The sequence below is a fragment of the Eulemur rufifrons genome, chromosome 17 (genome assembly GCF_041146395.1).
Source record: "Eulemur rufifrons isolate Redbay chromosome 17, OSU_ERuf_1, whole genome shotgun sequence".
In the NCBI taxonomy this organism is placed as follows: domain Eukaryota; kingdom Metazoa; phylum Chordata; class Mammalia; order Primates; family Lemuridae; genus Eulemur; species Eulemur rufifrons.
This window is the reverse complement of record NC_090999.1, coordinates 17,964,728-18,108,906: the sequence shown is the minus strand read 5'-3', so window position 1 is coordinate 18,108,906 and position 144,179 is coordinate 17,964,728. Positions and strand designations below refer to the sequence as shown.

Genomic DNA, 144,179 nt, shown 5'->3' with positions numbered 1-144,179 from the left:
TTCTGGAATATATGCTAAATTCAAGTAGCAGGGCCTGGGATTTTCCTTTTTACCAGGGAATACTAGATATTCTTGGTCACAAAGCATCTGAGGGCCACTGCCTTAAAATGTCCAAAGTATAGGTTTTAAATGGTCAAAACTATTCTGAATTCTTTGCAAAAATATTGTATTTATGATTTAATGTGAGTTTCCTGAAAGAAAACCCATAGCTTTAGCATTATTCATGGAGAGTTTCCATATTCCCCCAAAAAAGTATGGACTGTTTAACAGTCCATAAATTAAAATATTTATGCTCAACAACATGGCTTTATCAGAATAAGTACAAAAGTGGACTAGGTTGATGATGTCAGTAGACTCACAGTCTCTTCCCAGCTCCCACATTTACTTGTTCTGTTTTGTGGGAAGGCTATTTTTAATTCTGGGTGTAGATTGTTTCATATATAACATGCAATAAACAAAAAGTTTAGATAGGCAATATTTACATTTAGATGGGTGGTAAGGGTAAGTGCAGGCAGGGTACTGGAGTCAAACATCTATCTGTAAAAACTAGTTTTAGTATATACCTCATGTGTGAGTTTGAGTAAGTCGTAATGCCTTGGGGCTCCAGGAACTTCCTGTGTAAAAGTAAAATATTAGCAGTAAGTACATTATAGGGTATTCTGGAGAGACACAATTGATGACTTTTTTAAACTATTGTTATTATTAAGAATGTTATTGTTCAGGTTCATTATATCTGGGTAAAGGGTATTGGGTCTTTTTAATTTATAAAAGTAGGAGAGTGACCTAGATTAATTTAATGAATAATTTCATTGTTTTGAAATTAGATACGGTAAGTCTGGAAGTAGCTTTCAACATTATCAATGTAAATATTCATATATCATATGGTTCCTTAAGTTGGCATAACATATAGTGGAAATACTTTATATTTTGAATAATTTTGTGTTGTAAGTTTATATCATCTTGAAATTAATATAGAGTATTTAATATCATAGATAGAACACTATGAAGTTTATTTCTTGAAGTTTAAATGAGTATATTACTCATGAATCTTGGAGATGTGAATGAGTTATGAAAGTCTTTTAAATCAATGATAATAAAATTTCACAGTATCTCATATCATCACGTATTTTAATGCCAGGTATTTAACTTTCCTTATTTTTATCATTTTTATGATTTTACCCTTTTATTCTTTGAATTATATTAAAAACTATAAAGTAAATGACATTCTTTACCTTAAAATGAATCAAGCTTATAAAAGATGGTTTATCTGTATAAGGATTTACTGTTATTCGAAAAATATAGCTCATACAAAAATGGTAATAATGATTACAAACTTATGAGTAACATTCACTAGAATTAACCTGAATATTATATTTGTGGTGAATGTTAATAATTTGATAGTTTATCCCTAAGCTTTAATATTTATAAAACATATAAAATATTTTAATTTATATTACTAAATTTGTTCCATAATCAGGTATTAGCACCAAATATTTATTCAACCTTTATTATGTATCAAGAATTTTTCTGGGTGTTGCAAATGCAATACAAAGTTTTTAACCACAAGAAGACATTTTCTGTAGGAGTGGAACAAATAATAAGTAAGATAATTACAGGTATTGATGAATGCTGTGCAGACAGGTGTTGTGATGGAGAATGACTAAAGGGGTAGGTGGAACTTCAATGAAGGTAGCGAGGGAAGTTTCTTCAAGAAGATGACATTTGAATTCTGAAAGAGGAGAGTGAAATATTATGAAACACACCATCTTAGGTAGAAGAAGCAGCAAATACAAAGGCTCTGATATGTTAAAAAAAATTGCTCATTTTATAATATAATCCTAATTATAATTAATTTAATGTATATATCCAACATTGTTAAATTATGTCTATTGCGATATTTATAAACATATAATGAGAATGTAAACTGGACATTTCCCATTTTCCATAGCAGTATTTTACCAACAAAAACCTATAGTTTTGTATTTCTTCTTGCTTCATTAAATAAGATGTCCCAATATAATATGATCCTCATATTTGTATGTATACAAAGTTAGATTTTTATTCAATATTACTATTTATCCAGTGGCAGAAATTTTAAATGGCTACTATAGAATATTAAAATATTAACTATGAATGTCTAAAAATTTAGTTCTCTAGTTCCTCCTGGTTATAAGTAAAAGAGTCACTCAAGCTAAGGCAGGAAGTGGGATCCTATATTGTAAGGACATCTATATCTGTATAGATCTCTCTCTATTTCTATATCTTTATATATAATGATAAGAGAAAGTTAATCTTGCAACTCTCAAAAAAAAAAAAAAAAAAAAAAAGAATTCCACAAGAGGACTGAGTCTCCTTTAGCCTGAATGTTGAGAGAGGTCCTATGCTTCTTGGAGGCACCAGAGACCACAAATCTTTTGTTCTAGGATTCTCTCAAATGTCACCAAAGGTTGTTGACTCTTTCCTATCTGTGTGACTTTTATCCTGAACAAAGTTTTCATACTTCTAGTATAGTTTCTGAAAGAAGGAACCTAATTTTGATGGCAATTACTCTCTACTTCCAAGGATCTTCTGTCTTGCCGTTTCCACGCTCATCATTTTGTCTATTATGTCATGACTGTTTTTAATTTTTTGGCACTTCTGTGACTTCTCTTTCTTTTTTATTGACTTATTCTTTGATGATCTACAAATTTCTGAGATAATCATATTCCTATAACTCATGTTTCTTTGCATCAAGACTTGAGGCAGTCCTTTGGTTGGTATCCAATTATTTTCCTAACCACATCTGAATTAGGTGATGACCTCAGCCATCTTTTCTCGAATCCCCTGATATACAATGTATTTTCTAAAAACTGACCTTTCAGCTCTTGACAGAGAATGGTTGGACACCCTTCTCTAAAAATACCTGTCAGCATGGTACTCCTTGTGTATCAGTAGGTTTACACCACTTGTGCAAAATAAACAGTTATAATAACAATATTATTCTCCAAAATAACATGTAGATAATATGCCTCTCATCTCATGCAATGAAGTATACAGTTTAGCTAAAATGTCATACAATAAAAATAAAAATAGGCCGGGATTGATGACTCATGCCTGTGATCTTAGCACTTTGGGAGGCCGAGGCGGAAGGATTGCTTGAGCCCAGGAATTAGAGGTTGCAGTGAGCTGTGATGACCCCACTGTACTCTAGTTCAGGTGACCAGAGCAAGACCTGGTCTCAAAAAAAAAAGAAAAAGAAAAAAGAAAAGTACTCAATTTGAATTTTTAAGATTGTATTATAAACAACTTAACATACATTTTCAACAAGGAAACACAACACTGTTAGTGTTTTGCATGAATCATGTTTTGCTAAATTATTCTTCAGGTAGGTTCTGCTTTGCTTGATCATCAAGCTGATTGATACGTCACATTTCAAATGGTATGATGTTTATCAATTTGATCTGAAGCTAACTCTAGCCCTTCTTTTGAGCTAAAGAGTACGAAAAAACTCAGGCTTACTTAAAAATGAACTGTGATGATTAAGTGCTCCAGTTCTGAGTCAGAAACATCAGCTCCATCTCTTGCCTCCAAAGTGATCTCAATTAATTTATTTCACCTTCCCAAATCTCAGTTTTCTCATGTAAAAATGCAGATAATTATAAATCTTAGGATTATTGTCAATGATTATGGTAGTACATGAATCAAAATATTTATCATGGTAGGCACTAAATAAATGTTAATCTTGCTTAGGCTTATTATATTCACAAGGTATTCAAACTGTCAATTTCTAATACCTTTTTAGAGAATTTTGCTACTGTGTTTGAGAAAAGTAGTAACAATTTTCTGTGTATCTTTCAGGAGATTTTCTTGCTTAGGCTTTTAAAAGAAAATAGAAGAAGAAAAATAATTATGTCTCTAAATAATTGATGGAAAGATGCTTTGGGCCGATGCTAGGATTTTACGATTAGGTAGTATATTTTCTCAAAAGAAATAAAAAACAGGTTTTAAAAATATCATATGGTCAATCATGAATGCAATGTGGGAGGAACAATGAAAACATATTGAAAAAATTGGATAAATATTAAAAATTATGTAAGCAATCACTTTCAAAAGGCACAAAACACAAAAACCTCTCCCAATTATCAGTGTATAAAATATATATTTGAAAATGTATGAAAATATGGTTCTTGAAAAATATTTGTCCAATTTTAATCACTAATAAAATGGGATAAGTTATAATGGTTTCTAATGATATCACGTGCTATTTTTAAATGAAAAGCTAATCCTATAAAAGGCAATTTTTCTGTTGAGTGAAAGATTTTTAAATTAAGAAAACAATAATTCAATATAGTCAGGGATTATTACAGCAAGAAGGAACCTAACTGACCTTTCATTTAATTGACTGATTTTACAGGTAAAGATACCAAATCCTGAGATGCTTAAAGTGATTCTAGAGTAGAAAAACCAAGAGTATAATCCAGTTCTTCTCTAGTAGATTATGTAATTAAGAATGGCTTATCTGGGGAATGGACATGCTTGAAGTTCTGACTGGGGGCGATGAAGGTGGGGGGAGGGGATGGGTGTATACCTACATGATGAGTGCAATGTGCACTGTCTAGGAAATGGACACGCTTGAAGCTCAGACTCGGGGTGGGGGATGGGGGGACATGGGCAATATATATAACCTGAACTTTTGTACCCCCATAATAAGCTGAAATAAAATATATATATATATATATATATATATAAGAATGGCTTATCAATGAAAATCTTTATATTTTTACAAAATCCTTTTGGATTCATAACCCTTTACATGTAAAATATGTCATTATATTAAGATGAGTAAAAAAAGGTAAAAAAATGACTGCCATTTAATTCAACACTGCAGTGGGCCTGGCTCTCTCCAAAACCTTACTGAAATAAGAATAGGATGCATCACCTGAACCTCCCATGTAGAGAAGAAAGAATCGATTTATGCCACGGTTTTGTGCTATCTCCAAGAACTAACGTGGGGTTAACTAATTGTTTCCTAAACTGTACATGGTGGATTTATAGTCCACCATAGTATAGCTAAGAGAGCAATGGATGACGGTAAAAAGATTAGAAAGAGGAGGCTTCTATTCATTTACCACTCTGGGACTTAATTTCTTTATTTTAAAAATGGTGGAGCAAGGCTAGAAGACATGAAAGGGCTCTTTCAGTTTGAAAGTCATTTGAATGTTTGCTTGAAAATAGTCATATTAAATTTTCAACCATTTTTCTAACAAACACTCATCTTATAGGAAAAATAATAGAACAGTAAAAATAAGTGAAATACTTGGAAGTGTCCAAAAGCCTGCCTATCATGCTCAAACACCTGACACCCTTGAAGACCATTTCTGAGATGTGGATTCTTTTGTGTTGGTGACCAGACTAGTACCACATCTACTGTGTCTGCTCCATTGATCTCCATATGGCCTAAATTTCCCCACACTAATATGAGAATTTCTGTGTATAAAAAGAATGTGAGTTGGAATTTCATTATTGTCACACACACATATTCAGAAATTTATGCATTTACCCTGTTTGACAGTACCACTCTGCTTCAAGTATCTTGTCAGCACATTCACATCTATCATAAGCTGATAACAAATTCAAATATCAACCACCTAAAAGAAAAATAAGTACAGTTATCTATTTTAATTTATTTTTATGGTACAGCTAATTCAATTAGTGTAATCAACTCATTTAATTGAAATCATTATGTATGTTTCTGCAGCTATAAAATTGTGCTATTTTTACACTATTTGCATAGACAAATTATGTTTATATAATATCAATGAATCGCATGATATAGAGAAATTTGTTAATAAGACTTATCAATCCTTTGGAAAAATGATAATATTATATATGTTAGTTTGACAATTTTAAGGATAAATATTGGATTAATTTAAAGAATAAATTTATTAGAATAATAATAAATAATATTATTCTAATAAATAATTCTAATGTCAAATGAATTCCTTACAAAAATCCTGAAATTGTAAAATACTAGACTTTTTAAAAAATAATAGAGGATCAGCCATTTCTTGGAGAGATTATATGTTGGTATCTCTTCATAACTCTATCCTTTGTTATTATTTCATTGGTTTATGTCTGTAAAAGAAAAAAAAAAGACATTCTATAATAAATACATCTACACTCAAATGTTTATAGCAGCACAATTCACAATTGCAAAGATGTGGAAACAGCCCAAGTGCCCATCAATACATGAGTCGATTAATAAAATGTGGTATATGTATACCATGGAATACTACTCAACTAAACAAAAACAGCCGTGATCTAGCACCTCTTATATTATCCTGGATAGAGATTGAGCCCATCCTTCAAAGTGAGGTATCACAAGAAAGTAAAAACAAACACCACATACTCGCCGTCAAATTGGTACCAACTGACCAACACCAAGGTGTTCACATGGTAGTAATACTCACTGGGTGCCAGTTAGATGGGGCGGTGGGAGGAGTAAACCCACAACTAATGGAAGTGGAATGCACTGTATGGGGGAGGGACACGCTTGTAACCCTGGCTTGGGCGGGGCAAATGCATTACATGTAACCAAAATATTTGTACCCCCATAATATCCTGAATTAAAAACAAACAAACAAAAAAAAACCTCTCTTAGGCACTTCAGATACTAGAGCCATCAATTAAAACTAAAAGAAATTACTATTCTTAACCATGTTTTATCTATAATGTTATGGGAGTAAGAAGAAAAGCATGAGTGTATAAGATAAGCTCCTCCATGTCACAAAAGACTGTCTGTTTCAATGTAATATCTTGAGGAAACATTTAATAATAGCAGTATCTGATAGTCAATTAAACATTTTGTTTTCACAATCTGTTTACATGAAAATTAATTATTTATAGGTAAATTATCTCCTCTCCTTGTGATTTCCTTCTGAAGTTAAAGATTTTTTTCTGATGTTCAGAAGAAGGAAATTAATCTATTCACTAATTAAATCAATCTCATTGTAAAATACCGTTTTGCAGTACAGTATTACAGATTCTGTTTTTCTTTGGCAATGAACCTTTATTTATAATGGTAACTTGCCTGAGTCTGTGGGAACCTGAGTAGCAGCTATGTTGGATAAACCACATATATTAATAATTACCATAAAGGTTCTCTTTGCCAAAGATATTGCTGAAGTTATATAAAATCCTATATATTCTTGGTCTGTGTTTTATGTATGCCTCATATTCTATGCTACTTTTAAGGGTTTTCATGTACATGAAAACAATCTTAATATATATATCCTATTTATATAAGTATAGAGAAAAAAATCACTCAATCCAAGTTACCTGAGTCTTATGTGATTCCTCCCATCCGTTATACAACTCAACAGAAAGAAATTTTAGTTGATTTTCCTTCCAACTTTTCTAATTCATTTTCATAATTTTCTGATGGTAAAAAAAAATAATTCTCTTTTGGAAAAATATACAATTTTAAAACCATAAGTGAAGTACTGTCCATAAATATGTCAACATTAATAAGTCAACATCAAACCCAGTTAAAGGTACATCCAAACACAGAGTGCAATTTATATGTGAAACTGCTCCAAAACTTCACATTCATAAAACCAAGCCACTTAGCACAATACTTTAGCTCCCTCTTTTGGATGTCCCAGATTACAATAAGAAAATAGGAGAAGCTGCCCTTATATGCCTTCATTCCTACTGGTATGTTATAATATTTGAGTCCATGTTTGTTTCATTATTAAATTTTGTAAAAAATAATCATTTTAATCAGTTTTCAAGTGAAAATAAACCAAATCTACATCTGGAAATAGTTTTACTAATTGAATGCTCAGACATTGAACACGTAATTTTAAAGGTAAGGATGCATTTTGATACAAGTGTTTTAATACATATTATTCAAAATGAATTAATAGATACTCAATTGTATGAGAATCTTTAAATACTATTTCTCCAAATAAAATTTTTGAGCTCAATTATCCCATAAATTATGTACTAGTTATCCTTAAAATATTTAATAACCAAAAAAGACTTTTAAAAGTATTGAACACGAGATATTATATATTTGGTGAATTCTTATTTTAAATGTTCTTAACTATTTTCCTCAGTTATTTCAGTAGTGACATAGAAAATAATAGATCAGGATGTATAAAAAAAGAAATTTGTGAAATTGTCTTGGAGTTATATATGTATCTTATATATTGAAATATTTATATATAGATTCTATTATACATAAAATAAACATTGAAAACCTATATAACAAAAACTTAAACATATATAAAGTATATCTTATCCTAGAATAGTATCACAAAATAATTTAATACTAACACTAAAATCATCCAAGCTCCTACAAAGCATATTGTCATATTTGGTTATAAGTTTTTATGTTTTTTGAAGTAATTAACTGTAGCATTAAAATGTTTAGTATTTAACAGCAGTAAATATCATTTAGGTAAATAAATTGTAGTTGATGAGATTGTTGCTTTCCAGAAATAAAGAGAAGTTGAGCTATTTTTAAAGTATCTGAAAGTATAAATGAAGAGATATTTTTATTTACTTTTTTGGAATTCAAATTTATTTGCTTAATGTTTATTTTGGAAATAAACAACAATTTTACATAATTTTTAATTAAATATTGTCATCACATCATGTACAATATATCTACATCGTTTAAAAGGCTCCCAAAGAACAGAAAGAGCTTTCCGTGAAGACAAATTGAACCTACTAACAGCAGAATGTTAAAAACAAATGGTATTCACGTTGTTAATAACATAATATTTTGTCAGTAAAAGTAATCCCTTTGAACAAATTTTCCAAAAACCCCTTGGGAGCATTTCTGCAGTTGGGGATGGCTGATTTAAATAATTAAAGGAAAATACAAGGGTATTTGTGGTGTTAGGAAAATAAAGGACAACACCAGAAATAAGAATGAGTCTCTCAATCACCTCAATTCTCTCTCTGTCTCTCTCTCTCTCTCTCTCTCTCTCACACACACACACACACACACACACACGCACACAAACATGAACACAAGCACCTTAATGAGAAAAGAGGATGCGTGTTAGGAACTATGGGATCTGAGATTGGAAATGCTGCATGAGATTAGATAACGGAACTCTGATAAAGGGACGGAGGGATTTGGACTTGATTTGGGTGGTAATCCCAGAGCCTAATTTAAGCAATACAGATCCAAGGTTACAAGCACATGCTCTAGAAAGAGATTATCTGCTTTAATATTGCAATCCAGTCTTGTCATAGAGGAGTAACTTGATCTTTCTGAGACTCAATTTCTTCCTTTACATAAAGGACCCGTAATAGTTTTCTGTGTATGTTCATTTGTAAGCCTCAAAGAAATGTACCAGAAAGGTATGTCTCTCTTACAGTAAAGGCAATACAAGAAAGACAGTATTTTTTGAGAAATACTTTGACATATGTGTGACAGGAATTGATGAAAAACCAGAGTGAGGAAGAATAGAAAGAAAATATGAATAGTTTTGAGTGAGAAGTTTCTCCAGTTATTTAACTTGTTGCTATTGGAGAAGAGGAGACAAAGCAAGAATTAAAAAATGACAGAAGTTGATAACACTCTGTATTCCAGAAATCCAAGTGATATGAATATAACACTTTAGAAAACTATCAGGATGTAATATTAATTGAATAAAAATATCCCTTTCTTTTCTGTGGATCAACAAACTATGTGTCCTTCGAAACTTTCTGTTTCTTTAATATTCTCTCCATCTCAACAAAATTTCATAAATAAAAATGATATGTCCCTTGTTTTTGACTCTTAAAAGCATGCTCAACAGTTAGTTGAAGATAGAATTTTATTTCATGGATAATTCCCACATTGGTTTTAAATTACTTCTAGATTTAGAACTACTACTTTAAGAGAAAATTGTGTGGCCAAACATGCTAAACTCCCTCCAAAAATGAATAGAACCAAATTCTCAGACTCCAAAGTGCAACATTTGGAAAACTCAAAGTTCACAAATACCTAAACTTTAAATATAGATTCTTAGGAGATGTATAATATGCATTTTAAATATATTGGCAAAATGGTTTCCCTTTCCAAATTGATGACACACTCTAATAATTACAACAATTAAACTTTTTGTATATAAATCCTATAATTGTTTGTGTTCACACTGTGGCATTTTGTGATGAGTAATGTATTTTTTCATCAAACAACAATCACCTTTCTGCCTCTATCCAACCAAGGACAGCTGACAATTTTATTATTGTGTGGTAGAAATGGCTTTTGAATGTGTGTGTCCAAAACCTATACTTGACATTACATCAATTTTCTGGAAAATCTAAGATAAAGTTTATTAGTAGTAGGTACTCACATGCTGGCACTACTTGTTAAAGATTTATTGAGATATTGCAGTATTAATCTCTGAGGATAGTTATAATTAAGGAGAAAACAAGCTGTTCAGACTTTGTGATTTTTCATACTGAAGTATGTAGAATTGCTGAAGAAAAGATGATATCACTGTAAAAATTATATAAGATGTCAGTACACTTTGAATTTGTCTTTGCTTATGCAGTCCCTATTTCTGTTTACCTACATCCGTTCTGAAGATGACTGCTGATGTCTCATTAGATTAGGATGACAAAATCATCAACTAAAATGATTTTGCACTAAGTTGTTATCAGGAGATAATGGCATAGTGACTGTTCTGAGTAGCACTGTTGACATAGTTGACCCTTATATGCTTAATAAGCAGAAATCTATTAGAAAAGACAGCTGGGAAAAGTAGTGACTTTCATTTGCAAAGCTTTTGTGTCAAGTGTTTGGCAGAGGACACGATTGTAATACTATGCAATAGAAACATGCATTAAATAATTCTGGGAATCACTACTAATGTTCAAGAAACCAGAGCATATATTTTAGAGTTTATATTTAGTAATAGGCAGCTTCCTAAGAGGCAAACATTTGAAGATGCTTTTTTTGGCTTTGATAAATATATTTCATTTTAAAATTTCATATTTCTAATGCTTAATGATGTTTAAGCAGCAAACAAATGTTGCTTTGGTAACTACATAGGGAAAAAATGAAAAAGTAAACTGCTCTTACTAAGTGGTAGAGTTAAATGAGTTTCCTACAGGGAAGTACCCATGGCAAGAGATATAACAAATTTCAATGGAGCCTGTTGTTTTTTTTTTTTTTCCGCAATAAGGCATTTCCAAAAATGAATAAGGCCTATTTTAGGAAATTAGCACTGATGCATTTTTCCTTTTCAGATTTCCTCTTCTAACTACAGCAAAAGATGTTCTAACAAAGATCAATAGTGAGAGCATGATTATTTAAAGGAAAAATAATATCCTCCCTTTAGAATTCAGTGGGAGAAATGGTGCAGTCCTCTATTAATCTCTTTGGTTATTCAGTAATTCTAATTAAAATTTAAGCATTTTTAACTTTACAGTGCTTTAGAAATGGAATCCAATTAGAGGTAATATGTGTAAAGTGAAAGATAACATGTTCAAATTGTGAAATTTCATTACAGTTATGTGTTCCATTGCATCCCAGTCTTAAAAAGCACAACTGAACACCTTGAGTAACTTTAACTCTCGGTCCATTATTCCTCATACAAAACCAGATCATAATTCTACTTTAACCTTTAGGGATGTGATAGGGATAATTGATTTTTATTGTAATAAACTTTTATAATTTATTAAAAACCCTTAAGGGAATTGACAGGTTGAGAGTGGCAAATAAGGATAAAAATAAAACAGTGAAACAAGAGAAATTCTTTGGATGAACCAATGATAATCACAGTCTACGAACTGGGAGTACAATTAGTTCAAACTTCTGCATGATTTATTTCTTAAAATTGTTCCTTATAAATCTATATCTATATTTTACACCTATTTTTGTGTATGTCTATATCTGGGGGAGGTGTGTGTATATATATATATATATATATGGTGTATATATTTGGTATATATATATATATATATATGGCCCCTAATAAATCATATGAGTGCTAATCTTACTACACTATCTTAGGTTTTTAACAGATTCCTTGATTTGTTCAGTAAAAATTGTCTATCATTGATAAGTTTTAGAAAGAAAATCACCTGTGATAACCACCTTATTAATTCTCTAAACTCATACTACTTTATTTGGATTATAACATAGTGCTTACACTATGGATAGTAGAGACAGTCTCCCTGAGTATGAATCTCAACTACCACTGAAAAAGTCCCACACCCAAAATATCATCAGGAGCACAGCTGTAGTCAAACAAAATAAGGTGCATTGTCTTCCTGCAGCAACAAGACGTACTGTCCATCATCGGAAGATTGGAGATCTTTGGTCAGAGGAGATTAGGATAGGTTTATTAGAGAGTTTGGAAATATGTTGTGGGCATTTGAGGAGTGCTTAGAAAAATCAGTACTTGATTTGGTACTATCAGAAAATAGGACTAATTCTGTAGACAGATGTTAATTTCTATTTAGAAAGTTAGAAAAACAAATTTGAAGTTGTCATTGGTAAAGAAGCAATAACCAGGACAGGAAGATATTTAATCATTTTTGAGGTGCCAGTGCCCTGGCTTTTATCTTGTGCAATCACAGCTGTTGGATGAACTCAGCCAATAATATTATTCCGTTAAATTGTTTGTATTCAGCAGGAGAAACAGAGCCTTGGTCTTAGTTGCCAGACTAGTACCAGATAGTTCTCAAAGCTGATTTTTGTTTTCTCCTTCATCATCTAATAGATGTATTGTCTCAGGAAAGATATTTAATTGTTGTGAACTTTCATTTACTGTGTGTATATAAAATAAGAATAAAGTCCACCTTTATTGAGTGGACTTTGAGGCTGTTATATAATTAAAATATGTGTCAGTAGTAAAGGACTATAGTTGCAGTAGTAATACACAGCCTTGAAGTCTCAGTGGGCTTAAAACAAACAAAAAGTGTCTTTTTCCCTTAAACTATACCTTTACCACAGGTCTGCTAGGAGGGATATAGGGGTGATTCCCTGTTGTCTTGATTTTGGAATCTAGGCTGGAAAGTCTTGCTACTTGGCATGGCACAGTAACAAGATCATGGAGCAGTTCATAAACCTTCTTCCCCAAAATAACGTATCATATCCTCTCAAAATTCAGTGGTCAAATAGCCACATAAAACCTGAAGATGCTAGTGAAGCTCAATCCTATGTGCTGGAAAGAGGGAAACACAGGGTCATTTGTGAATAAAGCAAGTTAAAAGATAAGCTTAGGCACTAAAGAGTTTATTTGAGCAGATAGTGATTTGTGGATCAGGCAGCACCAAACCTCATGCAGTTGGGTACTACCGAGGGGGTATGAGGGGAAAAGGTATTGGTGGAGATCAGACAAAGAAAATATGTGATTGGCTAAAGGGGAACAGTAGACTTACAGTTCATAAGTAAAGGTTAGTTGGCAGTTTCTTACTGTTTAAGCTTAAATTTCATTTTCCTATGATATGACCATTTACATTAAGTTAGATTTTGATTTGCTCAAGGAGGGACCCAGGGTGCTGGAGCTGCCTCAACCTAATGGCCTCCAAATTAATTTTTTAGCAAACAAATGACTACCACAGACTGTGAGGCACTTAAGACAATGTCTGGGTCATGCTTAATAAATGCTAATTATAACAGTAATAAATGACCACTATCATCTTCTTTTTTCTTTTGCTTTCCCACATATTTTAATAATAATGGTTCACACATCATATAGGAGTTTGTTCATTTTCAGATGAACTTTCCGGATGAAATAAATGCTGGATTTTTAATATCTATGCTGGCCATCAAGCTATTAAGGACATATTCCTTGTCACTGTACTGTGTTCTAATAGGTGATTGGCAAAGGGAAACATGCTAATGTATTCTTACACTAAACTATTTTCAAAGTTTAGTAAGAATATTTTTAAAATTTTGAAACTTAGGGATAGTTTATTGGTTGTTTCTTGTTTGATTTTTTTTTTTTTTGATCTGTTTAGATTTTATTTGGCTGGTACAATTAAATAATCTGTACATCCATTATGAAGTTGCCAAATGGTACACTAGACACATGTTTTGCTGGAGGCTAATTGAAAATATTACCATGGTGATTGGTATAGTAATATTTAAGTTGGTATTAGTGACAAGAAATCTTTGTTATTGATCTGATACAATTCTTTTGACAGCACAGCTCAAGAACATACATGGAATTTTGCAAGTGTTTTCATACATATAGCCTGAGTAAAAGAAATATTTGTATATATTTGTTTTAAACATAATTATAGTTTATTTAGATAAAATCCTAATGAAATTATTCATGATCCACATCTGAAGATTTAGCCAAATATGAAGTGCAAATGTTTTTAAAATGTAATAACACAAATAACAAAAATATTTACAAAGCATTCACATTGTATTAGTAGTTATTATAAGTAATCAAAAGATGATTTAAAGTATACTGGAGGATATGCATAGGTTATATGCAAATACTACACCATTATATACAAAGACTTGAACATCTGCAAATTTGAGTATCCAAGTGTGTATTGGAACTCATTCCTTGTGGATACCAAGGGATGTCGGTGTATATTTTAGAAAAATCCCTATTCTGTTTCTGAATCACAGTGTGGAAAAGAGAACCATAAGTAATTTAATTGAGCACTTTTCTAAACCTTTTAAGAAAATTAGCAGCAATGTTATGTTTTATTATTATGACTAATTCAATTTTATAAATTAGGGAAAAAGTAAGAAACTGAGGCAAAGAAAAAGATTAGTTTATTGTTAAAAGTTATACAACTAGTGAGTATCACAGCTTTTTGGATCATTTCCAAGTATTTCCAAATAGATCTTAAAAACTATTTGCATTCACTCTCGATCTTTAATATTATGGACTCAATGCTGCTGAAGCATAGAAGAGAAATCTCTGACCTGTACCTGGCAAAGTCAAGGAGATATTATAAATGGATAATAAATACTATAAATACTAACATTTAATTAACATTGTTATGTTTTCTAGGGCTGCCATAACTAAGTATGACAAACTGGGTAGCTTAAAATAATGTGTTCTCTCACACTTTTAGAGTCTTAAATCTGAAATCCAGGTGTTGGGAAGGCCACACTCCCTCCAAAGATTGTAATGAAGCATTTTCTGTTTCTTCAGGCCTCTGGTAGTTTGGCTTGTGGCACAATCTCTGCTTCCTTCTTCGCGTGGTCACCTTCTCTGTGTGTCTGTTTCTGTGTCTCCTCTCCTCTTCTTTAAAGGACACCAGTAAAATACGTGATTAGGGCTCACCCTGATTCAGGAAGACCTCATATTAACTTGATCGTATCTTCAAAGACCCTATTTCCAAATAAAGTCATATTCACAGGTGCTAAGGTTTGGAACTTAAAAAGTATTTTTTATCTTTTGGAAGGGGAATGCAACTCAACCTATAACAAGCATTTTTATATTCTAATGAAGCAATCTTCACAAATGTTGACCAAGTATTTCTGACTTTTTCTCACCTACATATGTCCTAAGACTTTATTTTCCTTTTCCCCAAACTCTGAATTCAGACATAACCATGGGATTCTCTTGGTCCTTTGAAATGTGAGTGTGAGTGAGTGTGTTTCTTCTCTGTGTGAGGCTTATGGGCTGTGGGGTTCTCACGTGCCCTCTCTTTTCTCACTAATCATGGGAGTAGGGTGGTGGAACTTTCCTCACCTTGGATTCTTGATGATAAAATTTATCACAGGCTCCCAGGAAAGCCACAGTGATCATATAGCTAGCCTAAGCAAGAATAAATGTTTGCTTTTAAAGCCACTGTGATTTTGAGAATTGTCTGTTCCCACAGCATAACTCAGCCCATTGCAACTGGTATATAAATATCTACGTGAAATGATATGCTATCTTAAAAGAAATAAAAAAAAAAGAAAGAAAAAGAAAACTTAGAGCATTGGTTTAAGGACTGGCCATCCAGTAGTGAAAAAAGCCTTATGAGAGTCTCAAAGACAGAGATCCATCTCATGCAAGGCTGTAACATTTGGTAAAGCTGTCACTTCTGATAACTTGGAAGGCAGATCCTGCACTCAATGAACTGGTAGCCCTAAGGGAAAACGTGGTAAAATAGAATATTACTAGGATGTGTTTGTTACTATGACTGTATTTTCAATGTACTGTATTTTCAAGAAGGGATAAATTCAGAGAGCCTTTTGCCAGATTGCTGGCAAGAATGCAAGGGAATGGAGATGGGACATGTATGAAGGACTGTGAAAGAGGCCACTTTTCTGACACTCCTTGATAAAAGATAGAAATAAGAATATACTTTGTTGTGTCACTGGCTAATTTAACTTAGCATAGGGACAAATATAGTGTTATTCCACTTACGTGATATCTAAAGCAGCTGAAATCATAAAAGCAGAATGGTGGTTGTCTTTGACTGAGAGGAGGGGAAATGAGTATAAATGTTTAGCGAGTATAAAGTTTCAGTTATGTAAGATGTAAAAGTCCTGGAGATCTGCTGTACAACATTTTACTTATAGTTAACAATAATATATGGTACACTCAACAAAAATTTGTTAAGAGGATAGATCTAATGTGTCTTCTTTTAGCAAAATTTTAGAAAAGAATACTTTAGTGTGAAAATGGGTGATTGTAGTCTTATAGTAATACTAAATTAAGGGAATGGCAGTGACCCTATTTTTAAACTTCTGAATGATTACATACATAAGATTAAGGACCCCATTAAGGGTTCAATTCCCAGTAAATCCTTTTAATTGGACAAAATGCCTCATGTTAAAGCTGTGCCTCACCCAATAATGCTCAGTAAGCCCAAGGAACTCAGAATTTAAGTAGTCACAGCAAGACTTAAGTAAGAAAACAAACAAATGCAGAATATATAAGAAGCATGTTCAAAAAAATACTGTCTCTGTGGCATGTCTCTTGACACATGAAACTGACTGGAGTCAAATAGATATGGATGGCATTTGAGAGCACTGTCCTGCCAGAGAAACCATCAGGCCAGACAGAAAAGTCTAGATGAAGTGATTCTGGAGTCATCAGCTTGCATAGTTGGTAATCTGGCTGAGAAATCTCCAAAGTCTCAAGGAGTGTACCATCCACTGCCTTCTTTAGTGGTGGCCAATGAGGTTAATGAAAAGGAAAGAATTCCAGAAGGTGAAGGCCCGCATTGAACAGTAGATAGGAAAGCCTCTCTTAGGAAGCAGGAGAACCTGCAACAGGATTTCAGATTTCCATTGGCAACCACGTGTCTCCCTTTTTTTTCCTTTTAGAAGAAAGGCATCTATTGTGCTTATACTTCCCTTGTGTCACCACTGTTTATTGAATGTGGGGTGAGCACATAGGATACCTTTTAATTCATAGCTCTCTTGGTCATGAGAAGCTTCCTCTAGACCTGATGTAGATACTGCTACTTATCTCCCCTCCTCACCCTCTGACTCCCTCCACACAAACACATATTGGCTCAATGTACAAACTATCAAACCCCTCAACCTAAATTGATGACAAGCCTGGGTGTTAATTGTGAGTTGCTTTTATTGAGTATTTTTCTCCAAGAGGAAGAATCATGCCATGATAAGTTGCCATGATCATCATGTTATTTATCAAATGTTTCAAATGGTACAAAAGCAATATATGTAACCAAAACATTTATGCCCCTGTAATATTCTGAAATAATTAAAAAAGAAAAGAAAAGAAAGCTCAGTGGAATTCATGTGTGTCAATTCTCGGTGGAGGTGCTGCAAGATTGAATGCCAGTTGCAAAGTTATCCTTTTCCTGCCTTGGCAAAGGCAGAACAAATGATTGCTTGAAATGGTATTACAAACAATGAGCTATAAAAGTCTGGGTCTTCAAGTTTGTGGATGGCTTGGTAAATGAGATCTGCCGGGAGCACCACAGTGTCTGCTATGTAATCATATTAATGCTTACTCTAAACTGTGAATGTGCTTACGTCTTTAAAATGGCAAATGTAATAGTTTACAATGACCCTTTCAAATCTCATTTAGAGTTTCCTAGGTAAATGCACATTGTTTTATTGCCCCTTAACAGAATATAATTATATCATGACCTAATCAATAGTTTCAGTTTTAAAAAAAGAAACAGGACACTTATATATTATGGATCTATTATATTTCAGATTCTTTCCGTATACATGGTCTTATTTGGTCATTTTTTCTCCCTATAATGTAAGTTTATGATTCCCATGCTAGATATAATGAAAATAAAATCTAGTTAATAAATCCATGTAAACTCATTAAGAGAGTGACAAACTCAGAATATTAATCCATATTTCCTCACTCCAGGTTTACTGTTCATTACATTCTTCTGTTCTGCATCTATATCTATGTAAAATTACATAATTTTCAAAATATAAGTTTCCTTTTCAGCTGAAAGTTGTTCTAAGAATTCTTAGCATGGGATCCATAAATTTAAACTGAAAACTATTACTTCAATATTTGCCCTAATCACTAATTGAAATTTATTATACACCTCAATTATGATTATGGATATCAATCCACAGCAGTATAAGTAGCTGTGACTTTATCATCAGTTGAAAATAAATATCATAGTAAATACCTTATATTTTTATTACTTCTTTGAAATTTTGGCAGCGATCAGATCTGCTGCTGTATCTTGTTATTTATCACATTAATTAAGAAGCACATATATTATTTTACCACAACCTTTTAAAATATTTTCATAGCTATATTTTAATGCAATCAGTTTCTTATGTAATATATAAAATAAGTATATATTATATATTTTAATTTGTGCTTTACAATATCATTCTGTCACCAGACTGACAAAAAGTTCCACGAAAACAAAAGTTGAAATTTTTCTTTACAATTCATCATAGCCTCTTGAATACTATATTGTTTATCTGTACCTCTACCGTGGAAATTATTATAAATGCTTACATATGTTTTATAATTTGCCATTTCATAACTATTTAATTTCTCTTTCTCCCTACAATATTGCCACACACACCCCACCCGCCCACCTGCCCAATCCCATTCTCCCCTCTCTACCCACAGACAAGCTGGCCAAAATTTGGTCCAAAATATTACTTTCTCTAGCTAACTCAAGAAAGAAGCTTTATAAAATCTAATACAGTTTTAAATACAGACATTTTTTTTTAACACTATGTGTATTTTCTTAAGTGTAAAGTATGTAGTGTAGGCTGGCTTCTGTGAGGCACTTGTTAACTTGCCTCTGACAAACTCAGATTTTCATTTCTGATATTGGAAACTGACATAAAACCACAGGCTGAAAATTCATTTCTAGATTTCTCCACTCGTTAAAAGTTTGGTATATGAACTGAAGTTTTTCTTTCATTTTTCTCAGCAGATTCAATATTATCGAATCAATGACTTCGAATGGCAGTATTCTATTCAGGGATGTGTCAAAACTCTCCTTATGTATGTAGACTATGTTCCTAGAATGTAAACTCCTCAGTTTTTCACCTATAAAAATGCCAAGAAAATCAGTAGGTACTTCATATATATTTGGTGAAAGAAACACTCCATAGATTTGTTTGATTACTTCATGATATGATGCTCTATTCCAGGGAAGTGGCATGATGTATTTAGCCTTCCCCTACTCTGAGACATTGAGTTCCTTTCCAACTTTTCCCCAATGTGTCTGTCAGGGTGCTTTCATAAAACAGCTGACATACTCAAATGCAAACAATTGGGAAGGATTTAATAGAGGATGTGGGCAGGGTTGAGGTAACTAACTAGGGTGGTACCATGGCAGGAATTTACAACAGCATGAGCTCATTACCCATCCTGGGTCTGAAAGAACACAGGACGGGAACAGATACTACTCCAGAAACAGCCTCCTATCATTTTAGCAGAGTACCATGTGAAAGGAGCTGTATGGCTCATTGTAGAAAAAAGTAGCCAACTCTTAGGGGTGCTGCATGAGGGAAAAATAGACTTCCCTTCCTCCTAACCTGGATCTCCTGTCTGCATGTCACACTGGCTAAACCCAACCCAGGACTAGTGAGTGAGTGCAGGGATTTAGTTCTTTCTGGAGGTTCATCTCCAGCAGCACTGAGCAAAATGAAGAAGACCTGAGAATGGATCTGAATGAGTAAATGAAATTTCTAGTATATCTAATAAATAACAGTTTGATAAACATCTTTCTATCCCAACCTCTTTTTCAAATGACTAATTTCTTAAGAATCTTTCTAGAATTTGAGTTATAGTCAAATACTACAATTTTAAGTATTTAACTCTGACCATTAATAATACTCAAAGAATTGTTTTAGTTTCTCTCTTTATACCAAGAGCTATGCCCATCCTATTACCCCCTTAATAGCATGAAATGTTGTCTTTGTTTTTCCTTGTTTTTTTCAACATTTTAGTGGAAATATTTGTCAAATACCAAATTTTGTGATATCAAAACTTTAATTTTAAAATGTATATTTTCTTGCCTTCCAATAAAATTAAAATTGTATTATTTTTTATTTAATGCATAATTTCAATCACTCCCACATCTTTAATAACTGTGGAATATGGTACTGAATTTCAATATTGTAAGTCTAGTCCTGACAACTCCTGTAAATTCTAGACTCAATTATCCAAATTCCCATTTGTTTGATTTTCTTCACTTGGATATTAAAAGAATATTTCAGTGATTATATCCACTTGGCTGTTAAATAGGGCATATTGATCTTAACATGTTCAAAATTAAAACTTTGACTTTCTCCTCCCACACACAATCTGAACTCCTCCTGTGTCTCTTATTAGTAAATGACAGCTCTAATATGCTGTTCCAGCCAAAGCCTTGGATTCATTCCTAGCTCCTCCACTGCTATTAATTTAAATCTCAACGACCTTTCTTTTTCTTTTTTTAACCAGGATATTTCAATTGCCTTCCCATTATTTTCTCTGCCTTCTTACATATCTTATAAAGTCTATTTTTCATGTAGCAGCCAGAGTTACTCATTTAACATTTAAGTTATGTCATGATCCTCCTCTGCCACAAATCCTTATGTGATTTAGATATCATGAAGGTTAAAATAATTTATGGCTCCCAAGAGTCAGAAAGCCTACTGCGTCCTTGATTTCATGGTCTACAAATCTTCCCTTGTTCGTTCAGCTGTAGGTACACAGTTGTCCTTTCTGTTCTTGAAGGCTTCTTCCCTAAACAACCTTTCTTCCCCAGCATTTTGCTGGTCCCTTTCTCTGGAATGCTGTTCCCATTGAAATCTTCATGGCTCACTCGCTATCTCCCTTCACCTTTGTGTTCAAATGTCAACATAACAGAGAGACCCTCTTTGAACACAAAATCAAAAATAACAGTACCTTCCTGCACACATAATTTATCCTGCCTCCATGCAACTTGCTTTATTTTTCTTAAATAGACTTAATTTTTAAGAACAATTTTAGATTCATAAAAAACTGAGATCATAGTACATAATACTCCAACACACTCTTCAAATAGTTTTGCTTATTATCAACATCTTATATTAGTATAGTACATTTTTACAATTAATGAGTCAATATTGATATATTTTATTAACTAAACTCCATAGTTTATTCAGATATATTTAATATATTTTTATTTTCCAGGATTTCATCAGTGACACCACATTTCATTTATTAGTCATGTCTTCTTAGGATTCATTTCACAAGGACATTTTCTGACTTTTCTTGTTTTCAATGACCCCTTGACAGTTTTAAGAAGCATTGACTATATATTTTGTAGGATGTCCCTATACTGGAAATTTGTTTGTTGTCTTTCTCTGATTAGACTAGAACTATGGAAGGAAGACCACAGAAATAAAGCACCATTTTCAATATTTCATAATGATGGAACTTATTACACTTGTTTTCATATTTTGATATTAGCCTTGATTGCCCGGCTGAACTAGTGTTTGTTAGTTTTCTCCAACGGAAAGTTACTTGTTTCTCCCAATTTCCACACTATCATTTTTGAAAGGAAGTTACTATGTACATCCACACTTAGGAAAGAGGAATTTATGCTCTTCTTCTTTTAGGGTAGAGTACCTATATAAATTATTTGGAATTCATTTTTAAGAAAGACTTTTCTCCCTCAATTATCTATTGATTCAATCATTTCTGTATCAATGTGAACTTAAAGATACAGGTTGATCATGTTTGAAGCTCTGACTCAGGGGGGTGGGGGAGGCAAGGGCAATATACGTAACCTAAACTTTTGTACCCCCACAATATGCTGAAATAATAATACAATAAATAAATAAATAAATAAATAAAAAGATACAGGTTGAGTATCCAAAATTTGAAAATTTGAAATCTAAAATGTTCTAAAATATTTTGATTGCTGACATAATGCATAAAGGAAATGTTCATTGGAGTATTTTGGATTTGGGATTTTCAGATGTGAGATGCTCATCTGCTAAGTACAATGCAAACATTCCCAAATCTGAACAATCCAAAATCTGAAACACTTTTGGTCCCAAGCATTTTGGATGAGGGATACCCAACCTGTATTTATTTTACTCACTGAGTTATAATACAATGCTTCCTTATTCATTCTGTTGCCCAATTTATTCCAGCATTGGCCATTGGGAGTTCTTTCGTCTTGTGTCCCTTTAACATACCCTCATCAATGTAGTGGCTTTGTTTTGTTGAGAGAGAGAGTGTTTTTAAGCACTACTATCATTTCTGTCACTACAAAATATTCCAGCCTCATCTTATATATTTCCTTCTCTAACTTTAGAATCAGCCATTTCTCCAAAGATTGTGATTCTTTTTATTAAAAAATCGTATTAGAAACCAAGATCTGAGTTATAAATGAGTTCATTGGTGGTGGCATTGCTTCCAGGTCATCTCAACTGACAGAGTAAAGAATATACGTGTGTATACTAACTTGTGTATGTACACATATTTATAAATATTTCAAAATGTAGCTCCCTTTATCTATATTATTAAAGTACATGAGTTTGCACTGATGTCTCCAACTCTTACTTATAACCACATGTACCATGCTAACCTCTTTCTCTTGCTTATCTGTAAATTCTCACAAAATGAGTAAGAATCTTGACTCCCAACATTAACCATAAATTTACTTAATTTTTAAATTCCAGTATACAAATATAGCGGCATTAGAATTGTCAACCCACACCCTTGTGATAAACAATTTTATTAACTAGAGTACAATGTACATGTGCACATTTTTCCATTTCTATTTTAAAACTCCACTCATTTCCAAAGTGACGTAGGTCATCACCTTTCCCTTCCACCCACTTCATTGAGGTTGTTTCATTCATTTGAAATACAATTAGATTCACTCATCACAGCCTTCATTCTTTGCTGAAGACATCCTTCCAGCCTCCACTTCCTAAATGATTTTTTCTTTTAATTTGCATACATTAAGTTTCGCTCTCTGTAAACCTTTATGTAAAGTGTTATGGGTTTTGATAGTGCATAACGTCATGGACCCACATTACAATATTATACAGAATAGTTTCACTACCCAACACATTTCCTGTGCTTCACTTATTCATCCTTCCTGTCCTCTTCTCAAATCATCGACCCTCACTGGTCTTTCACTGTCTCCATAGTTCTGCCTATTTCCAAATGTCCTGTAATTTAAATCATTCAGTGTGTAGCCTTTTCTCTCACTTAGCATGTTACATTTAATTTTTCTCATATATTTTTGCAAGTTGGTAGCTCATTCTTTTATTACTGAATAATGTTCAATTATATGGATATATCACAATTTGTCTGTCTATTCACCTATTAAATAGCATCTTGTATTTTCCCCATTTTTTAAGACTATGAATAAAGGTTCAATAAATATTAATGTGCAGGTTTTTGTGTGGATATTATATTTCAAATGATTGTGCATATATTTAGGGGTGTGATTCTCATGTTTAGCCTTATAATAAAACTTCCAAGTAGTTTTCCAAAGGGGCTGTAACATTTTGAATTCTAATCAGTAATGAAAGAGAGTTACTGTCGTTCCAAATCCATGCCAGCATTTGAAATTCTCAATTTTTGATCTTAGCCATTCTGAGTGCTATGTCATAGCATCTTGTTTTAATTGAAATTTACTAATTGCGAATGATTTTGAGCATTTTTGTAAACTTATTTGTTATATGTATATCTTCTTTAGTTAGGTGTTTTTCAGACCTTTTGTTGATGTTTAATTCTGGGGTTTTCTTTGTTTTCTTATTAATGAGATTTAAATAGTCTCTGTATATTTTAGATAATAATCCTTTATCAGATATGCTTTACAAATGTTTTCTTCCAGTGTTTGCTTTGCCATTCCATTTTCTTAATAGTTTTTCACAGGGCAGAAGTTTTAATTTTAATAAAGACCATCTTTTTTTATGAATTATATGTTTGGTCTTGTATCTAAAACTCATAGCCAAACCCAAAGTCACCAAGATAGTCTAGTGTATTTTCTTCAAGAAATTTTGTCATTTTTCATTTTACATTTACACCTAGGGTCCATTTTGAGTTAACTCATCTGAAAAGTATAAAGGCTGTTAGGTATATATATATACACACACACACTTGTATATATCATACAAAGTCATCAATCATTGTTTATTTTCTTAATCTAACTCCACTATATTTATATACAATAGTTATTTTTCTTGGATTCTGCAATGGATTGTTTTTATATCTATTCTATCATTTCATATATTCTCTATGTATCATTATATTAAATAATATATAATTTATTATTGATATTTTGATAGCCTCTGGCAAAATCTCATTCAAGATCTTTGCTGATACTAGTTTATACTGCCAATTTTTAAGGGAAGACCTAAGGCTAAATTTTTAAAGTTGAAAGTTTGGTGGTGATAGCTGTTAAGTATTGCTTACATGAAGATAGAGACTCATATTTCTGCCATCTAATTCTGTTTTGCTTAAACTAATTTTATATCATTTATTTGAATATAGATTCTCAAATTACATTATGACAGTGTTTGGGTACAGAGTTGTGACTAAAATAAATCAGTAAATAGTTTTTGAAACCTTAAATAAATATATGTTAAATAAATATAATAAACTAATGAGGAATGTAAATATATATGTACCCATGTATGTTATATAATAAATTTAACAATTATCAATTACACATGAAAAATAGATTTAAGCATGTATTTTTAAAAACTTTCATGATTTTATAAGATCTATCATTTGGTGGCACTCATAGGGTTAGAATGTGTTCTTCGTATATTTATTAACCTAATCAAGTTGTCAAAATTGTCTTTCTCACTGATATATGAAGCAAAGATCTTTCCTTGTTGGAACGATCAAGGAATAAAGGAATCAAGGAATCAAACGACATATTTATGACTTTGTCCAAAACTACAAAATTACTGGGTGATGGGAAACGGTTTGCTTTGTTCACCTCCAAGCCTCAGAAATACCAGTTGGAAAGATTTTAAATTATATGACCATATCTCACAGTTTTGCTTTGTTTGTTTTGTATTTTGAAGATCAAGAGGATATTGTATGTGTAAATTTGTTGTTGATTAAAAATAGTATAATGAGGCCTGATGCTTTGGCTCACATCTGCAATCCTAGCACTCTGGGAGGCCAAGGAGGGAGATTGCTTCAGTCCAAGAATTGAGACCAGCCTGAGCAAGAGCAAGACACTATCTCTACAAAATAGAAAAAAAAAAAAAAAAAAAAATTAGCCCAGCATGGTGTAGTCCCAGCTACTCCAGAGGCTAAGGCAGGAGAATCACTTGAGCCCAGGAGTTTGAGGTTGCAGTGAGCTGTGATGATGCCACTACTGCACTCTAGAACAGGGACAAACTCTGTGTCAAAAAAAAAAAAAAAGGGATAATGATAAGATAATAAAGTTAATCACATACATTTGTGATATGTACATTTCATCTGAGAAACTTTGCTGGAAAAACAATATTAGAGTTATTAAAATTCCTTATCTGAGTTAAAATTTCTGTAAGTGTATATGTACAAAAATAGAGAAAAGAAACAACATAATTTGCATGTGTATTTATATGCTGAACATTCTACTTAGTTATAGTAATGCACGCTTTTTCTTGATTCATAAATAGCCAACAGACATTTTTCTTAAATGCAATTGAAATGTAATTAAGGAAACAGGAGAATAATAGCAAAATAATTTTCAGTTTCTAAAGTTAACAAGATTCAAGTGAATTCCCTGATTACAAAATCAAAGTTAAACTAAATTTAAAATATTGTACTTTCTAATGCATCTGATGGTATTTATTTAGCAACAAAAAATGTGATTAAAATGCAGAGCATTTAAGGCTGATAAAAATAATTAAGCATAGAAATTTAGTAATTAGCTTTTTGCTATTGAATAAATGATATGAGGAATTTTAATAAATCTCATGGGATAAAACGTGGCAAACTTTAAAATCAAGTGCAACAGAAAACCTTTTAAAATGTATATTTATGTCTAAAAGCAGAGGAATATACAGGTGTTAAATTAGCCATGGGAGTTGCACTAATGTTCTCTAAATGTGAAAAATACACATACAGGAAAATAAAGATATTTCATCAAAGGGCTATAAATTTCAAAAAGATATTCCATAATTTACACCAAACATGTGAAGATCATACATAATCTTATGCAAAATTTTATGACTGTTAGTTATATCACTGCAGATTATTTTTTTTCGATTTGTTAGGGGGAGGAAAGAAACTAAATTCTTTCAAAAGGTGTATTCTCTACCAGATTAACTCCTTCCATCTACTGTATTTTATCAATGTAAAATAGCAGTTGTCCTTGAGATTCTCTGGCTGTTCGTTTTCCACTGCACCACCACTGATCTACCACTTATGGGGCATGTTCTGGGCCAATGGCCACTAGATGCTACTTTTCCATTATACATTTTATAAGCACCATTTGATGTAGATTTTTGGTATGTTTTTCAGAGTTTTGCATTGGTTGTGGTTACATTAACCAATTATCCCATAGGTTACAGGAGTATGAATAGCCACATAAATGATCTTACATTGATAAGACTTTGAATTTCTGTCATTCTGCCGTGTGTGTATTTGTGTGTATTTGTAACCATATATGTAACCATATATGTAAGAGTGGTTTTTTCATAATGGGTATAGGGATTAGGAAACATAGATATGCTGGACAGAACCCATAGTTCTGAACCATAGCAAGCATCTATAGCATTACCTGCAAATCACCATTCTCTTTTTGGCTGTGTTGGACCCATATCTCTATGGCTATGGTGGCAGTGACCATGGTTGATGATCATGATAATAACACTAACATGTTGAGTTGTGTGCTAGCACTATGCTAATTGCTGTACGTGTATTATCTTATATAAAAATATTATTCAAGGCTATGGGTCTGAAACCTGGTTCTAACAATTATTACCTGTATGAACTTTGTCAAGTGGCTTAAATTCTTCATGCCTCAGTTTTCTCATAGATGTATGCTGTTTTAAAGATAAAATAAGTCATTGCAATATACATGATTATTACTTTTTATTGATAAAAGCTCAAAACAAAGTTAAGAATACTAATTTTTGAGTCAGTTACTAAATAATTTCCTTTTATAGTTGCACTAATTGAGACCAAGTGTTATGGGTAAATATCTAAAAGTCTCACAGATAGTAAGGGATAAAGCCAAGCCCGAGCCTTATATTTGACTTTTATGCCTTGCTAGTTCCTTTACGGAATCCATAGATATTTGATCCAGCATTGGGTATCTGGCCTAAGCCATGTAAATCAAAGTCCATTCCAGGATTTTTAAAACTTAAGTTAGAAAAGACTATAACAACTGATTTCTGGAATTGAAGATGTTAAGTTTGAAATCAGCAGCTATTATCAACCACATATTTTATCAGGTTGAGGAAGCTTAGACCTAGAGAAAAAAACAATGAGAAAGAGAAAAAGGGAATATAAAAATGGGAATATGGTACTAAAGTTCCTAAATCCAGTTTTCATGATTAGGAAATGCTCTGCTGCATCTTTGTTCATTTCATTTTTTCCTTTCCACACTTAATTTGATTTTACAATATGACGACTATTTTTGCCTACACCAGTTTGTGACTGATTTCTTTTGCTTACTAGATCATCACCATCATCATCTCACATCTTTGAAATTAAATATCACACAAATTAAAACTAATTTGATAACAAAACTAATTTTGAAATACCAAATGAACTATGATTTTAAATCAGGAAGAATCAACTTCTGCCAACATGGAGACATTCTTTCAAAATTTTAGATAATATTATCCCACAGATAAAATGCTATACCTAATTTTACAGTATCAATTTTGTGTGCTTTTTTTCATATTATTTTAGGAAATGAATTTGTTATTTTTCTTTTTAATTATCTGGTAAAATGTTTCCATTTAGAAGATGTACTCCTCAGTCTTAAACAAATTTGAGTGGCCTATGCAATTAGTTGCTGGAAAAAAATGATTATCAATTGTAAAGGATCAACATGGTGTTAAATATTACAAGACACAATCCTAAATATATTTGGTACCATTTAATTGTCCTTGAGGCAACAATTAAACCTATTACAAAAGAAGAAAGAGGAGGAGGAGGAGTACAAGGAGGAGGAAGAAGCGGCAGAGAAGAAACATCTTGTAAAAAATAGTAGATTATAGAAAGAAAACAGTGATTTTTAAAACATATAATTTCAAATATGTATGTATACATTAATAGATATTTTACTTTTATTAGTCCTAAGGACTTTCAAATATTCAATGTGATAATTGGTGTACTTTAGAGACTATTTTTTCAAATTATCTTGTTCCCTAAATTACAAATATTTTCACATTTATCTGACCCTAATATAGTTATCTTAGAATTAGCTGCTAAATTGTTGTTTAGTTTACCTGAGTTATGTATCTATTCCTAGTTATCTATGTGATATATAAATTCTGTATAATTCACATATATAAACATATTATATAGTATATTATTTATAAAATTGAAATAATATATGAAATATATTTTTAGTTTACAGGTTATGGGAAAGTGAAACATAATTTAATAAAGCCATTTTTCTCCCCCTACTATTCAGGAGAAACAGACAATACATTGAATCTGACATCCTGCTGAAGCCACAGATAATGAGGACTTACCATTACCTACCATTGTTCATCTGGACCTATATGTTCCATACAGTTGACAGCCTCCCATTACAGGAAAAAGCTAACAGTAATTTACCAAGCAAAAAGATAGTGGGTCTGACAAAAGATGATGGTAAAATTCTACGTCGCACCAAACGTGGCTGGATGTGGAATCAGTTCTTCTTGTTGGAAGAGTACACAGGTACAGACACACAATATGTAGGCAAGGTAAGAATTTTTATATGAGAAATCTAAAAGATGAAAGTAATAGCTATTTATTTTTTACAATATTTTTCCACATCACTAATGATTATTAAGAAATATTTGGCTGATTAAGATGTTTAGAAGGCATGATATTGCAATTTCTTTCAATGAGGTAGGGTGAGGAATGCGATGTATTCAGGTGCTAAATATAAATAAATATTCATAACAAGCATCACAACAAGACAAGTTTATATGTGGACTTGATTCACCATTAATCAGCTACATGTGTTTTAATTGAATGTGTATGTATCTAGAAAATATTTTCCTTGAAATTTAATTGAAAGTCACGGGTAAATAACTTAGTACGTTATATGAGGCAAAACAAAATGCAATTATAACATGCCCAAAATTACTAAAATATATTGGTATCTATTGAATAGTTCATCATATTTAAGAATAGCATACTCTGCATAAGAAATAAATAAAATACTTCTAGATGGTTCTATTTCTTAATATCAGCCAAGTTGAACTACTTCTTGCCTGAAATCCAGAGTAAAGGGTTCATAGCAGGAGGAAGAAAAGAAAAAAGAAAGATGTCCCTACCTTTAGGAAGATACAATTCTATGTCAGTAGCAGCAGCAACGATAGTTGCTCATTAGTAATCAGGAGCAAATGATTACAGAAAATGTGTAACTCTCTTCAATTTTGAGTAAATGACTTCATTGCTTCTCCCCTTTTTTCCAGGGTCTAGAGACTTGCTTCTCTTTCTTTAGTTCATTACTTCTCTCCTCCTTTCTTTACTAACATGATCTTTTCAACGTCCATAATTTTCTGTTTTCCTATCATTCTCTTACCAATCTCATTCATGCTATTCTATACTCAGGACAATACATTTATTCACTGTAATTGTACCCAATTTATCCAATGTTGAGGCAATTCCAAATTCTGAGAATAAAACAAAAAACAATTTTAAGTACTAACATTGTCCACAGGTGACATATTAATTTTTCTTAATTCTTGGCACATGAATACTTCAGGTGACTGTAATTGTCTGAGTATTGCTTGACACCCTAGCAACACTAGGCAAACAAATTATTATAGAATAGGCCAAAAATTGAAACACATAAAACTACCTGATATCACAGAAGTTTTGCCTTTAACTTTACAGCAGAAACACATTCATTCTGTGAAACTGCCAAAATCTTGATCTAACTCTTCATTCTGTGTGCGGGCCAATCAAATGCAGCCTCCTTTATCAGAAGCTTATTATTTCCTCTTCTTTTGAAATCTCACTCTTTTGGGTCCCGAGGCCATGCTCATTTTGTCCCATCCAGTTCCTTTGCTGATTCTTTTTTTTCCCGTTATTTCTTCTCAGGTTAGTCATATGGCATCCTCCAGCATCCCTCATTTAACATCACTTTTCATGCTATAGTTAATAACTAACATCTTGAAATTCAAGTTCAGCTAGCAAATGTTTATGTCTAAGGACGTGAAATTGCCTTATGATTCTGCTGCTAAGGCAGCGTGGAAAGGACACATTGAGGTCACAGGGCCTTACAGAAATGATTTTATCCTGGAAGATTCATAGATACAGAAGAATAGCCACAGATAGAAAGAGACACTCAAAATCTTAAGGCAGTTAGGGTTCTACAACAAGCATTTATTGTTATCTGAAAACAAAAATGCTTTTTTCTAAAAGTTGAATGAATATACATTGATTAATTTCTAAATTGATCATCATTCCTGCACTGACACTTAAAAACATACATTATACTTTAAATCATTTTACATAATCTTGCTTTTTTAATTAATTCAGTAATCTGTCATAAATAATTACTAAACTTATGTGCATAGTTTTACTTAACTACTTTTCATAAAATATTTTTCATTAGTATTAGAAAAAGGATCTTCTTGTTTTATCCATTGACAAGTTAAGGTGTTCAATTTTGTTGTGCCTATTTATTCTTGGCAATGAGATCATGAACAAAAAATGGAAAACTCAGTATAATAATCAGATTTTTTGGTGGATGAGTATAATCAAATCCAAAATATCTGTTAAATATTTTTATGTTTTCCATGGAAAATAATATGTACATAAAAGGGAAATTTCAAAAAAATTAAATACATGAACTACTTTTTGGAAAAAAAGTTTTCTCTGTTTTGTTATAGTGCTTTACTTAAGATATGCCATTACCACATATCTAGTTCATTATAAAAAGCAGGCTTTTAACCACTTCTTAGCATTTATTAAGTTATTAAGGGCCTTCCCTATATACTGTCTCCTAACCTGCTTTCCTGGCTTTTGACCTTGTTATTCATTTGCATATATAGAGGCTAGCCACAGCATTATCCCTGATTGGTCAAACACATAAATTCTGATAAGGATTTAACTTCTTGAACACCACGCAGATTGTCTTTTTGACACAACGCATCTGGTTTCCCTGGATAAACCCAAATCTATTCTTCCAGGATCCACTGCATTTGTGGTGTCCCTTGTAAAGAAAAAGCCTATCGTGTTCACCAAGCACCATGATTGGGAAGAAATAGGTAGCTTCAAATGGGAAGAAATTTTCATAGTTTGTTGTTAGTCTTATAGAAGCTTGGTATCACAGAAAATAATAAGCGCTATATTAATTTATAGGTATTATAAAATTGCATATAGTTGAAAGAACATATAACCCTTGGAGGTAAAATCTAGAGTTTGATCCTGAATTTAGAGTAAGCAGTTTTAGAACAAATAAAATTTAATAAACTATATGGGTGCATATACAGAGACATGCAACTTACGAGATTTAGTCTTGATTGTGCCATTCAGTAACTATATAGAACTTAGAAGTTATTTAAGTTTTCCAATCCTCAGATTCTTGTTGTGTTAAATTACCAGCAGATTTTTTCAATTCCAAATTTCTGATATTTTCTAGAATTTTGGAAAGGCCTGCCATTGTGAACAGGAAAAGAGAGTAAAAAATTAATAAAAGTGTGCATATGGGTAAACCTAAGATGGTGGGATTGCTTATAGAACAGTTTAAAAAAAAAAAAAAAAGGCTAGTCCGATAGGATAAAGCTAGACCTTCACTGTGAAAGGCCTAAAATTCCAGGCTGAGTTGTTCTTACATACAGCATGGGATGTGAATAATCTGATAAAAGCTCTTGTACAAATTAGTTATGTGAGGAACACAAATCTGAAATGATCAGTTTGCTTTTATTGACAGGATGGATTAGAAAACAAGAAAATGAATTAAGAGAATATTTTTATAAGGAAATGCTGTAGAATTTTTCTTAATATTATTTTAGACTTTTGCAATATAGGAGAGAAAAGTTAACAATGTTGGAATTAAGAGCAAGTTTTCATTTTTCACAATAATGCAATGCAGTTTTGTTGGTCACTTTTGATGGAAACTATCAGAGATTTACTAATGTCATTTTATGTAATATGGAAAAATTTTTGTTCTTACTAAAGAGGATTACAAAGTCATAACAATCCTCATCTAGCTTCTCTATAATTAGAATAGACATAAGTGACTGAATTATTGAGGCAGAATACTAATGCTGCTCAACAGAGGGATCAAAACAAATTTAACAACAAGCACAGCAAATGCTCCTACTATTCTGTTAAAGAATCGTTACAGAACTTAATTTTTTTTACACATTAGACTAAGGTTTTGAAGATTCCTGGTTATAATGGATCAATACTCAATTAATCATGTGCCAATTATTATTGAGAATTGAGCAGAATTTAACTATTTGATTTTAATGTCTGGTTGTTAATCCATATTTATTCCATGAGGAGATAACTAATTTCCAGATGTAGCTGACATTGTGTTTATTCTTTTTTTAGGAATACATTAGGATTCATTTAATAATTTTGCATATCAACTTACTTGACCATTACATTTTATTTCAAATACATCTATTTAGCACTTGCTTTGAGCAAGGCAAGGAACCATGATGCCAACGAACTGTCTATAAGTAGACACTATCGGAATACAATACGGTATCTTTATTACAGAGTTAGCTCTGACATTTTCATAATTTAAATTGAAAACTTTTGTTATTCCATAGCTGAAATCATCATGAGTATAATCATAAAATCTAAAGTGGAAGGGGATTTTAACACTTACCAAGCTCTGCCTTCTTGATTAGAATTAGTTTCAGTGTTATCTAAAACAATGGGAAACACAGGCACCAGATGTGAAATGTATAGGAATCCGTTTATATTTGACAGAGTATCAAAATGTGGGGTGACTCTTTCACACTTACATAGGATAATGTATGCACTAAATATTGATATATCCCTAAAGCATATATAAAACAATTAGCTTGGATAGGAAATTTTCTGTTAGGCTTTTAGGGTATGGCAGTTTGATGTGTGCAAGTAACAGGCAGAAGAGGAATTAGAGATTGGAATAAAGTATCAAATTTACTTTGGATGTTTGATGACTTTTATAGTATATTATAGTGTTTTTCAGAATCTAAATAAACTGTCTTTATGGAGATTGTAAAATGTCATTACTTATGATGCAATCATGTAGCAGCAGCTTCTGATTTATGAGAACATCGTATTTCAAAATTCTCTTTATAGGTTGGTTATTTAAAACTCAGAATATATAATAAAAACATTAAGCAATATGACCAGACTCTCAGGACAGTTTACACAGTATTGTTGCACACTGAGTTCTCTAAAAATCTACTTTTAAGATAGAGCTCCATCTTTTAATTTTCACTGATAATACTCTTAGCGACAAACACTGTCTGGTACGGCCACTTCACCGGACCACTGCAGCATTAGCACACGAAACTACTAAACTAGTCTTTTTCTTTTTTTTTTTACTCTCAAAAAAGTTTACACACTGTTTCTTAAATAATACCAATGTCTAGCACAAGTAGAAATGCCTGTAGGAAATAACACAAATTTACTTAAGTGAAATTCAAATTGTTCAATATTCTTGCATATTTCAGCTTATATTCTATGTCCCCATGATTTTCTAACCTTGGGTCTATTCAGTGTGAAATATTTCTTCTTCCAGAACAACCCTGACCTTTTTTTTTTGTCGTGTCACAGACCCTTTTCCAGGATGTATCTGACCCCTTTGTCCATAATCTCATCTCTTTTTCTTGCTCTAGATCCTTTCACAACTTCTATGCATCCCCTTATATAAAACACATTTTCATTCTCCCTGGCTAGAATTTTTCCACAGAACTATGAGATCACTATCAAAATCTTATTCATGGCACAATTTCAATTATTCTAATCTGTCTTCTATTTTGTCTCCTAGAATCTGTGACTTTTGGTTTTTGAGCCTGTATTGGATTTAACTTTTTTTTCCCCCAAATGTTTGACATGCTAGTCTTACTCAAAATTAGTAGTCAGCTACTATTTCAAAAATTTTCTGTTGAGCATTTATTAGTCTGGATCCTGAGAGACTGACATCATGTAGAACAGAAAAAGCAGAGAACATTTGATAGAAATATATTTCCTTTTCCTAACACATGGTACATCGAAGTCAAACTTTCTTAGTAGATGTGGATTGTCTTTGCTGTTCTTCCAATTAATTTCTTGTATTTACTTTATTTTGGAGGATTCTAATTGCAACCAAACCCCGCTAGTTTTCCTCTAGTCTCTTAAAGTCCACATATTTTAGAATTGCTTTCACTCCAAAATAATCTCTATATCCTTAATAGGGATTATCATAAACCAGTATGAAGAATTAAAAAATAAATCAATTTAGACTCAATGAAGATTTGTAACTACTCCTAGACACACTTGCATTTAAAATGTAAGTGAATTTTATTATTTTGTTGGAATATAAGTGACTGTGAAACCACCTTTAAAATATTAAAAATGGTAGAAAATGATCATTACTATTGCTACCAAATTAAATGTCTAATTTTTCTTCATATTTCCACTAGTTTCAGTGCTTTTGAATTATTTCTAATATTCCAACATTCTCTTCCTATATTTCCAAACTTGTAGATGATCAAATCTACCCTTAGATACTCACTGATGTTATTAGTATATAGAAATGCTACTAATTTGTGTATATTGATTTTATAACCCGAGATGTTGCTGAATTTATTTATCAATTCCAGGAGTCTTGGTGGAGTATTTGGGATTTTCTGGATACAAGATCATATTTCATCTTTGGTTTTCGTCAGTCTTACTCTGGTACCTAGATGTGGTGTTTGTTTATCCTGCTTGGAGTCACTGGTCTTGTTAGATCAGTGAGTTGTTTTTCATCAAATATTATAATTAAATAGGCCTTTTTAAAAACAATTATTTTTGTGGCTGGTTATCTCATTTTTTTGAGATAGCAAGTGTTTTAGTGTACTTCATATTCTTCGATAGTTGAAGACTGTGTTTTTAAATATATTTTTGTTTCTGTGCTTAAATTTGGAAAATTTATTTTTACTGTCTTCAGATGTATTCTTTCTTATGGTTCTGTGTTCAACTACTATTATAAATTTTTAATTCAGTTATTATATTTAGTACTTCTAGGTTTCCTTTTTTTCTGTTCAAATTTTCACATATTTTATGACATCCCTCATGTATATATTCATCATTTTAGTATGCTGTATAAATTTTTGAATATATTTATGACAGCAATTGTCAAAGTTTTTGCCTCATTAAATCCAAATTCTGAATGTCCTTTGTGTCTATTTCTATTGGTTATTTATTCTTTCATTAAGTGTTATATTATTCTACTTTTTTAATCTCTAGAAAACTTAGATCGCTTACTTGGCATTACCAATAATATATTGTGGAGATTCTATTATCTTGTTTAACAAGTGTTGAGTTTTTTCCCAGGAGGCAATAAAGATCCTGGATTCTACTTTGATTCTAGGTATGCTTTGTTTTAAAAATTTCAAGGCAGACAATTATTTTGTTTAGTCCTTTAATCCTGTGGTGTAACTTTTATTCTTAGTACATCTGCCTTAATCCTAAATTATCACTCTACTGGTGTTTCACTGGATATCCCAAAGTGTTTACCGTGAACATCCCCTAAGAGGTGCTTGAATTTTAAGCTGTTTTTTGAAGTATCTGGAGTAGTTAAAATCTCTGCTCAGTTGTTAGTCTTCAGGCTGTTCCTTTTCTCTGGATTCCTTACTCTTATTCTATAGCAAATATAGTATATCTCATTCTACACATGTTCAGTTTAGGAGGCAGCTGCATGTTATAATCTGCATGTAAGTTTTAGGGAACCTCTTCTCTGGTATCCTCCATTCCTGCATTTTCTCCTGTCAATTTTTAACCAGTCCTGCAGCCCTAAATCCTGACTTCTAATCTTTATTTTAAAAGACTGCTGCATGAACTCTGTCTTTTGTATGACACATGAAATGGTGTACAATCTCAAGGGGGTAATATAGAACTCACTTTATCCCTTTATTTGCATGTAGTATTCCCAGTTTTTGTTTGCTCCTGAATTTTATCTCGTGCTTATGTATATATAATGTGTAAAGAGTTAATTATTGTTAACAATAACTAAAGTGTCCATTATATTTGATGTCAATACCAAACTGCCTTAATTATTGAAGCATTATAGTTTTATTTTCTATCTCGTCATTTAAGTTCTCCAACCATACTCATCCTTTTTAAGGTCACCATAGCTTTTGAGGTCCTTTGCCTTTTCATGAAACTTTTAGAATTAGCTTGTGAATTTCCACTAGTCTGAGGAACTATTTGAGATTAAGTAGATTAAAATGACATGCTTATTTAATGAAACATGTGATCTTGGATTGAATGTGGATTTGAGTAGGAAAGTGCTATGATGACATTATTGGGACAATTGGCATATTTAAAGGTTGACTGTTTATTTTAATGCTAAATATAATTATATTGTTAAATTTCTTTAATCTTATTTTATACTAATAGATCTATGTTATATTAAACTATTTCTTGCTATTAGATTATAGATGCTGAAATAGTCATTGAAGGGTATAAACAGAAAAGATGTGTGAAAATTTTAATTTTAATACATATAATTTTAGTACCTATATTAAATAATAGATATGACAAATGCATACAAAGATGTGTAAATCAAAAAAAATAAAGAGGGGAATATAAAAATGAGCAAAAGGATGAATAGATACTTCAGAAAAGATGATATCCAAGTGACCAGTAAGCATATAATAAGATGCTCATTAGGAACATGTAGACTTAAATCACTCTGTCATCACAACAACAGAAATTTCTAAGGTATGGTAATATGAATAAGCTGGAACTCTCACAGATTCTAGCTGAATTACAAATGCCATAAATGGAGAAATACAGTATGCTAAGAAATTAGAAGACTAGAAAATAATGTAAGGATTAAATATCTTCCCAATCAATACCCCTGTGTATTTTTGGCGACTTTATTTTTCAAACTTTCCAAAGGATCACTCGAATTTTGCAAAGAACTTCTGTATACCCTTCAGCCAGAATTACCAATTATCAATATTTTATCTGATTTATCTTATAACTCTTTCTGTTTACATAAATGTTATTTTATGGCAGAAATTGTTCAGTTTTGTCATGACTTCTAGGACTTGTCCCTTCTTGAGCTCTACAGAAATTTTGAAGCACTTGCAAACCCACACTAACTTGGCAAGGATTCAGCTCTAATTTCTGTTTCCTGATGCCGAAATCTCTGTTCAATTCCTTAGTCTTCTTGCCAACCTTTTCTGTAAAGTTACTTGGAGTTTTGTGTTGTTCATGTGAAGTCTAGACATCAACTAAACACGTAAAGACATGATGGCTATAATCTTTATGATTCTTGTCTAAGTTTGTGCCTTCCAATTTCTTAACCATTCTTGCAAACCCAAGCTTTCAATCTGTGTCTCCTCAGCACAAAAATACTGCTGGTCCCTATTTGAGCTTTAATTATACAGTTCTTATTCGCCATAACTGGAAAGTATCCTCAAGGGGAAATCCTGGTCATGACACTGGCCATACAAAGCTTAAAATTAAGGTCAGAGCTTTGCAGTTCCTCCTCTTTTGGTTGGTGTCCAGTGTCATCAAATTTTTGTCTGTCTATGCATATTTGTTTGGGTCAGGCTTTCTTAATTATCCTCAGTGGTTATATCTATCCGTTACAACTACTTTATGAAGATAAAAACCTTAACACCAAGATTGCTTTTAAGAAACGCAGCTCAGTGTGAATATGCAGGTTTCATGCACTGCTGAGGCTTGTATTTTCATCTTTAAAATTTTTTTAAATGTGCTAAGTCAAAACAAACTCTATCATTTATTCCCCAAAGCTATACTTATTTTGTATTGTTCATGTTTTATCACATTAGGTAGAACTTTCAGAGTGTTTTATGTCATTGGTGATAATGTAAGTCATTTCTTTTCTCTGACATGGCACTCTTAATGATAAAATTTTTCATATTTTGAGGTCCTGCAGCATGTTAAGAAACATAATGACTTACTGCTTTCTTACTGTCAAAGATTTTAGAGCTTCAAATGGCAATCTGTTCTGGCCATACTTAAAGGTATTCTACTCACTTCTCATCTGGACTGGCAAGTCAATTTTAGAGTCACACATCTGCTCCTCCTGTCACAACATCTCAAGTTCCTGTGAGATCAATTAGCTTCCCTTGTTTCTGGGGGCAATTGTGAGCACCTCCACTCAGTTTAACAGAGTGTCAGCAAGAGAGTGAGGACAAATGTCAAGTGTTAATAGCCCTTAATCTTTTGAGCTTTCTACACTTCCATTTGAATGAATATATATATATATACACATATGTTCTAATATATATAAAAAATATTATATAACATTCTATCATATATAAGATTATATATAAACGGATATGGAGCTGAGGGATGGAGAAATGGGGAGATGTTGGCCAAAGGGTCCAAACTTTTAGTTATAGGATGAATAATTTCTAGAGTTGAAATATATAGCATAATAGTAATATGTTTTATACATAAAATTTGCTAAGAGAGTAGATAAGTGTTATTACAACAAACATAAACACAAAAGGATAGCTATAAGATTGGTGTGTGTGTGTGTGTGTATAAGTTTAATTGTGATAATCACTCCATAATGTGTATGTACATCAAAACATCACATTGTCCATGGCATGGTGACTCACACCTGTAATCCTAGCACTTTGGGAGGCTGAGGCAGGATGATCCCTTGGGGCCAGGAGTTAGAGCCAGAGCAACATAGGAAGACCCTTGTCTCCACAAAAAAAAAAAAAAAAAAAAGAAAAGATTTGCTACAGTGATGTGTGCCTGTAGTCCTAGTTATCAGGATGCTGAGGCAAGAGGATGCCTTGAACCAGGAATTTAAGATTACAATGTAATCCACTCCAGCCTGGGAAACAGAGCAGGACAATGTCTCTAAAATAAATAAATAAATAAATAAATAAATCACATTGTGAACCTTAAAATACACATTTTTAATTTTTCATTTATATACTTTAATAAATCTTGTGGGAAAATAAAATAAATTAACACTTACTCACATCACCATTTTTTCTTCTACACTTTATAAAAAATATTCCCATCCTATCCATCCAGCCTAGTTTATTCTTGAAAATATAGATACCCCTCCCCCCGTTCAGTTCAGTATATGGCACATATTAGCACTCAATTCAATGTTGATTTTAATCTAGCCTTTTAAGTACAGGACTGTGATGTTATTTATCTCAATTGTAATCACTGCACTGATTAAGCACAAGATATCAGATCTAAACATGAGCAGGCAGGTATCTTCAAACCCATTGAACTGCTTTGCTGGAGTTCTACAAAGGGGAAAACACAAAGCACGTACCATGTCCATTTACTTATTTATCTTCATAAGTACAAAATCATTATTTGACTTGCTAAAGTGCCTTTTCTTAATGTGGATATATATTTTTAACAAATGGAGGAGAGAGAGAAAAATTAAGTTTTAAAATGCAGTATGCAAAATAGTTAAAACTGAGCAACAATAATAATCTAAATATTACAGGATTTTTAGTGTTCCAATGAACTTTATAATATAAAAATGCATTGCAAACACTGTTTGAACCCTTAAATCTATTCATCATATTAAAATACAAAATGAAATAATAACATAAAATAAAAGAAAATGTATTCAAAGCAATATTCATTAGCACATGCTGCCTAAGATGTATTAGGGCAGACAGACAAACACTCAAACCACGGAAATTTCTTCTTACTGGAATCACTTGAAAAGGCTCAGTCATAGAAGAGGTTGAAGCTGATGAATAATATTCTATAATTATATGTTTGTGATAAACTTAAATTCAGTCTCAACTGCATATCAGTAGTTAACATGGCTTGCACTGCTAATCTTTAAGGAACATCTTTTGTAAGTGAATATAAAATAAAATGGATACAAGAAAGAAGATTACAAGCCATGTACACAAGAAAATGACCTATTCATACAATCAAACGCTTAGCAGGATCTTCCAGACGCTAAACAGATAATTTTTGCTTAGGCTTTTTAATTTGTTAAACTATTAACTATATTAATTAAGTCATAATATAGACCTAGTATAGAAAGTGTATTCAATAGCCATTTTTAAAACCCCAATAATCAATTTTAAAGCTTCATTAATTCTCAGTGATCATATATTTATTCAAAATTGGATAAAAATCTGAGTTTACTATTACCTTCCTACAGTTATCAATCCCTAGACTAGGATTTGTCATTCTCACTTCTTAGGTTTTCCCTTCCACCTGCAACTTTCAACTAAAGCACAGACCAGACTACTTTTTTGTTTTTAGTGTTTGGCCATATGTTGCAAGTCCTGATAAGAATCATTTTAATATTTTGCCTCATACAGCACTAAAAAGTATCCAATAGAGAAAGTGCTGTTGATCTTTGAACAACTCAGATTTCAACTGTGCTGATCCACTTATATGAGGAATTTTTTTCAACTAAGCACAGGTTGAAAATACAGCATTCACAGCATGTGAAGACCATGCACATGTAGGGTGATTTTTCATAGGCGTGGCTTCCACAGGGCCTACTGCAAGACTTGAGTATGTGTGGATTTTGGTATATGCAGAAAGTCCTGGAACCAGTCCCCCACATGTACTAAAAGATGGATGACTGTATACAAAAAGTAGATTCCAGAAAAACAAATACATTGAATTTATTATTGATTTCTGCTCTTTTTCTTCCTCTTCTGTAATTGATCTGGTTCTATTGACTTATCTTCCAAACTTCTAAGTATGGTTCTATACCTGATGCTGCTGTCAGCAGTCAATCTCTCAGTCTCTCCAGTGGGCTTTCTTATATTAGATTCCTAATTGGTCCTATTAACTCTGATTTCCTCTTCCCTTTTCAAATTAGCTTTTTATAGTCTTACCAGTGTACTTTTTTTTAACATTGTGTATCACAATGTTATCCTCTTCAAACATTTTAATTGTTCTTGTTTAGGTAAAATGCTCCAATACCTTGAAATTGCCATTCTTTTAAAACCTTTAACAATAGGACATTCACTATTAATCACAGCATAACAACATCATATTTAATTTACCATTTAATTCTCACACCTTTACGGTTTATTCATATCTTCCATTTTATTCTGTGAATATTAAGTTTTATTTAGATTTAAAAGGTCTTCATTTGATGTCGCTTTTTATGAGCCATTTGCCACCTTCCAGTGAGTGGTTGCTGGTTTTGCTGTGCTCTGTTACTATATATTTTACAGTGTTTTTATATTTTTTATTGCTGAGTTATGTGTGTGTTTATGTGTGTGTGTTTGAGTGTCCTTGTATGTGGGCTGTGAAAAGACAAATAATTCAACCCTTTACATTCCCAATGCTGTTAGCACAGTGCAGACATACGTACACACACGTGCACATGCACAATTGTTAGAGCAATAAGAAGAAATTTCATTGTAAAGAGATTAAACTTCACAAGCAAATATCCTAAAGCAAATTCTATTGCCACAGTACATTTCAGACACATAGTTGATTTTAGCAACATATACAAATATGTTGTATTATTATTCGCTCTAAACTCTCTTCTTTTTAACAGATATTTAATGCATTTTGTATGTTGAGAGCACAATGGATAACATCACTTAAAGCAGGTCCTACTAACCAGGTATTTCTCAAAAGTTGGAATGAAATAATGAGAGTGAAAATATATTACTATAGTTAACACTCCCTAGGCTGTAAAAATTGCCAGTTGAAAATTATGTGTTTGAAGCTACAACCTTAGTTTGTATACTGTGAGATATAATATGATCCTTGAGTGAATCCTAATTTTCTCTCATGTCATTTTACTCCTGGTAATGTGTGCTTCATCTTGACCATTTTCATGGTGTATAATGGTGGAATCATAAAGTACACATTCTCTTTTCTGACTTTCTGGTCAAGGCTAGAAATAAAGGCTTCTATTTTAGCTTTGCGTGAAGCTGAAAAGAAGCAGAGTTTGCATTTATGTCAAAAGGAACTTCATAGGACAAAAGGTAGCTGAAATGTGTGAATTGTGATAAGAATGGCCTCTTCTATGTCAGAAGCATTTCTAGTGTTTTTACTGCTAACATTTCTTTTCCCCTCTATGGATCAGAAAATTTAGAGGAAATGAAAGTTTATGTTGGTATTCAATTTGAATTATATTTGAACATCCCAAGACCATTCTTACTGTATTTACACTAGACATTTGAATCACTGTAGGACTTGCAAGATTTATGAGAAAAATCTTATTTATATTTGTACAGGACAAGGTCAATTTTGTAAAATTAGTTCTTTTAAAAAAATAAATATAGTGTAGCCTATGTAAATATATGGGAAAAATTCAGTGAAGCCAGTGAAATGATGATTCTGATTAATATTGCATAAATTTCAGGAGGTACCCAATTATTTTTATCACACTGCTTTGAAGTTGTTGCAATGATCTAGTAATTTTCTATGCTTATTTAAGACTAACAATCTTGGTAAATATGATGTAATCTGAATGATGTACTTTGATCATGAGTATCCAAGCAACACTGTATTGGGAGAAACATTTATGTAATGAATGGAACCACATATATCTTCTATACATGTATATACAGATGCAATGAGGTTGTTTTCTTCATATTTCTCAGGTTAGGTTGTCAGAAAAGCTATAAATAAACCTATTAGAATAATTCTTCACTGCGAAATAATGTGCCTCATGGTCATTTTTTCACATAGCTACTTCAAAAAAATAGTTGTTCAGAAAAGCTGTAAGATCAATAACTACAATTTAAACAGCATAAAGAAAAATGGAATGCCTATTTAATTTGGTGATGTTTTCCTGAAAAGAAAAAAAAAAAACCCAGACATGTCTCAAATACTATAATTCTGTATTTTAAGATATTTTTAACTTCATTATGTTTATTAACATCATAACTATATTTTTAACTTTAGTATAACCTAAAAATTCAAAAAATGTCACTTGAAATTTTCAAAAACTTAAAATTGGTTTTGTTATGAAGTAGTGACAATAAAATGACTCAATTTGTAATAAGGCATACCCACACATACAATTTCTTTTTCAAACTACCAGTGAAATTACCAGGAGGCAAAGAAAATGAAAATCTAGGATTCTTGATGTCAATTAGCAATGAAACAAGAAAAAGAGTATCGAAAGATATAATGAACATAGATACCAGGCAAAGGAGATTATGAATTTTTGAAGTATCAATATTAGTCAAAATAAACACACAACTATGGATTATCTATTAGTTCCAAGCACTTCTCTAGGATATCTCAGTTTTACAATGAATGTTTACAAGAATGACAGAGTCCAAATGGCATTGGAAGCAGGATCATATTTACAAAAGAAAGAGCTAATTTTGTTTCAAAACCTACTTAAACGGACTCTCTCCTTTTGCTTACGTCCATGTTTTAATTTATAACAAGGATTTTTGAAAAAATTGACTTGATCATCATATTTTTCTTGCCAGTTAACATATGAACCAATTTTTGGTTTCACTCACAATAAAAATACTGTTGTTAATACTGAAATGCAGTTCTTCTTCCAAACAATCTTGTAAAAAAGAAAAAGTTTTATACTTACCAGGGGATTTTGAAGTTCATTTTAGCTATGAATACTCCAAAATAACAAAAAATAAAGTAACAATTAATACTTGATGTGACAATTCTTCCACTAGAAATTTATCCAGTAAATGTATTCTTAAAAATATCTGAAGACACATGTACAGGAATATTCATTATACTAATAGTGCTCAGTATGATAACTAATCACAATAACAAAGGAACCACTTAAATATTCATTCATTGGAGATTAGGTGAATAAGAATGGATAATTCCTTCATTGTGAAAAATGAGTAGATGAAAATGCTTAGATGATATGAGAAGCTCTTAGAGATAAATTATTTAGCAAAAAGAAGAACAAGAAAAAATGCAGGGGATTTTATGTTTTGGGAGGGCAAACAATATCGATTAATAATTACATATTTATAAAGTCTGATATATTAGACTGTGTGTTTTAGTTCAGTGAGGTGAGAACAGATAGGGTCAATTACATTAACTTTGCCTTATGTGTGTTAGTACTTTATTCTTTCTTCACATATTTCTTTTATAGTAAGGAAAAGTACTAACACTTATATCCATTTTGCATTGCATGAAAACCTGTCCAGATGTGGCCCCATCTCCCTCTTTGAATTCTGGAAACTTCCGCTGCCAAAGATCAGACCCCCACCCATACTGAAATACTTACTATCTTAAGATAAAATCATGCTTCTTATACTTCCAGGCATTGGTTTGTTCTTTTTTTAAGCATAATGAGCCATCTCTCACCTATTTTATTTACCATCTACTTCATATACTACCTATTCATTTTTTTCCCAAAATTTACCTCATGCATTATCAATTCCAGAAAAGTCTTCCTGAAATCTCCCCTGGATTTTTTCTCTTCCCTGAATATATTTCTATATATACTTTAGTAATTACATTTTATATTTTCTTTGTTTGGATGTTTGGCATCCCACTAAAATTTGCACTCCATTAAATTAATTTTTGTGTTATCTCTACAAAAATAATGCATTACATAGTTGCTAGGATACACTAGGGTCTATAATTTTTTTAAATGAATAAGCAAAAAAAGATTATAAGAAATAAAAAATATAAGTTTATAGGCATGGGTATAATTTAAAATAGAATGATGTGAGTATCTCTCCCTGCTTCTCACTGCTAGCATGTAAGATCCATTAGGTAGGCATTTTCATTTGTTTAGTTCATTGCTATACTGCCAGTGCCTATAAAAGTAATTAGGATGCATTTTGATATGTAATAAGTATTAATAAATACATCCATAAATACTCTTTCTGATGAAATTTATAACTGGAGTAATTAAATAACTTTCCTAGGGATATTAAATTAAAATCACTTAAAATTTGTTCCTGATAAAATTTTAATTTCCAGAGGAGTAGTCCAGGCAGAAGTCCAACAAACATTTGTTTCTGATACTCATGAGCAAGCCTACTGTTTTAGAGGGACTTAGATAAATATGATCTTTGATGACCCTTGTAGGAATTATGTTACCAGAGCAAAAAGTATAGGATAAGAAGAGAAGAGGAAAAAGTAGAGAAGACAAGACAAGAGAGAAGACGGCAAGAAAAGAGAAGAGACTACAATAGACGTTTCTAGTAGTCCAATTACTGTTTCTTGTTCATAAAACTCATAAATGTATCACTACCTGTTAAAGAGAGATATTTTCTTTTAAAGATAAAATACAAAAGTGATTTTACAAATTTGGCCGAGTTAAAAGTGAGTATTAATGGGAACTGAATGTTTCATTTAAAAGAAATTCCATGTTTTGAAAGAGGAATTTGCAATTATTCTGTTAAAAGGGAATACCACGGGTAAAAAATATTCTGAAAGTCTTGTAACTGATGAATTTCCTCATTGTCTGCCCCTGTAAAGTCACCAGTAAAGCAATAATAATAAAGTTAGTAGCTAGAAGTTTTTACCAAAGACATAAGTGTTTGGAATTTAGCTGAATCAGAAGCCATTTTACTTGTTTTGTACAAAAAAAAAAAAAAAAAAAAAATCACAGGTGCTAAAATAAAGGTATATAGAAAATCTGTTAGATTCATGAAAGTAAAATTTTTCCATTAAATCAACAGACTTTTAATATTTCTGGGAAAAGAGGTAGATGTAGTGAGAAAATAACACGTAATACAGTTTTATATATTTTATGATTTGGATACCTGTATGATTTTGATTGAGAAAGAACAAATCATAATTCAGTGGACTAAATTCTTAGAGTGTGGAAACAAATGTTTCCTTGTGGTGCTTTTGGAAATCTTCCTTTAGTGAAATATATAGTTGAAAAATAGGTCTCATTTCCCATATTTTATAATACATGTGCATTACTTATCATAGAGACTTGCTTTATATTGAACACAAGTTTTTTGAAGACAAGAGAGTTTTTTTCTTGAACAAAACAATAAAATATTAATATGACAGCTTTATCAGAGATTTTATGACAATTCTCTTCATAATTTGTTGATTATATTTAACATGAACATTCATATTTTTCTATTTTATAGGAAATTATAATGTTAATTCCACCATAGACCTTTCATATAATTTGGTAAAAGCTCTTCAGGTTAGTGAGATGGAGTAATTGTCTTTTCTGAGATCATACTAGTATTTATTCAAAAAGATATTCAAACTCTAAATTAGAGTTATTTCTCTCTATTCATTTTTAAGTGCCCATTAAGATACATTTTCCACTTCCTTATTTTGTGATTCAATTAATATTCATTGAGTTTCCTAATCTGGAGGTTATTTCACAATGTCCGTTGAAACAAATATCACTTTTTTAAAGAATGACAAGCATGATCCCCAATGTGCACTGGTGTTCATAGGATCCGTGACAAGGATCAATTTGTATTTGTGCTCATTATTCTAAAAAAATATATAAAATAATAAAATCAAAGCCTTCCTATTTTTTCTGTTTCAGAAACTTTTGGGAGAAAGTCAATGGTAGCTATTCATTTATTTATTTATTCATTCATTTATTTATTTGGAGCTGATTTTACAACTTTTTAACAAGTTAGAAAGAAATATTATGACAGAGCTAAAATGTCCATGATGAATAGTTGTTATCTTCATAAACCAGGAAAAGTAGCATTTGGTATCCAATGCCTTATGCCTAGCCTTATTTCCCATATATGTTTTGAGAATCTAAGACATAATTGATTTGTCCAAAATCAACTTAAAACCAGTCCAGGATAGCAACTTTCAAGGAATGAACCAGAAGGTACATCCACTGCTATCCTACAAGAACTGGACATTACTACGATTTTTTCTGTAGTTATTTTATATTTTCCTCTAGGCAAAACAAGAGCTATTCCTCTAAAAAGATTAAGGTCTAAATGCTGTAGATTGAAGGTGTATTATTGCCAGTACTTATACGTGACCAATTCTAATGTGATTTAATAAGTTCTGATCAATTATAGCCCAGTATTTATCTGCATCATAGTAATTGTTCTGCAAATGACAGTACTGTGTTTCTTTAAATTCTTTTATATTCTCATGAAATCACTGTGTAGCTTAACATATTCAAAGAGAATTAATTTTTCTCTAACAAAATATATTGACTTGGCTGTCAATAAGGTTCCTTTTGTTAAGACATTAATTTTGCTTAGTAAAAAACTTAGATAAACTGATTAGAGTGACATCTTGAGGAGATAACCAGGATCTAAATAAACAAAAGATAATTAAAATGAGAAAAGTTATTTTTATTCTATGGGAGAGAAGCACAACAGAGAACAACAGAGGTTAAGCAGACTACTTTTTGTGGTGAAGGGTCAGTGAGACTAAGAAAACCCTGGTGTTTGGTACCAAAACTGACTTCAAGATCATGAACATATGGTGCTAGGTTTATGTGTAGTGGTCAGAGTGACTCCATGCTGGGGCTTTCCTATAATAAACACAATCTGCTACAATGCAACAAAAAATGTATATGGAGTTGTTAGTAGGTAGGTTGGTTGGTTTATTGGTTCCTTTCAATGAAAATTAAATGGATATTTTTTCTTTCATTTACATTTTTAAAACATTGTAATATCTGGGATGACCTGCAAAATAGGCAAGAGAAGAAGAGTAAAAGTGGTAGAATATAGGCATTCTAGATGATTGTTTAGCTAATGGAGAGGGCTTTGCAGTTAAATAAGACATTAAAAAGGTTATACTGTTCTATATAAAGCTTTAAGAAGTAAAAGATACCAGCTGATACTCAATTTATAATTATAGCTATAATATACATTTTAAAAATTAATAATATTGGGGGCGATTGGGAAGATGTTGGTCAAAGAATACACAATTTCCTTTAGACAAGGAATAAGTTTAAGAAATCTATTGTACAACATATTTTCTATGGTTGATATAAAAATGTGTTGTATAATACTTAAAAATTGCTAAGAAACTAGATTTTAAGTGTTTTCACCACACACAAAAAAATGATAAGTATATGAGGTAATGCATCTGTTAACTGGCTTGATTTAGAGATACCACAAGGTACACATACATCAAAACATCATGTTGTACACCATAAATATATATACTTTTTTATACATCAATTAAAAATAAAATAAGCAAATAAAATTAATGACCCTCAATCAATGTTAATCAATATTGGCCAGAGGAGTTGGTAATCAACTTTCAAAGGAAGAGGAGGAGTAGGTGGAGAGGACGGACACTAATGAACAGAAATGTATTGGCTCATATTTCTGGAGGCTGGAAAGTTCAATATGAAAATGCTGCCATCTTGTGAGGGCCTTCTTGCTGCATCATCTCGTGGTGGAAGTTGGAAGGGTTGGGGATGGTTGTGGGGGCAAACTTGCTCTCTTATGACAGCACCAATTCCTCCCATAAGATTAGAGCTCTCATGATCTAATCACCTCTTATGGTCCCACTTCTTAGTACTGTTACAATGGCAATTATATTTTCGCATGAATTTTGGATGTAACACACATTCAAACCTTGGATTTAAAAAAGGTTAAATAATTTGCTCAAATCACGTAAGTATCAATTTGCAGACTTAGGATTTGATTCCATTCTGTCTTCCTTTAGCAAGCATGCATTTAACCACTACAATATACTGATGTTCAGTGTAACCTAGTATACTATATATCAGCAGTACATCTGGTAAGTGTAGAAAGACTAGGGTAAGAAACTCTACTGAAGATATGTGATAACATAAATGACAGTTCCTAAATATACCTATGTTCTAAATTGCAGAATCTGTGACTCTGGTACATTTTATAGCAAAAGGGATAATCACCTAATCAGGTGACCTTGGAATGATGAGAGAGAGAGAGAGAGATGCTACTACAAAAGACAGTTCTGAAAGATATATGAAAATAACTGGATCTGCTATTGCTACTTTGAAGATCAAGGAATAGGGCTATGACCAAGGAATCCAGAAATCCCAAAGGATCTTTAAAAAGCAAGGAAATGAATTCCCTCCTAGAGCCTCCAGAAAAGAATGTAGCTCTGCTGATAATTTGATTTTAGCTGAATTAAACCTATCACCTGTAGTACCTAAAGAACTGTAAGATAATACATTTTTGTTGCTTTAGGAAACTAAGGTTGTGGTAATTTATTGCAGCAACAATAGGAAACAAATCAGGTTATAAAGAAGGACTTCTCATGATTGTAACATTTAACCTGAGCCTTCAAGTACTACCAAAAATTAATCAAAGAAGAGGAGAGAAAATATTTTAGATAGTGGAGTCTAATGTTTAAAAAGAGAAACACAGCCAAGAGTTCAAAAGGCACAGAATAGTTGAGAAATGTTATATAGTGATTTTTGGTTTTAATTTATAAAGAGTAACAGCTCGTTATGATGATATTCTAACAATCCATTATAAATTATTTACATTGAATTTTATGATGACATACATGGTACATTCAGCATTTGATTTTATGAAATTTTGTCAGAATTATTTAAATTTAATTTTTTACACTGTAATTTTAACCATTATCTTCAACACAGTAAGGGAGTTCTTAAAATCTAAATAATGGTGATAAATTTCTTCAAGAATGGAAAAAATGGCTGGGTGTGGTGCCTCACGCCTGTAATCCTAGCACTCTGGAAAGCTGAGGCGGGCGGATGGTTTGAGCTCAGGAGTTCAAGACCAGTCTGAACAAGGGGGAGACCCTGTCTCTACTAAAAGAAATGGAAAGAAATTAGCTGGACAACTAAAAAATTATATAGAAAAAATTAGCTGGGCATGGTGGCCCTTGCCTGTAATCCCAGCTACTTGGGAAGCTGAGGCAGAAGCATTGCTTGAGCCCAGAAGTTTGAGGTTGCTGTGAGCTAGGCTGATGTCACAGCACTCTAGCCAGGGAAAAGAGTAAGACTCTTGGCTCAAAAAAAAAAAAAAAAAAAAAAAAATTGAAAAAATGGGCGGTTACAAAATAATTGAGAGAATTACTATTAAAAATTAGTAATCAATCACAAATGAAGGAAGCCATGGGAAGTGTTGTCATTAATTAGAATTTATATATTCATAAAAAGGAATGAAGAACAATGATGAGAAATCAGAAAATCCTCATTTAAATATCTTTCTATGATAAGTTGGTAATATAAGCAAAGCAATCAATCTGTCACTCTAAACTGAAGTTTGTGCCAAATTATAGTGAGATCATGGTAAAATAAGAAAGCCATTATGGATATAGTTCAGTGAGAAGCAAAATAATGACCAGATAAATTTGAAGAGGTAGAAAGAGTCAAGCTCACAAAGGTCCTCAAAGCCATGGCAACTTTTGGTTTTATTGATTGTTCTGGTGTGTGTGTGTGTGTGTGTGTGTGATTAAATGCACTGAAAAGCCATGGGTATATTTAAGCAAGTGATTCTAAGAACTGATTCATATTTTGAAAAGGATCAAAGTGGTTGTTGTGATGAACATGGATTCTAGAGGAGAAAGTCCCAGGGAGACTGGTTAGGAGGCCACTGAAGTAATTCAAATTGTGAACAATGAAGGCTTGTACTTAGGTGTTAGCTGAAGTGATAAAGACCTAGGCCTTACTGATGGATAAAATGAAAGGGCTGAGAGAAAGAGAGGAAACAATCTTGATATATCAATCATCAAACAGTAGTACAATTTATGGCAGTGGAACATACTGGAAAACAAAAGGTATGGAGATAAGTTCTGGATGGCTCAGAAAGAAATAGAGAATTATGTTTGGGGCATAATATTTTAAATGGTTTATCTGACACATTGCTGGAGTTGTAAGACAGGCATTTAAATACCAGATTCAAAAAGTCATGGGAAGGATTAGACTAGAGATGTGATTATGAGAGTCATTATATATAATTGATATGTAAAGCCATTTGACTAGGTAAACTACTTAGGGAGAAAGTATAAATAGAAGACAGGAATAAGGATCCTCATTTTTCTTCAGTAACAAATTTATTATGGCAGTATCCATGGTAATGTCTAGTGGGAAATGAATTGTGAGTACAATTGTGGTGTACAAGTGCCTAAGGTTTGCTTTGTTTTTTTAAAATATTTTTTGAAACGTAATAGAGAAATTTTTAATAGAATAACACTGACATTTGCAAATTCACTAAGTAATAGAGTAAAAATTATATAGTGTTCCTGTATATGTCAAATTATTGCCTCATTAGGTTTTCTTAACAGGAGTGTCAGAGTCAGATATATTACTAAGTATGAACTTTAATGCTTTATAATAAAAAATAAAGAAAAACTGTTGCAGAATTATAAAAGCTTCTATAAACACTGAGGATATACCGAAGTTACTGTGAAGAATCCACAGAGCAGGCAGTATGCTTTATGCTGATACTGCATAGAATATCAATTATAAAGCAAGTTTCCTAATTACATATTTATTTAATTTCCTTTATTGTTTTTAAACTGCCTCAGCATTCAACTTTGACTGTTTTCTCCTTAAGCTGTGTGTTCTTAAAGAAATAGAGACATTTTGGTTTAACTCAGTAAGAATTATTTTTAGAACAGCTGATTCTTAAGGATCACTGTGTTTTTTTATTTTTCATTTTTCATTTTGTTTTGTTTTTGTTACTGGATCTATGCTGTCTTAGTCCATTTTCTGTCACTTATAACACAATGCCTGAAACTGGGTAGTTTATAAAGAAAAGGAATTTATTTCTTACAATTATGTGCACCGAGAAGTCCAGGGTGGAAGGACTGCATTTGATGAGAGTTTTGTTGCTGGCGGGGTTCTCTGCAGAGTCCTGAGGTGACCCAGGGCATCAAGTGGTGAAGAGGACTGAGTATACTAGCTCAGATTTCTATTCCTTTTCTTATAAAGCCAGCCTCATGCCCATTATAGCCTATTTATCCATTAACCTATTAATCCATAGGTGGAATAATTCATTCATGAAGGAAGAGCACTTATGACCCAATCACCTCTTAAAAGCCCATCCTCAGTACAGCCACATTGGAGACTAAATTTCAACACAAGTTGTGAAGGGGAAAAATATTACAACCATAGCCTATGTGTTGGGAATAAAACTTTTATGGGCATATTTGACCCAAGAAAATACATATCTATGAAAACAGCATTAGGGTGTGTCTGATTAAAGAATGATAAATTACTATCCTTCTGAGCTAAGATAAATGACTGGGAACTATCAAATCTGACTCACATGAATCAGAGCTAAGACTCAATATCAAGCTTAATTTATAAATTGAAGGATATCCAATCCAGAGAAAAATGTGAAGAAGGTAGAAATCTAGAATATTCCATGTACTTTTCCAAGTCCCCATAGAATGCACTCTCCAACCCACTTAAGAATAGATCTCTAAGTAAGATGGACAGTCACTTAATTTATAAAGTATACTTAGGTTATAAAACATCTTCATTTCATCTTCATGTAGGTTATATGACATTTACCAAGGAGCATGCTAAATTAATCATTGATTATTGATTTCATTACCAAAAGCAACCCAAAAGCAAAGACATTCCATTAAAGTATACTAAATTTAAGTATTCTTCTCCTACCAAATACCATGAGCTTGTTTTTAGGACATCTGTTCATAGCAAGCTTACAAGCAGATTAGATCATTTTCACATGCCTTTTATTATTCTAAGGGGTGTCTCCCCAATAATGCAAAAGCCATGTTCTGTAGATCAACTGTTTGACTTCCTAGTGTAACTTCTGTCCTCAATGAATATCTCCATACAATGTATTTTTAAGATACATTCCATTTTTATGTCTTATACTCTGTGCTATATTTTCTACAAAGATTAATCTTACTAACATCATAACAATGAATTGGATTTGGCTCATGCAATTTTTAACAGGAATTTCCTTTTCAATGCTTGTTAAATATTATATTCCTTCAGAATTGTTTTAATATTATTTAATCAATGAAATTGCTCTTTTTTCTCCACCAATCATAGTCATTTGATCTTTTTGTGTGTGTGTTGATATAAGCATTTATAGCATGTGTAGTCTTTATAATATCAACTTCACTCCTTTTTCTGGACAAAGATTTTCCAGAGACATTTGATAAAGTGGTGACTTCAATTCAGGTCATAAAATGTTATCTCATATTGGGGAATAATCATTTACATAAGTTTGGTTTTAATTTATTCTAAAAATAAATTTTAAAGTTCTTTGTTCATTATATAGCTTTGTCAGAGGAATTAATGTAGTTATTTCCGCATATACTATACATTTCCACTCACTGCGATGGTGAACAAAGGACATCATTCTGTGAATTCCACAACACATTTCTTTGTGGACATAGCAATATCCCAGTTATCACAGAAAAAAAATTGAGGACACTGGGTTCCCTAGTTCATTTATACCCAGTAGTGATAAACAGTTTTGCCCCGCTATCTATTCAAACTCAGTGAGTTGCACCATAGGAAAGACAAACTTCTTTTTTCTATGATATTCAGGCCATTAGAAAACAACAATAAAATCCACACTCCATTGTGATGTCCCACTTTACTTAAGTTTAATACAGTGTTCAAACAACTGAACTTCAGGGAACCAACTGTCACTGATCTTTAAGTGCCCATCAATACATGAGTGGATTAATAAAATGTGGTATATGTATACCATGGAGTACTACTCAGCTATAAGAAACAATGGTGATATAGCACCTCTTGTATTTTCCTGGATAGAGATGGAACCCATTCTACTAAGTGAAGTATCCCAAGAATGGAAAAATAAGCACCACATGTACTCACCACCAAATTGGTTTCACTGATCAACACCTAAGAGCACATATAGGAATTACATTAATCGGCTGTCGGGCAGATGGTGGGGGGCAGGGATGGGAGTATACATACATAATGAGTGCGATGTGCACCGTCTGGTGGATGGACACGCTTAAAGCTCTGACTCCAGGGAGGGGGGAAGAGCAATATATGTAACCTAAACTTCCGTACCCCCATAATATGCTGAAATAAAAAAAAAAAAGGCATGAGTGCAAAAAAAAAAAAAAGACATCAGTGATTATGATCTCTCATAACCTTTCTTTGTAATGAATAATCCCTCTCCCACCATTGTTGACAGCTCTGCTAATGTTCTTATGGAATTAATTTTTATAATTAGAGCTTTACTTTCTCTTAAGAACAATTTGTATCCATTGACAGTCTCCAGAAAACACACATTTTGCTGTGTTCCTATTTGGTTTAACAAGACTTTTTCCTTACGCTGAAAACCTTTTAGGAATGTTATTATACTTCAGTCCTATTCAGAATCCCAGATAAGCTCCTAATACTCATAGAACATTTGAAAAATGGAGCCAGTAGTGATCAAGTCACCACATTTGTTGTTGCTGTGGTGCAGTAAGCAGTTCAATATTCTGTGGGGATACAAGTCCTGCGTTTTTTCCACCACCTGCCATTAGTTATCATTAGACCTGAGAGGGATAACTAAGAGTATATTGCCTTGTCCTGACATACTGATTTGCAAAATGCATAGTTGCAGCCCTCTTTGGGATACTAATCGTTACAGCAGTGTCTTTTCCATTTGTTGTGCCTACCATTTCTCCTTATTACATTTCCTTTCACCTAAGGTTGACTTTTAAGCTCAGCAGGTGTATCATTCACCCACAGATCTGGTTAATAAGAGTAGTTTGACTAACACTTGTCAGCTTTCCTACACCACACCCTCTTCTCTAGGCTGATGAGGAATTTGACATCTAGAGAACATAGGACAAGCCCTGTTGCTTGGTCATGGAGCTGCATTTACTGAAGCCCTAATTAAACTGAAAAGGTCAAGTTTATGATTCATTGGAAAATATCTTTAGAAATATGCACTGGTAAATTCAATGACATCAAAATTAGATATTAGACATTCTTAGGTATACAAAAATTTTAAAATCTGCCTGATACTACCAGATAGGAAGGAATAGAAAAAAAAATGTTAGATAGAAAGATGTAATATTGTTTAATTGTATTCTTCCCACCCATCATTCCTACCTCTAGATTCTTTTTTTTTTTGTGACAGAGTCTCACTCTGTCACCCAGGCTAGCATGCCATGGAATCAGCCTAGCTCACAGCAACCTCAAACTCCTGGACTCAAGCGATCTTCCTACCTCAGCCTCCCAGGTTGCTGGGACTACAGGGGCATGCCACCACACAGCTAATTTTTTCTGTTTTTAATAGAGACGGGGTCTCACTCTTGCTCAGGTTGGTCTTGAAATATTGAGTTCAAGAGATCTTCCCACCTTCACCTCCCAGAGTGCTAGGATTACAGGCATGAGCCACCACATCCCTAAATTCTAGGAAACCATTCTAGTGAAGATCACACTTCATATCCTCTCACATTGGAACTTAGGACTTGTTAATTTAAATAGTTAAGGCAATCCACAAAACATTTTCAGTCACCCATTGTTAATAGCAAGTGTTTCTATTGCCTATAGAATAAAGCACTTCTTTGAGTGTAATAAGTACTCCTATATGTTTATAAAATGTTTACTTCCTTCATTCTTTCTATATATTGAAAACACAAAAATGTGTAAGTTAAATAGAAGAAATACACCACGTAGGCCACATTGACAGAGAATTTGCTGTTCCAAACCTTTAAATATAGTCTCTGAAGTTACATCTGTTACATGATTAGCAAAACTGACAGAAGAACCAATACCAGCCCCAGATAATACATATTTGTAACTGATGGGGTTAGCAGTAAAGATCATGTGATAAGTAATATGTGCTGTCCTGGTTGGTGGGGACTTTTTGCCATGGACATTTTCAAGTAATTCATTTCCTGTTAATATTGGGTTAGTTTCTAGACACATAAGATATTTCATTTGATGCTAGGGAAATATGTCCTTTTATTTCAAGAATCCAAATAGTTAGCTCTAGTCTGACTGAGGCACTCTTAGCATTCCATTTCCTTTCTGAGTTGTCATCTGTTGTTTTGTTGTTGTTTGTTATCTACATAGAATAGGATAAATCCACATTAAGTCTTTAAACTTGTCTGACCAAAGAGGAGGCCTATAGCCCAAGAATTTATGAATATCCAAACACTTTTCTGATAGTGCAGATGAAATACCTCTTCCACTGATAAATAGATTGCCTTTGCTTTCTTAAATCACAGTTATATCATCTTCAAGGGGTATTTCTGCTGCTTGCCAAAGAGCAAGGCAACCCTCAATTCTGGCATCCATGAGTGACCCAGGCAGCCTGCTTGTCTTGGCCAGGAGAAAATCAAAGGGTTTGTGCCACACAGGGATAGAGGCAGGATGTTCTTGAGAGACTCTCCCTTTAGCTTTTGGCTAATGAAATAAATTGTTCGTAGATGTGCATATGCGGTAGATGCCTCCTGAACTTCTCCCTCATGACATGCTTTTTAATATAGTATTTCTTCATAAATGAGCTTCATTGTGCTACTCTTTCCTTATTCCAGTGGCTCTCTGTCACTAGCCAAGATGGGATCTGTTTTCTGGCTTCAGAATTATCCGATGCTTTCATCATGAGTGTTTTTTGACTAGTGTTAGCAATTGCCTTTTAAATAAGATATAATATAAAGCTTCCTTAGGCAAACTTTGGGTTTAAAAATTCGAGAGGTCTCTGCTAAGTAGCTATGATTGATTCCTGTGTATGTCACATATTCTTCTAATATGATTGAACAGCTGGATCTTAAGAGCTTTGTGGGACTGCTTGTGCCAACACTTTCTGTAAATATTTTAATGGTTATTCCTGCTCAGAGCTTCACTCACATTTATATTTCTTTCTATGAATGGAAATTGTGATTACTAGGCATGAAAGATTGTCTAAAAGGGAATAAATAAAAACAAATCTCTCACTGTGATCATTTCCTTAAGCATAGAAGTGATATATTGCTTAAGTCCCAGAATTCTCTATTGCTTAATGCTCTTTACCAAAGAGGACTAGGACAACTCAAAGGTTCCCATTAAATCTGGTTGAATGGCAGATGTAGTAAAATACTTCTGTGAAAACAGTAAAGGCAGCATGCCCCCTTCATACATAATAATATCCATCACAATTAAACAGCAGGTAAATCTTACACAACCACTGAAAAATCTCTTTAGTCACAATTTGCAATTTGAGAGTTGCCTCTCGACATGTCCCTATCACCATTTAAAAATTTATCCCAGTAAGGATTTACCTGACTTTCCTGTTGTTATTAAGATTCTTAAGCTATTTTGGGGCAATTCTGAATGTTTTTAGAGACAAAAGTGACTCAGAAAAAAAAAAAAATGGAACCAAATGTCATAATTACTACAAGTTATGAGGTAAAGTAAAAAGGTATAACCAATAAGCAATTAAAAAATAAGTAGTTGGATTCATATCAATAAAGAAACTTTTTTACAAAGGTTAATAAATTATTTAATGAGAAAACAAAGTCATTGAGTTAAAGCTTGTAAGAACATATTTAAAAAGCACATCTGGCTGCCCATCTCTCAGCAGCTATCATATCTTAGCCGTGCAATTGATTCAGATGAAAGAGAAGAAAATACGGAAAGAAATAAAAGAATGGGGCTTTTAGTTTAAGATGGAAAATGAAGGACACATATAATTTTTAACAATATTAGGTAAAAAAGACAGTGAAGATTTGAAACAAACAGATTTTTATTTCTCAAATTTTCTGTATAAAACTAAGATGGCAACCCTAAAACCCACCAAGGTATAAAATAAGGGGAGTGTTGTAAGGGGATATCTGAACCTTGGGGAATGGATTCTAATTCAGGTAGAGGTCTACTAATGGTATGTTCCAAAGTTTTTAGTTTTACTGTTATTGTAACTTTAGTTTTATTGTAGTAGATTTTGTTATAATATTGGGCAGTATAGTTAAATAGGAAAGACTACATAAGTTTCTTGGCCAATCGGGAATAAAAAATACTGAAATATATGAATATGCAAGCATATAATGTTTGAAAAGGAACAGAGAATAGTTTATCTTTATAGAGACAAGAAATTTGGAGAAGCCATTTGATTCTCTTCAAAAGAGAAGGCTCTATAGAAAAGAATAAAGGATACAAATGAAATAAGAGAGAGGTATAAAACGAAAAAATAAGGACAGGAAATGGAAAAATCAGAGACAAAGTAGGAATCCAAGAAATTTCAAATGTGATTTTATTTGAGGAAGTAAACTTTAACATTTAAAGAGGAAAAAACAAGAACATAAATTAATGAATGATGAGCAAAATGTACTATAATATGGAATAAAAATAATTATGAACAAAAAAACCAGTGAAATTGGTAGACGATGCAGATATAATTTGTGTGAATTAGAACAATTAGAAGTATTATTAATATAATCAAAATTGATAAGCAGACTTTAATACAAAAATAATCAAAGAACAGTCTTAATCACATTCTAATTTATTGATCACATGTTACATGTTAGAAATTCAGCAAAGATGTTGTAAACATCACCTCATTTAAACTTTAAATAGGCCGGGCGCGGTGGCTCACGCCTGTAATCCTAGCACTCTGGGAGGCCGAGGCGGGTGGATCGCTCAAGGTCAGGAGTTCGAGACCAGCCTGAGCGAGACCCCGTCTCTACTAAAAATAGAAAGACATTATATGGACAACTAAAAATCTACATAGAAAAAAATTAGCCGGGCATGGTGGCGCATGCCTGTAGTCCCAGCTACTCGGGAGGCTGAGGCAGTTGGATCGCTTAAGCCGAGGAGTCTGAGGTTGCTGTGAGCTAAGCTGACGCCACGGCACTCACTCTAGCCTGGGCAACAAAGTGAGACTCTGTCTCAACAAAAAAAAAAAAAAAAAAAAAACTTTAAATAACACTGTGAAGTAATTAGTATAACCCAATTGTCACTTGATTGAGATTTAATTGTCTTTTGGAGACAAATGTTTAGAGAGTGCATTTGTACATCATGTATCCAACTATTATCATCTTGCCATTACCCTGTTTATCTTGTTCATCTCCATATCTCAGCCAATTTGCAACAACATATGCTACTGCTTTCACATCCATTTTTCTAGGCTCATAGCCTCGACTGAAGTCTTTGTCTTCAAATAGTCCTAGCCCTTTGCAATATTTTTCCACTGTTGATCCTGACTGATTCTCTCTCCGCAAGGCCATGCTTCTCTCTCTGGCCTCATGAAATTCCTGAGTCAGCTACATATCCCGGTAATAGATGCTTGGTCTATATGTTGTCTCTAAGGGCAGTTGAAAGATCAAGTTTTTTTGTTGTTGTTCTGTTTTCATTTTTGGCTTTTGATTATTTGTTGTTTTTGGACAATATATGGGCAAAATTTGATGTCAGCACTGGCAGAAAGGTAACTTCATCCCCCGCCATAGGACTCTGTTTCTTTGCTCTTCTCCGATATAACAGGATAATTAAATAATGTGACCCCTAAAATGTCATTTTTTCATTACTATCCATATTTTTCATCTTCAGCAGGGACTTCTGGATATGAAGGAGACATCCTTCTCTTTAAAATTACTAAAAACAAAACAGAAAAATATCAAAAACTTGGTCAGTTTATGAAACATCAAGACACATGCAAAGTTTTGGTTTTAAAGTAGCTTTTTCAAAAGTCCTCAAAGAAGTCATCCATATCCTCATTAGATCTACAGCCAAGTTAGATTGTGTAATTGGTTAAACCACATATAAGCCATCAAGCTACAAGACCCTAAATATTAATATTATAAATAAACTGACCCAGGATGCCATCAGAAGAGTTCAGAACTTTAAACTGTACATAATATATTACTTGCTTGCTCATCTCATTTTGTCTTGAAAAAAAATAAGTCAAAAAATTGACCAAATAAGCATAGAACTGTCATGGTCCAGGTCTAAGATAATTTTTGTGTACAAGTGCTATGGTTTGAATGTCTCCTCCAAAATATATGGTGAAACTTCATCCCTATTTTATTTATAATTTACCTAGTTTCAGATATTTTATCATAACCAAGAGGAAACAGACTAAGGCAACAAGTGCATAGCATGAAATCATTCATAGAATATGTAATCATTCAGACCTATTTTTTCCCTTCCTCGTGTCCACTGACCACTACTCAAATACATAGGATGACATGCTCTGGGAAAGATTTATAGAGATATTAACAGTGTCTGTTGCAGGGGCTTTTCCATCAGCTTTCATCTTGGAACTTGCCCTTAGGACACTGAACTCTCAGAAAATTTTGGGGGTTTCAGAGGAGAGAGGAAGAGTATCTTACTTTCCATCCCTAATTGTGATAGATAGTAATATGGTTCATATTTTCTGTGGCACAATGACAGGGAGGAGTTGAGTAGAGAAACATGTGCAGTATGCCAGGGGCAGAGAGTTCCTGAGGTGGGACCACTGCGATGCTGGTGCCATCATCCCAAAGAAGGAAAGAAAGCAGAAGTTTCTTCATGCTTTCTAAGAGCCTGAAGGTTACTTCATATAGTAAGTTACTTCCGATTGAGTAAAGCGCCCTTGATAACATTACAAATGTATGCCAGGATAGAAAACATCAAAGTCAATTGGCATTCATCTCGTGGAATAGCAATGTGTTCCCAGAATCAGATGGGCTGATTATTCATCATTGTTTGTATCTAGCAGGCATCGCTCCCTGACAATGCAACGATGTGACATTAATCCTGGTTTAAAACTGAACAATTCTGAGTTATTGGAAGCTATCTGAAAGTGACTAGTATAAGAAGCTATGTTTGTGTGTGTTGGTGATTTAATAGAAGACACTCATTCATTTTTTCATTCAGTGATTATTTATTGAGCACATACTCTGTGCTAAGCACAAACTGAGTTTTGTGGAAACCATATCTATTACACCTGCCTCAACCAGGATAAGTTCAGTTTATTTTCAGCTGTACACTGTGGGAGGTAGAAAACATTACCTCTCTTTGCTGTTTCTGAATTAGTTTTACTAAGCAGGCAAGGTGCCCTTGTATTAATACAAATTAGTTTTCTTCTGTAATATTTCCATGTTGTTTTTACCAGTTTAATTCTACTTTATTTTTCAAAATCAATTCCAATAAATGCTGATTGACTTTGATGTTTTCTGTACTGGCATACATTTGTAATGTTATCAAGGGCTCTTTACTTAACCATGTTGTTTGTCTTATTTCAGATTCCTCATGATTTAAAATATATGTAGATGATGTCTCTGCTCCATGTTAGTGCCGGAAAAGAAGATAGGTATTTGTCACTGAAAAAGCAATTATTTCAGGATATCTAGTGGGATACTGCTTGATATTTCATTAATAAAAGAGGCATTTGTGGCTGGGCCGGATCCTGAAACCGTATATAAAATATCATCAGTTTTATAATATTTTGATAGCATATTCTAATGACAGCTTTGATAACTGTGAGTCCTCTGGCCCTATGTTCGCTTCAAACATCTGGTTTTTCATAATGTGCACTTTCAATCAATTTTCCATTATTTTAAATAGGTAGCTCCATTTTATTTTTTATTGTCTTAAGTTTCAGAATATCAAAACAAACATTTTGATTACATGTTTTGATTCTGTGCATTTTGTGTCAAAGTTATAAGTGTGCACATCAGCAAGACAGCGTGCATTGTACCTGTTAGGTGTAAATTTACCCATCTCCTCTTCCCCCTCCCACCTACTTGTTTTCCGTTGAGTTTTACTACCATATGTGCACATGGGTGTTGATTGATTAGTTCCAATTTAATAGTGAGTACATGTGGCTCCATTTTAAATGCTAGTACAGGCTACTAGGAATCTTTTCAAGAAAGCTGAAGCAACTGAAAACACACTGAAAAAGCTCAAGTCTTTTTGTCAGTGTCTTTCTTCATCTTTTAGAAAAAAATGCCGTATCTTTAATTATTGTCTGCTATTTCAAGTATACAGAACACAAACTTTTGTGACATACACACACAAATCACTTGCATTTAGTTTTAATTTTATTCTCTGTATTGAATGATAGGGAAAAAATGTGTGTGCCTAAGCAATTCTCTGTGGCATGTTGTTTTCATTATTTTAACAAAACATGGATTATGACAAATAAACATCTTTATAGACATACTTAGTGGTACGTGGGTTTTTTTTTTTATTTTCTTAGGAGAAAAAAAATTCTACATTAGGATTACTGTGCTGGAAGAGTATGTATATTTAATTTCTTGAAGGAAGATGGCCATTTGCTTGCTGCAATTTTTTAAATAAACACAATTCATCAGGAGTTTATATTTCTGTGCATGCTTCTCAAAATTAACTGTTATTTTGTCACTGTAAATTTGGAAGTAAAAAGTATATACTTTCCAACTTTTTATAACCAGTTATAATTAGTTTTCCCTTATTTGTTATAGTTTTCTTTTGTGAATTATGATTACATTCTGAATCCAGTTTTCAATTAGTGTGATTTTGTACTATAAGAGCTCATTTTATATAAACAATATTAGTTGATCCATGTATTGCAAATATTTCACCAGTTTGTCTTTTCTGCTTTAATTTTTGACATTTTCTAGGTGACAGCCACTGCTTGGATAGTCCAGCTGAAATTTGAATAGATTAACTAAGTTTAAAAAAAATTTAGGGATGGGTGTATAAATACAAAATGAGTGCAATGTGCACCATCTAGGGGATGGACACGCTTGAAGCTCTGATTCGGGGCAGGGAGGGGGGCAAGGGCAATAAACGTAACCTAAACTTTTGTACCCCCATAATATGCTGAAATAAAAAAAAATTAGGTATGTTTATTACACTTTATTTACAAAATTCATTTTGAAAGAAGTGGCATATTTATAACATTAAGCATTCTCTTCCAATCACATGGTAAACCTGTCTTTTTATTTAAATTGTTTATGTCACATCCTGAATATATGATATTTTCTGGATATCATCCCTATAATCTTATTGAAATTTTATAGAATTTTAAAATTTTACTGTGAATATTTTTCTCCATTTTATTTTCTAGATGTTCATTGCTCTTTTAGAGGAAAGCTGTTATTTTATTTTTTATATTTAATAAGCTACTTCATTAAGCTCTTATTAATTAACATTATACTTGAACAGTCTGATTTTTAGTACACACATGCACAGACACTCCTGACCAGTTCTCAGATCAAAATATGGGAAATCTCTACTTATTTCTGAAAGCTTCATTGTGACGTTTTCAGTCAATGCACCAATAATCTTCCTTATATCACCATAAATAATTTTTTCCTGTTCTGGAACTTTACATAAATGGAGTCATACAGGATAGACATTTATATGTTTGAATTTTTTAGTCACTATAATCTATTTGAGAGTTAGACAAGTTACTGATTGCATCTGCATTTTATTTTTAATTGCTAAGCAGTATTCAGTTGCATGTAAATACTACAATTGGTTTATCAATTCCCTTCTTGGGTGTCAGGCTATTAAAAATAAAATTTACATCTACAATTTTAGACATATGTTTGAAGTAAGCATTGACCTATATGAGTAAATGCCAAGGAATGCGTTTGCTCTATTTAGGATGGGGAACCTGAAGCCTTGCAGTCACGTGTGGCCCTCCAGATCCCTGAGTGCGGTGCCTCGACTGAATCCAAACTTCACAGAACAGATCCCTTTATTAGGATTTGTTCTATAAAATTTGGATTCAGTCAAACTACTGTGCTCAAGGATCCAGAAGTCCACATGTGGCCCCAAGACCATAGGTTCTCCACACTTTTACAAGCATGCTTTTATGTTTGTTGACTATACAAATATCTACATTTGTGAAATGCCTGCTAGTTCTTTATTTGTTTCATATTGTATTGTATTTATTAGAAAATACTATACTTTCTCCTTTATAAAATTTCAATTGACTATATTTGTTTAGGCTTATTTCTAGGATCTCTATTCTGTTCCATTGATCTATTTGTCTATTTATTCACCAATACCATACTTCCTGATTACTATATTTTTGTAGTAAGCTTTTACCATGGATAACTTTCTGCTTCTTCAATATTAGATTGTCTATTCTGAATCTTTTGCCTTCTCATACAAGGATTGGAGATAGTCAATATCCATGAAGTAACTTGCTTCAGCTTTGATTGGGATTGTAGTAAATCCATTGATCAAGTTGGGAAGAACCAAAATATTGAGTATTCCTATTCATGAACATGGAATGTATCTCCATTTATTTAGTTTCTAGATTTATTGTGTTAGGAGTTCTACAGTTTTACTCACATAAATTTTGTACATATTTTATTAAATCTATACCTAAGTATTTTTTGGTGCTAATGTAAATAGTATTATATTTTTAATTAAACATTCCACTTGCTTATTGCTATGGGGAAGTAATTGACTTTTGTATGTTAATCTTGTACCTTTCGTCCTTCACTTAATAGATTTAGGAATTTGTTGTTATTTTTGATTCTTTGGGATTTTCTACAAAACAATCATATGTGTCGAAAGGCAGATTTATTTCTTCCTTCACAATCTGTGTACCTTTTATTTGACTTTCTCATGTTACTGCATTAGTTAGAACACCCAGTAAAACATTGAAATGGGAATTGTAACAGAGTGCATCCTTGCTTTGTTCCTGATCTTAGGGGGAAAGCATTTAGGTTCTCACCATTAAGTATGATATTACCTGTAGAAGATTTAGTACATGTTCTTTGTCATCATTTAGCAAATGTTCTTCTATGCTGCTAGTTTGCTATTACTTGTTTTTTATCATGAATAGATGTGGGAAATTATAAATACTTTTTAAATCTATTGGTAGGATCATATAATTTTTAGCCTAATTATATTAATTCACTTTTGAATGTTCAACCAGTCTTTATGTATAGAATAGACCCCACTTGGTCATGGTAAAATTGTTTCTATACATTTTTGGATTATATTTGCTAATTTTTTTGAGGATTTTTGTATCTGTTCATTAGAGAGATTTTCTTTTCTATAATATCTGTGTTTTATTTTCTTATTAGGTTAATTCTAGCCTAATAGAGTTAAGATGTGTTCCTCTCTGCCTCTATTTTCAGGAACCCATTTCAGAGAATTGGTAGCAATTTTTTCTTAAATTTTTGATAGAATTTACCAGTGAAATCATTTGTGCCTGGTTCTTTCTCTTTTGGAAGGGTATTAACTTTTGATTAATTTTCTTTAACAGATAAAAGCCTATTCAGAGTATTTCTGTTGTTGTAAGTTTGGTAGATGATGGCTTTTAAAGGTATTTGTCCATTTAACCCAAGTTATCAAATTTGTGGGCGTAAAATTGTTTATAGTATTCCTTTACTCTCCTTTTAATGTTCATGGGATCAAGAGTGATATCTGATAGAGTAATGTGTGTCTTCTTCCTTTTTTTCTTTAGTTAGCCTGGCTACAGTTCTATCAGTTTTATTGACATGTACAGCTTTTAGTTTCATTGATCATTTTTATTGATACCCTGCTGTTAATTTCATTGATTATTTTTCTTTTTTTTCCCTTTTGACTTAAAAGACAGAAATCTATTTTTAAAGATTATGGAGGCTGAAATTCCAAAATTAAGATGCCAGCTAGGTTGATTTTATTCTAAGGCCTCTTTTGTGGCTTGCAGAAGTCTGCCTTTTCCTGTGTATCAGTTTCATTGATTTTTTTTTTTTTTGCTTTAAATTTTATCATTATTTTTAACTTCTATTTAACTTGGACTTAATTTGCTCTTCTTTTATAGTTTCCTAAGGTAGAACTTCACATTATGGATTTTAGTTATTTTTTTTCCTTTGCTAATATATTCATTTAATTATACATGTAAAATTATATATATTTATTACTTATATCTATATGTAATAAATGTAAAATAATTCATATTAGTTTAACATATATTTATAAAAATATGTAAATTTACATTTAACTGTATAATTTACATACATACTATATATAACTTTAAAACAACTATTAAATATTTTTGAAGTATTATGATTGATTTTCTAAGAGTGAAGAGAAAATATAGTGATAGAAAATACTCAATTAAAGCCAGACAAGGCAGGAAAGAATTGGAAACAAAAATAAAGAAAGAAACTAGGATAATGTATAGACAAAAATTACAAATAGGGTAGATATTAATCCAATAAAACAATAATTTTTAAATGTGAATAGCCTTAATATGCAAATGACAAAGTTCAGTTCTCCAAGAAGACATAACAATCCTTATCATGTATGTATTTTAAAAAAGATCATAAAAATTCATTGTCTTCTGGAGTTGATTTTAATTTTGCTAAAATTATGCTTTTATTTCTTTTTATTGTTAATGCATAATGCATCCTGTGTAAGAGATATTTGCCTCCTTTCATATCATGAAGTTAAAGTCATTTTGTTTTCCAAAATGCTCCTTTCGTCTATTAGACTTGTACAAAAAGTCATTATTTCTTTATTTTTGAAGAATAGCTTTGCAAGTGTGGTTTCTATTATTTCTGATGTGGGCAGGTGTCTTTCTTGCTATATTTTTCCTGATTGTATGTTTATTCCTCAGATGCTTTTAAGATTTTACTTTCAAAATAGAATCAAAGTAGGAAACAATAACAAAAAAATCCACATTCAAATATGTGTAAATTAATAACAACTCTAAATAATCAATGAAGTAATCATGAAAGAATTTAGAATATATGAAGATTTTATCTAAACCTTTGATTTTTACCAATTTGACTACCATGCTTACATTTCTTTGGAATTACCCTGATTGAAATTCACTGAATTTTGATGTGTGAATTGATGATCTTCATTAACTTGGAACACCTGGAACCTTTTGTAACTGCAAGCTCATGTATATTTCTTGTTTCTCCAATTACATGTATGTCTGTTAATTCCCATGTCATGTATATACATATATACATGAAATATGTATATTTGAACTATATATCTGAAATACATATATATGTATGCGTGTGTATATACAAATTTCAGATCAAACTTTTTCCCTTTACTATAGTCTAGTACTTTTTTTAGTATTACTGTATTCTGGACATTGTCAATCATACAGTATCTTTTCAAGTCTTGATTTTAAGCTTTGTTTAAATGGGTCTATTTCAGTTTGACTTTTTTTCTTAGGATGTACTTTTTACTCATACAATGCAGTCCTTATTCCTAAGGCAAGGCTTTTGTCAAGTCTTAACTAAATGCCCATGATGTGCAGTTAAGACTGAACCATTCTGTTTGTGTCAAAACTTTTACCTCCTTCTATGTTTTACCACCTCTGAAATTCTGTGTTAAAATTTTCAACCCCCATAAGTGTCCTATGCTAGGCGTCCTGTTCCTGCACAGTTTAAGATGCCAGTGTAAATTTTAGCAGAACCCTTACAAAGATATCTCGGTTGGGTTCTTTTCAGTGGCTTTTTCCTCTCTGTATACTGTACAGCAAATTGGTGCCACAATAGCAGCTCTGAACTCTGATCTCTGATTGCTGTGCCCAGTAGGATTTCCAATCTCTATGCATGCTTCAAATCCCTGCAGTAAAATATGTCCCGAGGCAGAATGCTAAGGTGAACATATACCTTTCTATGCTGTTTTTCTTCTGCTGTCCAATTCCTAAAAATATTCAATTCACACATTTTGTTCAGGTTTATAGTTGCTTACTGTGAGAGCTTGAGTACAGTTTATGCATCTTAGCCCAAACTAAAAATTTTTATGGTGAAAATATTTCATAGCAGTAGTATTGTATTTAGTTTTCACTTACCATAAACTTAGGTACTAATGTATTAGTCATGTAGCTAATATTTAATAATATTCAATTTAGAATATAAGTTGATTTATCTGAAATAAACAGGAAAAATGTACTTTTAAGGCTGAAGTGCAATATACTATTCTTGAAAATGTTTTGGAACTGTATTTTACCATTATGAAAATATCAGAAATATTGTATTATAATGGTAAATTTTGCAACTGTCAGCATTCTCTCTATGGTTTTCCCTGTTAAAAATTAAACAAGATGTTGGAAAATTCCAAATTTTTTTAAGACAATGTGAAAATCATTGATAATAAGGGTTGGGAAGTTTGTTACAATTTTGCAATTAATAAGGCCTTAAGCAAAAAGTAAAACAACCATGACACCATTGCCACAATGATGCTATTAAATATGCCTATTGCAGCTGTATCCATATATCAAACTCTTCAAATGATAATTCACCATTGAACAACATGGGTTTGAAATACCGGAGTCCACTTATATGCAGGTTTTTTGTCCAACCAAACATGGATGGAAAATAGTGTATTTGTGGGATGTGAAACCTGTGTATACTGAGGGCTGACTTTTCAAATATGTGTTCCTCAGGGTCGACAGCAGAACTTAAGTATATGTATAAGAGTCCTGGAACCAATCCACTGTGTATACCATGGGCCTACTGTATATACATTATTGTGGAGTTTTTATTGGATATCAATTATACCGCAGTAATGTGGTAAAGAAATGATAAAACAAGTAGACAATACCCCCCTCAAAAAAAAAAAAAAATACCTTACTTCTAATTTATAAAGGAAAATTTATTAGGATGATTTTGCATTGACTTTTTAAAATGCTTTTAGTTTGAATTCAGACATTGTTTTAGTCTGAGCTCTCCAGAGAAACAGAAAATATACATAAGTTTATTATAAGGAATTGGCTGATATGATTAGGAGGTTGGAAAGTCCCAAAATCTGAAGTAGGCCAGCTGGAGATGCAGGAGAGCTAACGGAATAGTTTCCGTCTGAGTCAGAAGACCTGAAAAGCGGGAGAGTGAGTGGTGTACGGTGTGGATTGAGTCTGAGTCTGAAGACGGGAGAAGAATAATGCATCAGTTTGCAGACATGCAGAGAGAGCAAATTCTCCCTTACTCAGCTTTTCATTTTGTAGCTGATCCTTCAAGGGATTGAGTGAAGACCACGCCATTGAAGTGGGTAATCCACTTTACTAAATCTGCCAATTCAGATGTTACTCTTCCAGAAACACCCTCACAGTCACATGTAAAATAATGTTTAACCAGATATCTGGAAACTCCACGGCCTAGTAAAGTTGACACACAAAATTAACCATCATAAATCCACCCCGTGTCAACTGGACACCTATATGCATCTCCTTAAATCATACATACTCTTCAAAAAAAAAGCACTGAGAAGGTTATAATTCTACTTACCGTGACACAATTATCCTGCATGCATTTGAAAACACATGGACCCCTTCCACAAAAGAGGAGGTTAGCTACTTGGAGTGATGTTTATTTTTCTCCTTTAATATCTTACAATTTTCATACCATGATGTAAAATTAACAATAATTAATACTGTGATATAAACTCATTATGTCTTACATTACATGATATGGGAATAAGAGTGAAGAAACAAGGATATTTGAAATACACATACATATTTATAACAAAATAAGGAGGAAATACTGATAACAACTATGTCCTCATTTTTGTAACAGATCATGTGGTCATAACTGACATTTATAACTGTTTTTTTTCCACTATCTATTTCATATTTTCTTTGTATTCAGGAAACACCTCAGTGGGTCACATTTCTTTACTTTGTGGAGGGACCCAAATCTTCATTCCTGAAGGATTTGGGTCATTAGTAGTCCCCCCCTGGATTAGGTTGTTGTCATTTTCTATTGACCTTACATACAGGGGATGGGAATATGAACAGATACCCCGATGGAACTGCTGAACTCCAGGCATACTCTTCCTTACCTCCAATGTGGACTAGCAGCCCAGTTTCCCCTTGGTAGTTGGGATCAATCACCCCAGCCAGCACAGTCACTCTCTTCTTTGCCTATTGATCCAAATGTATACAGACTCCAAAGTGGCTGGGCAGCATTTTAACTTCCAGTTTAATAAAATCATTGTTGTGTCTCCTGGTGGGAGCTTTCTTTCCTTTGAAACTAAGCCCTCTAGGCCAGCAGAGCACAAGGTAATGAGAACAGGAAGCAAAAAGAAAAAAAAAATTCTAGTGGTGCCATTCTCATATCCAGGCCTTGATTCCTGAACCCATGAATCCTGGCTATGGGAGAAACAACATCGCATATTGGACATTAATTCAAAGCAGAGCCTTCTAGGGAAACTTGCCCCAGCCCTGCAAGGTATGAACAACCAACTGGTGGCGTAACTGAGCCTTAACAGGCCATGCTGCCATTCTCTCAAACCAGCTGCTTTAAGATGATGAGGAACATGGTGACATCAGGGAATTTCCAGAACATGGGCCCATTGCTGTACTTCTTTTGCCGTGAAGTGAACTCCTTGGTCAAATCTTTCTATTCTCTTGGAATAAAAAGACCAGGAATGCAAGGATTTATGTACAACAATTTTAAATAGTTTGAATCCAGTACTTGAAAAATGTAGTCATTAAAATATTGTTGACAGGTAGAGATTTCTAAGATGTAATTTAAGTTAAAAAGGCAAGTTTTATTCATGATCTAATTTTTCTAATAATTACTGATGGATAAACTTATTGCATTTATGTGAAAAGATACTGTTCAAAAAAGAGGAAGCATTTGGTCTTTAAGAAATATATGTTGAATGGTTAAAAGAAAAATAGCAGTCTTTCTTTCATGTATTTTATAGTTCAGTGGGCACGGTAAACAATTACATCAAATGTGGTAAGTATCATGATAGGGAGTGAGGTGTACTATGTGATTACACAGCAGGCCCATTTATTCTAATCTAGTGAGTCAGGAAAGGTATCCCTAAGGAGGAATTTAAAAATGAGATATGACAAATATTTAGTTAGGAGAAAATCTGAAGAGGAGGGAAGGGTGTTAAAAGGTGAGAAAAACAGATGCAAACATGAGGAGTGAAAGCTGAAACAGGTCTTCTGAGACATATAATAAAAAGCAAGCAAGACAAATCAAAACTATTGGTATGTATAGAATGCATACCAAGGGGGAAAGCAGCAGACATGCATCTGGAATCAAGAGCCAAATTATCAAAGATGTGTAAATAAGGTTATGGATTTCAAGCAATTACCATAACAGTAAAAGTAAAGATGCTTTTTAAAAAATATCCTCTTTTAATAGAAGAGATACAGATTTAAATACAAACAAATAAAACAATATGCCCAATATAACACAGAAAGGCACAGGAGACTAATCTTGATTTGTATGACTTTAGGTTCATAGTTCATAAACACTGTGCCTTGTTGAAGATTTTTAAAATGTGTAGAAATACAACCAGATATGTAATGTAGAAAAATCACTCTCTTTAGTATGGAAAATTGTTTGGAGTAGAGCAAGAGTGGTGGCGGCATGGTTAGGAGATTGCTGCGGTGGTCTGGAGAAGGTACCATGGAGGAAAAGGCCAGGGTAGGAGTAGCCATAGAGATGGGTGAAGATAGATCAGATAAAAAGTCTGTATATGGTGATTATTTTGGTGTTTAGCTAAAACGCAAAGGAAGGGTAAAATATGAAACTCAAGTTTCTAATTTTGGCTACCCTAGAGAACAGCATTTGGATAGTCTAATAATTCAGAGATGGAATGGGATGCCAAAGAAATAGGTGAGGCCTGAATGTAATGGCAATTGTGAAGTATATGATGTAAGGCAACCTAGCAGGGATAGGCTAGTTAAGATTCCACTTTCATTTAAAATCTACTCTTTTGGTAAATTTAAAAAAATACAGCACATTTCATTTATCAGAGTTATAATGCAGTGCAATAGATCACTAAAGCTTATTCCTCCTGAATAAATGAAATTTTGTACCCTTTGATCAACATCTCCCTTCTCCATCCATGCCCCTCTAAATGCTATTTACCACAAAAAAATGGTGTGTGAGGTGATAGTTTTGTTGATTAGCTTGATTTAATCATTTCACACTGTAAACATATAGCAAAACATCCTATTGTACCCCAGAGTTTTATAATATATGTAATTGTTGTTTGTCTATTAAAATTTAAAAAGAAGTAAAAAGACTCTAGTTTCAGAGTAGTGTAAGAAGTGTAAAAATGTTAAGATTTTTCCAATTCAAAATTTCTGCAATTACATTGTTTATTCATTTTAAATACTCGATGATCAGCCATCTACATTAAGAAATTATTTTTACAGGTGGGTATGTATCAAAAAGGAGATAATTTATGAAAATATTCCAATTTTTTCTTAAGATATGCTTTACATGGCCACAAGAAAAAAAAAACATGTGTTTTATATCATTTGAAATTTAAAATATATCATTTTCCATAAATGAGAACATTGTGGTTGAAAAAGTTCTCTCCCAAGGCCATCTTGGAAATAATCTATGAGATTAAAATTCTCTGTCTCTGACTACAGAGGCTGTGCTTTTACAAACAATGTTATACAGTAGTCCCCCCTTATCCATGGTTTCATTTCCCATGGTTTCAGCTACCTATGGTACATAACAATAAGATATTTTGAAAGTAGGAGAGAGAGAAACACCACATTCACAGAACATTTATTACAGTATATTGTTATAATTATTCTATTCTATTACTAGTTATTAATCTCTTATTGTACCTAATTTATAAACTTATAATAGTTATATATGCACAGGATAAAATATAGTATTAATACATACAGGATACAGTAGTATCTGTGGTTTTGGGCATCCACTGGGAGTCTTGGAACTTATCCCCCTGGATAAACGGGAATACTGTAGTTAAGGGAAATAATGTCAGTTAAAAATTAAGGTATTCATCCTAAACTTACCATTATCATAAGTTCAGAAATTCCTCATATAACATATTTGAGTTTAGTGGTTTTAAATGTAATCAAGATTAATTAATATTTTATACTCAAGATCTAGGTAATTGAGTTTTTTTTTCAATTTTTATAGGGAGTACAAGTGCAGTTTTGTTACACAGATGTATTATGTAGTGGTGAAGTTTAGGCTTCTAATGTACCCATCACCCTGATAGTGTACATTATACCCAAGAAGCAATTTTTCATCCCACCACCCCTTCCACCATCCCACCTTTTGGAGCTTCCAGTGTCTATTATTCCTTTCTGTATGGCCATGTGTACCCACAGTTTAGCGCCTACTTATAAGTGAGAAAATGTGTTTGATTTTCTGTTTAGGACCTACCCCACTTAGGATAACGGCCTGCAGTTCCAAACAAGTTGCTGCAAAACACATGATTTCATTCTTTTTTATGGCTGAATAGTCCTCTATGGTGTGTGTATGTGCATACTTTTTTTTATCCTGTCATCAATTTGTGGACACCTAGGTTGATTTTGTATCTTTGCTATTGTGAAAAGTTACAGAGTAAACATAGGAGTACAGGCATTTTTTTTTTATATATATAATGATTTACTTTCCTTTCAACAGATAGTAGTGGGATTGCTGGATCTATTTTTAGTTCTTTAAGAAATCTTATTGTTTTCCATAGAGGTTCTACTAATTTCTATTCCTACCAACAGTGTATAAGTGGTCTCTTTTCTCCATGTCCCTCCAACATCTACTGTTTTTTGACTTTTTAATAGTAGCCAATCGGACTGGAGTAAGAGGGTATCTCATTGTGGTTTTAATTTGCATTTCTCTGGTAATTAATGATGTTGACCATCTTTTTCATATATTTGTTGGCCATTTGTATGTCTCGTGAGAAATACACTAGAGGTTTAAATTTTGCTAACACTCCATAAATATCTTTGAAACACTGTGTTATGACAGAGATATTCATTTTCAGATTATTTTAAATTTAGCTCTTTATATCTATGCACAATTGTTAAAAATTTTCAGTATGAAAGAATCTAAATTTTTAGTTTTTCTACAGTGAAAATTAAGATAGCTATTGAGATTGTTATTTCAGTGATGTTATGTGGAGACAAACTGATTGTGCCAAAATTATTTTTTTCTGTAATGCGCGCATATATTCACAGAACTCTTCTTTTCTACCTCTCTAAAGCTTCACACAGACCAAGATAAAGGAGACGGGAATTTAAAATACATATTAACAGGAGACGGGGCTGGCAGTCTGTTCGTTATAGATGAAAATACAGGAGACATTCATGCTGCGAAGAAATTAGACAGAGAAGAAAAATCCTTGTACATTCTTCGTGCCAAGGCTATAGACAGAAAGACCGGGCGACAGGTGGAACCAGAATCTGAATTTATCATTAAAATCCACGATATCAATGACAATGAGCCAAAATTTACAAAAGACTTATACACTGCCAGTGTTCCTGAAATGTCTGGAGTCGGTAGGTATATACTAATCCATGTAAAGTAACTTTTATTTGTTTGTTTGCTAAAGTAATTATTATGGACATGTGGTTATAATATGTGGCTTTTTTTCAAGATAACAGCTATAACTGGAAACTACTATTTAGTGTAATCTAACTCTTCTAATTATTTTCACTTCTGTATATCCTAATTGTCTTCTGTTACATTGTAACTTATATCTAAGATGATTACTGAGAATAGTTTTTCCATTGTATTTCAATCAACACCTTCAACTCTACTCAATTGACATTCAAATGGTAGTCAAATAGAATATATCTCTGCCAGAAATGAAAGGAATAATAAATAGCGTCAATAGTTTTAGACAACTGCCTACATTATTTTGAATAACAACCAATGCTTGAATTTGACAAATATCTTCTGAAGTATTGTCTAATTTGATCATTAAAAAAAACCTTGTGTGGTAGGCATGAAAAATAGAACTTTAAATCTCCATTCTGTTTAATTAGGAGCCCAGGATTTAGAAAGACTGAATTAAAATAATAATAAAAAAAATTAGTAGCATCACAACAAGATTTCAAGTCTTTTTATGTTATTCTGTGTACATCCCGTTACTGAATATTGGCTTATCATGCATACTGAAAATAATTGTTTCACTTTTTAACTCAGCCCACAATTTTAAATACCACTTGTTATAGAAAATTTTTGTCTCTATACGTTACTACATTTAACTCTGTTAATACGAAAGTTTTAGATTTGTTGAGATAATAAGAGCCAAATCAAACCAAAAAATAAATTCTAAAATATTGATATAAACTAACTGTAATATCTAAAATATGCAACCACTTTCCCAAATTTAATATCATTTAGTTGAATACCATTTCAAAATCAGTTTGAAATACATAATTTTGACATTATCCTAACTAATATGCTTTAGCCTAAAATAATTTTTATACCGGGAGAAACAAATTTATATTCACCATTACTGGAAGTTTGATGTAAAATGTTTCTTAACTATGTGTCCTATCTAGCAAGAAGAATCAAGACTTTGTAAAGTAGTTATTTCCTTTATCCTCAAATGAAATCTCATCCGTCTGAGGAAAGTGCAGCTCTATTGCCCTTGTACGTATTCACTCCAATAATAGAAAAGGGATTTATCACATTAGACAGGAGTCCTGTGAAATCATAAAGCCCTGGAATGAAACAAAAGTGGCTATAGTATTTTTAAAATATTTTTTAATACATGTTTTTAGCCTGGTACAGTTGCATGGAAAGTACTGGATTGGTCTATATAGGTCTACAGTGGGCTAATTTAGGTACCTACCATGGTCTCTTCATGGATTTATATTGGAGATAAAGGTACATCTAAAATTATACCCTTTTTATCAACTTCCTATAAATGATTATTTTTAAATAATTTGGTTTTCTGGTTAACACCCTTTTGCTTTTGTAAAACATTATTGTTTTTCTTGCATATATGTTGTTTTGCTGGATATTTTGACACCTGACAAATCAAAACCTTTCATTTATCCTCCCTCAGAAAGATTTGACATATCTAGAAAGTAAAAAGCATAATTAAGATGACAGAAATATTTGCACATGATAAATCTTGACAATTGATTTAAATTTGAATATATTTTAAAATTTTTCAAAGCAGTACCTACTTTTTAAAATCAAAATATTTTTATACAAAGGAATATTGATATTTAAAATCAAATAACCTATATTTTTTCTAAATTATTTTGTGATTTTTAATGGACTATTATCTCTCACTGTACTTTTTTTTATTTCAGACTGTGTATTTTTATTTATCATCTCTCTACCTCATTCAAATGTACTGTTTCTCATATGAAAAATGAGTACAATCTAGATTCTACTAGTATTTATTTAATAAGTAACAATATCAGGAATGAACTTTTACACATTGTTTTGTAAAAACCCTTCACCCAGTACTCATAATACAATACACAATATGTAAGTTTTGCATGAAAGAAGGCTTGCGGATATCTTGTCCAAAAACTCTTTCTGTAAGGCAATCTAGATTTCATTTACATAAGCTTTCATTGTAGGTAGCACAACTTATGATTAGTGCAGGCCTCAAAAATGAGAATTTGAGCCATGACCAATTGTATTTCCTCCATGTCTAGAAGAAAAGTATATAGCAGGTAACTATATGGCTCTGGTTGCAGCTTTTTGCACAAATAAATATAGACCAACGAGTACAGATAAATCTTGATCCTATTTATAGAAACAATTATTATTCTCCATCACTAACATCAGTGCATTAATTACTTCTTCCTTGGTCTGCCCATAAACTTTGTCCATGCTTCTATTTTTTAAAATACAAATGCACATATTATTATATACAATTTTCATATTCAAAAGACATTATACTTGGTTGAATCAGACTTAACCAGAACCACACAGAGTCAGCTTAGTACTAGCCTAGTTTTAAAAAGAAAAAAAAAAAAATAAATAGGTTAATAGATACAGAGATGGCTGGAAAATTTTACTACCTTACTGTTTTTCTCTACTGTTAAACAGTTATTCTTGTTATATAAAATGTAGTTTGAAAATCTTTTAATTTATTAAATTGTAACTCCTTCAAAGTAGCATTTTCCTTATTTATTATTTTAAATCAAATGCTTCCTCAATCAAATTAAATCCAAACAAGATTATAAGGGAGGAGGAAACCCTGAATTTTACAATATGATTTTAGATATATTGACATATATTAAATTATATATAATGTCCAATAAAAAGTAGATGTATTTCACATCCTGAAAGTTTTTGTTCTTTTATTGTAACTCTTCTACCTTATTTAAAGAAAAATAAAGGATTAACTCATTATAATTATTGCAGCTGTGATTTTCTTTGCTTTCATTTGTACAAATAAACCACTTTACAGGGGAAAACAAAAAGGAGATATTTAGGAACTTTGTCAGGCCATGTGTAACCCACATATTAACACTTAAAGCTCATGTGTAATCAAACAATGAAGAAGTCATCTATAAATGAAGTATCACATGACAATTTAACTACAATTTATATTCATTATGTAATTAATGATTTTAATTTAAATCAAAGAGTTGAAACACTACGAGTATTAGCTTTGGGAGGAAATGAAGTCTAATGGAATAACATAAAATTTACTTATTATTATTCTACCTTTCTTTACAATGCTATCCTATGATGACCTCTTTTAATCTTTGCCTTCTTTGCATTCATTTTTGTTTCTTAAGATACTTGTTTCTTCTTTTTTTCTCTCATCAACTTGTTCTTTCCCTATGCCTATGTTTATCTCTGCCAAAACTATTAGGTCTTTTTAGTACCAACACTCTCTTTTTTTGTAGTTAAATTCAAATAACTTCAATAAAGTCATGAAATTTGAAATGCATTAACATCTTCTGCTTGGAACATATAATCTGGATGATATACAAAGATATATAAGTCTAGAAAATGGGATACACTTTGATTAAAATATTATTAGCAGCTCTCTACTTTTTATCGTTTCCAGTATTTGCAGTCATTATACTATGGATTAATGATTTTCTGCCAACTTTCTATATTTAAATGTACTCATCTTCATCTAAGCAAATCCCTGCTGTATAAATTTGGTGATTTTGGATGTATACTTTCTCAATGACTAGACATTTCTCCTAACTACATTCTCAAAAACTTATCTAGTTCCTCCCCACACTCTGACCCCCCAACCAGGAATCCCTCTGTAGTTTTTCACATATTACACACGTAACTCCATGGATGAATCCTTTGCATCCTAACTGGAACCTTATTGAGAGGTTCACTGATTATAGATTCAAAAAGGGATACAATCATATCCTTAACACCAGACAGGCATTTGGTAAAACATTTAGAATGGAGGTTCTTTAACCATACTGGCCAGGTCTAATTCCAGTTCTGTCCCCTACTGAGCTCTGTCACCTCTGTCACAAACCCAGTAACTTCTATGTGCCTTAAGGCCTACATCCTATGTGTATCATGAGGATAAAGTAATAATACCAGTCAAGTCCTGAGGTCTCTGCCCAGTGCACATTAAACATTCTATCAATGTTAGTCCTCGTTATGACTTTGTGCTAAAAACCCTGCTGGCTTTTAAGGGTAAAATGTTGAACAAAACCACACATGACCTCTCCCTTAAAGAGTTTACATTTCACCAAAAAAAAAAAAAAAAAAAAAAAAGGAAAGGAAAAAAATCAACGAAAAAAGAAAATGTTGCATCTAACAGTATGATTTCAATTCCTGGACATCTAATGGGCCCCTTCAAATTCCACTTCACTGCATGAAAACATCTAGCAAAACCTGTATTCCAAAGGTCTTGGGAAGCTGTCTGCCCATGATCCTCAAGTTAATGGCTGTCATACATAGCCCTTGGACAGAAGCAGAGAGTTAATTCTGCCAAAACCACAAGAATATTCACAGAGAAGTGTGAAGAATAACTTTCTCTTTCCCTTTCTATGCTTCCCATCACAGTATTCTCATCTTTAGCCAAGTTAAAAATCAAGTTAATCTCTTTTCTACAGGGCTCAAATGGAAGGCGTTGGGCCATAGAGTAGCTAAAGCCACTACCATTTTTTTTCTTACTTCCTCCTATTCATAGAGTGATTCTGTTTCTTTACCCTTTAATTGGCTTCCTCATCATTTCAACAACTCCACACATACATAAATGTATATATACACACATATGTGCATATATATAATATGTTATATATACGAGACAGAAAGTTTTAAGTGTTATACAACATAATAGGCTGTAATACAATCTTTACAATATTACTGTACCAAAAAGTTGCTATTTATTAAAGAAGAGTAACAGTAGCTTTTCTTCTCTCAATACTATGTGTGTTTAGCAAAAGAAAACTTTTAAATTAGTAAAATTTATGATGCCTAAGTAGTCTTTGTACACAAATATTCCATTGTATTTTAGCATACCTGTATCTATATACATACATAGATATATAGATAGAGGAATAGATAGATGTGAGACCTATATATTTTGGGTCATTTATAATATAATAACATTTTAAATATTTCAAATATGACATATCCAAAATATATTTCCCTATGTGTATATGAGGCACAAAGACAACAGAGGGACATTTTTTTCTTTTATCTATGAAGTTTACTTTGTATAGTGAAATAACCTGAATTAATTTAACTTCCCCTAATATTATGTGTAAAACATATATCTAAGATCAAGTAATATTGCTTGGTCACATGGTGTGATCTAAACTTTCTTACTTTTAAATTACAGCAATAATTGTAATGTTTACTAACATTTTTCCATGTCCAGAGGAATACTATTTCTTCCTCAAAATCTTCAGTGATCAAGTTATTTATTCATTAATTTTTAATATTTCCCCATGATTTACTATTATGGAATTAGCTTTATGCCTTTGAAATTTTTTCCTAAATATTATATGTTGTATTAGTATATTTATGGGAAGAATGAGTTAAGTATTAAAATAAACTTTTTAAATTCTTTAACATATTTTCTACTGAAAGGAAGGTATATGTTATGTAAACTCTTTTAAAATTATGAGTTCCAAAAATAATGAAGTCAAAATTATGCTCATCCCTTGACATGAGATGTATTGTCATTCATGCTTCTCTATACTTTGCTGAACACATTTTTATCTTTATTTAATATGAAAGTAAAATATTTATTTTAAATCATTGGAGAATAAATAAAAATTACAAATATTTTTGAAAATTCAGAGGGACATAAAAATCAAAATGCATTCTTCTTTTTTTCTTTTTTGTTTTTTTGAGACAGAGTCTCACTCTGTTGCCCGGGCTAGAGTGAGTGCCGTGGCATCAGCCTAGCGCACAGCAACCTCAAACTACTGGGCTCAAGCAATCCTCCTGCCTCAGCCTCCCAAGTAGCTGGGACTACAGGCATGCGCCACCATGCCCGGCTTAAAATGCATTCTTCTTTATTCTGCTTTATAAACAGATAAAATTGGTATAAAACTTATAAACCATTTTCTATCTAATGTTATTGCTAAATAGTACTAACTGTGTAATAAGTCATTACATTTCTGGGGAAAAAAAAAAATACTCCCTACAGTTCAACGCACTAAATGTTTCTCTTTTTTCATGTTGCTATTATAAATAACATATCAATGATATGTTATCAGTGTTTACCAGCATCCCTAATTATTACAATGATTCCAAGAGGTAGAACAAGTGTTTCATATTGGCGATTTTAGCTTTTTAGCCACATCACAGAGTTGATTTCTATTCTTTAGATTATCTTCCTTTTTATTTTAGGTCAAGACCTTTACATAACATACCCACAATACAGAGGAAATAATTAAAACTAAAATTTCACAATAAAAATATTATTAAAAAGTGTCAAAAAGGTAGAGAAGATTGTTTTTACCTGTGCTCATTGTGAAAGCTTAAAATGATGCTAATGTTAAAAGAAAAATGGAACCAGCAACCCAAGAAATGTCATAAAATTTATGAATTAACTACTTGTATTTTCAGCATATTTGTAATGCTTAATAATTCACATTGCAATAAGTTCCAACTATGAAAAAGATTCTTATTGTAACATATATTCTCAAAAGATTATACAAAAAAATTAAATATAAGTAAGAAAACCTCTTTATTGAACTGAGAATTATGGTGGGGAAAATCCTTTATCACTTTTGATTTGGTCTAGTGAGCACATGGGTAGATAATTTTTAAATGATAAAAGCTTAGAGCTGGGATAGATTGAGTGAGTATGTAGTGCTTCCATTCACTCACAGAGCATATTAATCCCATTACAGTTGAAGAAACAGAGGCCTCAAGAGGAAGAACTCAAGTTCTCGTTTTTTAAGCTAATTAATTCTGAAAAATCATAATAAAGATTGTTACTTCATGTGTTAAGATTCAAACACATTGATGAAAAATGAGTTGTTCGTGTTAATCTTAATTACAAAATATTAATTTTTAGAATTTGCATAAGCATATACACCCAATTTGAGAAACATTCACTACAACTCAGTTAGACAAGTTAATGAATATATAATATATTTGATCTATTAAAATAGGTGACAGGGCCAATATGGAATTCGACTTGTTCTCAGTAACTTTAAAATATATGTAAGACAAAGTGAGAGGATTGCTTGAGGCCAGGAGTCAGAGACCAGCCTGAGCAACATAGTGAGACTTCATCTCTGAAAAAAAAACCAGAAAAATTAGCCAAGTGTGGTGGAATTCACCTGTAGTCCCAGCTACTCGGCAGGCTGAGGTAGGAGAATCACTTGCGCCCAGGAGTTTGAGGTTGCAGTGAACTATGATGACGCCATTGTACTCTAGCCTGGCAACAGTGCAAGACTCTGCCAAAAAAAAAAAAAAAAAAAAAAAAAAAAAAAGCTATGTAAAAGCCAGAATCAAACTTTTGAAAAATTATGTATAATATAGCGAAAAATGTCCTACAAACTCATTTTGCCCAAGAGAATACATAGTAGGGTTTAGTTAAGGGTTATTTTAGAACCCTGATTCGAATCTTTATAGTGATTTAGTAAAAAATAACACAAAAATTCATCAATATATTTCTTTACACTTATCCCTGAAAATAACTCTTTTAAAGTACTCTTATCTTTTAAAATATAATGATTTGTAAAAAAATTAAAGTAATTTAAATTTTATAATATAAAATTAACTAGATAGTAATGTTAAATTGCAGTATTGCATGTGACAAAGAATTACACACTTCCTTATCTTCTTTTGGAAAATATAAACTAATTTACAAATATGCAGCACATAACCAATACTATGTAGTATATCAATAGGCACAATAATATCTGACTCTGTTATCTGTATTTTAAAGAGAGGCCCAGATCCTTTATAATTAGATATACCTTGTGATCAACAAATACTTTGCGGGTAAATTTTATGCCATTTTTGTTTGTTTAGCCAAAAAACAGGGTCCTTTTATTTTTCCTTGTATTTATAATACACAGTCCAATTTACTGGAGTAAATAGCTGTTGGAGGATTATAAATGTCAGGTTTATCTTTAAAATACATGTTTCCAGTTAGCAATCAATGTTTCAAGTGCATTACATTAATAGTTTAAAAATGCTTGCCTTTCTAAATATTTCTAATCAATTAAAATACTTTGCATTAGTCTCATTATCCATCTGTATTATAAAATAGATTTTGATTTTCCATTACTTTTTCTTAGATAACTCAAAGAATACAATTAAGGGATATTTGAATTTTTAAAAAAAAATGAAAGAAAAGTGATTTTGTTTGAGTCAGAATCACTTAAACAAATTTCTTGAAACATATACCATACTCTAACACACCACACCACCAACAGTGTTTTTTCAGAACGATCGTTTCAAATTTACAAGTATTGAAGTGTTTGTGTTGGGGGGGGTTGCTTTATATAGGTACATCTGTTATACAAGTGACTGCAACAGATGCAGATGACGCCAATTATGGAAATAGTGCCAAAGTGGTCTATAGCATATTACAAGGACAGCCATATTTTTCAGTGGATCCAGAATCAGGTAACAACATTTAAAATTGGCCTATTCCCCATATAGTACATTTGAATGTACAATTAATTTAAGGATTTTTCTATATTTTAAAACCTATGCATTCAGTATTGTTTCTATTTTTTCCTTCCAGTTTTTCCACAGAAACAAAATCAAAGTTGGTATTATTTAAATAAGTTATTTGAATCCTTAGCTCTTTAGATTATTATTTATTGGGTTTAAATTTAAGACACTAAGTTCAAAATCTCACAGAGATTCAGCACATTATATAGCATAGGAAATACCTAAAGTCTAAAGAATGTGACAATCATCAAAATTAGTAAGCTTATTTGTCTAAGGATTTTTTACTGGAGTTATTTATTTTTAAAAAAGAATAAATACAATGATTTAGCAAAACCCATTTGTGAACAATAGCCCATGGCAGAATTCTTTCTGTTCTGTGAATTATGTTAAAATGGTTATGGATTGAAAGATATATTTAAATACACTGACGTTTTATCCATTTGTTATGATTAATTTCTCTAAAATGGATCTTGCATAGCTTAATTTTAAAACTCAGTGATTTAACTGAAAAACTTTTTTCTACTTTTTCCCAAAGGCATAATAAAAACTGCATTACCAGATATGAGCAGAGAAAATAGAGAGCAGTACCAGGTGGTTATACAGGCCAAAGACATGGGCGGCCAGATGGGAGGCCTTTCTGGAACCACCACAGTGAACATCACTCTGACAGATGTCAACAACAATCCTCCTCGATTTCCCCAGAGTAAGAAAGTTTTCAGTGATCTCATGTTGAAAAGTATCTCAAACACACTAACAGAGTGAATATTTGTACCTAGTAGTTCACAGTTAGTTTGTACATAAAGGCAAATCCATACAACCCCTTCCTCCACACACACATACAAATAATAACAATTTCTGACAAATTGAAAGTGATCATAGTTGTTTTCATCATTTCTTTTTTTTTTTTTTTTTTTTTGAGACAGAGTCTCACTCTGTTGCCCAGGCTAGAGTGAGTGCCGTGGCGTCAGCCTAGCTCACAGCAACCTCAAACTCCTGAGCTCAAAGGATCCTCCTGTCTCAGCCTCCCGAGTAGCTGGGACTACAGGCATGCGCCACCATGCCCGGCTAACTTTTTCTATATATATTTTTAGCTGTCCATATAATTTCTTTCTATTTTTAGTAGAGATGGGGTCTCGCTCTTTGCTCAGGCTGGTCTCGAACTCCTGAGCTCAAACGATCCGCCCACCTCGGCCTCCCAGAGTGCTAGGATTACAGGCGTGAGCCACCGCGCCCGGCCTCATCATTTCTTGAGTGGGTAGTAGGAGAAGAAAAGGACGTGTTGTTCTTTGGCAGCTTTAATTATCTTTTTCTACTTTTTGAAGAATTTTAAAGTTTTCCAGACTTTTTTTCGCAACACTCTCCATGATCATCTTAATATTTTTCTTCTGATCTCTCTTTACTAGTTAGGAGTGTGGTCTCTCATTTCTGGCCCCCTGACTTCAAGTCCTGTACCTGCCACTTGTTTTGCCTTACCTATCTTGTTTATACATAAAAATAAATACCCCTAATTTAATTCATTCTAAAACACAGACTTATTGATCTTTTAAATACCTGAAATAAGATACTATATTAAAATCAATGCAAAGTGGTTTATTTGGCATTAGATTTGTATTTTCTCAGTGGCCTATAAAGTTATGGTTTACCTTGGTTGTGACTGATGACATCTTAGATATATTAAATCTTAGTATTATCCATGTTATCAAGTTATGAAAATTAAATCAGTTAATACTCTTTCAGTTGTCACCATTTTTGGATATACTTTAAACTATGGATGCTTTACATTACATGTGGTCCTACAAAAACAGATTCCAATTTTCTGCTGAAATTTTTTTTTTTTACTTTTGCAGTGAATAAATGTATAAAGGGCCCTATCTTGAAATATTGAATTAGGGACTCAAATTTAAATTCATTTCATTGATTTCAATACAGTAAAGCATTTTCCCAGGCCAAAGAAATATAAAATATTTGATTCAGCTTTGATTGCTGGACATATATCCATATGATAAATGTCAAAAAATAAAGATTTCTGAGAGTATAAATAATAAGCCTAAATAACATAAATCTAAACTTTGCATTCAAATTCCTTAAATATAAACTGAAAGAGTATGGTTTGGTGAATTTTCAGTGGCTTGCCACTCTGTACTTCTATGATCTATTATAATCTTAACAAAAGATTTGGAATTAAAATAGTAATAGTAAAATGTAGAGGACTAGACCTTGGGCTAAACTTATTGCATACACAATCTCACGTAATCCACATAACAAACCTATGAGTTAATTATTATTGTTATCACCTTTATTTTATAGATGCAGACATCAAAGTTTAGAGAATTCAATTAACTTGCTCAGTGATGAGAATTTAAACCCAGGCAGTTGGATTTATAAGCTCATATTTTTAACCACCAAACTGGAAAAATAATAGACTTTGAAGTCAGAGAGATTTTGCATTCTCCTTTTCCCAAGTCTGCAGGATGACTTCCTTGATAGCTGCCCCTGAAGATGATATGCCTAGATTGATCCTTAGAGGACTAGTGTAAGGATTAAATAAACTGACATAGAGGGCCTCTGACCTAACATAGCACATAGTAAATCTTTAAAATTATTTCTGACTTTCATTAACATTTTTGGTATTTTTTAATCTATTGTCGCTCAGATAGTCACAAATAAAAATGTTTTCAGGAACAGTAGCATGCAATATAATGATTGGCTGGACCGGTGGAAAACAGCATGATACACACTCCACTTAAAGATATTAAAATTAAACCAAACACACAAAAAATCGACATTGCTGTGTGTGAAATTATTTGTATCCATGATATAGGATAAAAATTATATTTTTTAAAATAATTTGATATATGTAAAACTGAGTGGGTAATGGCAATTTTAAATGCCCCAGATAAGCAATAAATAAGTGGTTCTCAGGTCCTTTTAAGTCAAAAGTTCTGGATTCTAGTATCAGGCCTACCATCTATTACCTAAATAACCTTGGGACATTTACTTAATATTTCTTTGCCTTATATTTTTCATTTACAAAATGAGAGTGTTCTGCTTTTATAAATTATTTTCCCAATTTTTCTATAATTTTTGACAGCTTATAATTCAATATGATGAAAAACTCTCCCAACTTAAAATTAATTTATTTAAGTAAAAAAGGCAGAGGAAATAAAGGAATTTTGTTATCTAAAGGTGAAATGACAAAGCAATTCATTTCCTTTACAGGTACGTATCAATTTAATTCTCCTGAGTCTGTACCTCTTGGAACCCATCTTGGAAGGATAAAAGCCAATGACCCTGACGTGGGGAAAAATGCCGAGATGGAATATAGCATTACTGAAGGAGATGGTGCAGACATGTTTGATGTCATCACTGACAAGGATACACAGGAAGGGATTATAACTGTCAAACAGGTTTCTTTTTGCTGTCTTCATTTTTTCATTGAGTGCTTTATGGTTTATTTTTGCTTTTCAGCAAGGGGAACAAAAGCCTGCGATTTATTTTTCCCCTCTTCTACATGTTATCTTTCATACAAGTGGGAATAGTTGAGATCTCACTTCAAATATGTTAACCATCTTTATCATCGACACTTACAAAGTGATATAAAACTTTAACTGCTTGTGCTAATAGCAGACAACAATTAAACTAAAATTAGATCAACTCAGAATTACTTTTGTATTTCTCCATGGGGAAAAAAAAAAAAAAAACTAGTCATGCAGCCATCATTGTTATTTCATGCAGTTTTCAAAATATTGTAATTCTAAGTGTCTTGGCGTATTTAAATAAATAAAACTTGAAGATTCCATGTGTTTTATGTTAGGTGTCTTGATTTTTAATGCATGAGGGAGAGGATTCTGAAATGTTACATACCAAGCCAGCTCGATATTGATTATTTTCTACTGCCCTGATTTCACTTTTTACTCATACCTTGCTCAAATTAATGAAATATAAATAATTTTTATTTTGTACCTCTATTTTATTCTATTTTTCCTCTGATTTTACCATGAAAAAATGTTAATACATAATTGATAAATTCATGAGATAATATTTCATTTACCTGTGATTTCAAAAATTTAAATACATTACTAAGCTATAATCAGTCTTAATGTGTGTAATATTATATTTAGTTAACCCCATATAAATAAGTGTAAGGCAAAAAAAATATTTGTTAATTGATTTGATATACCTATGAAGCAATAATTGGGAAATTTATTTAACCAGAACTCTTGGTATGTTTAAGAGAACTGGTTATTAAACTTTGAAATTGCCTTTCATTTTTAAGTCTTCTAAATTATGCTAATTGTTCTTATTTTATTTAACTTCAGAATTTAGATTTTGAAAACAAAATGCTGTATACTTTAAGAGTGGACGCAAGTAACACTCACCCTGATCCACGATTCTTACACCTGGGACCATTCAAAGACACAGCTGCGGTCAAAATATCTGTGGAAGACATAGATGAGCCTCCTGTGTTCAGTAAAATCTCTTATTTGATTGAAGTAGATGAAGATGTAAAGGAGGGCAGCATCATTGGACAGGTGACAGCCTATGACCCAGATGCCAAGAACAATTTAATAAAGTAAGTACTTTAAGAAAATTTATGTTTATAAAATATAACAATCTTATCACTACTTATAAGGTGTGTGGAAAAAATAACGTTGCACAATGCATAATTAAGCACAATAACACCAAAGACTCCCAGAATACAAACTCTTAGGCTGTGTTTAAAATGCTCTGGGTATATTATTTCCTTTGAGTCTTATACTGCGAGATAGATGTTATTATGATGTCTTTCTGGAGATAAGACTGAGGCACTGACCATTGAAATCATTGCCTAATAGTGGAAAACTGGGTTTGAGAACCAAGTAGTTTAGTTTTAGAATCAGTGATTTTAATCTCTTTATTATTGATATGGTTCTTGTCTCATTGTCCCTCTAGGTTAAATCAAAGTTCAAATAAAAATGATCTAAATAAATAAATTGGAAAAAAAATCTGTTTTTCTAGAAATGTCAAAATTACCACTAAGGCCTACCTTATATCAAAATTTTGGAGAAACAATATGTCAATTATAAATTCTCATAACAACACAACGTTACTAAAGAGATGATATTTAAATCAATAAGGAAGGTAAAAGTATTAACAATTATTATAATTCCTTTCCAAAACTTGAATAGTTTTCACCTTTCAAAAGCTTTCAAATATGCCAGAAACTTAAATGATTCTTATAAATTGTCTTAGGAGAATGTATTAATAAATAAATATAGTTGTATAAGTTCTTACCAACTTATGTATTTTGTATATTGCTCAACATTATTTTTCAAACATGCCTTCTAGTTCATATAGGAGATTATATTACTCTGACAGAATTTTTCTCAATATACATTACATATTGAATTTTAAATGTCCATATTGTTTAAAGCAAAACTCTTGAAATAAAATGAAGTAGTAATCTAGTTTCCCAATGATGAACGTGTATATACTAACATGTTCATACCCAACACAATGTAGATTTGTATTTTATTGAAATGGCATGCCACTGGAAGGTTATGATGTCTCTTGTATGTGGACTTACAGAAAAAAAGATGTAAATCATGTTATATTAATGTTTTTTTTTTTCCACAATCCTCAGGTGGAAATAAATACACATCTATTTTTTAAAGGATAAGGAGTTATTCATACCAGTAGCTACAGATTCTCTGTCTTTTCTTAATAGGTTTTGTCAGATTTCAAGCGTCATCAATGTTGGTTGTGCCTTCATTTCTCCTTAGTGTTTTTTTTCTCCCAATGTTTATGTTAGAAATCCTATAAGATGTGTGATTGTAAAGAGTGAGTGATTGTAACTTTTTTTCAATGATAATCACACACTATTAGAAAGTCGCAGACAATGGCAGTGTATCAACTCTTTCAGATGATGAACCTGTTATTGCTGGACCATTGAACATTTGTGATTCTGAAAGAGAAAACATCTTAATAATATCTTTGTGTCTTTTCCTCATTCATCTAGTATATTTGTATATTAGGAATTCCATAAATGTTGGTTGCCTTGCAAGGGGCACAATGTCTCTTCCACATCGCGAAGGGTATTTGTACATTTATTCAGATCACGGAGGTCTCATCAAGTTTTGTCAGTTCTTTAATACTCCTTTCTGCACAAATGTTTTCATCTTATCATTAAGTCTGGCAATAAGCCACAAAATATATGTTCTGTAGTCAAATTATGGCATCAGTTTTATGATATTTACTGTCTTAAACATTTTGTCTATTTTTTCTTCCATAAAATAATGGCTGTCATTCATTGATTTCTTTCTGTGAACAAGAAACTGCTTAAAGAGCATTATATTTATTAGCTTCTTTAAGCCTCATAACAATGTATAAGCAGGTACAATTATGATCACTCCCATTTTATGAAAGAATAAACTGAGATGAAAAGAGTTCAAGTAACTTTTCCAAGGACATGGCACAAATAATTTGCAGACTGGGGTTGAAACTATTGTCTGTCTGAATATAAATCCTGTGCTAGCAAAAATACTGATTTCTCTGGGACTTGGTTATGAGATAGAGAAAATTAATACAATGTTCCTCACTCGTAGATTATTCAGCTGATCTCAGTGGTACTAAGCAGAGCCATCAAGTACAAATTTAAGCAAGAGACAAAACATAGCGTTTGTTCCTTAGACTTTAATCTAATTTTTTAATGACAACAAATTGGAATTTCATAAACTAACACTCTAGACGTTTTATCTTAGGAAACTATGATTTTGTTTCTATTATTTTTTAATAGCTTATTGAAATATAATTGACCTACAGCAAACTGTACAAATTTAAGGTGTACGAGTGGATAAACTTTGGCTTATTGACACCTCTGTTAAAAATCACAGTCCAGATAATGCACATATCCCTTACTCTTGCAGTTTCTCCATGGTCCTTGGGAATGCCTCCTTCCCAACTCAGAGTTCCACTCCATACCGTAGGTTTCTGCTTCCAGTCAATAGATTACATTAAATTGGATTTTCTAGCATTTTATATAAATAAATCCTATGCATTCATTCATATAAAAATATTCATTTTTTGACTTCTTTAACTTAGCATAATTATTTTGGAATTTCTTCTTGTTATTGTGTGCATGAATAGTTCATTCTTTTAATACCCAAACAGTATTCTTACACATACAAATACCACAATTTGTTTATGTGTTCACTTATTGATTGATATTTTGAGTTGTATTCAATACTTGGATATTATCATACATTTATATAAATTTCTACACAAGTACATACGTACATATTTGTGCACCAGTATTTGTGTAGCTACAGGCTTTCATTTCTCTTGAGTGAATACCTGGAAAAGTAATGGCTGACCATATGACCAGCATATGTTTAACATTTAAGAAACCAACATATTTTCCAAAGTTGTTGCACCTTTTTCCATTCCCAAAAAGCATATAGGAGGATTAAAATTGCTCCCCATCCTCACCAAAACATGATACAGTCAATCTTTTTCATTTTAGCAATTCTAATTGGTATGTAATAATTTCCAACAGTATCACATTTTGGTTTTAATTTTATTCCCCTTATGGCTAATGACATTAAACATTTTTCATATGTTTATGTGACACCTATGTATGTTCTTTGATGAAGTGTCTATTTACATATTTGTCTATATTTTACTGGGTTTTTTCCTCATTATTTAGTTTGCATGTATATAGTGGATAAAGTCCTTTATCAGATATGCGTTTTACAATTTTTTTCTGCTAGTCACTGTGTGTATTTCCATTCCCTTAAATTGACTTTCACAAATAAAGTTTTTAATTTTGATCAAATACAACATATCAAGTTTTTTAATGATGAGGTTCTAGTACCTATTTCAAAGTAATAATATATTTATATTTATATCACAAATCTATGATCCATTTTAAGTCATTTTCTTGGTATGATATGAGGTATGAATCAAATTTTTTTTGTATATGGATATCCAATGTTTCTAGAATGTTTGTTGCAAAGACCATCTTTTCTCCACTGAATTATTTATGCATATTTGTTGAAAATTAGTTTTCAATATATATGTGAGTCTAACTCTGGACATTCTCTTCTATTACAATTATCTATTTGTCTATGTTTACAAAAATATCACATTTTTGTATAGCCTTGTAAAAGTCTTGAAACCAGGTAGTGTTCATCCTCTAATTTTATTTTTTCCTCTTTTAAAATTGTTTTTCTAGGCTCCTTGTATTTTCATATGTCAATTTATACAAAGGAGTCCACTGGGATTTTGATTGGGATTGTGTTGAGTCTGTAAATATATGTAGGCAGAATTGATATCATAATGGTATTGAATATATTAACCCACAAAAATGTATATTTCTCTACTTATTTTGGGATTTTTTCCAGTAATACAATGTTGTTTTATGTGTACAGGTCAAGAATATCTTTTGTCAGGTTTACCCTAAGATTACATATATATTAATGTTATTATCATACCTGTAGTGTTTTTATTTCAATTTCTGATTATTGTTTTTAAATATACATGCAACTGATTTGTTATTAATCTTGCATCCTACAATCTTGCTAAACTCACTGGGTAGTTCTAATAGATTTTTAAATAGTTTCCATCTTATTTTTTACAATGATAATCATTTATTCTGAGAATGTAGACAGGTTTTTATTTTTATTCGTTTCCAATATGAATTCCTTAAAATTCTTTTTATTGTGTTATGTCACTGGCAAGAACCTCCAGAACAATGTTGAATAGAAGTGATAAGAGAAAAAAATTCTAGCTTTGCTCCTTGTTTTATGGGGAAATCATTTAGTCTTTTAACATACAATATGATGCATTTGTAACTTTCTAAAAAAAATTTTATCCTTTGTAAAACTGAAGACATTTTCTTCTAATCCTGTATTTTGACCATTATTATCAAGAATAAAATTTGGATTTTGTCAAATGGTATTTTTTGTGTCTACTAAAATGACTGCATGGTTTGCTAAATTTTAAATAGTTTTGATTGATTTTTGGAATATTAAGCAAGTCCTGCATTCTTGGGATAAATGACACTTAGCCACTTTTGCATCTTTGTTTATAAGGAATATTCTTGTATAGTTTCATTTTCATGTTATGTCTTTGTCTAAATTTGATATCATGAAAATACTACTTCATAGAATGCAGTAGGATGTATAACATCCTCTTTAATTTTCTAGTTCAGCTTGCATATAATTGGCATTTTTTCTCAAATGTTTGGTAGCATTTAGAAGTGAAGATATTTGAAACTGGAATTTTCTATTTCATATAAGTTATAAGTATGAATTTTATTTACTTCTCTAGTAAAATTATAAGATTCTTTATGTTATCTAATTCTTTTTTTCATGAGCTGGGTTTTGTTTTTATTTTTCTTTATCTTTCAGGGAATTTGTAACTCTTATCTATGTTGTCAAATTTATTAACATAAAGTTGTTCAAAATATTTTCACATTATCCTCTTGGTATCTGTAATGATGGCAGATCTCTCTACTATTGTTAACATTTATCTTTCTTTTTTTCTGCTAAGTGTGACTAAACTTTTTTCAAGTTTATTCTTTCCAGAAAAACTAAATTTTTATTTCATTATTTTTTTTTTAAATAGTTGTCTTTATGTCATTATTTTTTTGCTCTTACTTTCATTACTTTCTTTTTTTTTTTTGCTTACATTGGGTTTCATTTGTATTTTCTTTTTTTTTCTTTTTTTTTTTCTGTTTCCTTGAGTTACAAGCTAAGGTCATTTATTGGTGACAAATTATTTTTCCTAGTATGTACTTTATAGTGATATAAATTTCCCTCTAACTACAGCCTTAGATGTGTTCCACAATAGTCTGATATTAATATGCATAACATATTATTTTTAGTAACTGTTTACATTTAAGTTATGATTAACATAGGAGACATAGAGCTGTGTCTTGCCTTATAAACTAACATTCTCTGACTTTTCATTGAAATGTTTAGAACATTTATATTTAATGGGATTATTGATACTGTTAACTTAATCATTGTGGCATTTGTTGTCCGATTTTTCCATCTCCCTGTAATTTTCTCTTATTTTCTACCTTCTTTGGATTAATACTGTATGTCTTATTCATTTCCTTTCATTTTTTGAATTATTTGTTATCACTTATGTTTACTTTTTCTGGGTATAAAAGTTTAGATTGTTTTTTAATTAGTACAGAAAAGATTTTTCCCTGTACTTATTTTTTCCTCTGATTGTAACTTACCATTTGTTCTTTAGAATGATTTTAATTTTGTCACTAGTTTTAAGCAATGTGATTATGATATGCCTTGCTATATATAGTATACTTTATTTCTTTTCTTCTTGGAGTTCATTAAGCTTCTTGGATCTGTGAGTTTCTAGCTTTTCTCAAATACAGAAAATTGTCGGTTGCTGTCTCATCAATATGTTTTTCTTTACCCTCTGCTTCTTCAGAGAATTTAAGTATTATTATATTAGGTCTCTTATAAGTATAACACTGTTTACTGATGCTCTGTTTATTTTTTTCCATCCTTTTTCCCTTTGGCATTTTGAATTGATCACTTTCTTCTTCATCTGCAAGCTTGTTATTTTTTTCTGCAATATCTAATCTGCTTTAATTTCATCCAGAATATTTTTCCATCTTAAACTTTATAGCTTCTTTATTAGAGGTTCTATTAAGACTGTATATATAGTCTTTTATGTATATATATATATATATATATGCTTTAAACATGTCTTTCTAACATGCTTATTCTTTGCTCTGTCTTATTAAACATATGGAATATAATTAAATTAACATTAAATATCATTGTCAGCTAATTTTAGCAACTGTGTCATTTATAGATTGTTTTCAATTAATACATTTTTCTTTGCCTTCACATTTTCCTGCTTATTTGCATGCCTCTAAATTTTTTTATTAGATTACAGATGTGAATTTTACCATGTTTAAAGTTGAATAGCTTTGCATTTTTATGAATATTCTTGAGGTTTTTTTTTTTTTTACTGATTTTAGATTATGTATTTATTTATTTATAGACAGTATCTCACTGTGTTGCCTGGGGTAGAGTGCAGTGGTGCAATCGTAGCTCACTGCAGCCTTGAACTCCTGGGCTCAAGTGATCCTCCTGCTTCCTCCCAAGTAGCTGAAACTACAGGCGTGTGCTACCACACCCAGCTAATTTTCCTACTTTTTGTAGAGATGGGGCCTTGTTATTGTCCAGGCTGGTCTTGAACTCTTGGGCTCAAGCAATCCTTCTCCCCCAGCCTCCCAAAATGCTAGGTTTATAGGTGTGAACCACCATACTCAGCCTAGATTTTATTTATTTTTTTTTACATTATTCTCATTTTTAATTTTTTTAAATTGCTAATTATTATGGGTACCTAACAGTTGTATATATTTATGGAGCATATGTGATGTTTTGTTACAGGCATCACAAGTGTAATAACGAAATCAAGGTAATCAGGGTAATCATTGAGTTTTGTTCTGATGTGTGGCTATGGTATTTAAAACAATTTAATTCTTTTGGATCTTTTTTTTTTTTTTGCTTTATTGACAGATCTTAGTCTAGGACTAATTTTATTCTATTAAGCAAGAACTTGCTGAGTGGTCTACCAAAAGTCCTGCAAATTATGAGGTTTTCTCCTCTATCTAATGAAGACTAGAATTATTCTGAATTTCAAAATATTCTACAACCATTCCCAGTTTCATAGTTTTGCTCTCTCTAATCCTTGTGATTGTTTATGTTTATAGTTTCTTGTTATCTGTTCCTATTCATGTTCTGATACATACTAAGTTTGAGTTGAGTGAGATCCTCTTCAGATTTCAGTAGTTTCCTGTCTGGGAAACTCTCTTTTCTGCATTACTTACCTGCAAACTCTAGCCACGTTGGTCTCCTTGGACTGTCAGCACCATCTCTCTAGGGAGCCTGGCACTCTCCATCTGTGCTCCCACTTCCTACATTGTGGAAAGCCTCCCTAGACAGGATACTGGAAAGTTTTAGAGCTTATCTTATTTCCCCCCCTTCTCTCAGGTATTACTGTCTTTGTTTCCTTATGTGCAGTACTTTAAAAACCATTGTTTTGTGAAGTTTGTCTGTTTTTTTAGTGTTTAGGGTAATACGGTAAATCTAGCCCCTGTATTACGTCTTTGCCAAAAGATGAACTTAAAGAAAAAATATTTTCAAACATGTCTCTGCTGATATAATAGTAGTGATTCATTTTAGAATCCACATTTTAGAATTCTATAGATCACAAAAAATGTTGAAGCAAATAAGACATCTATAATTCTCTGCACAATAAATATTCCACTGTTATTTTACTATATTTCCATCAAATATTCCATCTTTCAATGAATTTATCATCAGCTATCTCATTTTTATATAGTTGAGAGTTCATTTAATATATATATGGGCCTATATATTTTTATTAATTATATTTTCTAATGTCACTAAATCTCTTAAACTTCTATTGTATAAATGGCATAGTATTATGTTAGGGTTTCCCAACCTGTGATGAGTTGTGTAATTATTTCATTATATATTACAACATAATAATAATAGAAATAAAGTGCACAATAAATGTAATGTACTTGAATCATCCAGAAACTATCCCCGCTCTCCCCAGTCTGTAGAAAATTGTCTTCCATGAAAATGGTCCCTGGTGCCAAAAAGGTTGGGACCACCGAATTGTAAATGATACATCACTGATGAAAATTTAGATGGTTTGGAGATATATGTACAATCTAAATATATATATATGTATGTGTGTATATAAATATATATATATTTTTTTCTCTGTATCTGATAATTTCCTGAGGGTACAGTTTCAAAAAAGTAAAATTTCTGGGTCAAAGACTGCTAGTCAAATTTACAACCTAGCTTCACCGTGTACAGAGGTGGCTGAAAAAACTTTCAGTTTAAAACTCTCCCAGGAATATTTGCTTTGTATAGGATACTCAAGTCTTGGGAGAATTAAAAAACAATAAATTATAGTTTCACCTGTAATATCTCAAGAATTATAACAAGGAGAAGAAAAATATTGAGAGAACAAATTAATCTCAAATTATATTCTTCAAATTTTACCGCCAATTCTGCCAACTTCTGAGACCGTACCTAACAACATAGCATATAGATTGATTCCTGTTAGCATATAAAAGGTATGCAAATAAAGCGCTTGAGCTTTCCAATTATAGTGTGAAGAAAAACCAGCAGTAATTTGACAATGATGTCATTTTGTAACATGGGACTCTTCTGTTTGCTCTGATCAAATCTGGAAGGATGGATGACTGATCCCCTGAGCAGAAATACGCTGTGATAAGCAACATGGATAAACATTTTTCCAGAGAAGGATTGGGAACTAATTCTCATCCACCAGTAAATCTGTTCATCAAACATATTTTCTGAAATACATCTGCCACTTGCAACATGAAATTATGGTTACAATTAGCAGCTGTTGTCAGCTCCCTGCTTTACCTCATTAGTAGTCACGGATCTCCAGTTATAGGGTTGATTATAGCTTTACAAGTCCTGAAAGAATATGTTGCCTCATTTCACACCTATTTTATGCTTAACATATTTAAAGTTCAATGATTTTTAGAAGAAATCCCTTCTACTCTGTCAAATTGAAAAGTAATGAAACAAACTTGTTGGCCAGAGATTTAGATATGCCTCAATTCTATGTACATGATTCCAACAAAAAACTGGAATAAATACATAAGTGCATCCAAATACGGCAGTGTTTCTCTAAAATTTTCTTGACTTTATGGCAGACGGTAAAATAATAATAACCTTATAATACTATCACTAATCTCTACAAACAAGATTTCAACTATGTTTTCAAACGAAATTATAAATGATTTCATTATATAGACAACATTCACTTTTTGAAGGGGAAATGAAGGCATTATAATTCACAGCTGTGGAAACACAGTTTTTGAAAAGCAGTAGCTGGAAAGAAACAAGCAAATGCATGTCCTAACTAGATTGACTGAGTTATTGGAAGTAGTACCTAGAATCCAGTAAAGGAAAAAGGAATGCTTTCTTGACATATTTCTACATATTACTGATTTGTTCTGATGTGTTATTTAGTTTAGATTTATTTGTGCTAGGTAAAAATACAGGGATCTTATATGTGCTTTATTTTTAATGGTAGAACATAAAAATGAAAAAATCAAAAATCACAAATCAGCTTCCACAGGCTCAGTTCTCTTGTGTTCTTTTTCACGTTATTTGCTGTCTATATTATTGGATCCTGTCTCTACAGAAGGTATCTACACACACATACACAAAATTATGCCAATGGTCTTTTTTTTACTTATTGCTCAAAATTTAATGTAGGGAGATCAATAAAATATGTTATTTTAATAGGTCATCTACTAGGACAGAGAGATAATTTTGTTCTGTGTTAAGTGTTTGTCAGGCTCTTTCTGGTCATTTGCTGTAATCTAATCTATTTATTGTTAATAGGTAAATCAGGATATTCCTATTCTGTGTGGAAAATAGAACTTTGGCTGCTAAATAAAAGAAAATTATCTCTGTGCTTTGATAAATTGTGAAACATCATTTGCACTGAGAAAATTTCCTGTATATAGACATGGAAGTTTGCAATGTTAATGTTAAAGTGAGCTATTTCTAAATCATCAAAGTGATTCTCCTTCATGAATTCTTAACATGAAAAACAGTGCCTTTCAAGGTTATACTTAAGAATAGGGCAGTGAGAAACTCAGATCTATTTGATCCTAAATAAGCTACAAGAGGGTCAAAGCTTGACTTTTATAATATGGGAATTGTTAACTATTCTTCAATCATAGAAATCCCCAGGCTAAAATCTAGGGCAAGTAGCAATGAGCACAAAAGGAAATTTTATTTTCCTTTTTGATCTTCAATGCAAACAGTAGGAAGAAATCCAAGGTCTATTCAGACATAAGCATATAATGGTTAACTATTGACCTTTCCAACAATGGAGAAAATATATTTACAGGTGGATATAGTGAATTGAGTTCCATTCAACACATAGATGCAGTTGTGTTCTTTCACTTTGCTTTCTTTGTGTTCATTTTAAGTTTTTCTTTTTAATTTATAAACAGGATTTAGTATATTTAAGGAAAATAAAACTTAAAAAAATTTCCAATGACTTACTTTGTTTTTCTCTCAAACACTTTTTATAGCAATTTGGACCCAAATGTACATAAAGTCCCCATTAGGAGCTACATTGTAGGGGGCTTGACACCTGCAGGCAAGAAACACAATGTTTTGTTTAATTTCAGCACCATTAGCAATAGCAAAAAGAAAGAGAAATTTTAATATGACTGACATCTTCAATTTTACTACATTAATACTTATTTTATAAATCTGATAATTGACAATGAATTATTGGCTAAAATCCAATGTAACATTTGCTTCTAGGACATATGAATATGCCATTATAAATTGTATATGTTTATTTTTATATCTAGATTCCTAATTATCCTTTATTGCCTTAGGATTTCCCACCCAGAAGTATAGCTACTCTTGGACAGTGATCATTTGCCAAATAAGTTTTTTTCAATCTTTCATAGCACCATGGAAGAAAACTTCAATAGCAATTATTGAAAAAGTAAGGGAATGCTATCATTTTCTTGTAGCTCTACTGCCCATTGAGCAACTCTACTGAAGGACAAGGAAGTGACTGAGTTGGTTCCATGTATCAGGAGTGAGATACAGAAAAGATCCTGAAATCAGTTATATATATAACATTTGTTAGCCTTTCCACCTTTGAAATGAAACCCAATACATTTTTTTTCCACAGGCTCAAATAATCTCTTTGAAGTAATATCTGTGTCTTTGAAGTAATTATTTTATAAAGTTTAGCAGAAAAAACTTAGGCAACCACCTTAATGTACTATATTAAATCTTTAAAATTACTTTCAAGATCTGACTTTACTTAATAGATCTCTTCAGTTAAGCATAATTCTTATAAAAATAGACCAAATCATATACCTTTATTAAAAGAATCCAAAAAAATCACAAAATTTGGAGTAATGTATTTTCATCCAAAAATTTAAAAATTGCCAATGCTTAACAATGTTTAGAAATCTAAATATCTATTACTTATGTTTGTCAAAGCCAATGCCAATAGTGAATATATCATAGATTTCTAATGGAAGCTGTAATTTTCCAATTCACCAGATCAAAATAAAGTTCATTTGCGAAGTGTCTTTAATGAGATCCCTAGAAAAATGTGAACTATACCAAATGCAGATTAGTCTATTAGTTGTCTTTCGCTATTGTTTTTTTTTCTGTCCTCATTCTAACCACTTTATGCCAGAAAGCCTGGTCTATGGGCCTGCAATATAGGATTTAGCTAAGAGTTTTAGAAATGCAGAATTCCAGTTCCCATACCAGACCTACTGAATCAAATGCTGTCTTTAACGAGATCACATGTGATTCATCTCAATGTCAATGTTTGGAAATTGCTCACTTTCCTATATGAATCAGTTAAAAAATCAGCAACAGAAATCTCAGGAAGATGTAAAAATATTAATTAGTACAGCATAACGTAGTCTGATGTAACTAAAGGATTTTCATATAAGCTAACCTTTTCAAAACTTTCTCTTTTGAGCATATATTAGTTTCTATTGTGGCATAAAAAAATACCATAAATTCAGTGACTTAAAGCAACTCAAATTTGTTATTTTGCAGTTCTGTAAGTTAGAAGTTTGGTATGAGTCTCATTGGGTTAAAGTCGAGGTGTTGGTGTGGCAGGGCCATATTCCTTTCTGTGGACCCCAGAGGAGAATGGTTTCTTTGCTCATTCAGATTGTGAGCATATTTCAATTCCTTGCAATTGTAGGGGCAAGGTCCCTGTTTTTTTGCTAGCTGTCAGCTTAAGGATCGTTCTTGGTTTCTAGAGGTTGCCATTCCTTGGCTTGTGCCTCCTTTCTTCCATCTTTAAAGCCAGCAACTATGGGTCAAGTCTTTCTCACTCTTCAAATCATTCCTCTTTTTTTCTTTTATCTCATCTCTCTAAACCACTTCTCTACTTTCCCATCTCACTTTTAAGGGCTCATATAATTAAATTAAGCACATCTGGATATCAAGGATAATGCCCCATCTCAATGTTTTTATTTTTATTATTTTATTTTTATAGATTTAGGAGATACAAATGCAATTATTTTTTTGCATGGATATAGTGTGTAGCGGTGAAATTTGGGCTTTTAGTGTGACTGTTACCACAGTTGTGTACATGGTACCCATTAAGAAATTTTTCATCTCACATCTCCCATCTGTTCTTCCTCCCTCCCACCCTTCTGAGTCTCTAATGTCTATTATTTCACTCTATATGTCCTTGTGTACGCAGTATTTAGCTACCACTTATAAGTGAAAGCCTGTAGTATTTGACTTTGTGTTTCTGAGTTATTTCACTTAAAATAATGGCTTCCAGTTCTCCATCCATATTGCTGCAAGAGACATGATTTCATTATTTTTATGGTTGAGTAATATTCCATGGTATATATGTATACCACATTTTCTTTATCCATGATGAACAGTTAGGTTGATCCCATATCTTTGCTATTGTGAATAATGCTGTGATAAACATACTAGTGCAGCTTTCATTTTGATATAATGCTTTCTTAATCAAACCTGCAAAGTTACTTTTACCACGTAAAGTAACATAATCACAGGTTCTGGAGACCAGGGTATGGACATCTTTGGGAGAGAAAACATTATTTTGCCAACCACAGAGTGATACAAAGCTACTTAAGGTGACATCTTCCTTATCCAACACTGATGAGAAAGTCACAGAAATATGTGAGAATTTGACATTTCATTTTTATTTGGAATATGTCGGAGGGAAAATTGGAGGAAGATCTTGATTCAGCTGACACGTTTCTTGAATAGGAAGCCATTCAAGTGCAATCAATACATTTTTCAATAATTTCCTCTATATTCACTCATACTCATAACTACCTCTGTGGACACAGTTATGTTGTTTTTTTTTAAACATACTTTCAATTTATTCATTGCTATTGGCTCTGTCAAACTTAAGATGACTGTTTAATATGTCTCAAGCACTGAAATAGGCCTATGATAGGATAAATGAACCAGGTATCACTTAAAAACTCACTTAAAAGCTGCCACAAGGATTCAGTAGTATAAATAATGACTCCAGAGTACATATAATCATAGAATAATAATAGTGGAAATAGCCAAACATATTAAATTGCTTAAATATCAATTCTATGATATATTAATAAAAATTCAAGAAAGTTGTCAGCATTTTAAATTTCACACCTTTGTCTTATCATTGTGGGAATTATCTATAATTTAGGTAACAGTAGAAGAATTAATACTCTTAAAACGATGCCTAGCTTATGAGTCTCTTTTCTGCCAGATACTCGGTTGATCGGCATACTGATATGGACCGTATTTTCAGTATCAACTCAGAAAATGGCTCTATTTTCACTCTGAAGCCCCTCGACCGGGAATCATCCCCTTGGCACAACATCACTGTAACAGCCACAGAAATAAGTAAGTTGGAATTACATCCATCTGAACACACTATCTTTCACCAAAGAGGTAAAATAATAACATGAAGTAGACTCTTCCTTGAGTGGAATGATTGTTCCATTAGCAAGATCTTAGAGAAATGATTTAGGATGTCAAAACATTTTTAAATTATGTCAAGGATTATCAAATCATTATTAATTTTAAATATGGTTTTCTTTTACACCTTACTATATGATAGAAATATAATTTAACCTCATAAAAATAGTCTAAGAAAATTATCTAGTACAAATAATACTTCATTCTCAATCATATTTTCCCCAATTTTATTGTGATTTTCATTAGACCATGTAAGAGAGCTGAGATATTCATCAGCAATCCAATTGAGAAAATGAACACTGCAAAAATGATGTGTTGCTGAGCTACAAATGGAGAGAGCGGTTTCACTGCTTCTCTGTAAATGAGACTAAAATCTTACACATGTTCTTGTTGCAGATAACCCAAAACAAAGTAGCCACATTTCTGTCTTCATCAGAATTCTAGACATAAATGACCATGCTCCGGAATTTGCCATGTACTACGAAACATTTGTTTGTGAAAATGCAAAACCTGGGCAGGTAAATAAAATTATTATAAGTCTTTTTAAAAAAAAATTCTCTTTACAAAGACAAATGACATTGCATCACTTTATTTACATAATTTCTTGTGCAAACAATTTTCAGTACTCCTTGTTACCTATTTATTTCCCCTTACTAAAAACTCACAGTGATCTTATAAAGATTACTTTTAAAATTGATATAATAGCAAAAATTATCTGCTTTAATTTAGGTATCAAATATATAAGGAATGTCATATTGGTAAAAAGCTCTTACCTGGATTCATAATTATGCTGATGCTGAGGTATAGTCACTAATAGAATGGAAGTACATTATTAAATAAAACAGGAAGTATGAAAATTAAATTGTTCTATGTTAATATAAAAAATCATAATAATTTTTTTCTCAATTACATTTTGCCACTTTTAATAATTTAGGACAATTTGGCTTGATATAACTGATATTTTCCTTGTGATTTTTAAATTTTCATGTCATTAAAATTTTTAAAAAGTGTGTAAAAGAGTTAGCATGTCTCTTTACAAAGTAATTTTTCAGATGTACACAAATTAATTTTAAACAAATGCAGAATATGTTCATTTTTGACAAAAATATGTTTTCCAACAACAGTAACTGCACAAATTTTCCTGAAAGCAATTTAACTAGTTATATAAATATTTATTTAGGGAAAAAGTAGGCAGATGTTAAGAATCATCTATGACTCCATCATGTCTTTTTAATTGTAGAAAATAGAGTGAAATACAGTCTGTCTTCTATTCCAGTAAAGACTAGGGACTGAATGCTTGTGTCCCCCCTACACTGAAGATCTAACCCTGACTGTGGTTGTATTTGGAGATGGGGTCTCCTAAGGAAGTAATTAAGGTTAAGTGAGACCATAATGGGGAAAGACCCCAATCAGATAGGATTAATGTTCTAAGAAGACACAACCAAGAGCTCATGTATTTTCTCTCTCTGTTTCTCTCTGTGTGTTTCTCTCTCTCTCTCTCTTTCTCTCTACATGCCTGAGTTCATGAACTGAGGAAATGCCATGTCAGAGCACTCAGAGAGAAGGCTGAAATTCACAAGCCAGCAAGAGAGCCTTCACAGATAGCTGACCATGCTGGCACCTTGATCTAGACCTTCCAGCCTCCAGAACTGTGAGAAAATGCATTTCTGTTGTTTAAGCCACCCGGTCTGTGGGATTTTGTTCTGGCAGCCCAGCTGACTAAAACAGAGATACATATCACATTCCACCTACATACACAAAAATACAACTTAGGTTTTTATTTTCTTTTTAGCAACATAGAATCATTACATGGTTATTTGGAGTAAAAAATTGTTTTTCTTTTTCACTTTGCAACAGGTAATGGGCATATTGTCAGTTCAGTAAGTGATTATTCTTAATTTGATGCTCAATTTTCATAGCATAACTACACATTAACTTATTCAATTACTCCGCTATTAATGGACCTTTTTTGATTTATCAACAAAATATGTTTCTAGCAGACAACACTACAATGAGCATTATAGTCCATTATGTTTATTTACCACCCAGTATTATTTTCCTTTGATATAATTCTTAAAGTAGAAATAATTAAATATTATCTGTAAATACTAATAGATACTATCAAATAATTCTTCAAATATACCATAAATAAGAGAGACACTCCCACCAAGTATGTATGATTACCCATTTACTTGGGTGGCTCTAGATTTTAAATGTCTGCCAATATGTGAATATCTCATAATAGTTTTAGTGTGAATTCCTTCACACCCATTGAGGTTGAACTTTTTTTTCATAAGAGTGTGGCTTTTTTTCCTTTAAATATGCATAGTTGTTATTAGTTTCCTAGGGCTGCCATGACAAATTACCAGAAATCATATGACTTAAAATGCAGATTTTTTTTTTTCCTCACAGTTCTAGAGCCAGAAGTCTAAAGTCAATGTGTCAACGGGGCTATGTTTTCTCTGAAGGTTCTAGAAGAGGATCTTTCATTGCTACTTCCTACCTTCATGTGGTTGCTGGCAATCCTTGGCATTCCTTGGATCATGGACCACAATTACTCCAATCTCTGCCTCCACCATTGCATGGCATTCTTCTTGTATCTGTTTCTGTGTCCAAATTTGCCTCTTCTTATGAAAATTCCTGTCATAGAATTAGAACACTCCCTAATCCATAATTATCTCATTTTAACTTGATTACATCTGCAAAGAGCCTCTTTCCAAATACAGTCATAATCACAGGTACTAGGATTTAGGATTTGTGTATATCTTTTGGGGAGACACAAGTCAACCTATAATAACCTATAGATACTCTTTAGTCGCTTATGTGTTAATATGCTTGTCTTTTATTGATTCATGTGAATTATTGATATTTTATGTGGTAATATTTGATAATAAAGTACAATAGATATAACTAGTTGTAATTATTTTAAAATATACTATCTCCTACAAATTAACAAACATAAATAAAATATATTTTAAGCTACTGTTTTGTATACCTTCTTAAACAATGTTTATACAAGGCTTATCTAATCATTTCAAGAACTCAAGAGTCATGCAATAAATGGGCCATTTTGTTATGATTTAAAATATTACTAAGAATTAGATTCGTTATTGCTATTCAAGATCAGGAGATTCAGCAGGAATATTAAGTTATATATTTTTCTTATGTTATGCTCCGATTTTCTAAAGAGAAAATTTATAAAGTTTGTATTAATAGTCATGCACTATCAGAACCACTGTATAAAGAAACATATGGTTACATGTCACTTTGTCAATAAGATGAATGAAAGTATAGTTAATACCAAAATATAGTGGACAAAATATTGACCAGTGAATATGTAGGTTAGTATGATTACAGAAGGTTAATAATAACTAAAACAATGGATAAATTAAGCTACTATGAAATTCCAGTAATCACTCACCATAGAATGTTGGACTGTAATACCTGGAAGTGGTGCAACTATTTATTTTTGGAGAAGAGAAAGCTAAAAGTAAGGGTAATTAAATGACTGATTTCAAATCACACAGATGGCAGGTACTTCCATGTGTAGCTTAGTGCTTTTTCCACTATAAAATGCTCAATGAAATTTTCTCTGCCCAACCTGTTGTTTGCTGCTCCATCTTCCACTATGGCACACTTCTGACTTATACTGAGCTCAGCCAACAGGGCTCTAATTCTGAAACTTCAACATTGATTTTACAAAACCTTAGAAGAAATTATTTATGTGTCTATCTTTGCAAATATCATTAATTGAAAGAAAAGCAAGCAATTTGAATAAAGCATGTAGTATAACTATAGTAATGATGCCCATAAAATATTTTTCTTTCTGATAGTGCATGATAAACTATAATCTTCCAAAACTATATTAATAGTACCCTTAATGTATAGGTGTGGTTGGGCTAAGCATTATTGTTTTTAAAAATTCATCTTTTATGATCTTCTCTTTCAAGAAATTATTTTCTGGTGGAGACAGATTGGTAACCAATTAATAACAAAACAGACTAGTGCCTTAGAATAAAGTCAAAGGAGTATAGTTATTAGAGTAATCAAATTTTTCTTTAAGGTGGACAGGAATCAGACAATGATGCATTAAGATGCCCTGTAAACTAATACTTGATTTTTTCATTCTTAATTAAATAAGTTACCTAAGACAAAACCATAAAGAAATTGGAATAATTTTCTAAAATGGAATTTTTTGTTTCTTTAATTTTACTGATACATTTAAAACACAAACACACAGCTTTAAAATGTCTTGTAAAAACAAGTTGCGTTGTTTTCGGTTTTAATTAAAAAAAAAAAAGAGAGTTGCTTTTGGTTTTAATTAATTCATTAATTTTGGTTTCAGCTGATTCAGACTGTCAGTGTCATGGATAAGGATGACCCTCCCCGAGGTCACAAATTCTTCTTTGAACCAGTGCCAGAATTTCCTCTCAATCCAAATTTTACCATCGTAGACAATAAAGGTATAGAACATTTAGAACATTCTAAGACTAAAAGTTGTGAGAACTTAAGATGCAAAATTAAAAAGAAATGTGACTTTTTTTTAAACTTTTTTGCCCCCCAGATAATACAGCAGGAATCATGACTCGAAAAGATGGATACAGTCGCAACAAAATGAGCACCTATCTACTGCCGATTTTAATCTTTGACAACGATTATCCGATTCAAAGCAGCACGGGCACGCTCACTATCCGTGTGTGCGCCTGCGATAACCAAGGCAACATGCAGTCCTGCACGGCAGAGGCCCTGATCCTCTCGGCTGGCCTGAGCACGGGGGCGCTCGTCGCCATTCTGCTCTGTGTCCTCATACTGCTTAGTAAGCTCTGCCCTCCGAAGGCTCCTCTGTCAACAGTCCCTCCCTCTTTGCCCAGGCATCGGGCACTGAATAGCACCCTTCTCTATAGCTAAAGATTGAAAATTATCACTTTTTATTAAAAGTGGTTGGTTCTTTCTATTGGAAAAAAATTTCGAGTTTTTGTGTGTGAGGATAGGTCTAGTTTTCCAGAGATAAAAAACAAAGTTATAACAAATGCAATATAGATATTTCTAAATATATTTTATACCATTAGCTATTATATCTTTGACTAACCATGGTCACTGTTTTAAGGACATTTGATGTAACAACTGATTTAATCTCTATAGCAACTCTATAAGATAAACACTTTTCTTCTACAATAAGGCTAAATAGATAACTTGCCCAAAGTCATGCATTTAGAAAGTGTTTCAGTTAGCATTTAAACTCATATCATTCTACTTTAGAATTCTCGTTTTCAAAACCAAAAACTACTTTACCTTTACAAATAACATTACCAACTTATACTACATCATACGTATGTGTATATATATATATATATATATCTCAGATATATAATTTGCAAATGCATGAAAGTTGTGACAATAACTGAAACATTTTTCCTCATAGAATTTATTATATATAGATGTAATATACCAAGTTATAAAGTTAAAATTCACTTTTTAAAAATATCACTATGGTGCTGTGGTCATCATACCTAGCCCGCCAGCATTTTCTAACTAAAGTCAGGCTTCCAAAAGCAAATGTTTTATTTGAGCATGCACTAACAGGACAACAATTTAATTCAATTAAACAGTTGTTCCACTGTAAAACATTCCAAAAAAATTGGTTCCATCAAATATTCATCCAAAATGCTTATGCTTAGGGCAGGAGAGCTAGCCAAATTTATGTTCCGATGCTCATATGTGCTGGCTTCTTTTCACTGCAAATCCTTTCTGCTATCTGGATGAAATCCCTTTGGCCAGATATCCTTGCAGGACTTCAGTGGGGGATTGATGAAAGTGAGGGAAAAACATTTGTCTCAGTGAAGATGATCCAACTATTTAGAAAAACATTTTCTCAGAGAGGTTTAGAACATGCACACTACAACCATCACCTTCAGCAGTTCCCACCTCCACCTGCCACTAGACAGTTCAACTCCTCTGTAAAATATTTTTGTATCCCTATGGAGATTAAAATTTGGCCTACCCTTTTAGCTAAGTGCTACAGATTTCATATTGTTTTACTTGCTCAAACAGTTCTACTTTCCTAATTTAGAACAACATGAAAATATGTACATTGCAATTTAGTTTTAAAAAGTTCTATATTGATGTAAAACACACACACACACACACACACACACAGATATTAGTGCATGCCTAAGAAAACAAAAGCATCCTCCTAAATAAGTTTAGATATTGTCAAATGAAATACAATAACAATTTTCTCTACACATAAATCCTAATAAGTTTTGTCTTTTATTCTGAAAATACTTTTCTTCCTGTGTAATATAGAAGGCACACATTTCTCTTTTTTCTTCTTCCCAATTTATTGACTGAATGTGGAGTGATTTTCTGTTATTAATATTTTAGTTAAAATTTGTTCTAACTTGGAAGGTTTGATTATCAAAGTCACTAAAGCATTCTTGCTATCATTTAAAGTCTTTATAGTAATGTCTTGACATAGTTACGACATTTCTGTAGTTAAGAGAGTTTGCTATGTACAAGATAATACTACAGCATGAACGATAATATTTAATATTTTAGGTGTACCTTAATACATTTCAAAGAAATGCAATTTTTAGTTTATGTATATGGAAGATTAAAACATGGCAGGGCTTTTAAGCATCTTGGTTCCCAGGGATACCTTTGACAGTCTGATGAGGCTAATGACTTATTCAGAATAACAATTTAAATTTATGAGTAAAATATATAAGCCAGAAAGGAAATATATTTATACAAACTGAACCAGAAACAAAAAGCAAAATGTGCTTGCTTATTAAGTCATGCATTTCATGTTCTAGTAAAAATATAAAGATGGTTTGTGATATCTATCAAACTGTAAAGCAATATAAAATACCTGTGATTTCTATTAGTTTAATAGTCACACATAATGTCACTATCACCATAGTTTATACTGATATTCATAATGGAAAGAAATGCTAAATTGAAGTTACAGATTAGTGAAAATAAGGTTGCACTTTTTTCCATTCCTTATCATAGCTTCTCTGAATTCTATTCATGACTCTCACATTAATAACCTCAATCTAAGAAATGATTAAATAATTTTGGCCTTGTAGAAGAGAAAAAACTCAGAACAGATTCCAAGGTCCATTTGTGGGAGTTAATAAATGTGTATGGCTAAGGAACCCTTAAAATAATGTGAAGATTGTTAGTTTTTTTATAAAAAGTAGAGAACTTATAAATTAATTCATTTAATATTAAATTTATAAAGAACCCTTTTTTATAGTTCATGTCTAAAATTTTGTGGATGTTGGACTTAATCTTTTGCTCATCCTTTAATAGAAGAATGTAAGATATGTGTCATTTTTACTCAATAGTGTTTTAAAAATGTCTTCAAGATGATCCTAAATATAGCTCATCACCCAAAGCCCATTTTGTGGAGGTTAAATGAATAGGCCTTTAATCATCTTTGTAAAAATATTTCTATCAGTTAGAAAAAGCTGAGTAAAGTGTCCTGGACAATATGAAAATAACATTGGACATGCCTTTAGTATAGTTACAGGGGCCTTGAGGGCCATTTTGAAGAGTATTCTCAATGTAAATGAGTTTGCTTTGTGAAATCTTGATATAAAAATTGACAAAAAGTAATAACAAATTTTTGAGCCAACATTTTCTTATTTTCTATGAAACATATATAATATTGACAAACATTTAAGTGCCCTAAAATAAAAGCAATCTTGTTTTGATTTCTCCCTGGTAATGTTCAAGTGTGTCTTGGAGAAATTTTCTTGATTTAATGCTTACATTTCTTACATATAAAATTAGGGACTTGGCCCATTTTCAACAGAAGATTTATATTTTGGAACTCACAAGTTTTTCTTGTTTTGTTTTAAATGAATTTCATTAATTGCCACATTTGTTTATTAGGAAATAGTTTATTGACAAATATATGTATAATAATTTGAATTGCAGTACACTAACAACATACAAGAAAGTATACTATATATGGGAAAGTTCACAGTTAACTTTCTAACATAGACATGTCAACAATAAAAACAATACAACAAACAGAGGGAATGCAATTAGCATCTCAGCCCAAAGCTTAAATACATCTGGAATTAAGGAAGACCTCATTAACAAGATAGTATCTGAGTTGTCTTGTAAGATGAATATAAGTTAAATATGAGTTTGAGCTTGAATTTAATATTGTAGCCTTTAGAGGTGTATTACAAATTTTTAAATAGGCTTTCAAAATCAGGCCAGTAAAGGAATTCAGTTAAACATATGAGATATGAGAAGGGATAAAAACAGTAGATCATACGTATTTATGTGTGTGTGCACACGGAATCTATATGTCATGCATACATAAGTATATATGCACCTGTGTATGAGCAATGCATAAATTCCCGTGAGCCATTAAGAAAATATTCAATTGGTGTTCAGTTTCTCTTAGGATATTAATGATGAGAGCTTCACCATTTTTATATTTGAAACAAATGAACATTTGGAAAGAATGAGGTGTCAAGTAATTGCAGTTGGCTAAATGTGATAATAATAATTGAACAAAGCTTTTTCAATGCCAGAGGCCTACAAGACAGCATGTCTTGAAAGTAAATTAATGACACTGTTATATCTGCTCCCTTTTCAATGCAGCGCATCCAATCATTGGCCCGAGGCACTCTGTGTTTGTCTAGAATAGTTACTCCTTTTGTTCAATCAATCTTAATACCTCCTGCCCCACTAAAACTTCACACACAGAAGTGTACTCTATTTCATCCTGAATCCTGGACTCTCACTATTTTCTCATTTTTTTTTAATTAATAGTTTTAGTCGTGCTGTTTGCTGCCCTGAAGCGGCAAAGAAAAAAGGAACCCCTGATAATTTCCAAAGACGACGTCCGGGACAACATCGTGACCTACAATGATGAAGGCGGTGGGGAAGAAGATACCCAAGCTTTTGACATTGGAACTCTAAGGAATCCAGAAGCAAGAGAAGACAGTAAACTTAGACGGGATGTAATGCCTGAAACTATTTTCCAGATAAGGAGGACTGTGCCTCTGTGGGAAAATATTGATGTGCAAGATTTTATCCATCGAAGACTAAAAGAAAACGATGCAGACCCCAGCGCGCCTCCTTACGATTCCCTGGCAACATATGCCTATGAAGGGAATGATTCCATAGCAGATTCGCTCAGTTCTTTAGAATCTCTCACAGCTGACTGTAACCAAGATTATGATTACCTCAGCGACTGGGGGCCTCGTTTTAAAAAACTTGCTGATATGTATGGGGGTGATGACAGTGACAGAGATTAAGAGTATTGTATGACTTGATCGATATTAGTGGAAGTACTGTCTATGTTACTAGATGGAGTGGCCTGCATTCTCTTCCTTGGAGGAAATTTTTCAAAACTCAAAATTACAAACAATACATAGGTGTTGTCTTAGTAAGGGTTTGCTTAATCAGTAAGTTTTCGTGAATGACTACGAATGACATAGATTTTTTTATAAAAGTAATAATAACCAGTTCACCCTTCTTGCCTAACAATCTCTGAAGGAAAGTATATCAAATCAATAATCAATACAAATATTGAAAAGGCCTTTTGTGCCTTTTATTAGGTATAAGAACTTTATATAAATGATTTCTTAACTGACTTGCAGTCACCTTTACTATTAAATTAAAAATTGTGCAACTGCTTTGTAAATTAATATGGAAAATATATATCCTTAATGAAATAGGAATGACTATTGCTGCCATATTTATTTAGTTGAAGAATGTCTTTGTGTTAATTCATTCATATTTTTATAAATGTATATTTATATTTTTGTATTTTTTGAAATAAACTAGTATTTATAAAAATAAATTTCATTTTACTTAATTCCTAGAGGAAGTTCTGATCTCACTTAAAACAGAAATGTTTTACATCTTTAAATGTAAAACACGATTTACTCAGGGAAAAAGCAGCTAAGAAGCTACTGCACAGGATTTGGAACTAAAATGTAGTGAAACTATGAAAGAGCTTTGGTACAAATTGTTATTTTTCTGTTTGAATCAATTAAATGTGAATGAATGTTTATTGAACCAGTGATGTCTACCCATCAATAGAATGTGAGACTCATTTGGAATATAAAATATTATATATACATATATAAATATATATATATATGTATAGTTATGGATAATAAACTTTAAGGTTTTCTGCAAAACTTAATTATGGGATCAGCAGTGGATTATATTTGAGAGTAAATGAAGTATGTATCAGTAATATGTAGCTAAGAAATCTAAATCTACTCTTCTTTCATCAATACTATAGTTTTCAAAATGAGAAATCATAATTCAGATTTTTTTCTTCATGATGAGACAATTCATAGAATAAGTGTTCAGCTCTGGGTAACATATTTAAAATGTGAATCAATAAACTATAGGTTTTTTTTTTTAATAGATTTTTTAAATTGAGGAGATTCGAAGTTACCTTATTTGAGGAAATTTTGAAAGAGCTAATGACAAGTAGAAAAAAGAAACCTAAAAGGATACGATGGTTTACTAATGATTGGGATTGTCCAGTAAACTGAACATAGGCACCTTACAACATGAGAAAGAAGAGAGAAGAATCATACATAATAATCTTTGCAAATCTTTGAAAGACTGCCATGCATAAACTTGCCCTGATTTGGCCTAAAGTATAAAACTTAAACAACTTCACTTGGATATTGCACATTATCTATTTTCTGTGCCAATAATTATCCTTTTTATCTTCTTTAATTATTCATCCTTTAAAGAGAAAATGCCATGCTCATGGTGAATCCAAGGTGTAATTCATGTAGTAGAAATTTAACACTGACTAGACTGTTAACAAGACATTTTAATACATTGAGTGTCACACTAGAAAAAAAAAAAACATTTTTTTTTGCCCTTGGGGCCACAGTGTTTTATTACAAAAATAGAATAAAAAATTCAAAAACAAAATGTTCCTTTCCAATTTAATGAAAAATTTGTTATTTTTTATTGTTTTCTCCATGTGCGTTATATGTAACTTGAAAAATAGATCACCCAGCTCCCAAGGTAAAGAGATGTGTGAGTTACATATGCCTCACGAGGCCCCTGGCTCAAAAGTAGTGTGAGTTAAATACAACTCATATGGCAATTAATGTGTTAAATAGCAAATACCAAATTATAAATAGGTACTTATGTTATTATGCTGCTATGTTGCAAAGTTTTTGAAGACTAAGCCTAACTCAGTAACTGTATCACCAATAGATAGCACATATTAAAGATGAAATTTTATGCAAAAGAAAAAAGACATACTGGACAATTAAGAATTACTTGAATTTTTTCTGCTGCTTGGGACTGTCCAGGAAACAGAAATTTTTTTTATTTTTAGCTTCAGATTATAAAGTTTTAGTTTTATTTTAGAATTTAATTAGTGTCCCCCTTGCTAGAGCTCTTCTAGTATAGATGAGACAAATACTGATACTTGAGGAGGATGTATAGAGTGAATTGAGGTCATCAGAAAATGAATGAAGCATCTGGTAAGGCCTCTCATAATCACTTTATTCTATAATTGCTAGCAAAATAAGTAACAATATGTAAACTAATTATAAGGAGACCTATATTGAACGTAGTGGCTGTTTAAAAAAGAGGAACTTATGTAGCGCAAGAGATGGGGAAATTTGTGGTTACATAGCTTGCTTGGACTTAACATGCCTGAGATACTAAGAGCACCACAACAAGCCAAGCTACCTACAAGTTGTAGACTATGATTGTTATGAGAGTGTCATATTAATACTAGATGGAATAAGACATATTAAATGTTTAAACTTGATTAAAAAATGCTATTTGATTACCATTTTTTGGCAATTAAATAATGAAGTTAGTTTCAAAGTTCTCCCTTTCCCTCATCTGTGAAGTGGCTGATATACTGGAGCCTTTATGAGAAGGACAGAGCTAACAGATTTCACATTTATCTAGTATATGATTGTTTTTATGAACCTAATTTACATGCTACAAGGCAGAGGGTCTAATTTAATCAAGGAAATTACCAGACCTGTGTATTACTAATACTTATTTTAATTTTCCAATAATCTATGAAATTTCTATACTAGGAAAAATACATTTAGGAGCCTAATGAATCAGATTTTATTATTTCCTTAATGGCAAACTAAAGAAATCATTGAATTTCTTTGGGAAAAAAGACATAATAATATTTATCGTATTGACTTTGGATAATTTTATTTCACTTAATGTACACAATATATTCAGTAATTTTAGTTTCCATCACTAGATTTTCATGAACTATGAAGTTGGTAAAATTTGAAAATACTTTATTCTTAACATGTACTTGTTTTCCAAACAAAATAAATTAACTTTGATTATTTAAAATTAAGATACAATTAAATTAAAATCAGTTGAGTAACCATTATCTCAAATATAATTAAAACAATTTTATTGTTTTATTTAGAAATTTCAATAATTTTCAGAACAATGTATGCCTAAATTTATATCTGAATTTCTTTCAATGTGAATAACCTATCTACATTATGTGAATTTTAATACACAGTCTGGATATTATTCCATTCAATTCTGCTCACAGGCATATTGACTAGATTCCAATGACTTAAATATCAAATTTAGTAAAGAGAAAAAAACTATTAACAATAAAAGCAAGCAAACAAACATGAAAAAAAAAAGCAACAACATCTCACCTTGGCTACTGGTTGATGTTAATCATTCCTTACACCTTGGCATAAGTATCACAATTGGCTTCCAGGATTCTTCATTATTTTGGTTATTCTTTTACATTACTCAGTCTCCTTTACTGGTTCATTTTCTTCTTTTCTAAATTTATATTTTGGAGTGGTCCAGGCCCTACTCATTTTCTTTTTCTATTTAAATTCTGGTCCTTGGTGATCTTCCCCATCCTCACAGTTGCTATACTATCTACATCTATATCATCTATACCTTTATCTAAGATATAGATTGAAAATTCTCAAATTTATACCTCTCATCTTCAGGTCTTTCTAATAACCCACACATGTGTCCAACTATCTTTTCTAAATTTCTACTCAAATAGACATTTCAAAAATAACATGTCCAAATTCTAAGTACTAATTTTCCCTTATATATCTTTTCTTAGCTTGTCCTATCTCAGTTAATGCCCACTCTCTCCTAATTGCCCAGGTCATAAAACTTGCAATTGTCCTTCATTCTTCTCATTCTGTTATCCTCCATAACTAATATTTTAAAATATTTTACTGACTATATCTTCAAGATTTAACTGATACACAATGACTTTTCATGAAATCTCCAGCTACAATCCTGGTCTAATACTCTTTCCTGGAATATTACAATGTGTTTCTAAGTGCTTGTTTTCACTAGTCTCTGCTTTTAACATCTATTTTTTAAATATTATGGGGGTACAAACATCTTGGTTATATGTAAGGCCTTGCCTCCCCCAAGCCATAGCTACAAGCATGTCCTTCCCCCATACAGTGCTCTCTACACCCATTAGTTGTGGGTTTACCCACTGCTATCACCCCCCTCCCACCTGACCGGCACCCATGAATATTACTTCCATCTGAGCACCTTAGTGTTGATCAGTTAGTACCAATTTGATGATGAGTACATGTGGTGCTTGTTTGTCCATTCTTGTGATACTTCACTTCAAAGGATGGGCTCCAGCTCTATCCAGGATAATATAAGAGGTGCTAGATCACCATTGTTATTTTTTTAGTTGAGTAGTATTCCATGGTACACATATACCGCATTTTATTAATCCACTCATGTATTGATGGCACTTGGGTTGTTTCCACATCTTTGCCATTGTGAATTGTACTGCCATAAATGTTTGAGCGCAGATGTCTTTATTATAGAATGTCTTTTTTTCTTTTGGGTAGATGCCTAGTTGTGGGATTGCTGGATCAAATGGTATTTCTATTTTTAGCTCTTTGAAATATCTCCAAATTACTTTCCATAGGAGTTGTACTAATTTTCAGTCTCCCTGGTAGTGTAAGAGTGTTCCTTTTTCTCCATATCCACACCAGCATTTGTTATTTTGGGACTTTTTGATAAAGGTCATTCTCTCTGGAGTTAGGTGATATCTCATTGTGGTTTTGATTTGCATTTCCCTGATGATTGGAGATGTTGAGCACTTTTTAATATGCTTGCTGGCCATTATTCCATCTATTTTTAACCCAAAATACAGAGTGGGAATGTTTCTTTTTTTAATTAGGTAAATCTGAGCATCTCATTTCTCTGTTCAAAACTTATCAGTTGTTCAATGACAGTAAGTCCCCAACAGGACCTATCAGAGTGAGGCTTCTAAGGACATATCAGATCAAGTTCCCATATCTCTTTGAGCCTATTCTCCTATTTCCTTAACTCATTTCAATTCAGTTTTTCTGGGTTCCTTGTTTTTCTTCAAAGCTGCTAAGCATTTTCTCATTGGGCTGACTGATCACTTTGCTTGGAACAATCTTTCCCCAGATATCCACAAAGTTAAGAGTCTACCTTCAAGTCCCGCTTCAAATGCAACTTTCTTAATAAGTACTACATTGGACCATCTATTTAAATTTGCGACCCACCACCATTTCTGCTTTCCACATTTTAAAAAATGAATATTTTCCAGAGAAAATATTGCCATTGAACATAATATATAATGTGTTTATCATTTAACATTTTGTCTGTCTACTTCTATTATTAATAGAATGCTTGGGCCCACTAGGCAAAAACTTTCATCTGTTTTATTCATTCAATTATCCCATATACCTAGACTGGTGCCTCATACCTTGTTGGCATGCAGCAAATATTTGCTAAATGTATGAATAAAATATTTATAAATGATAATTTACTTAATTTGGTAAAATATTATGAATACATAGGAGATTAAAAATAAAACAAATTTGAACAAATTAGGGAAAATTATGCTCATATTTATAACAATGTACTCACCTCCATGATATTAATTATAACCTACACTGTTAACACTAAGGACTGTTTGCTGAATTCTTATTGATCATAATTAAGTCATTATTTGAAAAGATCTTTTCAAAATTACATGAAAAATGGTATTTAAAGATCTTAGTTTGTAAAAGAAAATGGTAATGGAACTTTACTAGATTTCAGATCCATCAATTATCAATATCAGAATCAAAACATAAGGCCACACAAAAAAAGGAATAAAATAAATAGCCTTCTCTCCTGCAGTTGTAATTACCTTTACGATAGCCCAGTCATTGGACAGCTCTTAGTCCACCAAGTTCTTGTATTTGTGTGATAGAATATGGCTTCTGGTAAACTGACAACTCTAAGAAAATGTTTACTTACTTAAGTATGTTTAATTGCTTTTTAATTTCAGTAAAAATACATGAGCTTTTAAAGAATAAATATTATGTATTTGATGATTGTTTTTATGAAACAGAAGTATCACTTATTCAAATCTGTATGGTCAGAATAGCAACCTGGAGACACTGACCCTCATCTAACCTGCAATCTTTTTATTTATTTATTTATTTTGTGATAGAATATGGTTAGCTCATATAGTAGTCAAAACTATAGTAAGTTACCATATTTTTGGTAGCATTTAAAAATCAAGATATTTTATCTATAAATAATTCTTTCTGAATTTTTTATAAAACCTACTTGTGAGGTTAAGCATTTTTTCCTTATACTTATGTTCCACCTAGGTAATTTTATAAATTGCCAGTTCATGTCTGTAATTGTTTTCTTTTAAAATTTTTATATTCATATTATTTCTAAACAGATAAGTATAATATCTTGAGAGTAATAATTTTTCAGTAATATATATATTTCACAAATAACAGGCTTGTCTTTTTATGATATTTAATTTCTTTGTAACAAAAATTATAGTGCTATGGTTTATGGTTTCTCTGTTATTTTTGTTTGGTTTTCTATGTGTCATTATTAATTCCACTCCAGACTCTATGTCAATTGTCTAAAGTTTCTCTCTAGAGGTTCAGACACACAAAAAGAATGGAATCAATTTCTTATTCTTGAAGAAATCTCTCTTTATCTGCTGACTTCTCCAGTCTGGCCAGACTAGTTGCCTTCTGTGCATGGTGTTACACTCTCACCTGGCAATTTCTTCCACCATCAACCTGGGAATTTTCTTCATCTCTTCTTCAGAGGTGGAGTCCTGGGCCCGTATCACATATTAAGAACTTTCTGTTTGTGTTCCTTGCTCTTTCCTCCACCAAATATAAATTGGGCTACATCTCTCCCAAATGATGCTATTGCTTATTTTTGTCTAATATTATAGATCAATTATATATTTTTTAAACTAAAAAAAATTCTTTGATAATTAATTGATCATTTTGTTCTGGCTCTATTAGATACTCTGAAGTTTCACTGGCATGAAGGAAATACTTTTGGTTCTTGGTCAGCAGAAATCTCTCTTATAGACACTTACACGATGGTTTCATTAATTTATATTGTCTGCCTGCTCCTCCTGGGCATTAGGCATTTGAGTTTGTAACTCCTACTGTATAACTTTAGCCAGAATTTTTTAAATGTTATGAATGCTATGAATAAATATCTTATTTTTGATTTTTAAATATTATAAATTCAATATACAATCCTTATTTATACTAATAAATAATGACCTCATATGTATATAATTATAAGAAAATATATTTTAAGTGATTATATTCTTGAGAGGAATATAAATATTAAGATCTGTTTTTTTTTCTATTTGTCTTCATCATATTCATTCAATACTACCTTTCAATACATAGTATTCTAGAAGATTGATTAATACCTTTCATATAATTGGAAATTCAGTATGTTCACATGTATTTAATAATCAATTACAACATAATCTAGAACAGTGTTTATATAACAACTAAATCCAAGTCAAGCATATACTTCCTGTATGTTTATTTGAATTAATAATTATTATTAGATCATGTCAATTTTATAACCACTTTTTAATATTAAGTTTTTAGAATGGCTCAGTTGTATGATGTGTTAGTTTTAAAATGTAGTTTTTCATAGAACATACAATTGTGTCATTTTCTATTAAATATGGGATTAGTATACTGACGAAAGTAATGATTTTAATCAAAAGTAATTTTAATGCTTCAAAATAATTTATTCTCTTCAGAATGCTATGTTGTAAAAAAGGAAACTTCATTGGTAGGGTCTTACATGAGTGAATAATTAATTGATTTATTAATTTTGTTAATACTAAATACTAGCATTATGTAAAGACATATAAGAAATAAAAAAATAATGCAATGCCCAATCCATTTTTTACTAAGATTTTAGAATGCAATTCAATAGATAAAACATGAACCCAAGTTACTAAAATATAAAGTGGGATGTAATTTGGGGGCTTATAAATAATATAAAGATTAACAAAGGGTAAGTTTTTTGGCTTCACTTTTTTGATGTTTTTATAATTGTGTTATATCTTTTAAAAATAGTTGACTGAGGACTACTATATACAGTAAAAACTAATCAAAGACATCTTTGAATGAAATATTACAAGAGAATGTTTCTGGTTGATGAAACTCAGTCAATTTTTCTACTAAAATTTGATGTCACAGTGTTACAAGGAGTCTGAATCCATTTTTTGATGTTGACTGTTGGTAGCTTTTAAGCCTCACCACATCCTCTTCCCCTTGATTTCCACTTCTACAGAAAGTCCCGGTGTTAAGTTCCTAGGTGCAGGGATGAAATCCAATCCTAACAAGTCCTGCCCAAAGAAGTAAACTCTCACCAGCCCATCCTCTAACCCCAGTAAAAGCCCAGGTAGTTCTCCTTTCCTTTCTCTCTAGACAGTTTGGACATGCTTGAGAGGCCTACCCTGTTCTTCCCAGAGACCTCAGTTACGTAAATGATTAACATTTTCATACACTCTTGGTGTTGAGTGTGGAGTCATCAGTCTCAACATCCAAACCAAACTGTGGGTGGCGGTACATCTGTCTGCAGGTGACTATAACGCATAGATTATTGTCAAGTTTTCAATATCTAAAAATAGTAATATGATTAAGCCAAAATAATTAGTATAAATGGAACTTTCATAAATGTTTAAAAATAAATATTGTCATTATCTTTTTATCCCCATTTTCTTAGTACTTTGCAGACATTTCTTAATGATTCACTTAATAATGAAATTACTGAAAATTTCATTTTATTTGTTAAATATGACATATTAATATAGAATATGTCCGTGATTTTAATCATAATGTGATGTACATTTGGTTATTAAAGGACTAAGGAGTTTGGTAAATAGAAGAGAAGAATAATAGCATGCATTAAAGGGTGAAGCCAAATTAACATTCATTGAATACTTACATGTGCTAGGCATTGTACTAATTATTTCACAAAGATTACTAATATAATTCTTAAAAGCCTTTCATTTAGGCATAATTCTTATCTTCATCCTATATAACAGGGACTTGAAACCTGTTTCAGGTTTTACTAATTACCCAATTTACCAATTATTAATTACTAATTTACTGGATTAATAAAATGTGAAGCAAAGTTTTAAATCCAGACAATCTGACTCAGTAGGCTTTCCTTTTAACCAGTATACTGTACTGGATCATCATAATTTATGAAGCTAAGAGGATGGTGGCATTGAGCTGGGAATTATAAACGAGATATTTGTCTCAGATTATACCAATCATATTCAATTTGCTGAGAATGAAAAATAATAATAAAGGTCCAATAGGTGTTTGGGGTTTTGAAGAAACAAACAAAAAAAATAACGTACCTTTTCTTATAAATAAAAGGATCTGAAATTACAAAACAAGTTCTACATAAGGACAATACCTGCATTTGAAGCCATGCAAAATCGAATAACAGATTCTGATAGCAAGAAGGCTGACCAGAGGCACCAGCTGGCAGATTGTCTAAGAAAGAAGGTATTGGCACAAAAATAGAGACATAGACCAATGGAATAAAACAGAGAATCTAGATATAAAACCATACACATACATCCAACTGATCTTTCACAAAGCAGACAATATACACTGCGGAAAAGAACCCCTATTCAATAAATGGTGCTGGGAGAATTGAATAGCCACATGCAGAAGAATGAAATGGGATCCATATCTCTCACCACTCACAAAAGTTAATTCAAAATGGATAAAAGACTTTAACGTAAGGCATGAGACCATAAGAATGCTAGAAGAAAATGTTGGAAAAACTCTTCTAGATATCAGCCTAGGCAAAGAATTTATGAAGAAGACCCTAATGGCAATCACAGCAAAAACAAAAATAAATAAATGGTGCTTGATTAAATTACAAAACTTATGCACAGCTAAGGAACTAATGAACAGAGCAAATAGACAATCTACAGAATGGGAGAAAATATTTGCAAGCTATACGTCTGATAAAGAGGGCCAATAACAAGAATCTACAAAGAACTGAAACAGATCAGCAAGGAAAAAGCAAACAGTCCCATTAAAAAGTGAACAACAGATATGAACAGAAGCTTCTCAAAAGAAGATAGACATATGGCCAATAAACATGAAAAAATGCTCAACATCACTAATCATCAGGTCAATGCAAATTAAGACCACAATGAGATACCATCTTACCCCAGTTAGAATGGCTTTTATTAAAAAGTCCAAAAACAATAAATGCTGGTATGGGTGTAGAAAGAAAGGAACACTTATACACTGTTGGTAGTACTGCAAATTAGTACAGCTTCTATAGAAGACAGTATGGAGATTCCTCAAAGAACTAAAATTAGTCCTACCATTTGATCCAGAAATACCACTACTGGGTATCTATGTATACGAAAAGAAGGCATTTTATCAAAAATATACCTGCACTGGGATGTTTACTGCAGCACAACTCATAATTGCAAAGATGTTGAATCAACCCAAGTGCCCATCAATTCATGAATGAATTAACAAAATGTGGTATATGTATACTATGGAATACTACTCCATCATGAAAAAAGACAACTTAATGCCTTTTGCAAAATTTTGATGGAACTGTAGACCATTATCCTAAGTGAAGTATCTGAAGAATGGGAAAACAAAAACCACCTGTACTCACGATTAAACTGGAGCTAACCGATAAGCACACATGTGCACAGAAGGAAGTAAAACTAAGTAGAAATCAAGTAGGTAGGAGAGAAAAGGAGGGGATGGGAGAAAATCTACCTAAAGTGTACAATGAACAATATCTGGGGGATGGGCACACTTACAGCCCTGAATCAAGCATAATGAAATCTATACATGTAACTAAAAACATTTTTTCTCCTGTAATATTTTGAAATAAATAATTATAATAATAATAAAATTGAAGAACAAATACCCATAGCTAACTTAAAACTGTAATATATTAAAACAATGATCTCTACTGCAGTATAAAGCAAGTAGTTCAGTACAGTACATACAACAAAGATTTATTGTGTACTAAGTGAGCACTTCATTATCATTTTTGAGTGGCCGAACATCGAAGATAGTCTGGATGTAACAATGGAGACTTTCACTGAAAGGCACAACATTATCCAACAACATAAGTAATAATCTGTGCTTTAGAGAAAACATCCAGCAGCTTAACAAATAACTTTTTACTAATTATATAAGCATTGTTAAGTGTTAAGACAACAATGTCCAAATAAAATATTACAACAGTAAAACTCAAATGCTGTGCAATGGGGGAATTCCGTTGGCTATTTCTCCCTAGGTAGAGAAATTAACCTGTGATGAGGAAATTCTCACAGAATTTTGTATATTGTTAATTTGTTTCGTAAAATAAGCCATTTGGAGTGTGTATAGGGTTAGATATATGTCCTCTTTTCCTTAAAAGCTAAAATATATGTGAGTTCTGGTCTTCTACAAAAACAAGCAATGATTGATGAATTTGTATTCACACCTTGAAGATAGGCAGGAAGCACTATCAACAAGATATTAATAGATTTAAAGTTAAAAGTGAGACCATACACCTTACATTTCCATATAATGCTTTGAGAGTTTGAAAGATCACTTTTGAATTAATCTGTGGAGCAATCAAATGAAGATGGGGCTTAGCAGCTCTTAAATCTAATTCGAAGAAAGAATGCTGAACATTACATCTGTCATTAGCTACATTCATCATAAAGAGAACCACCTAGAATCATAGAAAAATCTTTCTGGAGGACTGAAAGAATAGAGAAATGGGCAATGGTGACACTAACCCCACTACTTTTTTCTCTGTCATCTGACTAAAATGTTGTGTTTTTTTGTTTGATTTGCTTTTTTTTCTGCCAGTTGTATCCCATTAAATCAAATCTCACAGGTGAACCAGAGAATAATTTTGGCAGTCCTTCCCTCCACACCACACATATATTCATCCATTTCTTAAGCATGATTTTAAATTTGTCAAAATTCAAATATTTGCTAGAGGCCTGATTCAACTTTTCAATAATAGGAAGCTCTGTACATTACCAAGGGTAAAACTACTATAATATTGTGCTAAACAGAAATTCATATATTGATACCTGGTCATTGTTTATGTCTATATAACAATATATTTTGAAGGTGTGGAGTGTGGTTCATATATGTTATCTGAAGGTATTTGAAAACAGAGATTTTAATTTTTATGGAAAAAGGTTCTTTGAATCACAATTCATTATTCTTTGAGAAAGCTCTATTTGAGAAGCTTACAGTATTCTAAATATTCTCCTTATTTTCCTGGTGAATGGTCACTTCCTATATTGATGGCAGTATGCTAATAAATTGTAACTTGTAAATTGTGTAACTTTAAAAAATGCACCTAACAAAATCATACTTGCTTTAGTTTCAGAATTGTTGATGTATTTGCTTAATGAAATAAGCCATCTTATCAAGAAATCATCATGTAATATGATCTAGTTCTTACTTGAATATTATTTATTGAATTATATTAACCTAATGAACTGATGGAAATGCCAATATAGCACCACTAAATACGAGAAGAGGCATGCTCTGAATAAGAGAGTTGATTATACTGATCTAAGTATTGGTTAATAAAATAGTGGGGAAGTTATTTCCATTTCATGGTCTGTAAAATTAATTCCTTAGCCTTCCAGCTATAATGAAAAATCGCATTCTGCATTTTTTCATTATTAACCTACTCTCATACTTATCATGAAATTTTATTAAATATTCTCAACTTTTATTCATTAAAACTTCAATGCAATAGTTATTAGTTTTTTGCTCACTGAATAAAAAATAATTTAGAAACAATGGTAAAAGATATTTAAATTTAAATGTATGTTAAATGTAAGAATGATCTGAATTTATAAGAATTTCTATTTAAAAATCTGCTCTAATTCAGTTGAAACTAATAGAACTAAACTGCTTTCTGCTAGCTCATACGTGATGAATTAATTAATTAGCATGATGTGATTTTCAGTAGTTTAAAAATATGTTCTATTTATTCTCTAAATACTATATTCATCTTCCATTTGAGAATAAATATGCATGCCACCAGGCAACAGAAGCCAATAAGTAAAATAATATTTCAGAAGAAAAACAAATGTGTACTTAACTATGTTAGGGATCTATTTTTGCTAAATTTCTGCATATGCAGCAAAAATAATTGTGAATTTGGATTAAGTATATAAATCTAAGATTGAGTGGAAATGCTGCTCATCTTTTATAGAAAAGCTCTTTTTACAGATTTCTATACAGGATCCAAAAGGAAAAGCAATAAATAAATACAAGTGATCAAAAAGGAAAGCTCAAGCTAAAAAAAGGTTACAAATCTCATATGGTAGTTGTATTTTTAGGTACTATAGAAGTAGAAGTCTGTTCTGAGACAAAAAAGAGAAAGTTCATCCTATTTCTCTTTAATTCATGAGGAAAAAGAGACTACTTCATAAAAATTTAATTTAAAATTAAATCCCAAATAGAGGAGAATCATCTATAGACATGAGTTAAATTCTAATCCACGGAGGACCAAGATGACAATAATTTGAGCAATAATATGCTAATATAAAAGTTCTCATGTGCACTTATAGCATCCATCATCTTTCTAGAGAAATGTATTTTATGAATACAAAGTCTAACAATGCATATTGATAGGAGGGAAAACAGGTAGCCCGGGAGACATTAAACAAGAGAGAATGTATGTCCTTCCCTTGTTTATCTTGCTTATCTTATTTAAATTACATATATTTTACATATTTTTTTTACCATTTCTACTTTTGGAGCTGTCAAGACCCCATCTTCATTGGTTTCCTCAAGAATATACATAGCCAGTGGACACATCTTCAATTCTGAAACTGTTTATAATAAGATAAATAGGCATATACATACACACATAATGTGCCTCTGTCAGCTGCATGGGGGTAAAATGAATTCTGGAATCAAAATCCTGGTGAAGCTCCTTAGGCACTTCCTTGGAGCAAGTATAACATTTCCAGTAGGAAAGAAATCAAATCTATATATTTGATATACGCATGTATATATACAAACATATACTGACAGTATTCCACTTACAGTGGTACAACTTAATTTTTTCACTTTGTGATGGCGTGAAAGCAATGTGCATTCAGTAGAAAGCAGTATATCCTCTTGTGATTTTGGCCAGTGGCTGAGAGCCACAACCCCCAGTCAGTCATGTGATCATGAGGGTAAACAAGTCATACTGTACAGTGTACTGGTGTTTCCAGATGATTTTCCCCAACTGTAGGCTAATGTATCAATAACTGTTCTGAGCATGTTTAAGGTAGGGTAGGCTAAGCTATGTGTGTTAACTTTATTAAATGCATTTTCAACTTACATTTTTCAACTTGCATTTTTCAACTTGCTATAGGTTTATCCAGACGTAACCACATTGTAAGTTGAGGAGCATCTGTATATAACTATGTTTGTAAGTTAATATGACAAGATCATGTATTTTAATCATATTCCAATTAGCTTCCAACAGGTAGTTTCAGGGAAAAATAGACACTTAATCACAAATAAACAAAAGTTATTGTTAAGGCCATTACACTAAAATCTTTACCATATTAAATTGTAGCCTTTCATATGGACACAATGTCTTAATGGATTTGACTTCCAAATGTTTCAGAATCTAGTGAGAGCCAGGCACTATGGTAGAGATTATGTAAGCAAAGATGACAATTTGGTTTCTTCATAATTCAATGTCTGACATAAACATATATCTACTAAGCTATGGATGGCAAAATTTTGGTGTGAATAGCACAATTTCAAATATTAAATTTTTTATAGTACACCTGAATAAATTAAATGATTCAAGAGAACACTTTAAATGGCAACATAAAAAATACATACTATCAAATTCTCACAGTGCCTATGAAAACATCCTGAGGCTCTAGGTAACTGACTTAACCAACTGTCTTTATACTCACAAATGAAAGTTCCCTCATATTTTAGAGATCGTTAGTCTCTTTACTCCACGTAAATTCTCTACGCATTTGTGATTCCTTACATAGAACTGTAAATACTACAGAAGTTCTAAGGGTAGTCTTCTTTGACCTCTAGGACTCAGGAAGAATGTAGAGAGTGGGGCAGGATCAAGGGGTTTTGGAAAATAATCTACATCTTTTCCACAAACACACCATAATTCCATACTTTGTTCTTATCCAACTAGGTGGGTTATTTCAGTAAGTGTCAAAGATTTAAATACCTAAACAGTAGTGAAAACAGCCTCTGGAATCATTTCCATAGAAAACACATGTTGTATTTGTCAAAAAACTTCTCATTACATTTGTTCTGCTCTGATGACAGTTGTAGTGCAAGTCACTTATTCAGGAGCTTACCCCCCTGTCTAGTCAAAGATAGAAAGGAAGTTTAATTGATTTTTTTAAAAAGATATCTCCCATTTGTTTTGTTAATGATATTTGATTCTTTTGGAGCAACCCTTCACCTGACCTTGGGAGTTAGAATTGTGGTTGATTGAAGAAACAGACATTAATTCTCTATAACTCCTCCCATCAAGAATTTTAATTTATTACTACATACTTTCAGTCTAGGCTGGCTGGCTTTAATGCAATGGGCATAGAAGAAGTGATTTGTGAAAGTTCTGAACCCATACCTCAAGAGCACCTGCATCTTCTTCCCTTGCCCCAAGAAATATTCCTTTACCACCTTATCAAGCCTGACTAGCCTCCTGAAGGGTAAGAAATCATACTTACGTGAAGAAAGACACTTAGCTATTCCTGCTAATGCTCCAGAACTGTGATTAAACTCAGAAAATAATATCTAGGCCAATATGAGAAAGACCTGCCCATGAGAGCCTAAGTCAAATGGCCAATGCATGGAAAGATGAGCCAAAGGAAATGGTTTGGTTTTATTCCAGTAAGTTTGGGGGTGACTTGCAAGAGGTAGCAGAAGAATAATTTCCTTCCCTTCACAGTGAAGAGGGGAGTCAAAACACAAATTTTCCATGAGTAAGATATTTATATATCTTACATTTCATGACTACCCCTCTGTTTCTCTATAATCTTAAGCACATGCAAATAGATGAAAGTATACACTATGGGATTGGAGAGCAGAGACTTTTCAGGGTTCCTCTAGTGAGTCTCAAAGAAATACTTAATGACACATTTTTGTCCTCATCTTATATTTAATTCATTAAAAAAGAAAGACATAATATTCAACATGTTTCAAGTGTTTAACTGAAGAAAGAGATTATATACAAAAGAGTGGACAGAGTTGAAAGAACCAACAAGGGAGAGTGAAACACTTAGTGGCCAACGTCAATGAGAAGATTTTCCACTCATAGTCCAGAAAATGTAAGGAGAGAAGCAGTGTGACAAGAACAAGGTTTGGAATAAGGTCCCTAGTCAAGATGTATAGTAGAGAAATCAGTTTAATACCACACCCATGGCAAGGAGAGAGAGACAACAATATATTGACCTCTCTCTCCCTTTGTCCATTTATCTATGTCTGGTGTTTTCCATTGGCTAACCCTATGAGGAACTGAAAGACAAGACATTCCAGTGATGCAGTCTATAAATTTTAACATCCTGTAGTATGGAGCAGATCAACACAAAGCAGAACAAAAGAACACAAAAAATTGACTTGGAGAGGCAAAAAAGAAAAGAGCCAGCAGGACTGTCTCTTACAAGATCCCAGTATCAGTCCTATCCAACTCCATAACATGCGGCACTACAAAGTTTACTGAGCGATCTCAGGTACCAGGTATTGTTCTAAGTATTATTTGTCTCTATATACATTTATTCCTCTTGAAAACATCATAATGTTGGTATTATTATTATCCTTATTCCACAATTGCAGAAATAGAAGGACAGAGAGTTAAGTTATTTGCCCATACAGCTAAAAGGAAGAAGATTTAGAGTGAAAAGAAGAGACACTCTGGATCCCGAATGTATGACTTGATTCACTTCTTTGCACTGTTTTCAAAGGATTCTGTAGAATCATTACTGTTGAATAAAACCTAAGAGATCTAAAAAAAAACCTAACACTAAGAAGCATCACTGAAATTCGTGGGCTTAAATTAAAGCAGGTTTTCAAAAGGAACCAGAAAGAAATGGCTGCACTACCTCCCTATTATTCTGCATAAACATTGAGCAGACTCAGCCATGAGTGACCCTTGGGCACATGCCCATTCAGAGAGGAAAGAGGAAGAGATTCCTATGTCCCTTCTACCCTGGAGAATCTAAAAGAATTCTCCCCTAAAACCCAGAAGCAAAGTCTAATATAGTGCTATAGTGCTCTGTACTAAAACTTGTTTAATGTTTAGCTAATAACTATTTAGTTAACAGATCACTCAGTTGACCTAACGATGTGGGTTTTGTCTTCCCAGGGGATGCTGAACAAGCTGAAAGACTGTGTCAGTTGTTTCCAAAAGATCTAATCCTGGTAAACATTCTTCTAACTCAAGGTAGACAGGAAAACAACCTAAATATGATAGGTTAGAACTGTGATTTGCTGTAAAGACCTCAAAAAAATTATCATGTAAGTTATAAAGCAAAAGATAATCTCAAGAGAAAATGATTTCAAATTATTTTTAAAGGATAATATTACCAAAATACTCAATCTGTATAAATCTTATGCTTTCAATTTTCATAAGAAATTTGGAAATTTAATTCATTCCCATTTCTAAATGTCAGAGATGGAATTATAAACTTCTGTATTAATAGCAGTAACATTCTGACTGATCAAAAATATGTAAAAACAATTAGCCTACATGTGTAAAAGTCTACTATTATAAAACATTCTGAAGGTCAAACTACTATAATTATGCAATTATTCTAGAGTCCCAAAAATACTATATTGAAAACAAAAAAGGATCATTTTGAGAATTTCAGACCTTAGCATTAATGGCAATAACTTCTTACTGCTAATAAACCTTCAGAAATATAATGGTTATTGGCTTCCTAAAATCTGAGAGTTAATAAAGTCTCATGAAATGTGATTTTTAAATGATTTAGTAGGGTTTTGTACTTCATTCATCTTGGCACTCTTTCTATAGAAAATATGAGAAGGAAAAAGCTTAAATGTTTAAAATAAATGATTCCTATTTCTTAGTAATAGACTGTCTTTTAAATTACAGTGACTGACAATTAAGTAAAAGACATTCAGGAAGTTCAAAAGTCAGCCCAATTAACATCCTGGGTGAGATGTATACATTTTCTTTCATTTATCAGAATTTAATACCTTAATTCCTCTAATACTTGCTTTAAAAGCATCAGCTACATTTCTCCTTTGTATTCAAATTTAGCAATCTGTTACTAGCTTGCTAGCTCCAGGAGAACAGAGACCAAATACTACTTATTCATTTATGCTTGGCTCTTAGCAGATGCCTATACTCCAGAATCAGTTAATAAATATTTTTTGGTTATCTGAATAATAAATATTTGGGATAAATAATCCTTACTTAATAAGAGTAGAAGAGATTAGAATTACCTCATGAAAGTTAGAGGGTGTTGAAAATGAGACTGAAGAGAGAAATAGAGACAAAGATCTTTCCAAAGGCATTGTCTCCACTGCAAAGAATCATTGAATAATGATAATAAAGTCAAAGCTCACTGGCTTGTCCTTTGACAGTGAAAGAATTAACAAAAGTACAATAAGTGGAATAGAATCTATGAAGACCTTTCTTAGCAACTGTGCTTACAGGATCAGTGAACCAATGCTTGAAAGAAGTATTGCTATTCTTGGACACAATGGCAAAAATAATTCATTTAAATGAAGAAGATATTTGGAGGATACCATGCCTCTGAGAGGTTACTGAGTGGCAACCCTGTTAATATCTCTTTTTAGAAAAAAAGACATGAATAATTGATCATGGAGAGAATAGTTTACTTGATTTTATGTCTAAAGAACACTTTCTCTAAATCACTAGAATGAATCACCAGTTGGCATTCATTGCAGTCATATACCAGTGAGAGCAGATGGAATATAAAATGGTATGAAACATATCTACTGAGGAAACAAGCATTTTAAAAGTTAATGGAAGACAAACAACAAGGGTATAAAGTAGGCCTAGTGAATGTTAATGTAATTACAGCACAGAGTAACCTACAACTTTCAATGATTATTTAGATGATAAATAACAATAGCAATAGTAATAATAAAAGTACCTATAACATTTATCATTTTTCTAAGCATCATGCTAAGCACTTTAGGTATATCATCTTACTGGATTGTACAAATAACAGGTAAAGGGTGTATTTTTGTTAATTCTATCTTATTGATCAGGTAAGTGAGGTTCAGAAAGGTTAAATAAACTTTATGGAGTGGCATTCAAATTTAGACAGATTCACTCCAATATGTTAGTTCACAAACATTGTGCTATATCAATTACATTAAACCATAATTTACATATTGAGTACTTTGTATTAACAAACAGGTATATAAGGAAAGAATATTTTGGTGGAATACTCTAAATTTTATTAACTCAACAAATATTTCAGTGCTAATATACCCCATGCATTTTGGGCATTGGAAATAAAATAGTGAAAAAAAAAAAGAGAGAGAGAAAGTAACATCCTACTTCATTCTTTACCTCATCTAAAGGTGCTTACCATCATAGCAGATAATATTCAATTCTAATTATCGAGCATTTTCTGTGGCTTTGCTACTATTCTATGTTCCTTAAATCTATTAATTAATTTAAGCCAATGAGGTTAATGTTATTAATACATACATTTTTGAGATGAGTAAACAAGCACAGAGAGATTCAATAATTTGCTTAAGTTCTCAGAGTTAATAAACAAAAATGCTAGTTATTTCCCCCAGGTAGTTTGCCTCCAAGTTCTACAGATGTAATCACTATGCAATAATCCAGAAATATTCTATCAGAGAGCTAGTCTAGCTTCTAAACTGCCAATTTTAGTCATTTCCCTAAATCTGATTCTTTAAAAATGGATTAAATGATAGAGTTGAAAGCTGGAAATAGTGAATAAGTTAAATATATTATAATAGTTTACAATGAGAACATACACAGACCTCAAATGTCAACCAGAACTGTGAAGCTGGAGGCCATATAGAACAAAACTATCAGTGAATTATATCACTGACCTTGAGCTAGTATGTAAAAGAGAAGCAAATGTCCTTTTTTAAGTAACTAAATTATTGTTGGATCTTTCTGTTACAGACTAACTTTAGCGTAACTACTCCCTCCCTAAATGATTATGAAATAATTCAGATTAAGCCTTCTAATTTGGAAAAAATATAAATAATAATACCAAAGAAATCATGTATTTGTAAGAAAAAAATGAACTTAGCTTATCCATTAGCTGTCCTCCAAAAATGGAATAGGAGCAATTTTAGATTTAGGAACATCTACCAAAGTTAGTCCTTAGGGTCCTCATGCCATTTAGGTGAAATGCCTCACATTTAGCAAATTCTATCTGGAAATCCAGCCAAGGCTTCTATTATGGTATCCTACTCAATCTGCTATTTCCCAGACTGAGTTATATATTCAAATGTAAGAATATGAACCAGTTTTTCTGCTGAATATTTCTTAGAGCATTTTTTCTCTTGTAATATATGCTGAATGTATTAATGCAAAAATATTAATTCAGGTCTGATTTTGATGTAGACAGATCATTTAGCACATTTGCCAGGCTAAAAAAAGGGCAGAGTTTAATTGCTGTGGATACTTCCTACAGTCAGATCTTGGTTGTGAATTTTTTTCAATATCAAAGGTACTTTTAATCTCAAGTACTATGTGAACTATTTATATAAATTTTCAGCATTACATAAAATGAGACTCAAGAATCTGATAGGTGAGCATTATTGGTATTGTCTTGTTGGTGCTCCTGAATATTGAGGTCAGAAACATAACTTGGGAGCAAAAAGAACAGATAGGACACACTTCAAAACTCTGAAATTGTTTTAATGTGAAATACCCCTCGCCACTGAAGCCATAGTCACCTGCGGGTTAGTCTTTTGCTGTGGAGTTTATTCTATCATGTCTCTTGATTTTTTCCTCCTTTTCCTAGTAGCTGATGATATGTCTGATATTTCCAGGTTTGGATCACAAAAAATTAAAAAGGAAAGATGAGATAAGAAAGTTTTCACCTGAAAAGCTAGTGCTATAAAATAGCTCAGCTCTTTCTTTTGTGTGGCCCACATCTTGTACATGTAAACAAACACACACATACCTTTGAAACTTTGTTGGTTAAGAATTTACTTCCCGAGCAATCAGAATCTTTCTCCATCAAAGCTCTTTCAAAGAATCACATCAGTATAACTCTTATGCCCTCCAAATTTCTTAGGCAAAATTACCCTCCATTAATAAATAAGGGGAAAATAACCTTCAAATCCCACAGTTGTAATGAAAGCTAAGTAAAATTTATTTTGGGCTCATTCAACAGTTCAGCGTAGTTATTATACTGAAGGTGATTTTCCACAGAACAATTCAAGAGATCACCTGAGCCTTTCCATTTTGTAATTTTACCATCCTTTTCATTTGGCTTATAGGCAGAAGAGAGATAGAAAGAGACATAGATAGAAAAAAAGATAGAAATAGAGACAGAGATAGAGAGACGTAATTAGCAAGAGGGCAAGAGAGAGGGTGCTGGGGAGAGAAAATTGAATAATTGAATGGGGGACTTTTTTGGGTAGGTTGAAATTATTGTACCTAATTCTCTTCTATATTAAAGTGATCAAAATGCAAACACATAGCCACATATAAGAGAATTTTGAAACTATAATCTAGATATAGTTCCAGGAATAAGGAGAAAAATTTTGGTGAATCAGTAGCCAGAATAATAGCTATCCTCTGACAAACCTCAGACCACTGTGTCTCCTAAACTTCAATGATACTTCTCAGAATCCTACACTGGTCCTATTGAAGTCTTTCTCCTACATAACACTTTCCAACCCTTTTCTTTTGTAAGAAAAAATTGATGATATCTTACAAGAGCACCCCAAATATTTCTGCAAAAATTCCTCTATTAAGTCATTTTGAAAACATTATTATTTTATTGTGATCAGGGATCTCTGACTGAGGGATCCTAAACTAAGGCAGAGTTTCTAGGGCAACAAGTTTGACAATTTCTCTTTGGGACTGACCCTGCAGTTTGAGAGGCAGTGCCAGTCATATCATACCTAGTGCCTTTCTATAGAACTTTAATTTTAATCTCTTAGAGGAGAAGAGTATGTTTAAAGAGTAATGAGGAAAAGTGAGTAAGATTGGAGAAGCTGAAGACAGGAAAGAACTGAGATGGAGGAGAATTCTGAGAAGACAGGAGTCAATGGATGGAAATACATACTTGGAGTTGATTTTTTTCAGGTAAGGGAAAATGAAACAAATTGATGCAAATACAAGTAATTTTGCCATATTTCTGATAGGAATTTGAGTGAGTTCCTACTTAATGACTGAGTTATTTTCTATTAGCTAAGGAGAGCTAGAAGTGAAAAATTTGAAGGGAATGTAGAAATTTTGAAATAGCTGACTAGAATTTCTCCAAGTATATTTCATGGAATATCCATCTTGCATCTTGCACTATGAATAAAGATGCTGCGGTAAAATTTAGAAAGCATTACCTGCGTGGTCAATAAATATTCTCACACATTTTAATGTTTTATACAGTCTGAATTTTGGTGCTATGAACTCATATGTAAACCATTGTTTAACCCAGTGATTCATCAAAAACATTTAAAACTATAACTTTATTTGACTACATTTAAATGCCATTGAATTTAGCATTTCATATAAGCCACAGAAGAGAGCTTTGTGATATATTTCTCTAGTGCTAGCAATTGTTATGACATTCTCAAAATAAAAAGATTGATTATGTCCATCCAGTTTTCTCTCTCTCTAGGCATATAACCATCAAACACAATTATCTCAAGTCTTAAAACTATCAAGCTGAATGGTTCTATGGATGATTGTGAACTGCCTCACTTTCAGTTCTGCTGTGAGACCATACTAGAAGGAAGAAAAAATATCTAGAGGTTATGGCAAGGACAAGCTTATTTTCCAGCACCTAAGAGAGATGTGCTTTGTTCTGACCACCAAAAGCTATAGTCATATTTTTTGTAGATCTGATTGGAAAACTTTACTCTTTTCCCATGTGGTGAGTTTGTCAGAGGCTCATGGTAAAATGATTGGCCCATTATGTTTCAGAGTGGAAGATAATGGGGACCAAAGGTAGGAGCCCTTGAGGTTCACAGAATTTTATGGCTATTTATTGAAGTAAAGGTTCCTAATGTATTCATTTAAGAAGATAAAGGATTTCTTCAAATCCAGCTGAAAGAAAAATTTTCCCCAAAGTGTGCATAAGTTCTGCATAGGTCAACTTAATAGCATCATTTCCAATCTCATCTAAATTCACCCTTTTTGCAGAAACCCAGAAATAATTTGGTATTACTATGTTTTAGGCAATTAGCCCCAAAAAGGGAATTGTAGGAATTTGGATTATTTCTCTTCATAACATCATCTGAAAATTTTATTTTCTTCTTTAGAATTCTTAGAACTAAGTGATATATCAATTAAGCTGTATAAATTACTGAGTTCCAAACACTTGGATCTAGTTTACAATAAAACTCCATATTTGTTTTTCCAAGTGACAGTCTGACTATATGTGTACATGAAATAATTGTTTAAAAATAATAACTTACATTTTATAGAACTAATATGGTAAATACGTATCAATCTATCTAATCAATAATACCAGAGCCAAAATAATAATAACAATAAAGCTCTCAACTTAAAACTAAGTTGTTATTCATCACAAAGTGTTTGTTCTATGACCACTATGGGTAACAAGGACTATGATAACATTTAGGGTGATTTGCTCATCTTACCTCGATTTCATTGACATATGTCCCTGTTGTAAGTCAATCAAGCCATGCATGTTATATGATTTACCCAATACACAATGTGTTTGCAGAAAATTTAGTATGAGTAATTTATATTTACATTTAGAAGTCATTATATTAAAAACTACACATTTTATATCTAGATATATATAATACATATATACACACAATACATATTTTTACAAGATATCATGATAATATACTAAATGTGTAGCTTTTCAATTGTGTGTCAACATATTCAGTAGGGAGCTTATAAAATGGTTTAAGGATGGCTTTTTAGAAAATTTTTTTCTTCTTTCTGATCCATCTTCATTCAAATTGTGTTTTTGTTCCTTTATTGACTTCAGCCATTATCTGTGAGCTTTGAAAGGGCTCTCTCTGCAATGCCTTCTTCTGAAATTCAATGTGTAAAAATGATTAATTCCATTAAACCTTTGTTGTAATGACTGAGAAAATTTATAAGCTCTCTATATCCTTTATACTCTTTTTTCACTTTTTAAAATTTTACTCTTTGAAGATTCTACTTCTGCCATTTATCTCTCTTTTCTCATCTGCTTTTACTTTACTTCTTGTAATACAAACATCAATGCAAAACAGACACTACATTGTATAATGTGATCTCTTTGTAACTTCACTTTTGGGTCTCCATTATTTTACCCCTTGTTGCACATTAAGAACATTATATATTTGTTCCAGGTATCTATATTTGAATTGAAAAAAATGCTCTTTGAAAAAATGCCAAAAGGATAATCACACCATCCAGAAACAAAATTACTCCCCTATCTATGAAACTCTCGGTTATCTCACTCTAAAGTCCTAATTATAGATATTGCCAGTATTAAAGAAGCCATCATAGTAGGGGTAAGTAGAACTGGAATAAGAGAACTTTTACTTTTAACTTTTTATGGCCCACCACATAAAGATTTAAATAGTTGCTACAACATAATCTTAGATTTGCACTGGAAGATGGCTCTATCCGTCAGCATTCAATAGCACTGTTTTCAGTTCTTAGGTAAATGTAGCAATAAGAATTAAACAAAAGGCTCCAGTACTCATGTATGGTAACACAATTAAAGATGAAGGTGTGTTCTTAGAAAAATATGGTTAAAGACTTTTGTGATTTGTACCACTTGAAGAAGCAAAATAATAAAGGGAGTTTTAAAACGTCTTGGAGATCTCCTTAGGAATCAAAGAATTTAACACATTTATTTTTTTTAACTAATGTCCTTGACTTGCTGGTGCTTTATATAAGAGTTTAGTTTATCCGATGATTAAATCTGAGGAATACAGAATAAAGAGAATGTTGAATTCTTCTGTTAACTCTATTTTAAAACTCTGCTCACCAATCATATCACTTATTTTTCTGTGCAGAAATTGCATGGTGATTGTTCTCCCTGGTCAATGATATTGCATCTTCTTTATTTTTTATAAAAATTACTTAATGTGATGCCAAGCACATGACAGATATCCAAAATTATTCATTTTTATTATAAAACACTGAATAAAATTGAACCACACGATTTTACAGAAGAACGTAAAGAAATAATAATTGTTTACTAGGCGAAAAATGGTAATTAGTCATGATTATTTTTTTCTGAATACACTCAGGTGATATGATGTGACATGCTTTTAAAGAATCAAATTCAGTGTTATAGACATGAATGGCTGCAACGGAGGTGGTGAGAAATAGAAAAGGGAAAAAAAATTGTGGAACAACCAATAGTATTGTTGATGTATTTGATATGAGATATGATGGAGAAGGTTTAAGAATGATTCCATAGATTTGATGTGAGCAAGTAAAAGAGTAGAAATGCCTTTTCATTGAGACTGGTGTACTGCAGAAAGTGTTTTTAGTGGGAGAATTACAAAGAGTTTCATTTTGTACTCATTAAGTTTGAAGTGTCTCCTAGACATCAAAGTGCAAGTTACTGAGAAAGTACTTTTCTGGATTTAGAGAGTGAAGAGACTGAATCAGATAATGATCATTTTTGTCAAATGCTGCCTATAGTTGAGAAAAACGAGGACTTTGAACTGTCCATTAGGTTAGCCATCCAGGGTTTACTAATGATCCTGACAAGAGCTGTGTCAATGGAGTCATAGGCATAGAATCATTACTGAAGTGTGCTTAGAGGAGAAAGGGACAAGGAAATCAGAAGTTTAAAAAATTAAAATGCAACGAATTTATTCTGTGTGAGGAGCCAATGAAGTTTGTATCAATTGGTGTTCAGAGTCTAAAGAGAGTTTCTGAAGTTTGGAAATATTAAAGGCAGTGTATATATTGATGCAAATGATTCCATAGAGAGTAAATATATAAATATATGGGTAGGGGTAGTGGGAAAAGGGGATAGTTTATGAGATGATGGTTGAAAAGGGAAAGGATAAAAAATACAAATGTATATTTTGGCCTTAGAAAAGAAACTAAACAGTGTATTCATTGTGATAGGAAGGAAGACAAAGAACATACATTCAGATGGATTTGGTGGTAAATGCCTATAGAAACTTTCTTCTCATTGCTTCCCTTTCTTAGTGAAAAAGAACTATTATGGAACAAGGGAGTAAAAGGAAGTTTTAACCGATTTAGGAAAGGGGAGAAGATGTGACATGGGTCTCTAAGAGAATGCATCTCTGCCATCAACTGTACTGAAACTTAATTCTATCTGATGAGAGAGCACTTTTCTTTTCACCCTTTTAAGACTAACCTTCAGCTGCAAGTAGACTTGGCCATCCTTTTGTAGTGGGTTACTACTTGATCCTCAAACCTGTGCTCCTCCCATAACACTCTCTAACACTTTAAATTTATAGTGGTCTCACTCTGGTAAATTGTAAGTGCCTCAAAGGTAAGAAGTCTTGTTCATAGTATGCCCAGTGCTTATCACATAATATTCTCTTTCTATATTTTTCACTGAAGGAGGAAATGATTTTGTATACAATGGTGAAGTCTAAGTTAAGAGACGTCGTTTGAAGCTCTTATAAGCTTCACATGCAAGATGATTCCCACAGCATAACTAAGAAACATTCCAAATTTCACCATTGCCACAGTCTCAGAAATCTAGGGTATAAGCAAAAATGTCTTTAACAATCCACTAGGAGTAATTAAAATGCCGTTTAGGACTTCTGAAGCCATAGGCTTCACTAATCAAGCAAATCAGTCGAACATCCTTGTCTTGGATGATAGACTTTATTTGGGCATATATTTGAATCCATAAGTACATGGAAATATTCTGTTTAGATACTACTATTTGTTTTGATTCAATTAAACTGTATTTCAAATTTCAATATGTCTATAAATAGTAGATTGAAGATCAGCACTAATTTCAGAATAAAGGAGGTTTTACTTATTTGCATAAAAGTCATGATTGAGAGTGGATTTTAAGATGTGATTGCATTAAATTGTCTTGAGATGAACACAAGTTTAAAAAGTTCTATTAATACATTCTCAGCCAAAATTACCTTTTTAAAAAAAATTTACTTCTAACCAGAACAGCTTTTACATATAACTCTCTACTTGAATAACTTGACCACTGCCTGGCTCAAAGACAGATTAGGCTCAACAAGACCAAACCAAAAGTGGTTATCTTCTGGCATTCCCTGTCTTAGTAAATGAGAACTGATTCCACCCAGTTACGCAAGCCAGAAACCATAATACCACACTCCCCTGCAGTCTTAATTATCCAACCATCATCACCTTCTGTCAATTATATTTCTCCTGATTTTCATTTAAACTTGTCTGTTTCTTTCCACATGTGAAACTACCTTCTTACTCTAAGAGGCAGCCACATCACTCCTAGAGTTCAGCAATATTCTTTTAATTTCCTCCAAATACTTTGGCCTCTTCCAAACCATTTAATTTATACTACATTCAGGAATATTTTTGACAAAGTTCAACTGTTATTTATGTTACTCCATATGCTTAAAAATAAAGTTAAAAGCACAAATCAATGTATTCCTATTGCCATTAAACTTTTTAACTGGACATAGAGGGTCTGGCCTCCATACCCCTGTCCAGCTTTGCCTCACAATACATTCTCCATTCTGTCCTTTTTCTGCAAATGGGACTTGCTTCTGTTCAAAATCACTGGGTTGTATCTGTTGCCTGGGATTTTATTGTTCACTCTGCACTCTCACATATCTTTCTACTTTGCTAAATTGTACTTTTCCTTCCAATTTTAAGTTAAAAGTCATATTTTCAGGGAATATTTCCCTGATCTATTTAAAAGAGTAAACTCTTCCTCTCGTACCCTTTCAAAGTGACATGTACTGCTTCATCAGAGCTATGGCATTTTTACATGTATTTGTAAATTTTGTGATGATTTGATTGATTGATGTCTCTTCCATTAGACTGAAATTTCAGATCGTTAAGAACCTTGTGTGATTTTGCTCACAATGATCCTAATAATGTACACTCAAAACTCAGCTCATAAAATGTCTTTATTAAATACTTTTTGAAAGAATGACTGAACAGAAATCCACAAAAATACTGATGCAGTAGCTGCAATAGCGCTCCATAGACTAAAAGACAGAGTCATTATAAATTTATGAAAGCATTCTGATATTAAACTAACTAAAGCATGTTTTTAATTCTTTTTTTCTTTTTTAGATGCAAGGTGCCAGAGGCAATTCTGTAACCAATTGTTCAAAATTACACAGTTAAAAGAGCATTCTGATTTTCTTTTTCTTTGAACAGATGGCAGCTGCTCATATAAGAAAATACATGCCATGTAAAAAAGATGAAATAAATTCAAATCAAATAAAATATATTTACATGGATGATATATCTACTTATAGAGGAAACATTTATACTTTCAGTGATTGTTTATAAATCATTATTTAAAGTTTTCATTTTCTTGGTATAATTTGAAGCAAGTTTTTTTTTTTTTTCGCAATTGACAGCAAGTTAAGGAGTTTCTTATATGTAATTAGTTTCCACATTGTTTTATAAGAAAAAAACATGTATATTGTTACATTTAATGAACCCCCTTTGAAAGGTTATTTCCTAGAATGTTTAAATTATTTATACCTCTAACCAATATGAATTTTAGACATAATATTAATGGAAAGGATTTATAATGGAATTATATTTTCTAGAGTCAAATTTGTCTTAAAAATAAATGAAGTCTTTGTAAAGTATACTTCATTCTAATAATGTGGATAATTTCTTCAATTTACATGCTATATTTGTTGCAGGCTAAGTAAGATAGCCCCTGACAAAGAATAGGAAGAATGCTGTTTCCCTGGAGGCTCTGCCAGTCAGTAGCTATATGGCCCTGGGCAATGCACATTGGCATCCTGGATCTTGCTTTCCTTCTATCTAAAATAAATGTGCTACCCTTGATTATTTCCAAGAGAACATTCAAAGCTATGATTCTCTGGTCTGATTTTCTAAATTAAATAGAATACAGTATTAATGCAGTCTATATTTTTATCCTTAGAGTTTTCTTAGTGGAGAAATTAAAATAGCTTAAAGAAAAATCACAAAAGCATAAGTAAAAAGGATTTAGACCTGGGTATTATGTCCCAATTTGGACAATTTTGTTGCTGAGAGATTGTTTCCATGGTACACATTCTGTCAAAATCTCTCAGAAAAGATGTCTGTATTACCATTATTTGCTCTGATAATATCAACTGTTAACAGTCTTACACTTCCTTTTCAAAACAAAGATTGAAGCAAGGACAAAGCATGAAATGGTGTAAACTCATTATTGTGCCAAAATTTAATTCAAACTCATTATCATTTAAAAACTATAATCTTGTTCTCTCTCAAGACGAAATAGTCACTCAGGGATACTGCATCATTATCTTTCCTTAGAAATCATTTTAAAAAATTCTCTGCAGGGAAGTGAAGGCCAACAAGTATCAATGTCTCATCTATTTGAAACTAGATTATGTTTCATCTTTCTATATATTTGATCAATTTAGAAATTATACATCTGCAATTAAGATAAATAAAATCATGTGTCTATATGCATGTATACATATGTATGTGTACATTTACAAGCATGAACACATATCTCTCAATACTTACCTGTTGCAAAGTCAGAGCATGTATCATTGAATAAAATTATTCTCTGGCATACTTTTCCTGCTAATAGTAAATCATAGATACCCATTCAGAGAAATTAATCAAGATCTAACTTATCTTTTGAATAGTTAATGATTCTTTATATAAAAGTTTTGGAGATTTCTTGTTTGTTTTTAAATTACATTTGTGGAGCAATTTCAATTAGGTATCATCCAACATATATTTTTGTACTCTGGATCCAAAAGTTCAGCATGCTAACCATTACACCATGAGACCACAACCTATTTCTGTATATTCCTCCTGCAGTTGCCTCTTGAACAACTCCGAACTCCATACTCTATCTACACTTTGAACTACACAGGTCAACTTATGCACAGATTTTTCTTCTGCCTTTGCCACCCCTAAAAGAGCAAAACCAACCCTTCCTCTTCCTTTTCCCCTCAGTCCACTCAAGGTAAAGATAATGAGGAGGAATACCTTTATGATAATCAACTTCCACTTAGTGAACAGTAACTATATTTTCTCTTCCTTATGATTTTCTTAATAGCATTTTCTTTTCGCTAGCTTTATTATAAGAATACAGTATATAATACATATGACATACAAAATATGTGTTAATCAACTATTGCTGTTAGCTGTAAGGCTTCCAGACAACTATTGGTAGGCTATTATATTAATTTTGGGGGGAGTCAAAAGTTATACTCAGGTTTTTGACTGTGTTGGGGGGGGTCATAATCCTAATTCCCAAGTCGTTAAGGGTCAACTATAATAATATTGTTGAGTTTCTCTAATGCACCATTTTGATGTAATTTGTCATTTTAATAAAATTTGTCATCCCCTCACTGCTTATTACTTTTTCTTTCCTGAATTTGTATTTTTCACATATTTTGTATCATTTTATATCTCCGATATATGTTAGAACACAGAATCTAAAATGGAGCAAGCATTGTTTTAATATAATATTTGCCTTTTATACAATAATATATTCAAATTATACATTGCATTATGTTAATGTTACTAATTCTATTATTTATATGAGATATCTGAGAACTCATTGTTAATAAATTTAGATTCCAAAGTATTTTTCAATGATAAAATTGGTCTATAATTTTAACGTTTTTAATTTAACTTAGAATAAGCTATTTTATTTTAATGTTCTACTCCAGATTTCAAATTTAGTAATCCATCCATATACAACATAGCAGCAGGAAAATATTGAGCTTTTTAAAATATAAATTAATAAATATACTTATTTATATTTATATATATACTACAAACATATACATTTCTTTCCATTTAAACTTTGACCAACATAACCTCTTTTAGGTATTATTTTTGGCTTGCTCTGGATCTGCTAGCTTCTACTTTTATGCTCTTGGTTTTCACATCTTAATACTTGCATTTTGTGCTTGTAAATCTCTGTTTCTTCTAATTTATCAGTTCTTTGACCCTTTCTCTGGCTTATGTTTACTTTGGTTTCACACTGTCATCATAGTTTTACTTGATTTCTAATTTTGACATTTCCTTAAGGTCTTCAGTGGGAATTTCCTTACTTTATGTCTGGCCCATCATAAAGGCACCTGATAGTTAAGGTCCCAGATTTCACAAGAAGGGAATTATTGTGACAATTTGCTGCAAATAAATGTTTCTTGTTGATGTAATCCCCCAATTGGCTGCAAGAAATGAAGACTTGGCTATTCTTCTTTCTTATTGTCCACACTTAGTACAAAAACTCAGATTTAGATACTCTATGAGTGGTGACATGGCTAAAATTTAAATCGACAGAACTCTATTTCCACTTCATTGGTACTTTTTCAACCACTAGAGACTGGGATCCATAGCAAATTTCAATAAAGTTACCCTACAAATATATCTGTAGGCTTTACAAATATCCAAGACTCATGGCATTTGGTTGTTAAAGGGTAGATATATTTTCTTTTATTTGTTTCATCAAACAGGGAGGGAATTTATACTCCTAATAAGTGAACTGTTTTTTCTTAGGGAATTACAAGCACACAAGTCCCTAGCAACTGGTTATTTGCCTTGGAGCAGAATAGCTTTCCTAAGCCTGGGGGGAGGGGGATTGCTTTAAGACTCTTAATTTACGTTTAACCATTTAAGTGTTTACTTGCTATGTTGAGGCCATCCACAGAAAGTATTACAAATCTTTCCAGGCATCAGGTGTGTAAGGTTTCTTTGAAGTAGCCGGCGCCAGAGAAAGAAAGACAAGCAGAGTTGAAAGGGATAAGTAAAGAGGCTTTATTGGGGCGCTCCCGGGTGGGGGTAACGAGCCCCTGAGAAAGGGACCCGGGTGAGCCTCACGGGACCCACAGGTCCCAGAGAAGCTGCCCCGCCCAGAAGTCTGAGTGGGTTTATATAGGTTTTTAGGGCTAGGAATTTCTTTGTTTCAGCTTTGGGGCGGGTATTGAGGGACAGGAGGGGCCGCCTCTTTTTTCATTAGGGAAAGGAGGGGTGCCTGCCACCAGCCTTACAAGGTGCAAATTCTAAATTTAAATCTCTTATTGAGCCACATTTACTAGTTCATAAAATCACAATGAATTATAAATTCAAGAATTTCTCTCTCCAGTCCTCCTTTCCTGCAGCAGGAGTGTGAAAAGTGCCAACTTCTTTGTAAACAGCAGTGTCATTGTTTCCTTCTTCTCACTGTTTATGTCCTCCTTTGCTACCTATGGCTGAAAGATGTAAGCTGAAGAAGGGCAGCGTTTTCCTATTTGCTTGGAACTTCCATCAAGCTACCTGTGTCTGCTGTCTCTTTGGGGACTGCTTATTTCCTCAGTCTCCTATCACTGCAGGTGGTACTATGATGTTGTCATGGGTTGAACTCTCCCTCTCCCCTCAAAAAATATATACCAAAGTCCTAAGGCCTAGAATCTCAGAATGTGATCTGATTAGAGATGGATTTTTTTTTACACAGGTAATCAAGTTAAAATGAGGTCATTAGGGTATGTTTTAATCCAGTATAGCTGTTGTCCTTATAAAAAAGGGGAAATTTGAACAAACATAGAGGGAAGACAATGTGAAGAGACTGTCAAAGATAAACAAAGCCAGATACTAGTTAAAGTGATCAGGACAGATTTTAATCAGCAATAACTATCCCAACAGAGAAGAGTCCAGCATGAACTGACCTTAACTTCGATTTGTACAGAGGTTGAATGGGTGTTTTCAAGGAAGGGAGGCAAGCAGGGGCTTAGTAGAATCAGGG

The 144,179-nt window shown here is 32.2% G+C and overlaps 1 protein-coding gene across 2 annotated transcripts; it reads left to right on the top strand.

The window, feature by feature from the left end:
* Positions 1-28,960: 28,960 nt before the first annotated feature.
* On the top strand, positions 28,961-111,585 carry CDH9 (cadherin 9). Of its 2 annotated transcripts, none has more exons than XM_069492432.1 (11): positions 28,961-29,239; positions 74,335-74,629; positions 83,019-83,138; positions 83,725-83,892; positions 86,409-86,596; positions 87,509-87,762; positions 101,544-101,680; positions 102,152-102,273; positions 106,101-106,218; positions 106,320-106,571; positions 110,555-111,585. In XM_069492432.1, the coding sequence occupies exons 1-11, from the start codon at positions 29,012-29,014 to the stop codon at positions 111,040-111,042; spliced, it is 2,370 nt and encodes a 789-aa protein (XP_069348533.1). In that variant the 5' UTR covers positions 28,961-29,011; the 3' UTR covers positions 111,043-111,585. The 2 variants fall into 2 exon arrangements, with proteins under 2 accessions (XP_069348533.1, XP_069348534.1); XM_069492433.1 differs by having other exon boundaries at positions 29,012-29,239; positions 110,561-111,042.
* Positions 111,586-144,179: the final 32,594 nt, after the last annotated feature.

Bases quoted from the DNA above. Each gene is read 5' to 3' on its own strand.
- CDH9 (XM_069492432.1), top strand. From the start codon at position 29,012: ATGAGGACTTACCATTACCTACCATTGTTCATCTGGACCTATATGTTC. The intron at 83,893-86,408 runs GTAAGAAAGTTT...TTTCCTTTACAG, and splicing joins TCCTCCTCGATTTCCCCAGA to GTACGTATCAATTTAATTCT. The intron at 87,763-101,543 runs GTAAGTACTTTA...CTTTTCTGCCAG, and splicing joins GCCAAGAACAATTTAATAAA to ATACTCGGTTGATCGGCATA.